Source organism: Muntiacus reevesi, chromosome 1, assembly GCF_963930625.1.
Source record: "Muntiacus reevesi chromosome 1, mMunRee1.1, whole genome shotgun sequence".
Classification (NCBI taxonomy): Eukaryota; Metazoa; Chordata; class Mammalia; order Artiodactyla; family Cervidae; genus Muntiacus; species Muntiacus reevesi.
In genome coordinates this window covers 81753646-81883916 of record NC_089249.1, presented here as the reverse complement: position 1 = coordinate 81883916, position 130271 = coordinate 81753646, and the positions used below count along the sequence as shown (strand labels likewise).

The window sequence follows — 130271 nt, the reverse complement described above, 5'->3', positions numbered from 1 at the left end:
AATAATTAGCTTTAGAAGCAATCTCTAAATTTTGGTGAGAACGATGGGGTTTCCAAAGAAAATACTTCCCTGCACTTCCTGGGAAAATTTTGAGAATCTCCACACTTTCCACCCAAGGCTTTTACCTAATCAAGAGGACATCATGCTATAGGCCAGATGGTGAGGCCCAATGGCACCAACGACTGTCATTGGAACAAAGGCATCAAAATGGCACTCACTGTACCTCAAGAGACATTTCAGTCAAGTAGCATTAAGTGAAGAGCTTTTAAAAGCTATTTTTACCCTAAACCTTTCTAGATTCTGGAAGCCACACGTGATTGCTTATCAAGGTGATTCATGTATGGAAACTGCTTTGAGATGAATAGACTCGTCATAGATCTTCAAAGAAACTGTAGACTCCCCAATAGCTTTTTGCTCCAATCAAGGCTGAGATGGATTGGCCCAAAGAAATTGTTTGGTCCATTCAAGATTATCCTCCTGTTATTCTTCCTCAAACAAAAATTAACCTCTTTCCCAAGTGACTTAAGAAATTTTTTCCTTTATTACCTCCTGAGGTGATAAAATTTTAGTATTTTCTTTGGATATTTGAGGATATTATTGCTCTTTAAGCAATACACAACTATTTGTTCCAAACCAAATGCTAAATCAAAGTACTTGGTGCAAGACTAGGTGGATGCAGAACCATATTTATTCCTTCTCTTGTACACACTCCAAACCACCAGACTATGAAAACAGGTAGTGGAAGGAAGCATCCCAGATTGTTCACCTGTGGACATGCATGCACCACCACCCATTTTCATCATCCCATTTCAAACCAGAAACATGTGAGTGATTTCAGCTAGTCATTCATAGGAAGAATTTTATTCTTTGAATTGTAAGAATCACTGAGCCTTCTGAAAATACTTCTGAAGCTTTTCCAGACCTGATCTGGAAAGGCCCATGGTGGGGTTATGGAATGAATCATCAAAAGACATTCTGCATGAAGCTCTAATCCTATTTTATGTTTTCTCCCCCAAATTATTATAATTCATTATAATGTCATTTGACTCTGAAATATTCTTGCTGAAAAATATTTTGCCATGCTCTTAAGGGCCAACTTATGATCTATGCCAATGAGGTCTATGCCAATGAGGTCTAACCCAGCAGATTGTACCATCTCCCATTGATCAATAACCATTAGAGTACCTTACTGAAAATGCATCTATGCATCCATTCATTTATTCAGCAAATACTTCTTGAGTACTTGCTATAGGCCAGGCACTGTTCTAGGTGCTGGGAATGCAATAACAAAGAAAACAAAATCCTTGAACTCATGAAACTTTAGTGAGGAGAGACATACAATATACATGTAAATTGTTCCAATATCTATTATAGAACAACAAATGGTTGCAAAACTTAGTGGCTTAGCACAACAGTTTTACTCTTATCCCTCACGGTTCTGGAAGTTCATTAGACTAAGCTTAAAAGTTCTCACTTGGAGTCTCATGCAGTGGCTGAGGCTGAAGTCATCTCAAAAGCTTCCTCAGAAGTTTAGAAGTTGATGATGACTGTTGGCTTGGACTGCATCTAGGGCTGTTGGTCAGAACAGTCAACAGTTGGCTTCTCCATGTGGCCTAGGCCTCCTCATATCATAATGGTTGTGTTCCAAGATTGAGGGTCCCAAAAGGACCAGGCAGAAGTTGTATGGGTTTTTGTGACCTAGCCTCAGAGGTCACTGAGGCTAGCATCAGTTCCACCACAGTTACAGACCCACCTTGGTTCAAGAGGGATGGGAAACATCTCTCAAAGGAAGTAGCAGAAACGTCACATTGTAAGAAAAGTGTGTGGAATGCGAAATCTTGTTGTGGTCATCTTGAAGAATACAATCTACCACACAAATAAATGAATATATAAGAGTGATACGGTGTAAGTGCTAGGGGTGAGGAAAAGGGAAGGATAAGGAACTGGGGGTGTGGTACAGCAGTAGGGGTGGTTGGAGAAGGCTTCGTCATTAAGGTGACGTTTGAGCACAGATCTAAAGAAGGTGAAGTCAAGTTCAGGTTTTATTCTTAGTGAAAGTGAAGTCGTGGGAGGATTTTGAGCCAAGGAGTGACATGGCCTGACTAACGTTTTTAAAGGACCACTCTGGCCACTTGGAGAGAATAACTGGTAGGGGCAAGGTTAGCGAGCTATTGCAATTTGCAGGTGAGAGATGATGGTGGCCTGGACCTGGGTGGGAACTGTGGAGCTGCGCTTCAGTGGAGTGCGTTCTGGAGTATGTTGTTTACTTCTTTGTGACCTATTTTTCTGTAATTTAGTTTGTGCCCTGGAAGACAGTTTTGACCCATAATGGCTAACAAAATGTGTGTGAGTGATGATGCCTGCCACAAAGAAATAAAGGAAGAATATTCTGCTGAATGTTAAAATGGGAGTTTTGCATGGGCTGGGGACACTTTTGAGGAAAGAATTCAGGAAACAAGGATAAAGATCAACAGATCATCACGGGATGGAGTAAGTCCTTTGACACTGGAAAAGATATTCTAGCTCTGCCACAGCCTAGGGGGATTGATCAACAGTTTAATGACTGGTAGCTGGAAGAAATCAGGGGTAGAGGCATCTATAACCTCAGAGCATTTGAAGAACACTTGCAACACCAGAGCAGCATCTTGAAAAAAACTATATAGTTAGCACTTCCATATCCAGAAATGTATTCCCCTAGCTAAAGAGGGAAAACCCATATTAATTTTGACAGTCTTGGAACATTGTGTCATCAGCTAACACACAAATTTCTAGAGTGAAATATTAATAATATAATTGATACTTGTCATTCTCCTATATTTGAACCATCTTGATGATTACGGGAAAAACCAAAGCAGCAGAACATATAGCCTGGATCAAATCCTTACGAATGAATTCACGTAGGCCTCTATAACATATTGGGGATGGGTCTGAAAGTCAACTCAGTTTTTGTATTGAAGAAATTGGGACCCTAATACTGCTGCTAAAAAGCTATCCCAGTCTTCAGTAACCAACTTAGAAAAATTGAATCCTCTCCATATGGGTTTCTAAGAAAGAAGGTCAAAAGTTAATGGAAGTCCCAAGTTGGGCATTTCACAGTTAGGTAGCAGGAGGGTGTTTCTTTTCAACAGTTTTTGGAAACACTTATTTGCTTCCTTGGCTTATGGTTTCTGCCATGAGTTGAAAATTGGAAACACCTGTAACTTGGAGAATGTCAAGGCAGAGATCACAAATGATTTCAACATGTCTTCAGAAGTAGTGAGCCTTGGGTGCCCCTCTGCTGTCGTTCTGTCAATGTACAGACCCAATCACTGACCACTCAGGTTCAGTGTGAGGGTGACTGGTACGTGTCAGGGTGGGGATTGGAGAGGACAGTCAGGTCAGTCCAGGCAGAAAGCAGCTTCGTGGGGACCAATGCCAGGTTTCCTTAAAAATGAGCATCCCACTCGTATAGAACACACTCGGGGTTGTCAAAACCAAGAGCTCAAAGGGAGCGACTCATTTTGGAAGAGCTAAGAAAACAGTGGCAGCATTTTTCACCATCTGAGCATCTCCCAACTCAAAAAAATTGACAACTGATTGCACTGAGCCTAGAAGTCTAAAGAAGTCAACATGTAGGAGGAGAAGGAGACACGAAATGTCTAGCTTGACAGGGAAATCATCGTGAAATAAAGGGCAAGTGAAGAGCTGTATCTGACCAGTTTCAAATAAAAAATGGGGATCTTGGAGGCTGCTGTAAATTGTACTTATGAATATTGTTTGGTAATTCCTTGTGTTTATAGGCTCTGAGTTCTTTCCTAGGGGCTCAGAAAATTCTCAGGAGGTGAGAAATAGCTGGAGAAAGTTTTCATTTTGGGTTTCTCAAAGCAGAATTCCTCATTCTCTTCCAACAAGAAGTAATGGAACGTCTCTGTCTTCAAAACATATTTTTCAAGAAATGCATGAGCAGTAACTGCATCAGTCATGAAGACTTCTTTGTGAGCTGCTATATGATTGCATGGGAGATAATAACTTAGTTAAATTTAGAATTAAATTAATATTAGTTAAGAGATACCAAGAAGCAAATCTATACTTGTTCCATCTAGGTTGTTGCCATGGAGGTGAGCAGGTATGAGAATCGAGTAATTAAACTGATTCCATAAAACTTCATGGAAAAATGAATTGGATTACTTTATGGACACACTTTTTTTTTTCTTTTTTAGTTTTACCAGTTTATTGCTACCAACCCATCTCCCTCCACCCTCAAGCATGCATGCTCAGTCATGTAACCCCATGGACTGTAGCCCGCCAGGCTCCTCTGTCTATGGACTTTTCCAGACAAGAATACTGGAGTGGGTTGCCATTTCCTTCTCCACTTCTTGGACACACTTGTTATGTGGCTTGTTCATTATAAGAGATTGCAAAGCAAAATTTAATTTTAAAATGTTTTTGGTCTAAGATACATTCTTTTTCTAATTTAGCAGTGTTTGTTTTTTATTATAGTTGTAATAATTTCCAGACACAACTGTGGACGTTAAAAAAACTTAAAGTCATCCTTTTGAAGGACATGAGGATTAATATCATTGTTTTATAGTTGAGGAGACTGAGGTATCCTCCAGAAATAAGTTTAAAATTTTTCTGGTGTAGATAAGTGGTCAGATTTTTTTGGATTATCTTCTAGTTGTTGGCTATATACAGTAAGAGTTAGAGAGCAAGGAGACCATCTCCTGTGATAGCCAAAAAGGCATTTTTAATGCCTTTCCCATTGCCTGAAACATAAAGGTAATAAAATTTGAAAATGTGAAAGTGCCAAGATTCACCAATTTAAAATCATTTTAAAGAAGGAAAATTATTTAACCTTCATTCAGCCAGGAAATAATTCTCACTTCTAGGTTTGCATGTAAATGCATTGGTGTGTTAGTACTATGAGTCAGGTGGGAATATGAATTTCCTCTTTCCTATGCACCTGCTTCCTGACAGCCTCTGATCTCTGCTTCTCCTATTCAGAAATCCTATTCCTAGTTTAGAAAAGTAAATGTTAACGTTTTATGCATTATGAAGTATTGAAAATCTTTATGAAAGCTATGGATAATCTCTACCAGAAAAATGCACATTTGTGCATATACACAAAATTTTGCAACACTTTGAGGTTTAAAGCCCATTCCCATGTCTGTTCATGGTCCCCAGGGAAAGCACCTCAGGCCCAGGGTTCGTTGAACAAGATGCTTCACATCCTGTCTTCCCAGAGAAATGATAGGCTCTCAATAATCATATGAACACATGTGCCCAAAGAACTATTATAAAGTTCCTTCTTATTCTAAGTGGCTTATTATTATTATTGTTGTTACTATTATTTTATGTCTTCCTTTACCTTTGCCCCAAATGTTCTTCAATATCTGTGAAAGTCCAAGCACCTTTAAAACCTGAAAGATGGTCAGATAATCTAGCTACCTCAGCCAGCTGAACTTGATACCACTGGAACTGAGGAGGTTATCTCAGATTCTCCAATCCTACAAATAAAGTGACCCTCTTGGGATACCTGGCTCCACTCCACCTGATTCTTTGGCTGTGGTTTATTGAATATTCATGTTCTCTCTGCATTTCTCAGCCTCCCTTGCAAGTGTTAGATAGGGCCTCAACATTGAGTCCTGGCAAATGGGAATATGAGTGTTAAGTGATGAGTGACTCCCAGCCTGCTTAAAGGCTGGTGTGGCTCTTCTTTTCCTACTTAGAGGAATGGTAGAAACATAAGATAGAAACAGCCAAGATTCCTAAGTCACCCCGGGGAGAAGGCCTGAACTACTGAGCTTTTCAAAATACACTGGGTTTCACCAGAACCACCACAAACCTTTATTTACTGTGCTAAGCCTTTGAGATTCGATTAATTTGCTAATTCAGCATGGCCTAACTATACTGATAAATACATTGGTATAAAGACTGGATTAAATAAAGAAGAAAGAAATTACCCCAGGACATTTTTATGGCTAAGAATGGAAATAACTATGGTTAACTTGATACAGCTTGATATTCCCTACATTGTAGGGTTATTGTATTATAGAGATGATAGTATATAAAATGCCTAGGATGGCACCTGAGTTATGTTAGTTCCTCCATAAATGGTGGTTTTTATTGTTAGTTCTTAAGATACCCTATCCCATAAGTATTTAATGGGACATGATAAAACTTGACTACACTCATGGATGATAGGCTCCATATTCTGATTCTTTCTCAGATTTCTTCCCTTTAAGGTGTCTCTCCTAACTAGTTTGGGTGTGGGGCTCAAGTATCTTTTATAAAATTACTGCAAATCATAACTTCCAAGAAATAAACTGTATACTGTCTTTAATCCAATAAAAATTGAGTCAAATTCTGTTATTTCTTCGACGTGTTAACTAACAAAACAGCATAACAGGCAAAATAATATCGCTAGGTGCTAATTCTTGCAGTCCAGACAATGAAAGAATATGACATATAAAATAATGCTACATGAGGGACTTCCTTAGTGGTCCAGTGGCTAAGGCTCCATACTCCCAATGCAGGGGGCCCTGGGTTTGATCCCTGGTCAGGGGATTAGATCCTGCATGCTGCAACTAAAGATTCCACATGCTGCAACTAAGACCCAGCACAGCCTAAATAAATTTTTTTTTTTTTAATAAAGTAATGCTGCCAGAGACAGACAGTACATTCTGGGTTGGTGGGGGGGGATAGCTCTATGCAGGTTCAAGTCTTCACTGAAAACGTGAAATAATTAGTGCTCAGATCTTGTCTTAAAGCACAGGTAGGATGTAAATAAGTGAAGGAAAGGAAGAAAAACATTCCAAGCGGGCAACAGAATGATCAAGGTACTGATCAAACTCATAAAGGTTAAATATCTTGTCTTAAAGCACAGGTAGGATGTAGATAAGTGAAGGAAAGGAAGAAAAATATTCCAAGCGGGCAACAGAATGATCAAGGTACTGATCAAACTCATAAAGGTTAAATATCAAGCTCATATAAAATTATTGGGGCTTTTTGGTAGGTAAAAAACAGTCAAATATTGACAATTTCATATTGTTCAACCTAATAAAAGTGACATTTGTGGAGTGGTATACTTGAAGTTTCAACTGTATTGGTAATGTTTCTGTCTTTTGTACTGAGTGGTAGTAGATACAGAAGTTCTTTACATGACTTCTTATTTCTTAAATATTTCACAATTATTAAAATAATTAAAAGAAAAGCAAAAAAAGAAAGTTAAGCCTCATCAGTAATTTAACTCCTTTAGGTAACACTTATTCTCTGGATGAAAATTGTCCAGAGATGAAAATGTGAAGATTGTCAGCAATCTCACATTTTTCTCAGCATTCTCACACCTTCACCCTCTTTCCCAGCATCTCTCCAAGTGTATCAGCAGGGCTTATCAACCATGTGACAAAGGAGAGAACCCAGAGGCCCCTCAGGTGTAGTGTCCTTTGACTGCTCTGGCCTTTGGGGCCATGGCCCCTCTCCACCCGGCCACTCCTTGCCCTGTTGGTGTCTGCAGCTGAACTCTGTGGTTGGAGACCACATGGCTACGATCTGTGAGGTGGCCTCCCTCCACCTCTTCTTAGCCTGTGACTATGGGTCAAGAGGCCCATGGCTACGATCTGTGAGGTGGCCTCCCTCCACCTCTTCTTAGCCTGTGACTATGGGTCAAGAGGCCCATGGCGCCCTGGCCCAGGGAGGCGGAAGGCGGAGGTTCCTTCTGCAGTGTTCATTCCAGGGTCACCTCGTCCCGTAAGTTCAGCCCTCCAGCCACCAGCCAGCCAGTCAATCAATCACTGTGGCTCTCGCTGTGGCTTTCCCAGGAAAGCTAGATCTCCAGGCCTCCTGCCTGACCACACTTCTGCATGGTGTGACAGAGGGGAACAGAGCATCCTGGGCCTCCTTACGGGGGCCCAAGTAGGACCAGTCTCTGCCATTCCCTCCGATTCTATGATGCACCCCTGGCATCTCTACACAGAAGCCTGGAGGGGTGAAATTGGGACACACATCTGACAGTTTCCCCCTTGCGCCTATTTCTTGTTCCCCTACTTCCCATCATTCCCCCAGGACCAAAAACATAGGCCTGCCTGCCTGCCTTGGCTTCACATCCTGCTGCCACTGAGCAGCAGGCATCGGGCCTGGCAGCCATACCGTCTGGGAGAACTTCCTGAATTAAGTTCCCCAAGCGGGGCTCTTCAGGGAGGCACAGGAATTCTCTTTTTTAAAGGGAATTTAGGAAATCCTCTTTCAAGCCACTAACCTGGCTTAGAAAGTTCGTGTCTTGCTATAAAATCCCATGTTGAATGTCAGAAGCCAAATATCTCAGTTATTTACCCCTCATTCCTTCTGTAACAAATCCTTATCTCCCCTAGGCAGATGAATGTCAAGGGCCAACTGAGGATCAAGTCATTTTCTCAGAAAGGGAAAAAGGAAAGCAAGCTATTCTTCAAAAGATTACTTTTCTAATTGCACAAAAATTCTCCCCATCCCCTGTTGCTCTCCCTCAAAGAGCTCCAACAACTCCCATGACCCCTACAGGTCAAACACCAAGATTTACTGGCAGGATTGGTACTCAAAATGTTGAACAACTAGCTGAATAGCAACCCTGACCCATGACAAACACGTACAGGAAATAAAACCAGTTAAGTAAGTTCACAGTGTTTGCTTTTCTTCTCTCCCAAAACACATCTGTGTACAGCTTTGTAAACAATTTACCCAGGGGCTCCCCTTCTTCCATCCACGTTTGCAATGACCCCCTCTTGCCTGGTAAATAAAATCTGTGGTGCACTTCAGATGCCAGTTAACAAGGCATGACTTCAAGGAACATAATCTATCTGATTGGTATCACAACTGCCTTTTAGGCAAGAGGTCTTTGGAGGAAAACACTCAGATTCAGTATTCAATCAGTGAAAAAAAATGAAAGGAGAGACCAGGTAGAGTCCCGCCACTCACAAACCAGCACATTACTTACCCGCATCTAAGCTCAGTTTCTTCAATTATGAGATAGGGTTATTAGGAGAATTCACAGACCCAATGCAATAATTTGCTTAGCACAGGAAAGTGTTGAGAAATATGTGTTAATAATAATCATTATTGCTATTTTATTGTTATCACTGGGCCAGTGGCCTACTATTGATGATGAAAGAGTTCCCCTGCCATCAGCACCTTTACCCACATATACATGTGAGCCTTTTGATCCAAATGTTGAATGAATGAAAATGGCAGGAATGAAGTGAGTGTGTGTAATGGGGGTAAAAACAGAAATTTCAGTCAGAGACCATAGCCCTGATTACACAAAAGCAAGCTTCCCCCACTGAGAAGGGACAAAGTCAAATTCAAGTGCTTCAGGCTCTCATATGACTTATATAGGACAATAAAAATATTTTAATAAACAATTAGGGAAAAGAGAAAAATGTTTACTTTCAAGTAAACATATATTAAAAAATAGATCCACAGGAATATTTGACCACATGACATTCTAGTAACCCAGGCTTTCAGGTCTGCACTTCCGACAGTGCTTCCAGACGTGGAATGTGTCCATGGCCCCAGGGCCACAGGGTAATAGAAGAGCCATAGAGAAAAGAGGAACTTGGCAGAATTCCCTTCATATTTTAAGCTAAAGCTTTCTTTACTGAAATAATAGCTTTCAAGACACAAATTATTCACAAGCCATTAATAGTATATATTGAGATGGGAAGAATGAAGCAAGAAGAATAACTAAATCTGGCCTATTCTTTAAATGGGGGCTTCCCTGGTGGCTCAAACTGTAAGGAATCTGCCTGCAGTGCAGGAGATCAAGGTTCCATCCCTGGAAGATTCCCTGGAGAGGGGAATGGCAACCCACTCCAATATTCTTGCCTGGAGAATTCCATGGACAGAAGAGCCTGGCAGGCTACCATCCATGGGGCCTCAGAGTTAGATAGGCCTAAGCGACCAACACACACACACACACACACTCACTCTCTCTCTCTCTCTCTCTCTCTCTTTAAACAAAACGCTGCCGAAGTATAGAGGAATGAAGTAGATGACTTTTCAAATCTTTCTAGGCCTCTTAAAATAATTCCACTGTCTATCGCAGTGGTTTTTCAGACATTTTTTTGACCACAACACACAGTAAAAAATATATGCTACTTCTTGACCCCGTACATGCACATATGATACTGGTTTCATGAAAGAATATTGACTCGTAGTATGTCATATTTTTCTATTCTTTTATTCTGGCTCCTTCCTTTCTTTCTCCCTCCCTTCCTAAAACTCCTTGTCAAACTGACTCTTGCCACTTAAAATCTGAAAAAAATACAGGCCTAGTGGGTTTTCACTATATATTTCTGCAGGTGAGTTTACCCATCCAGAATATGGATAGAATTCAGCCAACTTCCCAGGACAGCAGTTTCTAGGTTTGACTTTTGTCTCTAGGATTTAAGCAGTCATTCCCAGGGGATCTTGTTTTCTCTATAGCTGAAGGTAAGGATTTAGGAGCCTGGGGGAACAAGGGGTTCAGATGAGAATCAACAGAAAGAACTGCAAGGTCTGAAGACAAGAACCATTTATCTGGTGCAATATATTTTATGTTAATTTAAGAAAAATTCTATCTTAAATATTCAGCATTATCAAGCACCTTTTTCAGTTAACCAAGCAAACAAAGCTCTGGCTTGGAGGCCCAATCATTTATTTTCCCGGAAAAGAGACCTCTTTTTTAAAACCCAGGTCCCATCCCCCGCCCCCCGAACCCCGACCCCTCCCAGGCCTCGGGTAACTTTTCCCTCCAGTTTGGTGGAAGGTTACATTAGAAGAAAATAGTCCCTACCGTCTAGAAACTTTTCAGGGGGAAAGAGGGCGTTTGACGTGTGGGTGGGTGTGCGGACAGCGCCGGCAGGAGCAGCAGGAGCGGCGAACGCCCGGGGCTGGGCTGCAGACGGGTGCGGAGGCGCCAGCGGCGGGGGCGGGACGGGGCGGGGGTACGCGAGGCGGGGCGCAGGGGAGAAGATAGCCCTCAAGTCTCCCAAAGGGCAGTGGCCGCCGGCCCTCCTCGGTTGAGCAGCCGCTGCCCGCGAGGGGGCGCTGGCGGCCGGGGAGTTGAGGATGGGGCCTTGGTCTCCCGAACCCCCTGAGTGGCTTGGGTTGTCAAGACTCGTCTTTTTTGGATCATTTCTTTTTGTCATGATGCTCTATTGGCCTCCGACTCCGTGAAGGGAGCCATATTAAGAGTGCAGAAGAGGTGACCTGAAGGAAAAATTAAAAGGCGAGTTTTAAAACATAGTCTTTCTTTTCTCTCTCAAATTAATTTAGATGTAAATTACATTTGGAAAGATCAGGCTCCAAGGCTCTCATTTGCCCTCACACCAGATACTTAGAATAAGATTTCGGTGTGACAGTAATTTTGCCAAAGGAGGTCGACTCCCCAAAACATCACCCTGGTAAGTAATGAACATTTCCGTGGGTTATGACCTTGAGGTTTTGTTGTACTTCATTCTAATAAATGGCCCTTCTAAAAAAGTGGTAAGATCATAACTCAGCCCAGGTTTAATTAAGATTATTTTTGAAAAATCTCGATGGGTAGGTAATTTACCTAGTTTCTCATTCATATTTAGGAAGTTTTGCTTTATTGCTGCATGCATTTCTAATTATCTTTTGCCATGCAGTTCTTAATGTGGATGGAATACAGCCTCTCTCTCTCCTGGTTGGTATGTCAACAAACATTTGAGTGTTTAGTTCAGAATACTGTTGGGTATTATGGATTAAATTACCTGACATACTTGTAAATTTCATCAGAAACAGCATTTATGTATACATATAGTCTATATCGGGCTTCCCAGGTGGCAGAGTGGTAAAGAATCCACCTACCAGTCCAGGAGATGCAAGAGATGCAGGTTTGATACCTGGGTTGGGAAGATCCGCTGGAGTAGGAAATGGCAACCCACTTCAGTATTCTTGCCTGGAAAATTACATGCACAAAGGAGCCTGGAAGACTACAGTCCATGAAGTCAAGAAGAGTCAGGTGCAACTGAGTACACACCCACACCCACACCCACACACACACACACACTCTTACATATCTATACCACCCTATACACCAGCACACACACACACACACACACACACACACACACACACACGTCTATACCACGCCAGACACCAGAAATCTTTGTGAAATGTAAACTCCTCAAATTAGAGACCCTGTTTTATTTTGCAGTTAAATGGAGTTAATCTCTTTGCATTGTTGTGTATTTTAAGATACCTAGGCTATAATAGGGACTCATTAAATGATAACTATTTGTTATTTATCTAGATATTCTCCAAAGTGCTTTGCTCATGGCAAACAGTAAATACTGGTTGAATGAATGAACATGGCATGTTCCTTACTCTATGCGTAGGGAAAATATCAGGATGGGGCTCCTGTAACGCGAAGACGTCATCAATGAAGCTTAGCGTGGAGGTGTCTGCCCTAAAGCCCTTTCCCCAGATGCAGGCTCTGTTGACCTTGGAATGTGGATTACTTAAAATGTTAGAGGGGAAAAATGTGTATATATATACTGACAAGGCTCTTGTCAGTATAGAGCTTGAGAAGTTTACTTAAATGTGGAAAAGCTAAGCTCACTTGACACAAATCAGGGGGGGGAAGGTTTCTACACGTTATTCAAGTTATTCATGTCAAAAGCGATTAGTGGGCCCCAGCTTCCATTACATCATTCATTGGGAGAGTGTAGGCTGGGAGCTCTGCAAGTCACATGATTCCATGGAGGAATTAAGGCTGAATTTTCTTTTGTGTTTCTGCCCTTAGCTATATTCAGTAGTAAGCATGTTTGGAAAAGGTTAAAACAGAACATGGAGCTCTAGTTTATTTTAATGCCGTCAGACTGCTAAGCAGTGGAAACTTGCTGAAGAGATTTACCAAGCTGTTTCCTTAAAGACTTTGGTGAATTAATTAAAAGGGTTCTGAGAGATACAACATGCCAGACCCCCACTGGCTCGTAAAATTGTTCTTTCTGATTGATGTGACTTGACAGCAAAGCACAGCGCATGTAAAGCTGCAGGGGAATAAAACAAGAGCAGTGCTGATGTGCTCAAAAGACATGTAAGTGTTCCACTTGAATTGGCTGTGACCAGAGTTAGCTGGACACTGTGCTCATTTCCTTTGGCTCAAGTCCCCGAGCTCCAGAGAAGCACAGATTTGACGAGGTGCTGAACTCCTGAGTGAAAATGAAGTCACAGCTTCAGAAGAGATTCACAGATTGCGATGTGTAGGTATTCTGTTTCATGTTTTAGTCATTGCCTTTAGAATGCCTGCTTTAAGATGGTCCTCAATTAGGGGACCATGCCTGTGCCACATGGTTTCCAGAGAGACGGAGCCAAAAGTGAACTGTGTTCTTTAGTAGACGAATATCTAACACAGGTAGATGGATTGCAGAAGTCTTCTAAAATTTTTAGCCAAATTCTGGGCAATGTTGAGTCTAACTGGTTTAGAAAACACATTCTTTTTCAGCCAACAGTGAAGCCAACATTGTTAACAATATGAACCAACACTGAAAGCCTTCATCATTAATACATCCCTGCAGTCAGAATTTGAATGTGACCTGGCCAAATATATTTACTCATTCAGTGCTTATTTAAATAAGTGGTAGGCCTTGGAGAAACCTCAGTTCTTATATTCTCTCATAGTGCTGTTCAGTAGGAGCAGAATGTGAGCCACACATGTAATTTAAAATTTTCTGGTAGCCACATAAAGATATTTAAATGAAACCAGTAACATTAATTTTAATAATGTATTTTATGCCCACCAAATATATATATGTATCATTTTAATATGTAGCAATATAGAAATTATTAATATTTGCATTCTTTATTTTGAAATGTTGTTCTAATTCAGTGTGTATTTTACACTTCAAGCACATCTCACATTGCCCTGCTCAGATTCTACACATGACTAGTGATGTTGCGCAGCCCAGGTCTAAAGGGAAACACAGATGAGTAAAAAGGTAATTTTAGTAAGATGTAATAAAGGCAACGATGGATGAGATAAGTGTAAGGTACAGTGAGAACATATAGAAAGGGCTTAGTTCCTTTAGTCTTCCACCTAAAATTTCCATACTTCTCTCTGCTCCTCTGTATTCTTCCTGCCACCACTCTAATCCAAGCTAGCATCATCTCTCTCCTTGATTTCCACAACAGCCTCCAAAATTGTCAGCCTGCCTTCACCCATGGCCCTCTCTGCAGCTACAGTGGTCTTTAAAAAATGACCATGTGGGACTTCCCTGGTGGTCCAGTGGCTAAGAATCTGACTGCCAATGCAGGAGACATGGGTTCGATCCCTGGTCCGGGAAGATACCACATGCTGCAGAGCAACTAAGCCCATGCACTGCAACTGTTGAAGCCTGCTCGTCTCGAGCCAGTGAAGAGTAACTCCTGCTCACAACTAGAGAAAGCCTATGCACAGCGGGAAAGACCCAGCATAGCCAAAAATAAATAAGTCAATACTTTTAAAAATGTCCATCTGATAATGTCATTCCCCTGCTTCAAACCTTATCTGTATGATGAATGCACAATGAACAAATGTGAAATAATGGATATAAAACACCTGGCACAAGGCTTCTGCTAACTGTTTAGTTCTCCCCACATCTCCCTTTCGCTATCTTGTTTCTGTCTTTTCCCTCTCTGGCTCTGGAAAAACCATCTGCCTCTCACTTCCTTCTTCCTCTTATCACTTCTTAGTCTCTTATCATCTCAATTTTCTTTTTTCTTTCTTGTTTACCTCTTTCCTTTTCTCTCTCTCTCGCTCATGCTTTAGTTTATTACAATATAGAATTTAAACAGGCTTAAATTTTAGTGCTGTAGTGAGTTCCCTGGTGACCTAGTGGTTAGGATTCTGGTCACGATTCTGGACTTTCACTACCGTGGCCTGGGATCATCCCTGGTCAGAGAACTGAGATCCCATCCCACAAGCCTCACAGCACAGCTGACAAAAACAAACAAAAAAATGTGTGCTGTAGTTATGTACTTCAAGTTCTTCATTTTATTTATTTATTTGCCACTCGGCACGTGAGATCTTGGGCTTCCCGGGTGGCACTATCGGTAAAGAGCCCACCTGCCAGTGCAGGAGACCTAAGAGACATGGACAGAGGAGCCTGGCAGCGTACAGTCCATAGGGTTGCAAAAAGCTGGACACGACTGAAGTGACTTAGCACAAACGCACTCATGTGAGCTCTTAGTTCCCTGACCAGGGAATGAACCTATGCCCCGGCACTGGAAGCAAAGTTTTAACCACTAGACTGTCAAGGAAGTCCCAAGTTCTTCATTTTAAAAATTAGAAGAGATTGACCTTGTATCAGGATAAAATTAATATGCTTTTTATTTCAGTATGGCCTCCAGTTAACTCTTCTTATAGAGAACTTCTGTAGAAGCAAACGTATTCTCTCCTGGGAGGAAAGCAATCCCCTTTCATGTTTTGTAGAGGAAAATAATTATGCAGCTACATACACAGTATCCTCCTCTAGTGATCTGAAACAAGTCAGAGGGAGAACCCAGGTACCTGCCCGTAACTGTGCCTTTCTTAGGTGGATTGCTGCTGCCTTCTGGCAGTAGGGCAGTGAGGCAAGTTAATTATTCAGTGTCAGTGAAGGTAAATAAATAAATGAATTACCTAATTAAATAAACCTTCGGGGTGCTAAAAGCTGGCAGTTTCCTTAACCACACACTTTTTTTTGAGGACCAGTTCTCTTGTCTGAAGGAACAGCCAACCCAGGCATATGGGCTCTTCCCTTTTACCTCTGAGAAAGGGGATTTATGACCGTCTGCGTACTCATCTCTCTGTTTATGTCTCTGACATAGACCACACTGCCAGTTGCCAGCGCTCTTTCTACCTCCACTGAGAACATGGAGAGATTCTGCAACTACAGAAGGAGGAAAGAAAGTTATAATTCAAGAAGGACTTCCTGGGCTTCCCTGGTGGTCCAGTGGTTAAGAATTCACCTAGCAGTGCAGGGGACAAGGGCTCGATCGCTGGTCCGGGAGGACCTCACATGCCGCAACTACTGAGCCCACATGCCCTAGAGCCTGCACTCCACAACAAGAGAAGCCACAGCAATGAGAGGTTCACGCCCCACAACTGAAGAGTAGCCCTCGCTTGCCACAACTAGTAAAGCCCACGTGAAGCAACAAAAACTCAGAGCAGGCATAAATAAATAAATAGATATTAAAATTAAAAATAAAAAAGAAAGGACTTCCTGCTGTCAAGGCATAACAAACACCAGCACAAAACAAGTGAGGGAGAATCTTAGCCGAGAAAAGATGTTTCTGTTATAGAAGATGCCCCACCTCACCGCCCCCCATCCCAAGCCTAGCTTGAGGGAGGTCCTTCTCCAGGAAAGGCTTGGGTGTTCAGAGTCAGAATCAGCAGGCTTTTGTTGAATAGACAGATGCTGCATACGAGGCAGCTCCATGTACTTCTTTCTACTACACCCTTTTAATATTTGAACTTAAGAGAAACCTCCAACTTTTTCCCAAATGGAATTTTATTTTGAAATGAGATCCTGCAGCGTAAGGACCAACTACAGAAATACTTTAGTGTTAAGAGACCTGCACAGCCTGAAACATTTTTCCTAACTTGGACCACTGTTCCATGTGCATCCAGAGGCTGTACCACAGCCTACACTAACAGCTTGTTCTTAACCTCCCACTCCAAAGATTTACTGAGAATGTCTTTCTGAGCAGAACTACTCTCGTAAAAGAAATAGTAGCAGCATGTTGTGTTAGTTAGGATAATTGCTATAATAGAAAGATCCAAGTAAAGAACATAGCTCACATACGGTAGTTTATTTCTTGCTTCTAGGGTTGTATAACTTTTGAACTGTTGTGTTGGAGAGAACTCTTGAGTCCCTTGGACTGCAAGGAGATCAAATCAGTCAATCCTTAAGGAAATCAGTCCTGAATATTCATTAGAAGGACTGATGCTGAAGCTGAAACTCCGATACTTGGGTCACCTGATGCGAAGAACTGGCTCATTGGAAAAGACCCTGATGCTGGGAGAGATTGAAGGCAGGAGAAGGGGATAACAGAGGATGAGATGGTTGGATGGCATCACTGACTTGGTGGACATGAGTTTGAGCAAGCTCTGGGAGTTGGTGATGGACAGGGAAGCCTGGCATGCTGCAGTCCGTGGGGTCTCAGTCAGACACAACTGAGCAACTGAACTGAGGGTTGCAGAGCAGCACTTCTCCCTGTAGCCATTTAGGAACCCAGGTTAATGAAAGCCTGCAAAAGGCGTGGAGGAAACACCTAGGAGGTTTTTATGAATCTAGAAGTAGGGCTGTTGTCGTTTTTTTGCTAAGTCATGTCCGACTTGGTGACCCCATGGACTGTAGCCCACCAGGCTCTTCTTGTCCACAGGATTTCCCAGGCAAGAATACTGGAGTGGGTTGCCAAAGAAAATTTTCATATAGAGAGAGGATTGAGTCCCCAGGATGAGGGTGAGCGATGTGGAGTGTATCCATCCTGCTTTCATCAACCTAGAGACCACTGATGGCCATTGGCATTAGTTACCATCCAGAGGATTTGATGCTGAAGCTGAAACTCCAATACTTTGGCCACTTCATGTGAAGAATTGACTCATTGGAAAAGATCCTGATGCTGGGAGGGACTGGGGGCAGGAGGAGAAGGGGATGACAGAGGATGAGATGATTGGATGGCATCACCGACTTGATGGACAAGAGTTTGGGTAAACTTTGGGAGTTGGTGATGGACAGGGAGGCCTGGCATGCTGCGATTCATGGGGTTCCTGAGTCAGACACGACTGAGCGACTGAACTGAACTGAACTGAACTGAGAAGGATTTGACTGCTAAGGTCTGAAGGTACAATGTTGTGTTTATTGACTGTGTTCATCTCTCACACTCAAACTTTTCTTTCCTTTCTCCCAACTATGTCTTAATTCATCACTTCCTTTAAAAAAAAAATTATGTATTTGGGGGCACTTGGTCCCTGCCACCAGTCACAGGATCTCTGATCTTTGTTGCAGCATTTGGGATCTTCACTCAATCTTTTAGTTGTGGCATGCAAACTTTTTTTTTTTTTTTCATGCAAACTCTTAGTTGCGACATGTGGAATCTAGTTCCTTGACCAGGAATCGAACCCAGGCTCCCTGCATTAAGAACTTGGAGTCTTACCACTGGACCACCAGAGAAGTCCCCAGTTCATCATTTCTTAAACTATGTAAATAGCCTCCTAACAGAGGCCCCTACCTCTGTCCTCACCCACCCCCCAACCCCATCTAACATGTGACTCTCGCCATTATACTTCAATAGTTCCTTGTCGCTCACAGACTTGAGTCAACTTTGCTGATAAAAATCCCATCAGGACATTCACATTCCAGTCCCTTCCTACCTCTTAGACCTCATCTCCTGGCATCACGCCCTGGGCATTCTGTGCCCAGCTTTGTCTTCCCGGCATACTCTGTGTACTGACGTGCCTCCTTGCCTGGGATGTGCCATCTTTCCTGGGACGTGCATTCTTCCTGGGCCCACTCCCACCTGTCCATCAGTTCTCTCTTTAATGTCACTCCATCAGTGAAACCTTTCTTGATTCTCCTCAATTTGGTGATGCACCCCTTCTTCAGGAGAATCATAATTGATTGGTAAAGAATAGTTATCTCTCTAAAAAATATATTTTCCTCCCCTAGACTATAAGCTAAATGAGGCCCTAGAATGTGTGTTTTCATTGAGTATCTGAAGTGCTTCTTTGTGACCCCATGAGCCACAGCATGCCAGGCCTCTGTATCCATCACCAACTCCCGGAGTCCACCCAAACCCATGTCCATTGAGTTGGTGATGCCATCCAACCATCTTATCCTCTGTTGTCCCCTTCTCTTCCTGCCCTCAATCTTTCCCAGCATCAGGGTCTTTTCAAATGAGTCAGCTCTTCGCATCAGGTGGCCAATATATTGGAGTTTCAGCTTCAACATCAGTCCTTCCAATGAACACCCAGGACTGATCTCCTTTAGGATAGACTGGTTGGATCTCCTTGCAGTCCAAGGGACTCTCAAGAGTCTTCTCCAACACCACAGCTCAAAAGCATCAATTCTTTGGTGCTCAGCTTCTTTATAGTTCAACTCTCACATCCATACATGACCACTGGAAAAACCATAGCCTTGACTAGATGGACCTTTGTTGACAAAGTGATGTCTCTGCTTTTTAGTATGCTGTCTAGGTTGGTCATAATTTTCCTTCCAAGGAGTAAGCGTCTTTTAATTTCATGGCTTCAATCACCATCTGCAGTGATTTTGGAGCCCAGAAATATAAAGTCAGCACTGTTTCCACTGTTTCCCCATCTATTTGCCATGAAGTGATGGGACTGGATGCCATGATCTTAGTTTTCTGAATGTTGAGCTTTAAGCCAACTTTTTCACTCTCATCTTTCACTTTCATCAAGAGGCCCTTTAGTTCTTCTTCACTTTCTGCCATAAGGGCGGTGTCATCTGCATATCTGAGGTTATTGATATTTCTCCCGGCAATCTTGATTCCAGCTTGCTGGAAGATTCTTGCTTCCTCTAGCCCAATGTTTCTCATGATGTACTTTGCATATAAGTTAAATAAGCAGGGTGACAATATACAGCCTTGACATACTCCTTTTCCTATTTGGAACCAGTCTGTTGTTCCATGTCCAGTTCTAACTGTTGCTTCCTAACCTGTATACAGGTTTCTCAAGAGGCAGGTCAGGTGGTCTGGTATTCCCATCTCTTTCAGAATTTTCCACAGTTTATTGTGATCCACACAGTCAAAGGCTTTGGCATAGTCAATAAAGCAGAAATAGATGTTTTTTGGAACTCTCTTGCTTTTTTGATGATCCAATGGATGTTGGCAATTTGATCTCTGGTTCCTCTGCCTTTTCTAAAACCAGCTTGAACATCTGGAAGTTCACTGTTCACGTATTGCTGAAGCCTGTGGGTAGGCTGCAGGGTGGAGGGCAGGAGACTGGATGGATGAATGAAATCCTGCCTTTTGCTCTTGTGTGACCTTGAGTCTTCCCCATGGAGCAAGCATCCATCTCACCATCTTGTGGCCACAGGATTCACTGTGAGGTCTTGATAAGAAGTGACGAGGAGTCCAATGGGGAGAGCTAAAGCCAGCCAAGGGCTTAGCTCAGCCCACCATGGGAGGAAGATGGGGAATTCAAGGAGAAGGAAGGCAGCAAGCAAGTTCAAGGGAAGCATGCTTAGCCCGACTTCTCAGTTCCAAGTCCCCATCCTTAGATCTAAGAGTGTCAGCCTGCCATAAAAGTGAGGGTCAGGAAACTCTAGGCAGTTGATAAGACCTTCTTAAGCATGATATGGGGCTCTCAAGAGAAGAAATGGAAGAAATAATCTCTTCCCTCAAGGAACTCATCATACAGTTATCCATTTGAGCAGTCAGCAGACAGAACTGTATATGGTTAAGGGCATGACTCTTTAACAGAAAACAGAATTGTATATAGTTAAGAGTTAGTCTGAAAGTGAAAGTCACTCAGTTATGTCTGACTGTTTGTGACCCCATGGACTATACAGTCCATGGAATTCTACAGGCCAGAATACTGGAGTAAGTCACTGTTCTCTTCTCTGTGGGATCTTCCCAACCCAAGGATTGAACCCAGGTCACCTGCATTGCAAATGGATTCTTTACCAGCTAAGCCACCAGGGAAGTCTGACTATCTGGGTGTGAATTCTGTCTCTACAATTTGCCGTGTGACCTTGAGCAACTTATTTAACTTCTCCGTGCTCTGGTTTCCACGTTTAAAAGAAGGGTGATAATACCACCTGCTCATTGAGTTCTCATGGCAAGAATACTGGAGTCGTCATGATCATGGCATCCAGTCCCATCACTTCATGGCAAATAGATGGGGAAAAAGTGGAAGCAATGACAAATTTTATGTTCTTGGGCTCCAATAGCACTGCAAACAGTGACTGCAACCATGAAATTAAAAGATGCTTGTTCCTTGGAACGAAAACCATGACACACATAGACAGCATATTAAAAAGCAAAGACATCACTTTGCAAACAAAAATCCATATAGTCATGGCTTTTCCAATAGTCATGTATGGATGTAAAAGTTGGACTATAAAGAATGGCTGAGCACTGAACTGATGCCTTCTAATTGTGGTGCTGGAGAAGACTCTTGAGAGTCCCTTGGACAGCAAGGAGATCAAACCAATCAATCCTAAAGGAAATCAACCCTGAATATTCAGTGGAAGGACTATGCTGAAGCTGAAGCTCCAATACTTTGGCCACATAAGGCAAAGAACCCACTCTTGGAAAAGACTCTGATGCTGGGAAAGATCGAAGGCAAAAGGAGAAGAGGGCGGCAGAGGATGAGATGGTTAGCACCACCACTTCAATGGACATAAATCTAGGCAAACTCCAGGAGATAGTAAAGGACAGGGAAGCTTGGTGTGCTGCAGTCCATGGTGTTGCAGAGTCAAACACAACTTAGCAACTGAACAATAATACCACCTGGGCTTCCTAGGTGGCGCTAGTGGTAAAGAATCCTCTTGCAATGCAGTTGGCCAGGTTGGATCCCTAGGTCCGGAAGATCCCCTGGAGGAGGAAATGCAACCCACTCCAGTATTCTTGCCTGAAAAATTCCACAAACAGAGGAGCCTGGCGGGCTACAGTCCAGGTGGCCACAAGGAACACACACGCATAATAACACCTACTTTATAAGATTGTCGTGAAGATTAAATGAGGTAATATATGTAAAAAAATAGTGTCTGACATATAGTATAAAGGCATAGTGTGAAAGTCGCTCAGTTGTGTCCAACTCTTTAGGAACCCATGGACTACACAGTCCATGGAATTCTCCAGGCCAGAATACTGAAGTGGGAAGCCGTTCCCTTCTCCAGGAGATCTTCCCAACCCAGAGATCAAACCCAGGGCTGTCACATTGTGGGAGGATTCTTTACCAGCTGAGCCACCAGGGAAGTCCATAAACACATGTGTTGTTTAAATAAATATATACAATTCGACAGTTATAGATAACATATAAATGAAACACTCCTTTTGTAGTTTAGCACCATAAAAATTCAAAAACAGGAAAAATCATAGGAGAAAAGAAATTTCACTATTTTAGTGGAACCAAATAATGGACAGAGATGTGGCTTGGATCCAGGCCAAACTATGGAGGCAGAAACTGGCATGGTCAATGCTACAGATGAGGTGGGGGTGAGAAGGGATGGTCAGACAGTAGAACTGGGGAATAGGGAGAGATAAGGTTGAGGTCTGATTACATAAGACTCTGAAAGCTAGATTTGCTTTAATGGGCGATGATGAATGGTTGGAACATTTCATGATGAATGTGGTGTATTTGGAAGATTCATCTGGCAGGTGAAGATTGGAGAAGAGAAAATTAGAAGGAAGGACAATTAGGAGGCCGTTACAAAAATTCTGGCTTGAGGTGGTGAGAACCTAATATTGCTTTAGACATGGAGGAGATGAGGGGAAATTTTGAGATATAAGGTTTTATTTATTCTTTTAATTTTTATATTGAAGCATAGTTGATTAACAATGTTGTGTTAGTTTCAGGTGTCTCTCAAAGTGATTCAGTTATACATATACATGTATCTATTCCTTTTCAATTTTTTTTCCCATTTAGGTTATCATAGAATATTCAGTGGAGTTCCTGTGCTGTACAGTCAGTCCTTGTTGGTTGAGATATATGGTTTTTAATTTATTTTAAAAAAAAAAGGTAAGATATACTTAAAGTTGAGCTTCCCTGGTAGCTCAGCTGGTAAAGAATCTGCCTGCAATGCAGGAGACCCAGTTCAGTTCCTGGGTAGGCAAGTTCCCTTGGAGAAGGGATAAGCTACCCACTCCAGTATTCTTGGGCTTCCCTGGTGCTCAGATGGTAAAGAATCTGCCTGCAACGCAGGAGACCTGGGTTTGATCCCTGGGTTGGGAAGGTTTCTTGGAGGAGGCACGGCAACCCACTCCAGTATTCTTGCCCGGAGAACCCCTATGGGGAGAGGAGCCTGGTGGGCTACAGTCCATGGGGTCACAAAGAGTCAGACATGACTGAGCGACTAAGCACGGCATAGGATGGCATACTTAGAGTTAAAACAATCCAACAGTACATAAAGGCGTAAAATGAAAAACAGAATCTCCCTTCTCTTCCTCAACTCCAGTCTAGCTTCCCAAAGGCAACCACTTTTAACAGTGTCTTGTGTATCTCGTGAGTTTTAGGCACATAGCCATCAGTGAACAGTTGACTCTCTTTTCAAGGGGGCTGCGTGCTATAATGTTGCCTCCAACGTTGAATTAGCAAACGCCATTGCTCCTGGGGGGAAATGCAGGCAAGGTTCTCGCAAGCCTCTGATCAGAACATTTTCAGCTAATAAAGTCATAGCCTTGTTTTGTGTGTAATTCTGTCGAAAGACACCTCATTTAATGACTATTGTTTCATTAACATTGAACGTGTGACTAACAGCCTTCTAAATCCTGCCTGAAGGAAGTTTGTTTAACACCTGCTTTCTCTGTAGGGCACAGCTCAGCCTTCTTGCACCTGGAAGCACTTAAGCAGTACTCTTGGGGGCCACTGAAGACAGTGAAGTCACAAAAACAAACCTGGAAAACACGGCACTGAACAGACCGGATAGGACGCTTGGCAGGATGAGAGCTGAAAAAGAGGCAGAGTGTTGCCCTATTGGACCTCAGCTGGGAACGTAACTGTCCCATGACTCAGATTTGTTGTTGCTCTGGACTTGTCTGGGAATGACCATGAAAGCCTTATGAGTACTGATTGAGGAATTACAGCTAAATTTTAGTAAGTAGGCAAATTGACAAATACAGAACTGGCAAATCATGAGGATGAACCAAATGTAGAGAGAGGATCAGTTTCTCAGCTGTGTGACTTGTCCAGCCACTCAGATTGCATTTGGAAGGGCCTTGAGCTTGCTTTAATGCTCTGCTGTTGTTACTCTCCTGAAATTCCTAACTTTAAAAAAAATTGTAGTTGATTTACAATATTGTGTTAGTTTCAAAGGTACAGCAAACTGATTTGGTTGTATATATACTCTACATACTTTTATGTAAAATAAAATTAATAAAATATTTATTTTATATAAAAATACAGATTATTTTCCATTATAGGTTATTATAATATATAAAATATAGTTCCCTGTAATATACAGTAAACCCTTGTTGCTTGTTTTTATCTATTTTATATATAGTAATGTGTATCTGTTAATCTCATACTCTTAATTTATCCCTTCCCCCCACCTTAAATGCTTAACTTTTGAACAAGAGGCCTCATGTCATTTTCACTTTGCACTACCTGTAGTTAGTTTTGTCTTTATGTTTGTGTATGCATATTTAATTGCATAAATGAGATCATATTATAAATACCCTTCCTTTTTTCCTTCTTATATTTTCCTTTTTTAAAAACTCAATCTTTGGTGGTATTTCTTTATAGACATATAGAAACCTACTTTCATCTTTTTAACATCTGTGGTATAGATGTATCATGATTTATTTTTCAAGTCTCCAGTTACTTTGGACAATCCTTTATTTATGAATTTTTGCTTTTAGGAATTATGCCAAAAGAACCACCCCTGTTAAACACACACACATGTTTTGGCATATCATCCAATTATATTCATACACTAAACTAGCAGTAGAATTGCTGCTACATTGAAGTTTATTTGTATTTCAAATAATGATCATTATTGCCTTGTTGCTCTCTAAAAAGTTTATACCAGCTTTCACTCATACCAAGAAAATTTGAGAATTTATGTTCTTAAATACAGCTTGCCAACTCCACAAATTTCCAAACTTAAAAAAAAATTTGTCAATCTGGGCTTTCCTGGTGGCTCAGTGGTAAAGAATGGAAGATCCCCTGGAGAAGGAAATGGCAACCCACTCCAGTATTCTTGCCTGGAAGATCCCATGGACAGAGAAGCCTGGTGGGTTATAGTCCATGGAGTCACAAAAGAGTTGGATACAACTAATCGGCTAAACAACAACAATACCATTCTAAAACAAAAAAATAGTAGAAAAAAATTTGCCAATCTAACCATCAGAAGAGGTATTTTGAGCTTTCCTGGTGGCTCATCTGCCTTCTATGCAGGAGACCTGGGTTCAATCCCTGGGTTGAGAAGATCCCCTGGAGAGGGAAATGGCAACCCACTCCAGTATCCTTGCATGGAGAATTCCATGAACAGAGGAGCCTGGCTGGCTACAGTCCATGGGGTTGCAAAGAGCCATGACCAAGCAGCTAACATACTGAAGAGGCATTTTGTAGTTATTTTAATTTGCATGTATTTAATCATGTGTGAAGCAGAACATTTTTTCTGCATGTTTATTTGTTAATATTTTTTTCTCTGTTTTTGCATTTCCCGTTGCTATCCTTTGTTCATTTTCCTAATAGGTTGTCTTTGTACTTTATATAAGTTAAAGAAATTACCCCTTTGCGTGTTATATGAATTATAAATAATCCTGACTTATGAGTCTTTTGCCTTTATTTGCAGCATTGTTTTTTCCGAAACAGAAATGAAGATTTTTGTGTTATACACTGAAACTTCTAGATGAGAGATATTTTAAATTTCAAACAAGGAATTCCCTGGTAGTCCACTGATTAGGACTGTGCGCTTTCACTGCTGGGGTCTGGGGGGAGCAAGCTGAGTGGTGTAACCAAAAGAAACCTTTTTTAATCAATATTACTTGATGATAGCTCAGCTGTAAAGGGCCCGGGAGAGGAAGACATCAAAGACAACAGCAGTGTTTCTAGGTTTGGGGGATAATAATAGTGTCTTTACCAGGCTTCCCCGACAGGGATTCTCTCAGTGATAGGTCCTTCACCATGAGCTTAGGGAGCGGAAGTTTCAAAATCAAGAATTCATTAGCGTTTACTGCTTTTATTTTTTAATAAATGATTTAGGAATAATTTTAGATTCACAGAAAAGTTGCAAAGATAGTAAGTAAGAGATAGTTCTCAGATACCCTATGCCCAATTTTCCCTATTATTAACATATTACATTAACATGGTGTATTTATAGCAATTAATGAGCCAATATTGACACATTGCTATTGACTAAAGTCCATATTTTCTTCAGATTTCCTTGGTTTTTAGTCTCATATCCTTTTTCTATTCCAGGATACCACCGATAATGTCTTTTTTAGCTTCTTCTTGGCTGTGAGAATTGAGTTTCCTGATTTTTGTCTGTCATTCCACGTCAGTTCACTAATGGGAGCAAAATCCTATCTGAGCTAGCCGTCCCAGGATAGCGGATCAGCAAATAACTGACTCTAGATTCCTATCTTCCCTCTCTTCCTGCTTCAAATCCCCCTTTTCTGAGGCTCTCAGCCACCCTCCACTTCCCCTACATTCACTCCAGTACCCTGCACATTCCTTCTTTGCCCTCTGACTTCAACCTAGTGTTGGTTAAGTCTTCATTTGAAATCAAAGACTGTTCTCTAGACTCCTTTGCCTAAGATTAGGATTAACCCCCGCATCTTCCCGTAAATTTGCTTTATTTGTTTATTTATATAATTGTTTGTTTATCCCCTGAATCAGGGTAGCTGGCTAGTTTTCTTAGCAGCTAGTCTCTAGTACGATTCTAAGCCTGGAGTTGCTCCTGATACTGGAGAGGAGGGCTATAATTAGCAGAGGCAGGGAAGCTGGGAAGGAGAACCGGTTACTGGGGAATTTAGCCACCTCATTTGTATGTGTCCTAAGTAAAGAGGAGAGGCACGTCTACGGCCATACCACCCTGAACGCGCCCGATCTCGTCTGATCTCGGAAGCTAAGCAGGGTCGGGCCTGGTTAGTACTTGGATGGGAGGAGAGGCACATGTGCAGAAATCCTGGAGCAAGTTAGAAGTACAGATTTCGTACACTGATGAGAGGTCAGTGTCTAAAACAGAGCTTGGAGAGATGTTGTCTACTTTTGGAGGTGTCAGTAGGAAGCATGAAAGTGAGAGAGAAGAGTAGGGGGCAGAGGAAAGAACCTTGTCCACAGTCAGGGGACGGGGAAGACACTCCCACGTAGGAGGCAGAGGAGGAGCTGGAGTAGATCATGGACAGAGCATTGGTGTAGGAACCCAAGGAGAAAGGAATGTGGAACACCAGGAAGGCATTCAGTATAGGGAGGACTGCGAAAAGCCTTCAGTTTCTGAACTCACCTGCAGAGGAGGGACGAGAGGACTTGGAACCCTCACATAAAATAAAGTGCTTGACTCAGACATAGTAAACAGAAAGGAAAGCAAGAAGACAGCAGCTTCAACCTGTGAAAGAATGGGGCTAAATTTCTCCTATACATCTTCAGGCCATAAGGAAGGTATCGCAGGGAAGAATTATTGAAGATGATAGAGAAGAAAGGGAAATTAGTGGAAATACGATTCTAGCTTTTAGTTGTCCTACTTCACTTAGGATGTCAACTCATGAAGGCAGGGGTTTCTGTCTGTTTTGACTTCTTTAATATTCCAGGAGCCTTAAACAGTGTCTGGTACCTGGTGGGTTTTCAATAAATATTGCTGAATGGTGGAAAGGAACAGAAATTATTAAGTCTAGACACTAAGAGGAGAGGCTGGTTTTAGAATGAACGATAAATAAATATCTCTTGCTCTGAGACCATGAGGAAAACTGAGGAGCCAGAGGGAAGAAGGAATTTATACCTGAGGCCCTAAACTGAATAATAAGGTACCCGATGATGATGGACTGCAGGAAAGCAAATCTGGCAGGGAACTCGGGGCAAAAATCCCTTCCTGCTTCCATACAGGGAAGCCAAGAACTGGCCTGGAACACCAGCTGGGCACTCTTCCCAGCCCTTGCATTCCAGCTGAACACCCTACACAATGAAGAAAGGGGGCTGACAGTGCGGTGACATGATTTAGGTTAATGAACTACTGATCATCTGCCAAGTGGGTGGGAAGTTGTTTTTGTCTGCCTGCTTCCATGGAAAAAAATTTTTATGAATGATTCATCTTGTCTCATTACTCAAGAGCACGAATTGATAACAAGAGTTTAAAACCTAGGGAGAACAGAGCTACCCCTACCCTATCCCACAGCCCAGTTTTTGGTGGATGGGTACATTCACCCTTTCACCTTATTCTTTTTTTTTTTTTTTTTAACCCTCTCACCTTATTCTTGATTGTGAGGATTTCACAGACGTGTGTGTGTATATGTGTGTGTGTATATATATATATATATATATATATATAGTCAAATGGTATATTTATATGTGTGCAGTTCACTGTGTGTCAATTATACCTCAATCAAGCTGTTTAGAAAAAGGAAAACAATCTTATATGTAAAATTAATTTAATCACAGAGTTTGGATTATATATTTTATATATATATATATATATATATATATATACATACACACACAGGGCTTCCCTGGTGGCTCAGATGGTAAAGAATCTGCCTGCAGTGTAGGAGACCCAGGTTTGATCTCTGGGTCAGGAAGATCCCCTGGAGAAGGGAATGGCAACCCACTCCCGTATTCTTGCCTGGAGAATCCCATGGACCAAGGAGCCTGGCAGGCTATAATTCATGGGGTCACAAAGAGTCAGACATGACTGAGCAACTAACACATACACACATATACACATATATAGTTACTTGCATATATAAATGCATCTAATTTATTTTTACAATCCAAGAGAAAGTTATTTTGAAATAAATTATTTGAGGGGAAAATAAAGGTCAATCTAGGGAGACAAGATACAAAGAGAATCACTGTAAGATTTCCAGCTACATCCCAGGATAAACTAAGGAATTCCTTCTCTCAGGGGAAAAACTGAAGAGGAGAAAGAAAGTTTTTGGTTAGCTGGGGGTGAGAGTGTTGTGTTCTTTTTGTAAACTTTTTGTAATTCTTCTTGAGGTCATGCTCTCCTGGTAACCTTCAATCTATAGAAGACCCTCTCTTTCACAGCCTGCAGAGAAAGATGGCTTTTTCCTAGGAAGGCCAGTTGATCTGTGCTGCTGCCAAGGGTCACATTTCTTCATCCTCCTGATACACCACAGAACTCGAGAGACACAGGTACAACTCACCACATAGATGGATCTGGGGCCTCGGCGGTGAACCAAATCCTGGCTGAGGCCAGTTTACTTTGAACTTTTCTGAAGAGGTTTTGTAAATCATTTCCAAAGGAATTAAATTTAATCGAGTCAGGACTGAAATTACTCCCACTGTGGTCTCTGCCATCCTGGCAGTCTTAGGGTTTTTATGCCAGACAATATGCATGAAACAGTGCTGGGTGCTGTTCTTAACCCTAAAGAGGCAGGGTTGGTTCTTGATCTCAACTTGAAATTCAGAAAGCCTAGAGAATAAAAATCCCTGGGGTGGGGGTAACAAATCAATATTTACTTTGTGAGTTGGAACTGGTCTGCTTAATAAAGCCCATTCATAAGTGAGGAGGGTAAACATCAAGTCACTTCCTGAACTAAAAGGCCCCCCCAATTCACCAAAAATCTCCAAGGGACTCTAGAGGGAAAAGAGCCAAGTGTGCTAGTAACTGCTTTCTAATCCTTCAGGCTGCGGCTCCAAAGCCAGTTCCTGCTTTTGGTCAGATCACTCCCCAAAACTTGTCACCATCATGATGCCCTTTTAAAATTGTCTTCATAGCACTTATCAGTGTTTCATCAACTAATTTATCTGTTTATTTTCTGTCTCCCCTACACTGGAAGAGAATCTCCATGGGAGCAGGGATCTTACCTCCTGTTTTCGACACTGTATTGCCACAATAATGTAATATAATGGCCTCCCCAAAATGGGCCTCCCTTGTGGCTCACTGCTAAAGAACTTGCCTGCCAATGCAGGAGACGCAGGTTTAATCCCTGGGTTGGGAATGTTAGGTAGTTAGAACAGGAAACAGGAGTCCAAAAATGGTGGTGGCTAAAAGACAAGAGGAAAAAGTCCTTGACAGGGGAGCAAAGGAAAAATCTGTGGGCCCAGAATGGGAACCTCAGGTGAAACAAACACTCCCCCTTCCTGATCACTGATAGCTGTTATGCTAGTCTTAATTTGCATAGGGCAGGCTCAGGGGGAGGAGGCAAAAGGTATAAAAAGAGGGAGCCAAGACAGGCTGGGCCTCTCCTTCCAGGGTTGGCCTGCCCTTATACCTCCTGGGTGTATTATCCTTTGTTTCCCAAATAAAACTCTGAACTGTAACCCTGGTTCTTCGTTTCAAATCTTTTTTGTGGCAAGATTGAAAAGAGGAAATTATGCACTTTCCTGACAGGAAGATCCCCTCGAAAAGGAAATGGCAACCCACTGTTGACCAAGCACGTCCTGCGAGCTGCCCCCGGCGCTTCCCTCCGCGGCCCCCTCCCCAAATAATAAACATTTCTAGCATCTTCTCAATCTTTGTCTCCAGGCTATTTATCTCTAACTCCACTCTGTTTTCAAGATTTTTGATCATTTTTATTATCATTATTCTAAATTCTTTTTCAGGTAGATTCCCTATCTCCTCCTCTTTTGTTTGACTTGGTGGGCATTTTTCATGTTCCTTTACCTGTTGGATATTTCTCTGCCTTTTCATCTTGTTTAGATTGCTGTGTCTGGAGTGAGCTTTCTGTATTCTGCAGGTCTGTGGTTCCTTTTTATTGTGGAGGTTTTACCCAGTGGGTAAAGGGATGCCAGAACCTGGGCTGAGAAGGGGAGGGAAGTGACCTGCACGAGCTTCTAGACAGAGTGAGTGTGGGGGAGCGAGGAGCCCTTCCCATTTGCTCCAGTGCTAAGCTATCTGCCCAGCTCCCCTCACTCCCTTGGTCTCCTCCCCACCACAGCAGACCGTGTGGTTTTCCCTCATACCCTCAGAGGAGGGTAACTTGTGGCTCTGCTGGGAAACCTAACCCAGAATGAATGTGTACTATTTCATCAGTTTCCAAGCTACTCTAGCCTTGACTAGATGGACCTTTGTTGACAAAGTAAAGTCTCTGCTTTTTAATATGCTGTCTAGGTTGGTCATAACTTTCCTTCCAAGGAGTAAGCGTCTTTTAATTTCATGGCTGTATTCACCATCTGCAGTGATTTTGGAGCCCAGAAATATAAAGTCAGCCACTGTTTCCCCATCTATTTGCCATGAAGTGATGGGACCGGATGCCATGATCTGTTTTCTGAATGTTGAGCTTTAAGCCAACTTTTTCACTCTCCTCTTTCACTTTCATCAAGAGGCCCTTTAGTTCTTCTTCACTTTCTGCCATAAGGGTGGTGTCATCTGCATATGTGAGGTTATTGATAGTTCTCCTGGCAATCTTGATTCCAGCTTGTGCTTCCTCCAGCCCAGCGTTTCTCATGATGTACTTTGCATATAAGTTAAATAAGCAGGGCGACAATATACAGCCTTGACATACTCCTTTTTCTATTTAGAACCAGTCTGTTGTTCCATGTCCAGTTTTAACTATTGCTTCCTGATCTGCATACAGGTTTCTCAAGAGGCAGGTCAGGTGGTCTGGTATTCCCATCTCTTTCAGAACTTTCCACAGTTTATTGTGATTCACACAGTCAAAGGCTTTGGCATAGTCAATAAAGCAGAAATAGATGTTTTCTGGAACTCTCTTGCTTCTTCAATGCTAGTCATTAAGATCATTATAACCTCCAACCTACTGGCAGTTAAATGTTGCCACTTGGCCTCTGTTGCTTTGGGACCCCATTATCCCTGTTGCTGTTGCAGAGCCAGGCTGTGACAGCATCTCCTCTTGCTAGCTCTGGTTTGCAGAAGAAAACCAACACTGAGCTTCCTAGTAATGCATTCCTCCTCTCACCAGCACATTCCTGATGCTGCTGCTAAATAGACTGTTCTAGCCCACTCCAGTATTCTTACCTGGAGAATCCCATGGACAGAGGAACCTGGTGGGCTACAGTCCATGGGGTCACAAAGAGTCTGACATGACTGGAGTGAATTAGCATCCACGTAGACCTTCCATGGAACATCCTTTGGTAGGGTTTCTGGTCTCTTATCATTGACTCTGGCATGATCATTTTACTGAGCCATTTAATCCTTTCTTCCCCCAATTGCTGTGGCAATCCAGGCAACTGAACTTCACTCAGCAAAGGTTATCACATCCCATGTTCCTAGGAGCCACTGAGGCAGGGCCTTAAGAGGAAGTTATATTCTATCCCAGGAGGGGAGAGGGGTCCCAGTCAATAAACTCTTCCTTACCCAGTTTTGTATTTCAGCCCCTTGATTAAGCACCATCAAAAATCCAATTCTATAGATATTCCCCAACTCTTACAGCTCATATTGGTCAGTTGCCACAGCTACTTTGGGGGTATGTCATTTTCTTCCCTCATCAGGACCAGTATGTTCTCACTGGACTATGCTGTAACTTAACCCTAATAAGATTCTGGCAGTCAGGAGAGGAGATGGAGACAAATTCTGAGGGAGTAGGAGTGGTGGTGGGGGGAGGCCTCTGTAGTATCTTTCCACATGGAGGGGCTGCTAGGTCCTAATAGGAAAGGGTGGGCCCCCCTTAAGGCGCCGAGGAGTTGAAAAGATTGTAGGGAGTCAAGAATCTTTGAGGGAATCCCCTAGATACCTCCGTTCAGTGCGTCAGGGTCCTGGGTTTTCCGAACTAGGATCCTGACCTTGAGTACAGATCTGCCTCCCAGAATTCTTAAGTCCTGAGTTTGGTCTTCAGCATTTTTTCTTTTTTCCTTCCTCCCCCACTGCAATAGATAAGGGCCTCTTTGTAACCCATCAAAGAGGCTCTCTTGGCCATCACAGTCAATTTTCAGTGTTTGGTAACTGCTCTCAGCTTTTCATTATCTCTTGGCAGGGCTCAACACTACTTAATAACAGTCAGCCCATTCCATTGTCCTTGGATTCACTGCTATCCCTCTGCCTACCACATATGTCCGAATTGTTGCAACATAGGAATATTTTCCTGCTTCATCATCACTGAAAGTTTTAGCAATTGGATTGCCCTCTTGTCTCAGAGACTATCTATCTGTATCCCACAAACCATCCAGGAGGGGTTCTTTTTTTAAGGTTCAGTGAGGCAAAATGGTTGTCTGAGGAGGCCTTACAAATAGCTGAAAAAAGAAGTGAAGTGAAAGGCAAAGGAGAAAAGAAAAGATATACCTGTCTGAATGCAGAGTTCCAAAGAATAGCAAGGAGAGATAAGAAAGCCTTCCTCAGTGATCAGGGCAAAGAAGTAGAGGAAAACAATAGAATGGGAAAGACTAGAGGTCTCTTCAAGAAAATTAGCAATACCAAGAAAACATTTCATGCAAAGATGGACACAATAAAGGAAAGAAATGGTATGGACCTAACAGAAGCAGAAGATATTAAAAAGAGGTGGCAACAATACACAGAAGAACTATATAAAAAAGATCTTCACGACCCATATAATCACGATGGTGTGATCACTCACCTAGAGCCAGACATCCTGGAATGCGAAGTCAAGTGGGCTTTAGGAAACATCACTACAAACAAAGTTAGTGGAGGTGATGGAATTCCAGCTGAGCTATTTCAAATCCTAAAAGATGATGCTGTGAAAGTGCTGCACTCAATATGCCAGCAAATTTGGAAAACTCAGCAGTGGCCACAGGACTGGAAAAGATCAGTTTTCATTTTCAATTCCAAAGAATGCTCAAACTACCACACAACTACTCTCATCTCACACACTAGTAAAGTAATGCTCAAAATTCTCCAAGCCAGACTTCAACAGTACATGAACTGTGAAATTCCAGATATTCAAGCTGGATTTAAAAAAGTCAGAGGAACCAGAGATCAAATTGCCAACATACACTGGATCACTGAAAAAGCAAGAGACTTCCAGAAAAACATCTATTTCTGCTTTATTGACTATGCCAAAGCCTTTGACTGTGTGAATCACAACAAACTGTAGAAAATTATTCAAGAGATGGGAATACCAGACCACCTGACCTGCCTCTTGAGAAATCTGTACACAGGTCAGGAAGCAATAGTTAAAACTGGACATGGAACAACAGACTGGTTCCAATAGGGAAAGGGGTACATCAAGGCTGTCTATTGTTACCCTGCTTATTTATCTTATATGCAGAGTACATCATGAGAAATGCTGGACTGGATGAAGCACAGGCTGGAATCAAGATTGTCAGGCGAAATATCAACAACCTCAGATATGCAGATGACACCACCCTTATGGCAGAAAGTGAAGAAGAACTGGAGAGCCTCTTGATGAAAGTGAAAGAGGAGAGTGAAAAAGATGGCTTAAAGCTCAACATTCAGAAAACTAAGATCATGGCAACTGGTCTCATCAGTTCATGGCAAATAGATGGGGAAACAGTGGAAACAGTGACAGACTTTATTTTCTTGGGTTCCAAAATCACTGCAGATGGTGACTGCAGCCATGAAATTAAAAGATGCTTACTCCTTGGAAGAAAAGCTATAACCAACATATACAGAGTACTAAAAAGCAGAGACATTACTTTGCCAACAAAGATCCATTTAGTCAAAGCTATGGTTTTTCCAATAGTCATGTATGGATGTGAGAGCTAGACTATAAAGAAAGCTGAGTGCCAAACAAATTGATGCTTTTGAGCTGTGGTGTTGGAGAAGACTCTTGAAAGTCCTTTGGACTGCAAGCGATCCAACCAGTCCATCCTAAAGCAAATCAGTGCTGAATATTCATTGGAAGGATTGATGCTGAAGCTGAAACTCCAGTATTTTGGCCACCTGATACAAAGAACTGACTCACTTGAAAAGACCCTGATGCTGGGAAAGGTTGAGGGCAGGAGGAGAAGGGGATGATAGAGGATTAGATAGTTGGATGGGATCACTGACTCGATGGACATGAGTTTGAGTAAGCTCCAGGAGTTGGTGATGGACAGGGAGGCCTGGCGTGCTGCAGCCCATGGGTCTCAAAGAGTTGGACACGACTGAGCGACTGAACGGAAATGAACTGCGAAGTCACTTCATCAGATGTCCAACTGTTTTCAAGTCTATGGACTGTAGTCCGCCAGTCTCCTCTGTCCATGGGATTCTCCAGGGAAGAACACTGGAGTGGGGTTGCTGTGCCCTTCTCCAGGTGATCTTCCCGTCCCAGGGATTGAACCTGCCTCTCTTACATCTCCTGCATTAGCAGGCGGGTTCTTTACCACTAGCACCACTTGGGATACCACCCAATAAATCTCGTGCACTCAGAGATTTGTCTCAGCATCTGGTTACCAGACCACCTGAACTGACTCACTTGGTTCCAGGACAGGTCTGAGAAAGCAGACAATAAGATGGAGTTTGGGAACGGCATTATTCACCACCTGGCTGGCAAAAAGAACCCCTCCTGGGCACTTCCCCGGTAGTCCAAGGGTTAAGACTCCTCATTTCTAATGCAAGGGGTACAGGTTTGATCCCTGGTCAGGGAACTAGGTTGCACATGCTGTGGGTGGCCAAATAAATAAATAAGTCCTTGCCTCACAGTTCAGTGTCCAACCCTTTGAGACCTCATGGGCTGTAGCCCACCACTATCCTCTGTCCATGTAAGTTTCCAGGCAAGAATACTGGAGTGGGTTGCCATTTCCTTCTCCAGGGGTTCTTTCTGGTCCAGGGACTGAACCCAGGTCTCCTGCATTGCAGGCGGATTCTTTACTGTCTAAGCCACCTGGGAAGGTGACAGATCCTAAGGTTATGTCACTGAAGGCTGACAGCTAACAGCACTCTGGCAGCTGAATGGATCTGAGTTACATTTCTCTGCGGCTGCTGTATCAGGCGTTTTGTTTTCGAATCCAGTGCTCTATCTGTGTATCATCTCGCCTCTGTATTTGAGACAGACTTTGAAAATCATTCAGATAAAGAACCTAAGTAAATCAATGTGAGACTCTGCTGAAATTCTTTGCCACAATGGTCTGTGAGAGAAAGTGGGGTTTCGGGAAAGTGTGTATAGGTTTAAGCTGTCTAGCTTCTGCTTCCTTCACCGATGAGGAAAGGAACGCAGGGTGGGAGGTGGAATCAGCTGTTGTTTGGGTGTGTGGAAGAAAGCTGGTTCTCTCCTCAGAATGGCGATTTACCAGCTCAGGGGGAAAAAAAAGTATGCAGAAGGAATCTGTTCCATTTAATTTCCATTGGAATTGGAAGTATGTAGCCTTCTTGCTCTTTTTTTCTTTTAAATGATACCCATATTTTGAATGTATGCTGGAGACTGAACATACTGGAATTTCGTTGCTCAGAGCATTAGAAGCTGGGACTGATGAAAGGGTTTGAGGTTAAGGGGTCAACTCAGGAGCTGGGAGAGAAGTCTTTCCCTTATCAAGAAGTGACTCTGATTAGACCCAAAATGTTGCTTGGACTTCTTTGTCCCAAACAGTTACCTTGTTATATATTAGATATTGTTACATATATTCATGTTTCCAGCTGATAATAAAAGTCGAGGAGCTGCAAGACCAACATGACTTTTTCCTCCCAAGGAGCGTAAAAGAAACAAAATAATTAAGGAATCTGGAATTATCTTAATTTCTCAGAAGAAACTGAGCTCCAAATTTAGGAAATTTGGCTAGGATTATAGCTTTTTCAGAAGTAAAATTAGAGTATAGGTCTCTTGACTCTCTGCCTCAGTGATGTCCACTCATAACATCTCTGTGGAGAGAGTGGAAGATGTGGGTCAGAAGAAGTGAAATATCTCTGGGGGACTCTTGGCAATCCTGAACCCCAAGATTGGAACAGTGTATCAAGTAGTATATAAAGTGACCATTTCTTATCTTCCCTAACAACACCCATAATAGAAATTTTACTCAACCAGGAAAAGCCCTAAGCATGAGTGCAATTACATGCTGTTACTGCTGTTGGAAGAGCAGAATATCTGTAATGAAATTTGTAAAGAAATGGTGAGTAATGTGGTAAAAGGACATTCCTCCCTTGGTCACTACTCTAGTGCGGGGCTTACCACCTCAATCAAGACTTGCCATTGCATTCATCATCCCAACCTAGGTTCACCTTCTGAAGTACACCTTCACTTTCTTGTTCAAAAATCTACAGTAGCTCTCTATGATCTATCAATAAAGCCCACATTCCTTACCTTGATATTCATAAAGTGAAAGTTGCTCAGCCATGTCCGACTCTTTGTGACCCCATGGACTAATTCTCCAGACCAGAATACTGGAGTGGGTAGCCCTTCCCTTCTCCAGGGGATTTTCCCAACCCAGGGATCAAAGCCAGGTCTCCTGCATTGCAGATGGATTCTTTACCAGCTGAGCCACCAGGGAAACCCAAGAATACTGGAGGGGGTAGCCTTTCCCTTCTCCAGCAGATCTTCCTGACCCAGGAATCAAACTGGGGTCTCCTGCCTTGCAAGCAGATTCTTTACCAACTGAGCTATGAGGGAAGCAAGGCCGTGCTACCCTACAATTTACCTTTCCAGTCTGTTTCTCAGTACTCGCCTGTCCCTCTGTTCAGCCTGGAGGATCTCCTTTCAGTGTCCACAATAAACATTGTGCCTTCCTGCTCCAAGGGCCTCCTCCTACCCTTTCACCTACCTGTTTTTTTTTTTAAGGTCCACATTAGATACCTTCCCATTCTAGTTGAAAGGAAGACTTTTCAGCAGTATTTCCCTTGTGCCATTCATTTGGCAGTTTTCATACTCTTCCTGAGGCTTATGGGTAATTCCAACAGCTTCAAAACTTATTTACCAAGTCTCCAACCCTCAGAATCACGCTCCCTGGGACTTCCCTGGTGGTCCAGTGGCTAGGACTCTGTGCTCCCAGTGTAGAGGAGCAGGTTTAGTCCCTGATTGGGGAACTGTATCCCACATGCCACAACTGGCAGTTCATGTTCCTCAGCTAATAGATCCTGCATGCCTCCACTAAGACCCAGCACAGCGAATAAATAAACAAATAAATACTAAAATAATATTAATAATAAAAAATTTAATTTCTCCATCAATCTGGTGGGCTAAAGTTATCTGACTCAACTTCTGCAACTCCTCATTCCTTCATATCTGGCCTTCCAATTTAAGTTCCAGAACACAAAATTTACCTTTTCTTCTATGTGCAGGCTTTCACTGTTCTCTATTTCTTGGATCTTGCTCACTCTTCTGGCTTATTCTTAAAATACAATCAAGTCTCTCTTTCCTGAAAACAAAACCAACATAAAACTTCCCCTTTCTTTCACCCTGTTTTTCTTTAAGTCAAGGTACATTTTCCTCTTTTCTTGATATAATTCTGTTATTGCAGTTTGCCCTAAGGGTCTGCCACTCTGCTGAAACTGACATCTAGAAGATCAACCATAATTTCTATATCCCAAATTTCACTCTCTTCTACTTAAACAACCCTCTTCTATGGACGTTTTCATCTACCTCTCTGCCTACTCCATCACTGGTTTTTATTTTTGCTTTTATCCACCTACTCCATACTTCTCAAGGTTTGGTCCTGTTTAGAAACTTTCACATCTATGAGGATGATTCTTAGATCCGGTCTCTAGTGCTAACTTTAACTTCATTTCTAGTTGTTTGCTAGACTGTGTTTGTGTGTGAAGGAGTCTTTGGGCCTAGAAAAGAAAACAACAGTCTCAAAGACCCTTGCTGAACTGAACTTTAGGTCCTGCCTTGATGCTGCAGGCCGGTTGTACCTACCTGGGACTTATCACCCCCTACATCTGCCAGGGACTTATCACCCCCTGCCCAACTACAAATGCCATCTCAACTAAAGAATACCCAAAACATCCCACTTGACTAACCGTTTCTCTTATTGCTTCCACAAACCTCCCTTTAAATATGAAGCCTCCTTGATCCCTCTTGCGCTCAGTCTGGTCCTTAGGCCACCTGTTGCCCCCTCCTTGCCTAAGTAAAGGTAACCTACCTCCGTTGAGGTCGTCTCTCCTTCTTTTCTGTCTCAGCCCGAACTATACCTTACAGTGTGTGTGTCCCACCTCCCAAGATGGAATTTCCACAGCTAATTTATTTTATTCTTCCTCTTTTAGGTTATCCCCAAATCCTTTCTGTCTCCTGTCCTTTCAAGCTCAGCCAGTGGCATCACTCTTTTTCAGTTATTTACTTATCTTTAAATACTCTTCCTGCGTAGCCTTCCTGCTGCTCCATTTAGGAATTGGGCACAGAATAACAGGTGATCTCTGAGACAATGATTTCAGTAGAGTTGTTAGTGGTAGTGGTGACAGTCTCGGATAACTCAAGAAGAACTGAGGAAAGAATGGTAGGATAAGAATTTGGCGCCAAATTCACTTTTCTTTCATGACGCCTTCTCTAGTTTACCTGTATCATTCTCTTCTATTCCATTTCACAAAAGTAAAATTATCCTCTTGAAAATATACCAATGTAATTCATTTTTTCTTCCTGGATTCTATGTTTTGTTCTAATTTTCTGCCTTTGCTGTATCTATAAACTGGTCAATTCTGCCAAATGTAACATTCCTTATGGAGAGAGACCATAAGCTCTGAAAAAGGCCTTAGTGTCACCTTTGCCCCATGTGTCTGGTCTCTCTGAGATCGTGTGCTTCCTTGAAGAACAGGTGACTATCACTGTGACTCAGAGGCCTCCTGGTCTGTCCTTGTAATCTGTATTCATAGGATTGGGGTGGGTGTCTCCTAACTTTACAAGTACACTAAGTAGCCTAACGATTGAGACGTTACCTTAGGAGAGTTTAGGCATTTCCATTTTCCAATATTTAGGTCAGTTAAACAATCTTATATTAAAAAAAAAAATCTCTTAAAAAACCACCCCAGGGGTTTGGAGGTACTTGGTCCAAAAGAGGCACTTCCTTTTCCGATACCCAACCCCCTGGCTTTTCTTTTCTGTCCCACCCTGGGGCATGAGCCAGTTTGATGACTCTAATCCCTACCTAAAGCTTCCCTTGGAAAGCTTCCCTTGGAATGCTTCCCTTGGAATGCAGATTTGCTTCCCAGCCTAGGAGCCCGGAGATGGACTTTACTCTCCAGGACCCACACCTAGCCTTCGAAGCTTGGGGGGAAGGGAGGGAAATGAGCTCCCTCGGAAGCACTAGACTGTCAACAGCATGTAGGATTCCTCTTCAACGCCAAATAGATACACAATCAATATTTGTTGAATAAATACAAATATCGGGACCTAGCAACGCAAACTAAGTCTATCTCTTTTTCACATACCTCAACCATTAAAATCTCGGAAGTCAGCTTTCCCGCTGTTTAACTACAGCTAGTTGATTAGCCGGAGTGTCTCCCCGACTTTACTCTTCAGAGTTCTGGGATCAATTTCCTCACTTCTTGAAACACTAAAGTCTAAAATGGATTTACAATCTGGGGTTTAGATCCCCTTCTGTTTAGAATGAGAGTCATTCCTATTCCATGTAAATTCTCCCCGCCCCTTCCCATTCATTCACTCGACAAATATTTACTAAGCGCCTAACAGATGCCTGTCCTTGTTGTAGGCATTTGGGGTAAACTAGAGAACAAAACAAGAGATTTTTGCTCTGGTGGAGCTTAGAGTAGGGCGAGAGACAAACGACGAATACGAATTTTAGATTAAATTATATAATCTGGAAGGTGATACATACTACGAAGAAAAAGGTGCCAAGCTGGTTTGTGGAGGCCAGGAGATAAGGGAGGAGAATCCAAGATTGGGATCCGGCTCGGGTTGGGAAAAGGGGAGACGGAGCTGAAGTGGAGGGGCTGCTGACGTCTGGGGGCCGGGAAGGTATCTTCCGCAGGATGCGACCGAAGAGTATTCTGCTTTATGCGGAGGTAGGGGAAGCGCAGAGGGAGTCTGGACAGAGGTTCCGGCCGAGAACCCTGCAGGCGGGGCACTGCTCCGCAGCTGAGGCGAGAAGATGCTCTGGCGGGCGGCTCCCAGTCCAGAGTCCGGGCAGGGGCCGGTCAAGGGCGGCCAGCCAATACGCCCCCAAAATGGCCTCCCGACGCCCCTCGCCGCCCCACCCCCGCCCTCGCGCTTCACCGCCCGCAGACCCACGTGACCGCCGGCCCCTCCCGCCCACCCCGGCTGGCGACCCCGGGTCCCGGTCCCGGCGGCGGCGGCCCCGCCCCTCGCGGGAAACGGACCAACCGGAGGGAGGGTAGGGCGGGGCGGGTGGTGACGGCCAATGAAGGTGGAGCTCCGGAGGGGAGTAACAGGTTGGTGGGAGGGGGAGAAAGAAGGAGGGAGCGCCGAGGGACAGAGGGGGAGGGCCCGGGAGCCGAGCGTGCGGCTCTCCCCGAGCCCGAGCCCGGGAGCGCCGAGCCCGGCTAGGGTGAGTGAACCGGGCGGGAGCGAGGGCACCCACGAGGCGCGCGAGCCCTCAGGTGTACCCTTGAGGGGCGGGAGTCAAGGCGATCAGAGATACCCAGGGCACAGGTGCTGTGTTGGCGAGAGGAGGAGGGGAGGTCAAGGTAGGGTGGGAGTACTACTGATAAAGAGCTGGCTTCTGCTCTAAGATGCCAGACGCAGGTGCTTGGGAAGGTGCCAGGTGAGGGGCACCTGAGGCTGAGGCTATTCCCAGGGCATGAAAGCGTTTCAGGGCCAAGATATCTCTGGAGGTCAGATGCTGGTGCCTGGGGCAGAATTTCTCTTGGAGACCGGAATGGTAGGGGGAAGGAGTCAGTTTCGGGAGGGCAAAGGGGACTTGCTGTCTGTGGTTCAGAGACGGAAGGGAGAGGGCGTGGAAAGGTGCTGTTTCTCTGAGGTTCTTTCCCCGACTGCCAGTCTGAGCCGGCCCTGATACCTCTCTTCTGGCTTTGAGATGGCTCTGAGGTGTGGAGTCTTTAACCTTCCACCTATGGGACGAGACAGGTGCAATTAATAGACGCTGAGAGGTAGCAGGAGAGGATACCCCGTCTCTTTGCTGGGTGTGAAACTAAGGCTTTCGACATTTGTCCTTCTTTGCTTTCTTGCCAGAGAGGATTTTTCCTTCTTCCTCTTGAGAGAGTGCCCTATGAGAGAGGGATTTGAGTAAGCACTGATCCCTAGGCCTACAAAATATGTAGAAATACTTCTTTCTAATGAGGCCTCTTGGGGCTAATGTCAAACCCTCCCTCCAAGCACACATACTTCCGGGGTTCTAGATGGAGTTGTTGGGTGAGGTTTGGGAGCCTAACCAATTTTCCTGATGCCTCTTGGAAATTCTCCATTATTCCCTGAGACCCCACCAGGCATCCCTGACAGCTGGACCATGGTGGCTGTCAGACTGGCCGAAGGCACTGGTGCAGGAAATAAGCAGGACTCATCAGGAGATCCCAGGACTAGGAGATTCAGCACCTCTAAGTCTTCAGGCTGGATGAGAGGTGCACGTGAGGGCCTAGACTAAACTTCTGAGGCAGATTTCCTTGCCTTAGGCAGGTGAGGGAACCAGAGCCAGCCATAACTTGGCCCCTTTGATGCTCTGCCTGAGGAGAGTTGTTATAATTGGGAAATAATTAGCAACCGCTATGTAGCCGACAGGCTGCCTACACATGCTTCCATACCTCTTTTTTCATCCTGGGTATTGGGAATGGGGGACTGGCTCTAGGGGACTGCTAATCCAGAGATTTGCCTGACCCTAAGAGGATTCTAGCTTCCTAGAACCCTTCCTGCTTTCCCCAGGCTGACCTGCTTGCCACCACCTCTGTGGGAAGTGAGGAGAGGAATAGGGCTGCTGCTTTTCTTCAGGCTAGGCAAGGGGAGACCTAAGGGCCAGGGAGGTGGCCCAGGTTATGTGGGATCTGGAATGCAACCTTGGGAACTCTCAAGAGGGAAGGGCAGAGGGAGACGGTCACACACTGGGCTGTCTCTCACTCACCAGGCTCATTGTGTATCTGTTTGTGTCTCTGTTCCTCCTGCCTGTTCCCTTCCCACCTTCTGCCTTGGCATCTTAAGCTGGACAGAGTCCCTGCCCCTGGTTTTGCCCCTCTGCCTCCTCTGTGGTGTGGAATTTCTCTAATCTGCTTCACAAACTGCCAGTGGAGTCTCCCTGGCCCTCCCCTTCCTCTTGCCTCTCAAACCTGTCCAGCCAGTTTGCAGGGGCCCAGTTCCTCATTGTGTTTTTTCCCCCCACTGGCCCAGCAGCTCTAGCCTGGCCCTCAGGTTTGGCTGTTTCAGTGGACTGAGCCAGGAGTACACTTGGGGGGTTCTTTTTGGATCCTCAGTCAACCTTATCTCATTACCTGTATGAGAAAATAGGATCCAAAAGATCAAGGTCACTGAGTGGTCCTTTTCTATTTTGTTTTCCTTGTTACCTCCAAGGGGAGTCTAATCAGTGTACCTCTAGTTTACCCATTTTCTGAGTCTGCCAATTATATAGCATCTAGTGTATTGCCAGGCCCTCTGTATTCCAGTTCTTCCTGGGCACACCCGAAACTACCCCACCCCCACTTCTGCCAGGAGTCCAGAGACCCTGTCACTCCTAGTTGGAAGCCAGACGCTTATGGCTGGGCCAGAGATGATGGAATTGGGGCAGGGCAGGCTAATGAGTAACTCAGGCAGAAGTAGCTGCCTGATACAGGTGCTGTGCCCTCCCCCTCCTCGCAGGCAGGAATGACAGGCAAACAGATGAAGCTGAATTAACTTGTGGTCTAGTCTTCTCCCCGAGTCCAGTTGGTGGAGAGCGCCCTGGGCACAGGCCAGCGGTGGGAAAAGCAGGGTCAGGCTTCTGGTGAGAGCAGAGACTCTGGGCTCCCTGTAGCCTGGCGCTCGATCACTGTGTACCTGCCTCTGGCGCTTACGCAAGACCTTGGAGCTGCCCTGCTCCCCGGACCCCGCCCCGCTGTCCTCTGTAACTGAAGGCGGATAGGTTTCGGGTTTTCCATGTTGAATCATTTAGAGCCCTACTTTCTGACCCATCTCAAAGATCCCTTCAGCCCTCCTGGCCCTGGAGTCACATGTTCTGAGGCTGAGGAAGATTGAAGTTTGGGAGTCCCTGGGACCTAGGAGTAGGCTTGGGTCCGCCTCTGAGCAACTTGATGCTCTTGGGTGGGCAAGGGGCTGTGTACTTTCTGAGACTAGGCTGAGAACTCCTTGACCTGAATCTGGAAGATCAGTTGATATACTATCATGGTAGAGCCACGTCATGACTTCTGAGAGCTGGCAGTCTAGACACATTTGGTTCCAAAATAATGACTGAAGAGAGCAGGGAGTCTGGGCCAGGAAGAGGTTCTGTTACTAGGACAAACAAGAAATGGCTGTGTGGGATCCTTGGGAAATCTCCCCACTGCTGTGTGAGTTCTCCTTGGTTCAGGATACAACTTTTAATAGATATATGTTGATGTCTACTATCTGCTAGGCCCTGGGGACACAGGAGTCAGCTGAGAGCAATGTTTTTTTCCCCGCCAGAAGCTTATAATTGAGTGGAGGAAGCAGTAAACAAATTGTCACTCTGATAAATATATAATTGTGGTACATGTGTACAATGGAATATTACCCAACCATGTAAAGGAATGAATTGGAATCAGTTCTAGTGAGGTGGATAAACCTAGAGCCAGTTATACAGAGTGAAGTCAGTCAGAAAGAGAAAAATAGATATTGTATATTAATGCATACATATGGAATCCAGAAATATGGTACTGATGGACCTATTTGCAGGGCAGGAACAGACATGTGGATGTAGAGAACAGATTTGGGGACATAGCTGGGGAAGAAGAGAGTGGGATGAATTGAGAGAGTAGCATTGAAATATATGTGTTACCATATGTAAAACAGCTTGCTAATGGGAAGTTACTGTATTACACAGGGAGCTCAACCTGGTCCTTTATGACAAGCTAGGGGAGTGGGATGGGGTCGGGGGTGGGAGGTAGGTTCAAGAGGGAGGGGACATATATATACTTATGGCTGATTCATGTTGTTGTATGGCAGAAAGCAACACAACATTGTAAAGCAATTATTCTCCAGTTAAGAATAAATTCAAAAATAAACTGAGGCAAACACACGAGGTCATCTGTGGAGCATATAATGTGCACATGATCTACTTTGTGAGAGGAAAGGGTCAGGAAAGGCTTCTCTGAGGAAGTGACATCCGTCTGTAAAGCAAGTGAAGCCAGGAAGGTCCCCTTGGAAGGAGCAGCGTATGTGCAGGATAACCTTTGTTGACAACTTTGTGACAGGTTTTACTGCTAGGTGTGTTCATGTTTACTGTTGTGTCATTTTCCCTCTTTTTATTGAAGTAGAATCTCAGTAAATAAGGGCAAAAATCTTAAGTGTGTAACAATAAATTTTTATAGTTGCGTACACCCATATTATTGTTATTGTCTAATTCTCATGGGCAGTTACCTTGTGAGGTAGTATCATCATGTCCATCTTACAGATGAGGAAACAGGCTTAGAGAAGTTGTGATTTTGATTGTCCAAGGTAATATACATTAAGTGAAGAGCAGAAACAAGGATTCCAGGTCAGATCCGGAGTCTAGTCCAGAGCCTTTTCTATCAGATGAGTGGCTTGGAGAACTTATACCTTTGCCTTGTAGCTTCTTTTCTGGTCCCATTTCTTTTCTTTTTTTTAAAAAAAGAATTATTTATTTATTTTTGGCCGTGCTGTGTCTTCATTGCTTCTTGAGCTTTTCTGTAGTTGCGGTGCACGGACTTCTCATTATGGTGACTTCTGGTCTCCAGGGTGCCTGGGCTTTAGTAATTGTGGCTTCCAGGCTCTAGAGCACAGGCTAAGTAGTTGTAGCACATGGGCTTAGTTGCTTCACAGCATGTGGGATCTTCCCAGATCCCTGAATCTGTGTCTCCTGCCTTGGCAGGTGGATTCTTTATTACTGAGTCACCAGGGAATCCCTCTGGTCCTATTTCTTACTTGAATTCCAGAATAGGGTCTTACCAACTAAGTATCTTGCTTTTTGGGGTATCTGAGTCAGAGGTTGGTTGGTCCAGAGAGGTTGGTCCTCCCCATTGTCTGCATAGTGGAAGGATGGGGTCCTCAGGCTCATGGGTGGTCTTTGAGGACCCTTTGAGATTCCATGCTAAAAGCTTGGGTGAGCTGTCACCTGGGGGAAGGGTGCATTGTTTTCTCAAATACCAAAACAGTGAAAAACCATTGCTGATAAGGGGTTCCTCCCCGCTGTATCTTCCTCTGGAGGGGAGGGACTGGGAATGTTAGGAATGCTTTTCCTCCAAGCCGCGTCTCACCTAGAGTTCTGCCCCTCCTTTCCTTGCTCCCTCTGGTTCCTGGGCTTCTTAGCCCTTCTACAGTCCCTGCCTGAAAGGGGCCTTGCCAAGTTTCCTTGGCCCAGAGCTCTTCTGGGGGGTTGAGTTGGGTATGTTTGTGTCTCTGGCACTTCAGAGGCTCCTCCTCCAGTTTGGTGCTAGGCCCTGGTGGAGATTAGCAGAAGGGGCAGGTGAAGCTGTATTTTTATTTGCTTAGAGGAGAAACTCTCCTTCCCAAGTTCCCGGAGCCAGCACATACCTGGACTACATTCCATCTGCTGACTCTGGGCTTAGGCAGTATGGACCCAGGGAGGCGACCTGCAGGTGTTCTTGGCTCTGGCCCTCAGATGGACAAGTCTGCCTGCCCTGGGGCCTCTTGGACTCATCCCACGTGGCCTGCGGGATCTCAGTTCTCCAACCAGGAACTGAACCCTGGCCCCCGCAGTGGAAGCACAAACTTCTAACTACTGGACTGCCAGGGAACTCCCTGGACTGGTACTCTTAAATGTTATTTAAATCTTTTCTTGAGTGGGCTTCCCTGATGGCTCAGATGGTAAAGAATCCTCCTGCAGTGTGGAAGACCTGGGTTCAATCCCTGGGTCAGGAAGATCCCCTGGAAAAGGAAATGACAACCCACTCCAGTATTCTTGCCTGGAGAATCCCATGGACAGAGGAGCCTGGCGGGCTACAGTCCATGGGGTTGCAAAGAGTTGGACTTGACTGGGTGATTAACACTTTTACTTTTTTCTTAAGTAGGCAGTACATGGTAGCAGATTCAAAAGGGACCAAAAGGGACTTCCCTGGTGGTCCAGTGGCTAAGACTGTGCTCCCAATGTAGGGGGCCTGGGTTCAATTTCTGGTCAGGGAACTAGATCTCATGTGCCACAGCTAAGATCCTGTGTGCCACAGCTAGGCCTGGCACAGCCCAATAAATGAATAAATAATATAAACAAACAAAAAACCCCAAAGGGACAAAAAGATATCTAGGAAAGAGCCAGTCATTCTCCCAGTCCTGTTCCCTATCCTCAGTTCCCTTACCCCTGATGCCATCACTGCTATTGGTTTCTTTGAGTATCCTCCCAGAAGTGGGATGACATACCCTGGGGTCTGCTGTTGAAATGAGCTCTGGGAATGGAGGCCCCTGTTCTCCACTGGGCTGGAGGCATCTGCATGTGGGGCTTGTGCCTTCCTTGGGGTTGGGGGAAGCATACGGTAGTGCTATATGTATGTGTGAAGATGAAGAGAAATCTTTAAACTCTTGGCAAAGCCAAGCTCCTCAGGACTGTATTAGAGGAAAGGAGTTCTTCTGGGTCAGTGGGTCTCAAAGTGTGGAATCTGGATGCAGCATCAGCATCACCTGGGAACTTGTTAGAAATGTAAATCCGCGCTTGGGGACTACCTCCTGAGTCTGATGCTCCGCATGGGGGTGGGAGGGGTTGGGGGGTGGAGTCTGTGGTCCTTCAGATGATGCTGCTCAGATGAAGTATGAGAACCTCTGTTTTGTGTAGAGGGGATTGTAAGGCAGTTAACCTCGTAAAAGCTGGGCTAGTGGAGGTTTCTGGGTTTCTATTTCTAATCTCTCAGCTTAAGCTCTTTCCTTTGTCTTCCAGGACTCCTCCTATCCATGGAGCAGGCGTCCACCATGGCCGAGCCCCGGGGCCCTGTTGACCATGGAGTCCAGATTCGCTTCATCACAGAGCCAGTGGGTGAGGCAGAGATAGGCACCCTACGTCGTGGCGGGCGACGGCCAGCTAAGGATGCAAGAGCCAATACTTATGGGGTTGCTGTCCGTGTGCAGGGCATCGCCGGGCAGCCCTTTGTAGTGCTTAACAGTGGAGAGAAAGGCGGTGACTCCTTTGGAGTCCAGATCAAAGGGGCCAACAACCAAGGGGCGCCAGGAGCTCTGAGCTCTGACTCAGAACTTGCCGAGAACCCCTACTCTCAGGCCAGGGAGTTGCCTGCCCCCTCGCAGGGCAGCACCTCAGATGAGGAGCCCGGGGCCCACTGGAATGGAAGATTACTCCGCTCCCAGTCCCAGGCCTCCCTGGCAGGCCCTGCCCTGATAGGTCCAGACAACAGGAGCACCAGCATGCTGGAGCTGGCCCCCCAGGGGACTTCCCTGGGCAACACCATTGACACTGCCCCTCTGTCTTCGGTGGACTCACTCATCAACAAGTTTGACAGTCACCACGGGGGCCAGATCCGGGGCCGGACTGGCCGCCGCACGCGGACGCTGCGCCCCGAACAGAGAAAGCGGAGCCAGAGCCTGGACAACCGGCTGCCACGAGACACCCTTCAGGAACGGGAGCGCCGGTCCCCCGATCACTGGATCCCTGGCACAAAGCATGACCTGCGCACGGGCAGCTCGAAACCGTCAGCCCAGAGCTCTCTGGGTGGCTTTAGCCGTGCCCGTCAGACCCAGGACTGGGTCCTTCAGAGTTTTGAGGAGCCACAGGGGAGGGAACAGGACCCTGCAGTGCTACAGGTCAGACTCCACCCTTCTGTGACTTCCAACCCCTGGCCCCTTCTCATCAGTCCCAACCCACCAGCCCTGGGACCCCAAGTGGACTCAGATGATCTATAGCAGAGTCTACATTTTGTCTTTCACTTTATCCATCTGCTTAACAGATGATATTCACGTGTACAAGATACTTCCATGGGCAGAATTCTAAAGGAAGTGGAAGTAACTATGAAATCACCTTTCACAAGCCTGGAGAGTTAACTCGTCCTTGCCTGACCACTGTGTGTGCCTCGGTCAATAGCATTTGCTAGGGCTGCCCCAGACGGGAGGCAGGCTTGGAGGCTATGAGTGGCTCTCTGTTGATCTGGCCAAAACTCCCACCTTTGCCTCTCACTCAGGAATGTGAGTGAGTAGGGGAGTGACATTACTCTGAGACAAAGTTAAATCCATTCTAAAAGTAAATCATTTACACATTCTAGTACATTAGCTGCCATTAGTGACAAATAGCCTGTGACACAGCTCACAACCGGTTGAGAGCTGCCTGTCGAGCAAAATCTGGTTTGCAGCAATAGTGAGAGGTGGATCCTTCCTGGCCTGTTGCTCTGGCCTCAGAAGTGTTGCCTCTGTACCCCCTTTTCAGGCTCGTTCTTCATGCTTGAAGGGCCTCATCTCCCAACTGCCGCTTCTTTTCTATCTGAACCCCATACACGCTTCTGACTTCATCTTCTCAACCTCCCAATTTCTTTGGGTTCACTTCTTTTGTAGTTCAAATCAACTCCAGACCTTCTCCGAGACCAGCAGGAGGCCGCCCCACCAGGCAGTGTGGATCACGTGAAGGCCATCATCTATGGCATCCTGAGAGAGGGGTGAGTGGGGACCTCTCGCAACAGCAGAGTCACTTGTTCTAGCTTTGTTCCCCATCTTCCCTGCTCTTAACCCTCCCTTCCCTCATCTCTTCTCTCCCTTGCCTCCCCTTACCTTTGCATCTGTCCTTTCATCCTCCAGAAGCTCAGAAAGTGAAACCTCTGTGAGGAGGAAGGTCAGTTTGGTGCTGGAGCAGATGCAGCCTCTGGTGGTGAGTGGCCTTCTCATGGTGGAGGGAGGGGGCAGGCTTAGGGCCTTGTGCGCCTCAGGATCTGGATGTGGATCCACTCACTTCTTTCCCCACTGTGTCTCTGGCAGATGGCTTCTCCTGGTTCTGCTAAGGCAAGGCAGGCTGAACTCACCCAAAAAGTGGAGGAGCTACAGAAAAAGCTGGATGAAGAGATGAAGGTGAGGAGAAGATCATAGGTGCGGGAGGGATGAAGGACCACATGGGAGAAGAAACTTGGCCTGGATGGGCCCTTCCAAGCCGTGAAAAGAGCGCTGTGTGTCCTGTGAGATGAGACAAGAGTGTGTGCTAGTCCCAGGAAGGACTTCGGGGGTTCTCCGGAGCTTGGAGAGGAGGAACACGTTCATCAGGGGTTCAGCTACTTTCCATTCTGTTCCTCTGGAAGGGCCTGTCCTAGCTCTGCCCCTTCTACTGTGCTTAGTCACTCAGTCGTGTCCGACTCTTCGCAACCCCATGGACTGCAGCCCGCCATCTGCAGCTCCTCTGTCCGTGGGATTCTCCAGGCAAGGATACTGGAGTGGGTTGCCATGCCCTCCAGGGGATCTTCCCAACCCAGGGATTGAACCCAGGTCTCCCACATTGCAGGAGGATTCTTTCCCATCTGAGCCACCAGGGAAGCCCAGCTCTACCACTTACTGACTATATAAATCTTGAGCAAATTATTTACCTCAGTTCTTTTCATCATTATCATAATGATGGCAATAATGATGGCTGTCATTTATTGAGTCGAATTATTGTAGTATGTACTATCCCAAGTAATATGTAATGATTACAGTGACCCTGTAAAGTAGGTATCCTGGACTCTTGTATGATAAGAAAGTTGAAGATCAGAAAGATGAAGTGAATTGCCCAAGGTGGTAAGTTGTAGAGGAATTTTAAAATTCAGGTCAGTCTTATGCTCAAGCCTTTGTACTCCTCTTTTTTTTTTTTTTTCCAATACTGCTTCTACCTTGGCACAGTGTTAAAGAATCCACCTGCCAACACAGGTGATGCAGGAGATGCGGGTTTGATCCCTGGGTTGGGAAGATCCCTTGGAGTAGGAAATGGTAACCCATTCCAGGATTCTTGTCTGGAAAATTCCATAGACAGAGGAGCCTGGTAGTCTACAGTCCATGGGTCACAAAGAGACACAACTGAGCACATACACACGGTTATTACCATGTAACAAATTACCTCAGAGCAAACATCACCTGGTATCAGAGTGTCCAAGATCTGGGAGCCACTTAACGGGGTAGTTGTGGCTCAGGGCCTGTAATGAACTTCCAGTCAAGATATTGGCTGGGGGTCTAGTCATTAGGATACTTGACTGGAGTTGGAAGATTTACTTCTGGCACGGCTTACTCAATGGTGGCTAGCTGGAGGCCTCAGTTCCATGCAACGTGGACCTCTTCATAGGGCTGCTTGAGTGTCTTCACAGTATGGTAACTACCTTCCCTCAGAGTGAGTGATTCAAGAGAGAAGGTAAGAAGGAAGCTGCAGTGCCTTTTTATGACCTCATCTTAGAAGTGACACATCACTTCCTCCTTTTTCTGTTTGTTAGAAGGGATAGCCTGTATTCAAGGGGAGTCTATACTAAGTCCAGCCTCTGCTCAAGGGGAGAGGTTTTACCTTTCGAAAGGAATGGCAAAGAATCTGTGGACATATTTTAAACCATTACAAATACCAAGGTTTCATATGAGGATTAAATGCAGATAATATACATAAGGTTCCTAGTTCAGTGCCTGTCACATAGTGAATATCAATAGGTGTTAGACATTTTCATTATTTCTGGTCCTTCTGAGAGGCTTGACCTACCCTTCAGCTGTTTTATTCTCCTTTCCTTTTCCAGAAACGGCAGAAGCTAGAGCCGTCCCAGGTGGGGCTGGAACGGCAGCTGGAGGAGAAGGCAGAAGAGTGCAGCCGATTGCAGGAGCTGCTGGAGAGGAGGAAGGGGGAGGCCCAGCAGAGCACCAAGGAGTGAGTGCAGCTGCTGGTGCACCCAGGGCTACGTGGGGGCCTCAGCCAGATTCAGAGACTCCCCCAGGGTTGGGGGAGACAGGGAAATCTCCAGAAGCTGAAAGGGGCAGACAGAGATGGTTAAAGATGGGACCTTTCTCTTTACTGTTTCTACCAGATGTGCTAATAGTGCATGAGTTAGGCAGCCTGGGTTTGCCCTGTGCATCAAGTTCTTAATCTGTAAAATGGGGTTAATAATAGTACCTGCCTCACTGAATTGTTGTGAGGATTCAATCATTCATGTAGCAGAAGTTTTCTTTGCGATGAGTATTATATAGTAGGTACTGATCTAGACTCCTATGGTTCATCAGTGGACCATAAAGATGAAGCAAAGTTTCTAGTGAGGAAGAACAGACAGTAAACAACAAACATATTATATAAGTAAATGTGTAACATGTGAGACGGTGGTAAGTAGAGTAGGTTAAAGAACCTTAGGAGGCCTGGGTTGTAGGGGAGCAGGTTACGGTATTAAATCAAACAGGGGAGACGTTAAGATTTGAACAAATGCTTGAAGGAAGTTTAAAGGGATTACTATACTAAGTAAAGTGTTTAGAAAATGGACTGATACTTAATGCTCAATAATGTTGTCTGTGATTGATTATTAGGCTGCAGAACATGAAGCTTCTCCTGGACCAGGGTGAAAGGGTACGGCGTGGGCTGGAGACCCAGGTGACGGAGCTCCAGGACAAGCTGAAACAGGCCCAGGGTCCTGAAGCTGCTAAGGAGGTGCTAATGAAGGTAGGGAGGAGGGTGTGTGTATTGATTGCTTCAGTCATGTCCAACTCTGCAGCCCCATGGACTGTAGCCTGCCAGGCTTCTCTGTCCAGGGAATTCTCCAGGCAAGAATACTGGAGTGGGTTGCCATTCCCTTCTCCAGAGGAATCTTCCCAACCCGGGGATCAAACCCAGGTCTCCTTCTTTGCAGATTTGTTATCGTCTGACACCAGGGAAAGCCCAGGGAGTAGGGTGGGGTACCCTCATCTCTGTTCCCTTTCAGCAAGAGCATCCTCAAGTCTGCTCATCTATAGTTTCCCCAAAGTATGGGGAGGAGGTAGCTGTCTCTTTAGGGTGCTTTCAGGCAGGTTCAATGATGGGGTGATACCAGAGACCAGAATGGTGGATTTCCTTTAGCCTAACTAGGCACTGTTGAGGGCAGAGAGCACCTACCTGTTCACATGCCTAGCAGATTGGAGGCGCTCAATACATATTTTTTGACTGACTAGATTAATGAATGAGTGAATGAACAGACAGGTGGGTTCTAATATGGTCACCTCTGTACTTCCACTTTCCCTTTCCTCAGGACCTGGTAGAGACCCGGGAGCTTCTGGAGGAGGTCTTGGAGGGGAAACAGCGGGTGGAGGAGCAGCTGAGGCTGCGGGAGCGAGAGCTGACGGCCCTGAAGGGCGCCCTGAAGGAGGAGGTGGCCTCCCGGGACCAGGAGGTGGAGCACGTGAGGCAGCAGTACCAGCGGGACACCGAGCAGCTTCGCCGGAGCATGCAGGACGCGACCCAGGCATGTGACGAGGGCAGGGCTGGAAAAAGAGGGCATCCCAGGGAAGGGGGCTGCCTTGAGGTCTTGGTATCTGGGGATTTTTTTTTTTTCCTGGTCATCACCGGAACTCCTGCTAAAAGACACATGTGAGATGTAATGAAAACCTTCGTCAGGAAACCTGTAAGGGCGGAGAGAAGGGGTGGGGGCCAGTAGTCCCACGAGGGTGTGTGATCGAAGTCCCGTGGGGAAATAATGGAGGAGACTCCCTCTGGATGACAGAGGCACACTGTCTTGGGAGGAGAGCCTTGTGCTAGCACTGCGCCAGGCTCCTCGGGTGACAGGGTGTGCAGCTGGCACGGTGCCCCTGGATCTGAGTCTTACCGTCTGCACTCTCACACTTTGCTCTGGAGTTAGCTCTTGCCTCTGAACCTCCTGGCCCCAACTCTCCTCTTCCCTAGGACCACGCAGCGTTAGAAGCCGAGAAGCAGAAGATGTCAGCCCTGGTGCGGGGGCTGCAGAAGGAGCTGGAGGAGACCTCAGAGGAGACAGGGCATTGGCAGAACATGTTTCAGAAGAACAAGGAGGAGCTGAGAGCCACCAAGCAGCAGTAAGGATAGTCCCCCCAGGAAGCTTGTCCACTGTTCTTCTATCCCTGCTCTTCTCTTGTCCACCTTCCTCCCTCTTGAGGGTGGGTGCCCAGGGTATTAACCTCCAGGGAGGTGGTTTTCATTGTTCTGCTGACCTCTCCCCAGCAGGTGGCCCCACTCTGTTCCTTTTCCCTTTTATCTCACCTTGCTGGGCTCAGACTCCTGCAGTTGCGTATGGAGAAGGAGGAGATGGAAGAGGAACTCGGGGAGAAGATAGAGGCTTTGCAGAGGGAACTAGGGCAGGCCCGAACTGGTGCTGGAGATACTCGCCAGGTGGAGGAGCTCAAGAAGGTACTTGGAGGCTGGGGGGCAGAAGGGCAGGTTGTGGTGGTGGGCACGTGCCTCACCCATCCACGAGGGCCTTCACACTGTCTTCCACTGCTTTGTTTTCAGACTTCCTCCTGCCTGCTCAGCCTTATCTCTTCGCAGCACACACTCTGGCAGGACTGGTCTCCTCATTCATTGTAGACATTTCTAATGGAAAGAACTCTCCGTGGCCAGCTTGGGTTATAGCCAGAGGCTGCTGGCTGCCTCCCAAGAGACCTTATGGGTAGCAACATTGAGGTGAATTTGTGAAACTCCAGGCTCCTTTTTGCAAGCTTGGAAACCTCATTTGGTCAGCATAGCAAGGGTTACTTCATCTTTTAGAGGGGACTCATTAACTACACTTATGAAACCAACATTTACAGTTAGAACACTGGCTTATTAACTTAAAATGAGCAGTGTTGTCACATGGATTGGAACACTTGCAGTGCATGGCCAGCTGACCTACATGGGAAGCCAAATTTTAATTTGAAGGCTACTGCAGAATCTAGACCCAGGGAACTAAATGTTTTTATCATGCATGGGTATTTTATAAACAATCTCATAAAATTGAAATGAACACAGAAATAATTTCTTCATATTCCTGGTATTAGTTTATGAAGGACAAGAAAGCAATGCATTATTTCAAATGATCTGAAAGTTAAAAAATATTTTCATTAATTATAATTATAGAGAAGTGGCATTTATGGCCTCTTGAGAATCCTTCTGGGTCTACATTTCTTTGATTGTCTAGGCTTGATATGTAGTAGGTGCTCAGTTAACAAATATTAATTAATCAATGCTTGTTTATCATGCATTTACTATAAGACTACCTAATTGTAATCAGTAAGCATTATATTTTTATTTTTATTTTTTTTAGCATTATATTTTTAAATGGGTAAAGAAATATAGCTCTAAATGATCATTTCCCAGATAAATAAAAGCTTGAGCTTACACAAAATTTTTGGTGGAGAAAAAGATAATAAATGTTAACCAGATATACTTAGGTGGTTATGAAATCAGAAGTACTCTTAATTTTTACTGTATTGTTACTAAGTTAACAAATAAAGATAGTCTGAAGTCTGTTCATTATATTAGCTGACATAGTGAACTTGGATATTCCTCTGGACAATCTCAATTGATTTATTATGCTAGGTAAAGCTAAAAAGCTAAAAAATAATAACTACTGTTTAATTTATCTCATATATTAAGTATATTTTATTAACTATTTAATCAACCTATAACATACACGTTAGGAAAACAGACTAACCCAGTCCACTGTAAATGATACTCTGTGGTAGTTTTCTTTTTCGTTGTAGTTAGTATGTCTTATATATATATTGTCTTATATAGAAGACTCACTATATACATATAACCTTTCAACCTAATTATGATACTTTCTGAATTTCAGAAGTAGCTACTAGATAATTAGAACCAGAAATCATATTTTAATATTTTTAAAAAGAAATCAGATCAGCAAATCACACTAATATTTATTGTGTCACATACTTTGGTTTTCAGCATTTGAAAAAAATAGCTATTTTTATTTTATTCATACACTCATCTGTTCTTATTCCATATAGTTTTTTTTAAAGTAGAGATTTAGTTCATGTACCATAAAAGTCACCCTTTTAAAGAACACAGTTTAGTGGGGTTTTGTATACTCACAGAGTTTTACAACCATCACCGCTATCTAATTATAGGATATTCTAATTATCCCAAAAAAGAACCTTGTATCCATTAGTAGTCACTCTCCTCATTCCCGGGAGCCACTAAGCTGCTTTCTCTCTCTATGGATTTGCTTATTCTGGACATTTCATATAATTGGACTCCTATAATATCTAGCCTTTTGTGTCTGGCTTCTTTCATCTAGTATGTTTCTCAAGGTTTATTTGTGTTGTACCAACTAACAGTATTTCATTACTTTTTATGGCTGAATAATATTCCACTGCATGGATATACCACATTTGTTTATCTTCATCAGTTTTTAAACATTTTATAATTTATTTGTGGCTGTGCTGGATCGTCATTGCTTTCCTTGGTCTTTCTCTAGTTGCGGCAAGTGGGGGCTACTCTTTGTTGTGGTTCGTAGGCTTCTCATTGCAGCGGCTTCTCTTATTGTGGAACATAGGCTCTAGGCAAGTGGGCTTCAGTAGTTGCAGCACAGGAGCATAGCACTTGTGGTGCATGGGCTTAATTACTCTGTGGCATGTGGAATCTTCCTGGACCAGGAATAGAACGTGTGTCCCCTGCATTGGCCACCAGGGAAGTCTTATCTGTTCATCAGCTGGTGGACATTTGGGTCATTTCTATATTTAACTATAATGAATAATGCCACTATGAACTTTCACTTAACAGGATTTTTCTGAACATACATTTATATAGTTCTTTTGGGTATATAGCTAGGAGTGGAATTGCTGGGTCATATGGTCACTTTATGGTTAACTCTTTGAAAGTGGAAGTCATTCATTCGTGTCTGACTCTTTGTGACCCCATGGACTGTATAGTCCATGGAATTCTCCAGGCCAGAATACTGGAGTGGGTAGCCATTCCCTTCTCCAGGGAATCTGCCCAACCCAGGTCTCCCGCATTGCAGGCAGATTCTTTACCTGCTGAGCCACAAGGGAAGCCCAAGAACTCTTTGAGACATTGCCAAATTATTTTCCAAAGTGGCCATGCCATTTCACATTCTCACCAGCAATGTATGAGAGTTTCAGTTCCTCCACTCTCTGGTATCCCAAGCTGGCTCTGTCTGCCCTGTCACCATTTCCCTTCCCTTCTAGGAGCTGCACCGGACACAGGAGGAACTTAAGGAGCTGCAGGAAGAGCAGCAGAGCCGGGAGGTGGCAGGGCGACACCGCGAGCGGGAGTTGGAGAAGCAGCTGAGGGTTGAGGCTGAACGAAGCCGGGGGCTGGAACAGCAGAACCTCCAGCTACAAAAGACCCTCCAGCAGCTGAGACAAGACTGTGAAGAGGCTTCCAAGGCAAGGGGAGTGGGCATAGGGCTTAGGAGGTGGAGGCTGAGGGGTCTGGAGGGCTGAGGAGCCAGAGGGCGTGCAAAATGACCTATCATGGGTATGTATAGACCAAATACCACGGCCCTAGGTGTGTGCTTAAATGTAGCCAGGATGTGGCTGGGGAGGCCGGGCTCTACCTTGTGACACCCACTGCTTCTCTGTAGGGTGGGGTTCTCAGGGAAGCCTCTGGCTGGCGGTACCACCCCTCTTTCAGTCGCTCTCTGTGGGGTGGTTTTCCTGGGAGTTGTCGATGACCTTGAGCCCTGGGGTCTGAGCCACCTTTCTGAACCCGCCTCAGGCTCAGATGGCAGCAGAGACGGAAGCGGCAGTGCTGGGGCAGCGTCGAACAGCAGTGGAGACAACGCTTCGGGAGACCCAGGAAGAAAATGATGAATTCCGACGGCGCATCCTGGGTCTGGAGCAGCAACTGAAGGAGGCGCGAGGCTTGGCGGAGGGTGGGGAAGTGGCGGAGGCTCGACTTCGGGACAAGGTGCAGCGGCTAGAGGTTAGTGCTTTCGCTAACATCTTTGGCTTCCTCCCTGTCCTCTTTCCTCTCATTCCTGGCTAAATACTGGTGGCCCAGACGGTAAAGAAACTGCCTGCAATGCAGGAGACCTGAGTTCAATCCCTGGGTCAGGAAGATCCCCTGGAGAAGGGAATGGCAGCCCACTCCAGTACTCTTGCCTGGAGAATCCCATGGACAGAGGAGCCTGGAGGGCTATAGTCCATTGGGTCACAAAGTGTTGGACACGACTGAGCAACTAACATGAACATGGAAATACTCAGCCATCACTTTTATTTTGCCTGTAATGTGTTTCTGTTTGTCTCCCTAGCCCTCTGTTAACCTTGGGTTCGTTTCTGGAGTGTGCTTTGGTGTGAATGCCTCAGCCTTTGCACTGGTGTTTTTGTCCATCTCCCACTCTGCATGGTCTCTGATCTTGGTTGGTTCCTCTGAGCCTGTTTTTATTGTCCACCTTTTTCAGAAATATCTCTTCCTCCTCCCTCTCATCTACTCACCTCCAAATGGCTTGAGCCTGAGCTTTGCGTCCTCTTGGTCCAACATCCCTCACCTTCCCCTCTCCCAGGCAGAGAAACAGCGGCTAGAGGAGGCCTTGAATGCAGCTCAGGAAGAGGAGGGGAGCCTGGCAGCAGCCAAGCGGGCACTGGAGGCACGGCTGGAGGAGGCCCAGCGGGGGCTGACCCGCCTGGGGCAGGAGCAGCAGGCACTGAACCGGGCGCTGGAGGAGGAGGGGAAGCAGCGGGAGGCGCTCCGGCGCAGCAAGGCCGAGCTGGAGGAGCAGAAGCGCTTGCTGGACAGGACTGTGGACCGGCTGAACAAGGAGGTGGGGCACGGCCTGGCCCAGCCTCAGGAGGAGGCTCAGCTCCTGTAGAAGCTTGCCTGGAGCAGTGGACAGGGGAGGGAGTGGGGTCACAGCGTGTGGTGTTTGCTTTCCTCAAGTTCATTGTTGGGGAAGCCAAGGCCAAAGAGGCAGAGTGGCATCCTTCCTGCGTCCCCTGAGTATTCTTGCCCTCCCCCGCCATCCCTTTCCTTTACGGTCTAATCCTTGGAGCCCTTCTGTCTCCTGGAGTTCCTTTTAGAAGTCTATAAGACCTAAACATAGGAATCTTCATTAGTAGAGTTTTATATGTAGAGGAAGGGAAGAAAAAGGCCTATGGTCCCTCCTTAGACATCTGTAAGACCTAAAAACAGGAATTTTCATTGGTAGAATTTTATATTTGGGGGAGGAAAGGAGAAAGGAAGGAAAGGAAAGAAATTGCTTTTTCTCGGGTAAGATCATCCACCTAGTCTCTTATTTATAAAACTGGAGCAACACCTATTTCACCAGTTCTAAAATGTACATTGTATCATCTCTGAGATTGATTTGTCTTATAATTGATGGTATGTTATAGTTCAGTTGGCAACTTTTTCTTTCAGTGGTATACCTTATAATAATTGGTATCATGGGTTTGCTAAAATATGGTCATTTCAGGCTTACTTTGTATCAGGCACTGCTGTAAGTATGTATATAATTAATTAACATAATTCTCACAACAATCTTGTGATGTCCTGTTATTATCCCATTTTACAGATAGGGAACTGAGACTGAGAGGATAAGTAACTTGCCTGTGGTCGCACAGCTAAGTGGTAGAGCCGGATTTGAACCCAGGAGATCTATATATTACTCCCAGCCACACTAGGGACCTAGGTCCAGGAGAGAGCAAGAGAGGGCTGCTTGGGCAGGAAGAACCTTGGGAGTCTGGGCCCAGAGAGGGACAGAGGCATCTGTTAAAGAGTTGCAGGGTTGAAAAAGCTCTTCTCTCTGTGTCTCAGCTGGAGCAGATTGGGGACGACTCAAAGCAAGCCCTGCAGCAGCTCCAGGCCCAGCTGGAGGATTACAAGGAAAAGGCTCGGCGGGAGGTGGCAGATGCCCAGCGCCAGGCCAAGGAGTGGGCCAGTGAAGCTGAGAAGACCTCTGGGGGGCTAAGCCGGCTTCAGGATGAGGTAGGAGCCTAAATGGCAGGATAGTGGGAATCCTCCCAGCGTTCTCATTGCCTCTTAATTAAGTGTGTCTGACTCTTTGAGACTCCATAGACTGTAGCCCACCAGCCTTTTATGTCCATGACATTTTCCAGGCAGGAATACTGGAGTGGGTAGCCATTCCTTTTTCCAGGGGATCTTCCTGACCCAGGGATCGAACCAGGGTCTGCTGCATTGCAGGCGTACTCTTTACCTTCTGAGCCACGAGGGAAGTGAAGTGAAAGTTGCTCAGTCGTGTCCAACTCTTCACGGCCCCATGGACTACAGAGCGCATGGAATTCTCCAGGCTAGAACACTGGAGTGGGTAGCTGTTCCCTTCTCCAGGGGATCATCCCAATCCAGGGATCGAACCCAAGTCTCCCACATTGTAGGCGGATTCTTTACCAGCTGAGCCATGAGGGAAGCCTGCCTCTTAATTAAAGCTGTTACCAAAGGATCCTAGGATCTGGGTTTAGGTCTAATCACTTAGGTGGGGGAGGGTGGAGGGGAGTTGTCTACCCTAGATGCAGACAGAGGATGCATTCCCCAGTGGCTCAGCAGTAAAGAATCCTACTACAATGCAGGAGACATAGGAGATGCAGGTTCGATCCCTATATTGGGAAGATCCCCTGGAGGAGGAAATGGCCACTCACTCCAGTGTTCTTGCCTGGAGAATCGCATGGACTGAATAGCCTGGCAGGCTGTAGCCCATAGGGTCATAAAGAATCCGACATGACTGAATCAACTGAGCATGCATGCACTTAGGCAGGGCTGTGTACTGTAGTGATGCACTTGCATCACTCTTGTACAGACAACACATCCTCTACTGATGCGTTTTCAAACCCTGCTGCACATTAGGGGCACCTGGGGAGATTTTGAAAAATCTCAATACCCAAGATGCATCCTGTCCATTTAAATTATAAACCCTGCAGGGTGGACTGCTCCCACCCCACCTCCACCTCACTTTATCTGAGCTGTTGGATTTTTCTCTTCTGACCAGACTCAGAGGCTGCGGCAGGCCCTGCAGGCATCCCAGGCTGATCGGGACACAGCCCGGCTGGACAAAGAGCTACTGGTCCAGCGATTGCAGGGGCTGGAACAAGAGGCAGAGAACAAAAAACGCTCTCAGGATGACAAGAGTCGGCAACTCAAGAGCCTTGAGGTGAGGACACTGACGTGTGGAGGCAGGGTGGGGGAAGACGGGGGGAGGTCTGGATCCTGGTGCAGGATCTTCCAACTTCTGTGGGAAGAAAAGCCAGGACACTCCCAGCCTCTTTCTGTATTAGGGATGGAAAACTGGCAGCCTGCAGCTGATGGGTTTTGTTTGACTGCAGTACTTTAAGCAACTTTGAATTAATTGCCACTGTTTAGAAATTTAAGGATGTCAAATAAAATTTTGGATTTCTAGCCTCTTGTTTACCTTTGAAAAATATAACAACGAGGGGCTTTGAGTCCCGAGTTGTCTGCTTGGTAGTAGTTGGCTGGAGCTGAGCAGCGGCTTCTCCCCTTTAGAGTCAACAGTGGCCTTCAGTTTGCTGTATTTGGCAATAACAACAACAGTAATAATAGCAGCAGCAGCAAACACTTAATATATTGTGCTGTGTGCCAAGTAGTTAAGAATCATTTAATCCTGAGCAATGCAGGAGACCCGGGTTTGATCCCTGGGCCCGGAAGATCCACTGGAGAAGTGAATGGCAACCCACTCCAGTATTCTTGCCTGGAGAATCCCATGGACAGAGGAACCTGGTGGGCTATGGTCCATGGGGTCACAAAGAGTCAGATATGACTGAGCAGCTAACACTCATTCACTCACTCAGTCCTGAGAATAGCCCTTTGGAATGGGTAGTTTGTTTTATCCATTTTACAGATGTGGAAAACAGACACAGAGAGGCTAAGCCACTTGTCCATGGCCCCTTTGCTAGGAAGTGGTGAAGTGAAATGAAGTGCAAGTCGCTCACTCATGTCCGACTCTTTGCAACCCTGTGGACTATACAGTTCATGGAATTCTCCAGGCCAGAATACTGGAGTGGGTAGCCTTTCCCTTCTCCAAGGGATCTTCCCAACGGAGGGATTGAACCAGGGTCTCCTGCATTGCAGGCAGATTCTTTACCCTCTGAACTACCAGGGAAGGAAGTGGTAGATCTGATTTTTAAACCCAGACAGTCTGGCTCTGGTGCCCACGCTCTTAGTCTGTATATGGTACTGCCTGGCTTGAGTTTAGAAGCTTGGGTTTCTATTTTCCCATTAGGGAGATAGGGCTGCCCCAGGGAGAAATAGATTCTGGGGTTTGTCCTCCTGCCAAGGGGTCAGGATCAAAGTGGGCCCACTCCTTCCTCTTAATGCCTCTCTTGGGCAGCAGAGGGCGCTAGTTCCATGGTAGCTCTGGGCAGGGGGAGGGACCAACGGATTGTGGGATTGGGAGAGACAAGAATCTTCGGAGGCTGGGGTCTGAGAGCATCTAGGTCAGAGCGGCATTGTGGTGTCCAGCATTTGGGGCAGAATTAACTCAAATTGTTGTCCCTCTGCCAGGAAAAAGTCTCACGGCTGGAGGCAGAGTTAGATGAGGAGAAGAGCACAGTGGAGCTGCTGACTGACCGGATGAATCGCGGCCGAGATCAGGTAACCCCTTCCTGACCCCTCATCTGTGTTTACGCCTGATGACAGTTTACGCTTCTCGGCCCTTTCAAAAACAACCCTACCTTCCCATCTTTCATGTCTGGAGAGCTCTGGCTGCAGAATTGGTGCGTGGCTAGTTCTACTGCAGAGTCTCGTCTGCTTTCGGGAGGGCTTGACAGGTTTCCTCAAGTGGAAAGAAGCCAGGAATTTGAATGGAGGAAGGAATCCTTGGTGGCCTGGGCTACTGACCTGAGTCTGGTCCATTTCCATTCAGAAGGGATTCTGGTTCCTGGTGAGACTGAGGAGGCCTTGTTTCAATCCTTGTGGTTCCTCCCATTCGAGTAGGCTGTGATTTCTTAGGTGCCTGGGAATTTGGGGGATTCAGAGAGCACCCTCCATTTACTCTGCCCAGCTTGGTTTCAGCTTGCTGGTTCATCATCAGTCCTCCCCAAGTCCAGTTCCTCTGGCCTATCCCTGCTAGGTGGACCAGCTGAGGACAGAGCTCATGCAAGAGAGGTCAGCCCGGCAGGACCTGGAGTGTGACAAAATCTCCTTGGAGAGACAGGTGAGGGGGTGGGGTGGGCAGTCTCAGGGAGAGACCTTGGGAGGTGGGTAGAATGACCATGGAAGCAATTGGAAGTAGAGTGGAAACCAAGGAGGCTTCCTGTCCCCTCTCAGAACAAGGACTTGAAGAGCCGGTTGGCCAGCTCAGAAGGCTTCCAGAAGCCCAGCGCCAGCCTCTCGCAGCTTGAGTCCCAGAATCGGGAGTTGCAGGAGCGGCTGCAGGCAGAAGAGAGGTGACATGAACCATCCTTTCTCTTTTCCTCTGGGCTTTTCTCCTCTGGGCCCTTCCGTCTTCTGTCTCAGTCATGGTAATCTGGCTTGATCTTTTGGGAGCCCTCTTATCTTGATAGGGAGAAGAGAGAATTATGGAAATTCTGAAATGTGAATGGCCTCTGTCTACCCAGTTCTTTGGATCTGCCCTGGATCCTCCCCAGCCTAATGGTGGGGCTTGTGGCTGAGCCCTTGGAGTCCTTGGAGGCAGTACGGGGCCAAGTAGCAGCTTCTTTAGAAATGACAACAGCCTAGACATCCCGGTACCCCGCCCTTTTAGGGAGAAGACAGTTCTGCAGTCTACCAACCGAAAACTGGAGCGGAGAGTTAAAGAGCTGTCCATCCAGATTGATGATGAAAGGCAGCATGTGAATGACCAGAAAGACCAGGTAAGGATGGCAGCCAGGGCCAGGCAACCATAGGGCAAGTATATACCATGCATTTTCTTGAAGGTCAGGGGAGGTCCTCCCTCATAGGTGTTCTATCTTAGACCATTTTTCTATAAGGACAGAGAAACTAGAGCAAAAGGACTAGATTAGTGCATAGTAAGCGTATGTACGGAGTACTTACAATGCACTGGGTACCTTTTCTAAGTGATGTATTAACTCATTTAACCCCCAAGACAAACCTATAAGGTTAGGGAACTTGCCTATGGTCACATTTTTCTAGGGGCAACTACATATACCTTGTTAAGATTGCTACAGGGGAGGGTCTCAGGCCATGGTAGCAGCAGCTGCTTTTCTAATGGGGGGACTTGGTATCTTGCCTAGCTAAGCCTGAGGGTGAAGGCTTTGAAGCGGCAGGTGGATGAAGCCGAAGAGGAAATTGAGCGACTGGACAGCCTGAGGAAGAAAGCCCAGCGTGAGCTGGAGGAGCAGCATGAGGTCAATGAACAGCTCCAGGCCCGGATCAAAGCCCTGGAGAAGGACTCCTGGTAGGGGCTGCTCTTCTGCCCCTGGCTCCATTGGGAATGAGCTCTCCTGAGCTGGGTGGGGAGGAGGGTCTCTAAGAGGGGACTTTGCAGGCACTCATTCTTGGATGAAAGCCAAGATGGTTGTGTTTTAGTACCTCAATATCCATCCTGTACCCCATCTCCCCTACTTCTTAGGGGAATCTTATGGGTAGTTTTAGGCTTTAGAAGAACTGAGTTTCCTTGACATGAGAAGGGAGGCTGTTTAAATCTTTCTGTCATCTTCCCTGACTGGTATTCCTCTCTTTGACTCAGGCGCAAAGCTTCCCGCTCAGCTGCTGAGTCAACCCTCCAGCACGAAGGACTGAGCTCAGATGAGGAATTTGACAGTGTCTACGATCCTTCCTCCATCGCCTCACTGCTTACAGAGAGCAACCTGCAGACCAGTTCTTGTTAGCTTGTGGTCCACAAGGGCCCATAAACCACACTTGAGGCCTGGCCAGTTCTGCTCTGCTCTGCCCAGCTTCAGATTCCTCATCTCTGGCAGGGATCCAGTTATTAAAGACCTAAGATGAGGAGGGGTTTGAGTGATGGTGATAAAAAAAATGCATCTGCGCTAAACCAGTAGAGGGACTTTCCCCTTCCTCTGGGGGAGTGGGCTCTTTAGGCCAACTGAGCCCCCTCCTTAAGTGCCGACAACCCCCTCCTCTGCTCCCTCATAGCAGCAGGCTGGTCAGGGGGATTGAGTGGAATAGGAAGGGATAGAAATTGCCATGTATATAAAACTTTCTTTAGCCCTTAACCCCAGGCTCAGGGAAATACCCTACGTGATTCTGCCCCCTTGACTCCTGGAATTCATTTCCTTCCTATTCTGGAGCAGGGTTAGGGGAGCATTATGGGTAATGGACATGCTGGCGTGACTCTGCCCACTTCTCACATGCTCTTCTTTGCACAGTCATGGGGCCCATGCGGTAGTCCCCACCTGTCTCCATTACTGTATTTTTTGTCTTCCCTAGGCTAGGATCCAAGGGACCCTTTCTCCTTCCCTTCCCATCTTTACCATTTCTATGTTCCTTCTTTCTTCTCAGTGCCTTAGCCAGGGTGAGGAGATATGGATGCTCTTCTTACCTTTTATTACCTGCACATTCATACCTCTCCAAAGATCACCTTTTCCCCAGCTGGGGCCCTCTGCCTTCCCTGCCGCCCCAGTGACTGGTTGAGAGATCTACCGGCTTCTCTGCCTATTAGCCCCTGTGAGAGGGGCTTTGGTAGGGCTGTGATAAGGTGGTGGAGCCTGCTTCTGCTCAGGGTTTCCATCCTTCCTTCTCTCCCTCTGGACTATGTTGTGTTTATAAGATGGTTGGACCTGGAAACCCTGACAACTGTCTACACAAGTTTGAAAAGCAAAGGTTTCAGTCTCTGTGGCCATACTTGTGGTTTCTCTTATCAGAGGTGCCCAAGCCCAGTAGGGAATTGAGGGACCCTCATTATCTCAGGAGCCTGGACCTGACACAGAGGGGCTAGAGGCTGACTCTTGGTAGAAATGGGAAGAGGCGATGGAGGATTTGTTCCTCTTCTGGGATTCGCGGAGAGCCAAGTTCTGGTGGGGAGGAGGTGAGGAAGATGATTCACCTCTCTCATTTCCTAAGCAGGCTCTGTAAGGAGCCTAGGGGAGGGAGAAGCCTGTTCTCATCAATGACTTGTAATTTCATGATTTAGAAAAATTCCTCTATTCTGCAAATCATATATTCTCTCTCAATCCAATCAAGCATTGAATTTTTATTTTAAATTAAATAAAAATTATATATCTATACTGAAACCCTTGACTTGTCTTCTCATTCATTTTCCTGACTTATTTGGAGGTCTAAATTACATGAAGAAGCCATCTTACTATGCAACTTAGAGGCTGAAACTGTAGTTTTGTTACCTCACTTTTGGAGGCCTTTTACAACAGATCAGATGGGATCTAGGGAGACGAGAAGTTTATAGCAGCTCCATTCTTCCTGGGAATAGCAAGACCAAGAATAGTAAATGCCTTCTTTGAGAATTAAAGAAGACAGGCTAGAACTGAGTTTTATTCCTATGGGGCATAAGGATATCCTAAATATTTACCTTCCAGTTACAAAGATACCATCCATTCCTACATTGCATGTGACCCAGTTCCTACCTGGGAAGTTTCTGTCATCCCTGCCCTTGTGTTCCCTTGAAGAGGGGATTAGGTGTTCACCAAAGTCTTGTCAGATTCAGAAGTTCTGCCCACTCAAGAATAGGTCAGACCTCCTCCTGTCTGATGTCCATGAAGATCATAGCCCCAGTGAGAAGCCACCTGCCAAGAGCAGTTGGGCTGGGAGAGGCTCCAAGGTGCTGCTAGACCAACCTCTCTTATGGGCCCTTAGGATGCTAACCTGGGCTTAGGGAGCAAATGCCACTGGAGAAGTTGAGATTTATCCCTTCTCAAGAATACAAATTCCTTTTAAGGCAATGTGTCCCGCCTCTCCCTTCTATATAACGGCAGCTTCGATATAATAGCTTCTGCCAAACAAGCCCCACCCATAGCCAAGCTGGCATTGACTTTGGCCTGGGCTTCCTGCCAGGGAAGGGCACTTGCCAGACTGGCTTAGGCCAGTCTGAGTGAGCTGGTCCTGGAAGTCTGTAAGGTTTACTCAGCTCCACAAACCCTACAGGCTGGCCTATATGTAGGAACAGAAGAATGTGTGGAAATGTTTTCCAACTCCTCATCCTCTAGGGGCTGGCAGGGTGATTCTATCTTACAAACACTGGTCTTGGAATTGAAAGGTGAAGGCAAGACTAATGTTTGAGGTACAACCATACACGCATATGTGCTTAGTCGCTCAGTCATGTCCTACTCTTTGCGACGCTCTGGACTGTAACCCGTCAGGCTCCTCTGTCCATGGGATTTTCCAGGCAAGAATGCTGCAGTGGGTTGCCATTTCTTCATATAGGCATAAAACGCTATACAAAACTTCAGTTAAGCAAATAAGTTGCTCCCAAGCCATAAGCCCCACCTCTAGGTAAATCAGTGCGAGCTCAGATGGGCGCGTCCTGAAACATCTAGATCACGCCCATTGCACTCTTTCGCCCACTCGTTGGCCAATGGCGTCTTAGGGGCGTGTCCTGTCTTGCCCCCGCCCCTGACGCGACTATACAAGGTGGGGCGGTTCGGCGCGCGCCCGCTTAGTAGGAGCCAGATTGCAGGGCAGAGGGTTGGGCTTTGTGCTGCGACCCCCGCAGGAAAAGATGAACGGGACGAGTAATTGGTGTACATTGGTGGACGTGCACCCGGAGGGGCAGAACGCGGTAAGAAAAAGCGTTCGCGCCGACCACCTAGCTTGATATTCTCGTTTTCGAATTCTTCTTTTGCAGTGCCCCGCGAGGGGTTCGCTGACATCTGATGTCGCGCTCGGTGTGGTAGCTCGTCGCGGCGCTTCTCTTTTTCTGCCACTTCGCGGCGGGCAGTGGGGTCAGCAGGATAAAGACTCTTCTGAGGCTAGAGGACACGGGGCTTCCCTGCCCTTTGGGAGGACACTGCGGCTCCTGCCCGGAACTCGGCGCGGGTCACCGGTGCGCGCTGCTCAGGCGTCCTATGGGCTGTTAGGCTGTGTCGTAGGAGAATGAGCTCCAGGGACGGGATCCCTGTGCCCTTTTGGACTTTGGTTCCCATCGAGGGGGATTAGGCTTTTCTGTGGGTCCTGGTGACTTCAGCGGTTCTTCAAAGAACTTCGTAGTGCTTTGGGCGATCAGTAGCAAGACAAAGGATACAAAGTGAAATTCTAGGGCTTGGACTGGAGTGTGGGGGTGGTAGAACTCCAAGTACGCCGAGATTGGCCAAGGACTCTTATTTTTCGCTAGGAGGCTGTCTGCTTGGGGTCACCTCTCTGCTATAATTTCTGCTCTTTCCCCCATGCCGGTCTTCCTGCTCCTCTCCTCCCATCGGTCAGCCGATAGCTTCCTGGGACTTTCGGTTGGTTTTCCTTCCGTCTTCAAGCACGGAGCAAGTGGGAAGGGATGCCAGAACCTGGGCTGAGAAGGGGAGGGAAGTGACCTGCACGAGCTTCTAGACAGAGTGAGTGTGGGGGAGCGAGGAGCCCTTCCCGTTTGCTCCAGTGCTAAGCTATCTGCCCAGCTCCCCTCACTCCCTTGGTCTCCTCCCCACCACAGCAGACCGTGTGGTTTTTCCTCATACCCTCAGAGGAGGGTAACTTGTGGCTCTGCTGGGAAACCTAACCCAGAATGAATGTGTACTATTTCATCAGTTTCCAAGCTACTCTGGGGGAGAATGAAACGGGAGCCAAGGTGATAGGGAGTTTGTATCCCTCCCTTTCCCCCACTGCACTCTGATTCCATTCCTGTCTTCCTGTTTCAGCATGCCCTTGAGATAGAGCTAATCCATCTGCACCTGGATTATGACTTTTCAAAGTATATTTGTAGAATAGTTGGTCATTTCAAGTTTAGGGTATAGATGATCACTTAATTCGGCTCACAGTCCCCTCTCCATTTCTGTCCAGGCTGTGAGTTTCTATCACATTACAATTCAGGTATTGCTACTGCCCAACTCCAATACCCCCACCCCTATCTTCTGTTATTTGCCACTCCCCCAAATTTGGGACACAGAAGAGATGGGGAAAAAAAATCCATCCTCTGTTGTGTTAGACCCAAGTCCTATTCCACATGCTTGCTCACTGTTTTGGAATGGCTGAGGCAGGATATGAGGGACATAAAGGAGAGGAATGACTTGACTTCTTTTTGCTTATAGTAGAAAAGAGATTCAGAGAAGTCTTAAATCTAAGGCACTGGCAGTGTTGAGAATGAATTGACACTGTCTTCTATCCCTTGATGTTTTGCTGCTTGTCTGGTGGGGAAGAAAGAGTGGATTGGAAAATAGCAAGAAATTCAGACAGTCTCCAGCTGTGGATTAGTTTGAAGCTAATCAGAGGCCTCTAGAATAAGAGAGAGACAGAAATTTTCTTTTATTCCTTCTTACCAGGCTGAATTTGAGAGTTATTTGACTTCAAAGGTGGGAATGAAATCACTATTGCCCATATCTGGTGTTGGAGACATTCCTGAGCTCTTACGGAAGAGGAGATGGTAAACAATCAATCAGTCAGAAGACAGGCTTTGTCCTGGATTCCTTTCCTCTGAGCCATCTTGAAGACAGTTTATGGCTCTGGACAGTCCCCAGGAACCTCTTGTATATTCACACTGTTGAATGAGTGCTCAGTGCGTGTGCAAAGTGAGTGAGTGAATAAATGAAGGAAGAAGTTGTTTCTTTTGGTGTCAGCAGTGCAGACAGTTTAACTGACTGGTGTGTCCTGCTGAGTGTCAGGACCCTGGGACTGTGTTGGTGTTTCTCCAACAACCAGGCCATGTGCCTCAGTGCAGCACACATGGTCACTGGAAATATGGCTGCTGCATTCTCTGGATTGTTTTTATTGTTGGAGGCAGATGCGGCAGGTACAAGGAGCCAGTGCTTTCCAACTGCTGATCATAATCACGTAGTCACTAAAATCAACTTAGTGGGTCAGAACCAGCTGTAAAAAAGAAATAGATGTGCTCAGAGCGGGAGGCCTGAAGAAATGGCCCTTCTATTTGTAACACACCCAACAGGAATCTGGGTTCACTGTAACAAGAGGCACAAAACTTGTGGCCTTCCTATGAATAAATACCCTACACATGTCCGCCTGCACCTCCACTGGGCAGGGACAGTGGGATAGGGCTCAGTATTGGAAGAAAAGTTGCAGTATTTAGTGGAAGAGTTTGCCACCTACAGCCTGTCTGGCCCTTACATGGGTGAGCTATGAATGGGCTTACAGTCATAAAAGCTTTGAACTTCTCTTTTCAGGAAAAAAGAAAGTGAGTCCAACTGTATGCCATTCTGGAAATGGTAAAACTATGGAGACAATAAAAAGACCAATGGATGCCAGGAATTTGGGGGGAGAGTGCAGATGAATACAAAGAGTACAGAAGGTTTTTAGGGCAGTGAAAATACTTGATAGTATAATGATGAATATATGTCATTATACATTTGTCCAAACCCATGGAAGGTGTAACATACTCACTTGACTTAGAGTGAATGTTAAGATGATCTGTGGATCCTAGGTGGTTATGATGTATCAGTCTATGTTCATCTTCGGCTAAAAAGTACCATTCTGGTGAATGATACTGATAATGGCTATGCATGTGTGTGGGGAGGGGGCATATGGGAAATTTCTGTATCTTCCTGTCAATTTTGTTACAAACCTAAAACTGCTCTAAAAAGCAACAAACTTCTTATTTCTTAAAATAAGAAATAAGAGTTAACAGGCTCAGAGTATTAGGGTAGACATTTTTGGTGAAACTTTTGTTTCAGTTATATCTTTGTTTACATATTATATATGTGTATGTGTATGTATTTGATTGTGATGTAAAATGTGTTTTTTTTTAAATGTGTTTTTTAAGTCCAAAAAACTTTGCAAGCCACTGTAGTAAATTGTACTGGCAAATAAAAGCACAGGTTAACCTCATACTCATTTTTTTTAAAGACATTCCATTAAGTTCCCTTATTATAAACAACAGAGAGTGGCTTCAACTAACTTAAGCAAAAAAGGAATTTATTAGAAGGAAATGGGCAGCTCACAGAATTTAAGCTTAAAAAGTCTAAACCAAGGGAGTCCTGGGGCCTGGGTAAATGGAAGGAGAGAATGGAGGGTTTCCAGTTCTGGGTCCACTGTTTCCAGCTGTGTTAGGTCTTTTTGCCATTCTGTTCAAGATTCCAGGGAGAAAGTGTCATTGGCCCCTTCCCCTCTTGGCCAGGGCTTGGGGTTCCTTGATTAACAGGCCCACCAGATTACCCAGTAAAGGAGGAGATTCTCTGAAACAAAACCCCAGTGCTGTTATCAGTGGAGGAGGATGGAAATTGGTAACAAGAACAGCAATAGACTTAATTTAAATGATCTCTGATTATCTTTCTTTTCCTTTTTAAATCATTTTTAATCAAAGGAATGTATGTGTATGATTTTAAAAAGATCTAGTAATATCAAAGGCCTTTAAAAGAAAATAGTAAGCAATTCCCTACCTAAGGCCAGCTGAGCAGTAAGAATCTACCTGCTGAGGCAGGAGATGCAGATTCTATCCCTGGGTAGAGAAGATCCCCTGGAGAAGGAAATGGCAACTCACTCCAGTATTCTTGCCTGGGAATCCCATGCACAGGGGAGGCTGGCAGGCTCCAGTCCATGGGGTCGTAAAGAGTCAGACATGACTTACACTTAGTGACTAAAACAGAAGCCACCCAAAACCACCCAAAGTGGAAGTTACCGCTCTTAACTCTTAGTTCTGTCTAGTGTTTATGGCCATGTTTCTAAATAGTTTGCTTATGATTTGTCAGTTTTAGACATTGTTGACTTCCTGTTGTAGGAATTATAGGAAGGTTTATACTGGCACCCCTTACATGCTTCCTTTTCCTTCTGCCTTCTTCCCAAAGAAATTATATCACAATTTTTGACTAAATTGTGGTTCTATTCATAACATTGCAGTTAAGAGCCTGGTTCTGGGAGTCTGACCCACTGGACTATAGTCAGAGCTTCAGTGTTTGCTTTGCCCAAGATCACTTTGATAAACTACTTTATCTCTTTAGTCTCAGTTTCCTCATTTGTAAAATGGGGATAATAATTACATCCTTTTCATAAGGTTGTTGTGAAGAATGCATATGAAATATTATGTACAATGCCTGGCACATGGTAAGTGCTCAGATGTTAGTCATTATTTTCTCTTTGTTACTTACGGCTAGACTGTTTTAATTCCCCCTGGTCAAGGGATGGAGAAAGAAGTTTTGCTCCTCATTATGTTGATGTCTGCCCTTACCTGTTCCTTTCCCCTTTCCTCTGTCAGTGGAGGGTCTTGAGGGTCAAAAGGGACATCTAGGTAGATCCAGAGTGAAGACCTGAATCACCTCGGCTAGTCTCAACTCAGCTGGGACTGTCTTAGAGTGATAGTCAGGGTTCATGTTTTAGCATCCTGTTCTGGGCTCTTTTCCTCCTTCTCCTTTTTCCGAAATCATGGCCAAGGCAGCTGGTGTCCCATGATGTCTGGGCTGTGAGAAGGTCCTTTTAAGCATTCTGTCAGTGTTACCCTTCCTTAGAATATTTTCTCCCCGCCTCCACCCCAGGACTTCCCTGGTGGCTCAGATGGTAAAGAATCTGTCCGCAATGTGGGAGACCCAAGTTCAGTCCCTGGGTTGGGAAGGTCCCCTGGAGAAGGGAATGGCTACCCACTCCACAGTTCTTGCCTGGAGAATTCCATGGACAGAGGCTACAGTCTGTGGGGTTGCAAAAAGTTGAACAGGACTGAACAACTAACACTCCCCCCCACCAGCACCCAGTCCTCTCTACAATTTTTATATTGGTCAGTCTAGCTAGAGAGGTTTTCTCAATATCTGAGTGGATTTGAAATTTTATATCAGCTGCAGTCTGAACCTTTGTCTTTACCCTGAAATAGGTGTCATTTCTTTAGGACCTCAGAAGCTGCATTAGTTTAATGCCAAGTCTTTCCTAATTTAGAAAGACTTTTTTTTTCTTTTACTAAAGTTATGATTTACTGAAGGCTCACTATAGGCCTCATTTTCATTTTCTTTTTATAATAGTTTTATTGAGATATAATTCACATGCCATACGTATCACCCATTCCATATACAATTTAATGGGTTTTAATATATTCACAGAGTTGTATAGTCATCAACACAGCTGATTTTAGAACATATTTCATCACCCCATAAAGAACTCCTGACCCATTAGCAAGCACTCCCCATTTTTCTCCCATAGTCCCTGACCCCAGCCATAGCAGTCTACTTTCTTTCTCTATGGTTTGCCTATTCTAGATATTTTATCTAAATGTAATCATGTAATATGTGATCCTTTGTGACTGGCTTCCTCTGGTTAGCATGTTTTTAAGGTTGACCCATGTTGTAACCTGAATCAGTATTTCATTCCTCTTTATGACCGAAAAACAAGTGTTACATTGCATGGAAATTTTCTGACGTGTTCATCACGGGTAAATGTCACTGGGCTTCTGGGTTGCTTCTTTTAAAAAAAAAAGTTTTGAAATTGGAGTCTAGTTGATTTACAGTGTTCTGTTTGTTTCAGGTGTATGGCAAAGCAAATCACTTATGCATATATCCACTCTTTTTTAGAATCTTTTCCTATATAGGCCATAGCAGAGTATTGAGTGGAGTTCCCTGTACTATACAGTTCAGTTCAGTTCAGTTCAGTCGCTCAGTTGTGTCCGACTCTCTACAACCCCATGAACCGCAGCACGCCAGGCCTCCCTGTCCATCACCAATTCCCGGAGTCCACCCAAACCCATGTCCATTGAGTCGGTGATGCCATCCAGCCGTCTTATCCTCTGTCGTCCCCTTCTCCTCCTGCCCTCAATCTTTCCCAGTAGCTTCTTATTAGTTGGTTGTTTCTTCTTTTCTTCTTTTATGAATAATGCTCTTATGAACATTTGTTGACAAGTTTTTATGTGGACTTATGTGACTTATGTTTTAATTTCTCTTGGCAAGAAATACCTAGGTTTGGAATTGCTGCGTCGGAATATTTGCATTTTAAAAGAGGATTCTTCTGGAGCCATTAATGCTTATTCCAAAGGAATGAATGAATTCTAAGCTGGTGGCAGCTCTGGCTCTGTGACACCTGGATGGGGAAAGAAACTCCTGGGCAGAGGAACCATTCAAGTTCGGTGACTGCCTCTTCCTTTCACTCATAAGCTCTGCCACAAGCTCAGCCCATAAATTCCTCCTCACACCATTCTATTTCCCCCAGGCTGGCTGGGCACGAGGTGGGTTTCCTAAAGGAAGATTGGCTGAGCAAAAGGGTGTATTCCTCAGAGCTGAGAGTTCAGGAGCCCACCTCCCTTTCACTGCTGGCCCCTGTATTTTGCTGTGCCAGCGGTCCAGCTGCCTCAAGTTCTTACCTTTAGGAGCACTACAGCTGATGATGTCTCCAAACCTGCCAGGAATTTGGGGAATGCTGGGCTCTGTGGGAGGATCTGAGAGGGGAGGTTTACGGAGTCACCAGGCATTTGGCGCCAACGTTTGCCCATATTTCTCGCAGGTGGGAGTGGTGGGGTGGAGTATGCACCCAGATGGTTTCAGTTCCATACACGTGTACTCAGAGCAGGTGGGACAGGCTTCCTCGCCTGCTGATAATTATGGTATGTGCCTCTTTGGGTCACGATTCAGTCTTGTGAAATACCTTTGTCTCCTAGGGGTGGGGAGGTTTAGTTGAGGGAACAGGTATGTGCCAGGGGACTCTTGGCTCAGATTGAAGCCTGGCCAGCAGGGGCAGGAAGAGGAAAAGAAAACAGAGAGGAAGGAAAAGGAAATGGTCTTCTAGAGCTTAGGGGCAAAGAAAGCAAAAATCACAAAGCAAGGTAATCAGAGACTGGAGAAGGGAAGGGGGTGCCAGGGAACTGGGGATTCCAGGCTGGCTGGGCACGAGGTGGGTTTCCTAAAGGAAGATTGGCTGAGCAAAAGGGTGTATTCCTCAGAGTTGAGAGTTCAGGAGCCCACCTCCCTCTCACTGCTGGCCCCTGTGTTTTGCTGTGCCAGCGGTCCAGAGAATGAGAACAGCTGCCTCAATTTAGGGTGCCACCCTAAATCCCTTTTTCTCACTTCACCTCCCAATCACCTTGGTCAGCTCTCTGCATAGAGCTTGTCCAGCCCATGCCTTTGGGCAGGGAACCAGACAAAAAGCAAGCACCTGTTTTGTTGGTTACTCTGTGGGGAGGAGCAGGAATTCAACAAAGGGCCAGCTCTGACCTAGAGAGCCCTGCAAGAGGCAGGACCAAGAGGACCCCATGAGACCTGTGAGCCAAGTGGGTTAGGAGTCTCAGCCAAGAGAGGATGGTCCCCCAGTCACTGCACCTAGCCTCTTTGACTTTACTGGGGCTTTCCTCGACCTGACCTCTTGGGAACCATTGTTTCAAGAGGCTGGCTATTTCCATTTCTCAGAAGGGAAAAATTGAGGGGGCTGCTTGAGAGACCACGGACATTCCAAGTGGAAACAGGGAACAGGGTCAAGGGACAAGATGGTGGAGGAGTGGATTATAGGGTACGGATAAATTAAGGATGCAGGTTTCCAGCTGAGGGACAATCTTACTCAGAGGCCCTTGACTCTCACCTGCCATTCAGTCCTCGTGGCCCTCGTAGCAGCCTGGGGAGTAGGAGCTGGGGAGATACATTTTCCCATGGGTCTTTCCACTATTCACGTGAGCCTGAGGTGTGAGAACCTCTGGGGCCTCCCTGTTTATCTCCCTATCACTGTTCCTTAGCGTCTTGATCTCTAAGCCCTTAGCTATGTGTTTACCCCCTCCCCGCTCTGAGGAGTGAGTCACAGCTGGAGATTTGTTTGAACAGAGTGGAGAGGCTGCCTATAATTTAGAGGTGGCTGGGCTTCTCCCCAAGAATGTTTATGAGGTTAGAGGCTGCTTACCTTGTGATTAGCTCTGTTCCTTTTTCCCTAGAGAAGATGGCTCCCCTTCCTATCTTGCCGTTCAGAGAGTCCTCAGAGGGGACCCCCCTGCTAGATATTTTGGGGTATTCCTAAAGCTCCCTGAAGCCCGCTCACAGCCCTGGGGTCCCTCCAGCCCCAGAAACTAGTGGCACCAAACAGAGAGGGGCCTGGGTTTTCCTCCTTGGCTATGGTTTGGGGCTGTGGGGTGAAGTCTGTGGCCTTACACACTGGATCCTCTGGTTCTGGAGGATGAAGTGCCAGAAAGAACCCTAGATTTATTCATAGGCTCCTTTTATTTTTTTATTTATTGAAGCACATGGGCTTAGTTGCTCCATGGCGTGTGGGATCTTCCTGGACCAGGGATGGAACCCGAGCCTCCTGCATTGGCAGGCGGATTCTTTACCATTAAGCCACCAAGGAAGCCCTCACAGGCTCCTTTTAGACAGTTGGCTTCACCCACTCCCCTCCCTTGAAGTTTTCCTAGAGCTCCTTGGGAAAGTCAATGCTTGCCTCGCTTTTGGGAAGTGATTTATGGTTTGCAAAGTACTTTCACACTGTTTCTAAATATCTGCTACCTACTTGCCTAAAGTATAGGCAAAGTAGGTATTATTACCCCCCATTTGCAGATGGGAAATTGCCCAGAGAGATAAAATGATTTGCTCAAGGATTAGTAGGTGCCATTTGTACTCAAACTCCGTCTTTGTCTCGAAGTTTAGTAATTTTTCTTTCCTTCTCTTTCTTTTATCTATTTTGTATAGGAATGTCACACAAATACATTTTTGTTGCAGACGTTTAAAACACTGTAGAAGTGTTGATGTATGAGCTGAAAGTCTCTTTACTCCTCTGACTTTTTCCGTGTGTTCAGTCGTGTCCAACTCTTTGTGACCCCACAGACTGTGGCCTGCTAGGTTCCTCTGTCCATGGGAGTTTTCAAGCAAGAATATTGGAGTGAGTTGCCATTTCCTCCTCCAGGGGATCTTCCCAACCCAGGGATCGAACCCGAATCTCCTATGTTGCAGGCAGATTCTTTACCACTGAGTAGACTTTTTCTAGCTTAGTGTGTGTGAGTTCAGTGCTTTTCTGTTGTGGTTACTTTCAAGAAACGCCAGTGTGGCATGGTGGTTAGGAGTACAGACTCTGGAATCACAGAGCCTGGGTTTGAATCCTGACTCTTCTCCTTACTAATTATGTGACCTTGGGCAAGATACTTATGTGCCTCAGTTTTCTCATCTGTAAAATGGGGATTTATGCCTAACCTATAGTTGTCTCGTGAGGATTAAATGAGTTAATACATATAAAGCACTTAGAACAGGACCCAGTAGGGGTAGCATGTAGTATTCGCTTTATTTAGGAGTTGACAATTACTAATACTCTGAACATATATATGTACTTAAATAAGAGGTCATATTTTATGAATTAAATTGTGACTTGCTTTTTTCACTTAATAAATCTTTTTAATATTTATTTGGCTGCATCTGGTCTTAGTTGTAGCACGGGATCTTTGCTGCATCATGTGGGATCTTTGTTGCGGTTCACAGACTCTCTACTTGGGGTGCATGTACTCTCTATTTGTGGCATCCAGCCTTTCTCGTTGCGGCACTTGGGCTCTACAGGACATGGACTTCAGTAGTTGCAGTGTACAGACTTAGTTGCTTCACGGCATGGGATCTTAGTTCCTGACCAGGGATCTAACCTGCATCCTCTGCATTGTAGGGTGGATTCTTAACTACTGGACCACCAGGGAAATTCCTCACTAGATATATCTTGGAGGTCTTTTCCTGTCAACTTGCAGAGGTTTACTTATCAGCAGTGTAGTATCTCATAGCATGGATATTACCATACTTAATTCACTCACTTGAGACTATTTATGCTGTTTCCAGGTCTTTAAGTATTGTAAAGAGGATTGCAGTTAACATTTTTACACACATATCTTTGGGTAAATGTGCATATTCCTAAAAGTAGAATTAGTCAAAGGGTTTAAAAAAGTATGCATTCTTAATATTGACCAAATTGATTTCTAAAAATACTTTTGTAATCTCTGATTATATACATGTGAAATTAGTCTTTTTTCCTGCATCCTCATCTTAGGTATTATCAGTATCTTTAAAATTTGCCATTCACTTGATTTAAAAATGATATTTCTGCAGGATTTACATGAAGTAACTCACTCACTTTACTGAAAAGCAAGAAAGGATACCTTTGTATATGGGAAGGTTTTTTTTTTTTTTTTTTTTTTTCTGTCACACCATGTGGCATATGGGATTTTAATTCCCTGATGCCCAGGAATCGAACCCATGCCTGTGCCCCTGCAGTGGAAGCACAGAGTCTTCATCACTAGACCACCAGAAAAGTCCCTATATGGGAAGTTTTAAAACACAGCAAAGAAAATGGTCACCTGTGTGCTGAACAGCCACCTTAAGAAACAGAACATTACCAATACTTTGAAGCTCCCTGGGTCCCTTATGGATCATAACCCTTCTGCTTCCTGCACAGAATTTGGGAATTTTGTGTTTTTATTTTTTTGCTTTTTATTATACTTTTACTACATACTCAAGTAATGTATTGCTTAGTTTGACGTGTTTTGAACTTTGTATACCTGGTGGTATCTGTATTCTACTGCTTACTTTTTTGCATAATATTAATTTTGAGATTGTGTCATGTCTATGCATGTAGCTGTAGTTCATTTATTTTCACGGCTGAATATACTGGTTCATTGTATTACTGTGGCAGAGTTTATTCATCCATTTCCTTGTCAGCACACCATTTGGGTTGTTTCCAGCGTTTTCCCACTGCAAGCCGTGCTGCTGTGAGCGTACTTCTATATGTCTTGTCTTACACTTTTCAAATCAAAATTTAATGAAATTCCCCGCAAATGATAACTCATTATTATTTTAATTTTTGCATTTCCTTTGTTACTGGTAATGTTGAGCATCTTTTATATATTTTTTAGCCATTTGTATTTCTGTTTTAAATTCATTTATTCATTCATTTATTTATTTATTGACTGTGCTGGGTCTTCATTGCTGCCCATGGGCTTTCTCTAGTTGCGGCAAGCAGGGGCTACTCTCTAGTTGTGTGCATGGGCTTCCCACTGCAGTGGCTTCTCCTGTTGCAGAGCGCAGTCTCTTGGGTGCCTGGACTCGGTAGTTGCCGAACACAGGCTTCAGCAGTTGTGACCTATGGGTGCAGTAGTTGTGGTTCATGGGTTAAGTTGCTCTGCAACATGTGGAATCTTCCCGGACTAGGGATTGAACCCATGTCTTCTGCATTGGCAGGCTGATTCTTAACCACTAAACCACAAGAGTAGTCCCTGTAGTTTTTCTTAGTGTTGCCTTTCTTGGTCTTTGCTCTTTTTTTTTCTTGTTTCCCCCCTTTTTCATGTCTGCCCTTTTCCAGTGTTCTGTACCACTTCTCTAAACTGAGGAGTCTAGTGTTCTCAAAAGAAAAGGAATTGGGAAGATCCCAAACCACATTACCTGGAATTCACGCAACACATATTCTTTGACGTGCCTACTCTAAGCAAGGCACTGTGCTAAATAAGCCATCAAGGAGGTCTTCAGGAGCTTATGATTTTATCAGGGAGAAGAGTGAATAAGTAGTTATGAAGGAATGGGACCTGTGTTACAGTGTAGGGTCTGTAGGATGCAGTGGGTGCAGGAGCAGGCTCTGACAGAGGACTGCTGGGGTAGGACTGTTAGAGCGGAGCCTTAAGGTTGAGTGCAATTCTCCAAGGAGGCAAGGGAGGGGAAGGTAATCTCAGAGGAGAATACAACGTGTACACCTTTGGGGAGGTGGGAGCGTGTATTGCATTGGAAGGCGCATCAACAGAAATTTGGATTTGGGTGCTTTGCTACAGTTGGATCAGGAAAGTTTGGAATAGCTCGCGTTGGGTACAGGTGAGGTCCTGGTGGGAGTCAAGACATTATGTGATGCAGACAGTGATAATAGGTCTGATCATAAGGGCGTTTTAATGCTATGATAAGCAGTTTTTAATTTTTTTGTTTACTTTTAAAAAAGGCATACATTTATGTATGTGTGCAATAACATACATACATAAATGTACAATCAAGTAATTTTCACAAACTGGACACTAACCATCACCCAGATCAAGAAACAGATCATTACCAGTATCAGGGAGTCCCCTTTTGTCCCCTTCTAGTTAACTACCTACCCTCTGTTCTCACGGGTAACCACAATCTTGACTTCCGAAAGCATTCTTAATTTTGCTTGTTTTTATACTTTTTGTAGAAATGGAGTCATATGGTATACTTTATTGTCTGACTTCTTTTGCTTACCCTATCTGTAAACATATCCATAACATATCCATGTTGCATGTCCATTAGTTCATTCTTTTCCATTGTTGTACAGTGTTCTGTTGTATGGATGGCTATATCGCAATTAATCCATTCTACTCCAAAACATTGCTAATTTTGGCTATTGTGAAAAATGCTACCATGAACATTCTAGTATGTGTTTTTTATGGGGAAAGTATATGTGCATTTCTATTGAGTAGATAACCAGGGGTAGAATTGCTGTGTTATAGGATGCTTATAAGATTGAAGGCAGGAAGAGAAGGGGATGACAGAGGATGAGATGGTTGGATGGCATCACCGACTCAATGGACATGAGTTTGAGTAAACTCTGGGAGTTGGTGATGGACAGGGAGGCCTGGTGTGCTGCAGTCCATGGGGTCACAAAGAATTGGACATGACTGAGCAACTGGACTGAGGGTGTCATGTGTTCATCTGTGGCAGATACTTCCAAAGTGATTGTGATTGATTGTAATGATGAGCACACCCTCCATCAGTGTAGGAGAGTTCTGATTGTTCTACAGCCCCTAATGCTTGGTGGTGGTTTTTATTTTTAACCCTTCATTCTGATGGGTATTTTGTGGTATTGCCTTGTGGTTTTAGTTCCTAGTTCTTTGATGATATGGCTAATGAGATAGAACCCTTTTCATATGTTTATTGGCTATGTGAATATCCTCTTATATGATGATTCTATTGAAGTGTTTTGCTCATTTTTCTGTTGGGCACCACTCTCTCTCCCTCTCATGTTCCCTCCCTCCCCTACTTTCTTCCTTTAAATATGCTCTTTACTTTGAAATAATTTTAGGTTTACAGAAAAGTTGCAAAGATAATACTCATATGCTCTTCACCCAGTTTTCTCAATGCTAGCATCTTATGTAACCATGGCACATTTATCATAACTAAGAAATTTTTAATTGATGTAATACTGGTTAACTAAATTGTAGAGTTTTAATTGAATTTCACCAGATTTTTCACTAATGTCCTTTTTCTGATCCAGGATTCAGTCCAGGATATCATGTTGTTTTTTGTCTTACAGGAATTCTTAATGTATTCTGACTATCCTTTGTCAGATGGTCGTAGAATGAATATCTTCTACTCTGTGGGTTGTCATGCACTCTCTTAATGGTGTCTTCTGATGAATGAAAGTTCAAAATTTTAATATAGTCCAATTTATCAATTTTTTATGAGAAGGATTTTTTTATGCTGTGTTTAAGAAAAATTTTGCCTTTGTCAAGGCCGTAAAAATGTTCTGAAAGAAAAGTGAAGTTACTCAGTCATGTCCAACTCTTTGTGACCTCTTTGTGACTATAGCCTGCCAGGCTCCTCTGTCCATGGGATTTTCCAGGCAAGAATACTGGAGTGGGTTTACATTTCCTTCTCCAGGAGATCTTCCTGACCCAGGGATCCAACCTGGGTCTTCCACATTGCAGGCAGACTCTTTATCGTCTGAGCCACTAGGGAATCCTAAAAAAAAAAATTCTATAAAAACTTTTATTTTTCTAGGAATTCCCTGGTGGTTCAGTGGCTAAGACACTGCTCTCCCAATACAGGGGGCCTGGGTTTGATCTCTGGTCAGGAAACTAGATTCCATGTGTCACAACTAAGACCTTATGCAGCCAAATAAATAAAAATTAAAAAAAAATTTTTAAAACCTTTATTTTTCTGCTTTTCACATTTACATCTGCAATCCACTCAGAATTAATGTTTTTATATAGTATGAAGTAGGGATTAATATGCATTTTTTCCCATAACAAGGCATATTTACTTTAACCTATATGCTTATGGAAAGTATTTTAAAGAGCATTGTCAAATTTGAGGAACTGGCACTTTTGTATGTCTATGTGTATTAGTCACTGTGTTCTCACTTAAGTGTTGTACTATCCATCTTATCAACTAGTAAAGTAAGGCTGAAGGAGAATAAAATTAATACACACAACAAATGAAAGTCAGAGCTAATGTTTGGGCCAAGGTCTAACTGTTCTAAATGCTATTCTTTTTCTGCAAAGAAGGTAGAAAATCAGTTTGGGCTTGAGGGATAATGGACCAGGCAACAGACCTGGTGGTGATTTGGGTACTGTTTGTTATGTATCATTCTCATTCGATCAAAATAAAATATATTTTCTAAAATAAAAAATAAATATATGAAAAATAAAATGAAAGAAGTTGATCATATCCTACCCTGAAGTTGGGGAGCAGTTAGGCTGAATAAATTAGTCTGATCTATTCATGGAGTACTAACACTAATGGCCATTAAAAGCCACTTTTGAACAATGCTTAATGTGATGGAAATTAATGATGAAATATTAAAGGGGGGCAAAGCAAGTATATAACTGTATATAGTAGTATGCCTTTCAAAAATGTGCATAGAAAAATTGTAAGGAATACATTTTTTTTTTTTGAATTTTAAGCATTACTTTATTTTTTATTTTTTTTATTTTTTTATTTTTTAATTTTTATTTTTCAGTGGATTTTGTCATACATTGATATGAATCAGCCATAGAGTTACACAAATTCCCCATCCCGGTCTCCCATCCCACCTCCCTCTCCACCCGATTCCTCTGGATCTTCCCAGCCCAACAGGCCCGAGCACTTGACTCATGCCTCCCACCTGGGCTGGTGGTCTGTTTCACCACAGATAATATACATGCTGTTCTTTCGAAACATCCCACCCTCCCCTTCTCCCACAGAGTTCAAAAGTCTGTTCTGTACTTCTGTGTCTCTTCTTCTGCCCTGCATATAGGGCCATCGTTACCATCTTTCTAAATTCCGTATATATGTGTTAGTATACTGTAATGTTCTTTATCTTTCTGGCTCACCTCACTCTGTATAATGGGCTCCAGTTTCATCCATCTCATTAGAACTGATTCAAATGAATTCTTTTTAACGGCTCAGTAGTATTCCATGGTGTATATGTACCACAGCTTCCTTATCCATTCATCTGCTGATGGGCATCTAGGTTGCTTCCATGTCCTGGCTATTATAAACAGTGCTGCGATGAACATTGGGGTGCACGTGTCTCTTTCAGATCTGGATTCCTCAGTGTGTATGCCCAGAAGTGGTATTGCTGGGTCATATGGCAGTTCTATTTCCAGTTTTTTAAGAAATCTCCACACTGTTTTCCATAGTGGCTGTACTAGTTTGCATTCCCACCAACAGTGTAAGAGGGTTCCCTTTTCTCCACACCCTCTCCAGCATTTATTGCTTGTAGACTTTTGGATAGCAGCCATCCTGACTGGCGTGTAATGGTACCTCATTGTGGTTTTGATTTGCATTTCTCTGATAATGAGTGATGTGGAGCATCTTTTCATGTGTTTGTTAGCCATCTGTATGTCTTCTTTGGAGAAATGTCTGTTTAGTTCTTTGGCCCATTTTTTGATTAGGTCATTTATTTTTCTGGAATTGAGCTTCAGGAGTTGCTTGTATATTTTTGAGATTAATCCTTTGTCTGTTGCTTCATTTGCTATTATTTTCTCCCAATCTGAGGGCTGTCTTTTCACCTTAATAAAATACTTAGGAGTATATCTACCTAAAGAAACAAAAGACCTATACACAGAAAACTATAAAACACTGATGAAAGAAATCAAAGAGGACACAAACAGATGGAGAAACATACCGTGTTCATGGATTGGAAGAATCAATATTGTCAAAATGGCTATTCTACCCAAAGCAATCTATAGATTCAATGCAATCCCTATCAAGCTACCAACGGTATTTTTCACAGAACTAGAACAAATAATTTCACAATTTGTATGGAAATACAAAAAACCTCGAATAGCCAAAGTAATCTTGAGAAAGAAGAACGGAACTGGAGGAATCAACCTGCCTGACTTCAGACTCTACTACAAAGCCACAGTCATCAAGACAGTATGGTACTGGCACAAAGACAGAAATATAGATCAATGGAACAGAATAGAAAGCCCAGAGATAAATCCACGAACCTATGGACACCTTATCTTCGACAAAGGAGGCAAGGATATACAATGGAAAAAAGACAGTCTCTTTAACAAGTGGTGCTGGGAAAACTGGTCAACCACTTGTAAAAGAATGAAACTAGAACACTTTCTAACACCATACACAAAAATAAACTCAAAGTGGATTAAAGATCTAAATGTAAGACCAGAAACTATAAAACTCCTAGAGGAGAACATAGGCAAAACACTCTCTGACGTAAATCACAGCATGATCTTCTATGACCCACCTCCCAGAATATTGGAAATAAAAGCAAAACTAAACAAATGGGACCTAATGAAACTTAAAAGCTTTTGCACAACAAAGGAAACTATAAGTAAGGAATACATTTTAATAGTGGCTATTTTAGAGTAGTAGGATAATAATTACTTATTTCCTTCATTATTTCTTTAATTTTTATCTCTGTAGGTATTTTTTTTAAACACAGTTGTAGATTCACATGCAGTCATAAGAAATAATGGAGATCTTTTGCATTTACTTAGCACTCCTCAGTGGTAGCATCTTATAAAACCATAATGCATTGTCACAACCAGGATAGTGACATCAATACAGTCAAGATACAGACTATTTCCATCACTACAAAGATACTTCAGTTTGCCATTTTAGAGTTGCACCCACTTCCTTTCCACTTCCATCTTCTCCCTAACTCTTGAACCCCTTTGCTTATTTTCTATTTCTGTAGTTTTGTCATTTCAAGACTATTGGATAAATGGAATCATATAGTATGTAACCTCTTGTGATTGGCTTCTTCCATTTAGCTTAATTCTTGGGAAATTGGTGTTGCATGCGTCAGTAATTAATTCCTTTTTATTGCAGAATAGTAAGCATTCCATGATATGGCCTTACCATAGTTTGTTTAATCATTCACTTACTGAAGGGCATCTGAGTTGTTTCTGGTTTTGGGGTTTTACAAGTAAAGCTGCTATAAGCATTAGTGTGCAAGTTTTTAAAAACATAGTTAGTTATTTTTAATTGAAGGATAATTGCTTTGCAATACTGTGTTGGTTTCTGCCACACATCAACATGAATCAGCCATTGGTATACATATTTCCCCTCCCTCTTGAACCTTCCTCTCACCTCCTACCTCAAGTGTGCAATTTTTTGTGTGAATGTAAGTCTACATTTCTTTGTGATAAATGCCCAGGAGCATAATTCCTGGGTCATATGGTGATTGTATGTTTAATTTTTAAAGAAATGCCAAGCTATTTTTCAGAGTGGCTGTGTCACTTTATATTCCCACCAGTAACGTGAGAGTGATCGTTTCTCTGCATCCTTGCCAGCATTTGGTACTGTAGTCTTTGTTTTAGCCATTCTAATAGGTGTGTAATGATATCTCACTGTGGTTTAAATTTGCCTTTCCCTAATGACTGATGATGTTGAACATCTTTTTATATGCTTGTTTGCCACCTGTATATTTTCTTCAGTGAAATATCTTTTCATGTCTTTTACCCATGTTCTAACAAAATGTTAGGGGATAAAATCTTTGTATTTATGAGATAGATTGGTTTGTAATTTTTTTTGTTTTTCTTTTTAAAATTGTCTTTGGTCTTGGTGTCACGATAAGAATAGCTTCATAAAATGAATTTGAAAGTGTTCCTCCTCTTATTTTCTAGATGAGATTATGTTGAAATAGTATTGGTGCTAGTTTTTAAAATATTTCATAGAATTCTCCAGTGGAGTCATCTGGGCCTGGATATTTCTTCTTAGAGGATTTTTTTTTTTTTTTTTTTTTTACTGTGCCCTGTGGCTTGTGGGATGTCAGCTCCCCGACCAGGGATTGAACGCAGGCCATGGCAGTGAAAGCCTGGAATCCTAACGACTAGGTTGCCAGGGAACTCCTCTGAGAATTTTTAAATTATGATTTTAATTTCCTTAGTAGTTATAAGGCTATTCATATTACCTATGTCATGCTAGATGAAGAACTTCAATAGTTCATATTTTTTAAAGAATTGATTCATTTTTCTAAATTGTCAAATTTATGCTCATAGAGTTGTTCATAGTATTACCTTATACTTTTAATACCCCCAAGTTCTGTAGAAATATTGTGTTTCATTCCTGATATTGGTATTTATGTCTCTCTCTTTTATTCTTTGTAGTCTTATTTGAAGTTATGAATTTCATTGATCCTTTCAAAGAATAACTCTTTGTTTCATTGGTTTTTCTCCATTGTTGTTCTGTGTTAAATGTTATTTATCCATGCTCTTATTTTTATTAAGTCCTTTTCCCTGCTTGCTTTGAGTTTTAGTTGTTTTTTTTTTTCCTAGATTCTTCTAGTGGGAGCTTAAATTATTGATTTGACACTTTCTTTTCATCTAATACATACATTTAATGCTATGAATTTCCCTCTCTTTAGAGGGAGTTTAGAGAATTTTTCTCTCTTTCCCTCTCTAAAGAACTACTTTAGCTATATCCCACTAAGTTTAATGTTTGGTTTTTCATTGTCATTCAGTTCAGCAATTTTTAAAAATTTCCTTTGAGAGTGTCTTTTGGACCCAAAGATTATTTAGAAGTATATTGTTTAGTTTCCTAGTGTTCGGAAAATTTCCCATTATGCTTCTGTTATTTGTTTCTAGTTTGAATCCATTGTGGTCATATAATGTACTCTGTATATTTCAGTTCTTTCAAATTTGTTGAGATTTTTTCATAGTCCAGATTGTGGTCTGTCTTAGTATATGTTCCATAGACCCATGAAAAGAATATGTATTCTGCTGCTGTTGGGTGGAGTATTCTATAAATGTTGATTAGATCTTGTTGATTGATGGTGTGGTTGAGTTCTTATATTTTCTTGCTAATTTCCCCCACCCAAGTTGTTCCATCAGTTGTTGAGAGATAGGTATTGAAGTCTCTAACTATAACTGTGGATTTGTGTATTTGTTCTATCAGTTTTTGTTTCACATATTTTGCAGCTTGGTGTTTGGTGAATATACATTTGGGATTGCTCTGTCTTCTTTGTGGATTTATATTACATAATGTCCTTTTCTATTTATGGTAATCTCTTTGCTCTGAAGTCTACTTTATCTGATATTCACATAGCACTCCTGCTTTCCTTTGATTAATATTTGCATGATGTATCTTTTCCTGTTCTTTTACTTCAACCAGTCTATATTTTTATATTTAAAGTATTGAATATGTTTCTTAGAGACAGCATGTAATGAGTCATTTTTAAAAATCTATTCTGCCAGTCTGCTTTTTATTTTTTGGCTGTGGATGTACAGCTTACTGGATCTCAGTTCCCCAATCAGGGGTCTAAGCTGGGGGAAAGTATGGAGTCCTAACCATTGGACCAGCAGGGAATTCCTGCCAATCTGTATTTAAGTGATGTGTTTAGACTGTGTACATTTAGTGTAATTATTAGTATGGTAAGCCTGCTATTTTATTTTTGTTTGTTATTTGTTTTCTCTGTCTTTCAGCCATTGTTTCTTTCAGCAAGTTGAGTACTTCTTCAACTTTCTTTCTTGTCTCCAACTGAGATTCTGATGACATGAATAGAGGAGATGACCTCTCAAGGCCCAAATCCAGACTAGTCGTCTGTGCTGTTCCAGTTAAAATGCCATGGCTGAACCCGGAACATGGCAGTCAAAGCATCAAATCCTAACCACTGGACCATCAGGGAACTCCCGAGACTATGCTTTAATCAAAGCGCATGCCTGTGTACTGGGGAAAAGAGTTAGCAGCCACTTTGGCTATTTTGGGCTTCCCTGGTGGTTCAGGTGGTAAAGAATCCGCCTGCAATGCAGGATACCTGGGTTCGATCCCTGGGTTGGTAAGATCCCCTGGAGAAGGGAATGGCTACCCACTCCAGTATTCTGGCCTGGAGAACTCCATGGACTGTATACTCCTTGCGGTCACAAAGTTGGACACAACTGAGTGACTTTCACTTTCACTTGGCTATTTTGAAGTCATTTCTTCTTTCTTTTGTAATGGGCTCTTGACCTAGATGTCATGGAACACTCACTATGCATTCAGAAAATGCTTACCTTTGTTAGGGGCTATGGCAGACAGCTGCCCACAAGGAGTTGACAGTGAAGTCACATGGTTCACAACTAAGTGAGAGGCACTTGCCACCAGAGGCCTGTGAAGCAGCGGGAACGCAGAGAAGGGAGTATGTGTTTCTCGCAGGATGTAGGGAAGTGTCATGGAAGATGTGGCAATTGAATGCAAACTCTTGAGGGACTCGCAGGTGCCCCTGGTGAAAATGAGAAGAAAGAACATTTAGGCAAAGGAAATGAAGAGAGCGAAGTTACCAAAGTGGGGAAGCATGGGGCATATTGGACCAGGGGCAATGAAGACCAGTGACAGCGGAGGCGAGTTGCCTCAGGTTGTGGAGAGCCTTAAATGCCACACTAAGGGTCTGGCTTTTATTTGGTAGGAATTAAGTGTTTTTGTAAAAGCTAGCTACATTGCCAGGTTTGGTAAGTCTTAAGGGCCATGTGGGACTGTCTTCAATCTTTCTTATATTTGAATTTGTTCCAAGAAGTGGGAAGAGGCTGATATTTGAATACTTTCCTCTTATGTGGCTTCCCCAATGCCTCTGCTGGTAGAGTCCACCCGCAGTGCAGCAGACACGAGAGACTTGGGCTCGATCCCTGGGCTAGTAAGATCCCTGGAGAAGGAAAGAGCAACCCATTCCAGTATTCTTGCCTGAAAAATCCCATGGACAGAGGAGCCTAGCGGGCTGCAGTCTATGGGGTCTCAAAGAGTCAGACATGACTGACCGACTGAGCACACGCTCTTATGTGGCAGAGAACAACCTCCATATACTTTCAGTTAATCTTAAACAAAAAAGCCCTCACTTGGATGGTAGTATTTCCATTTTATAGGGAGAACACAGTATCTGATTACAGAGACTGATTACTTCTCCACCCATTTGTTTTTTATTGTGTAGGAAGATCTGTTGCCTCCCAGAGAAGCTTCTCCCAGCTTTCTGGGCAGAGTCCATTCTTTCTTCCTCCTGTCACTCCATCAGATATTTGGAAGGTTAGGAGGTTTCCTCAGAACTGTTAACAGTAGGATGGCATTTACACTTCTGGGCCTCATGGCAGGGTATGACCAGATGACCTCAAAGTCACTTTTGTCTTGGTTAGTTCAGTACCCATCTTCCCATCATTAGCTGTGAGGGGCATGTACTCCTCTTTTATGCTGTTGTAATATCAAATATGGAGGGAGCCTTAGGGAGACTTAGCTCAACCCTTATTTTTCTAGTGAGATCCACAGATCCAGAGTCGCTCAGCCTCTTGTCTACCTGTACTTGTTAGACGGGTTACTGGCAGGGTTTGGTCCATTCTGCCTTGCTGATCCTCTCTCAATGTTACTATCTCCCCAGATCTCTAGCCCCCCACTTTTCCCTCTTCTTGCATGTTTTCCCCCTCAGGTTTTCTATTTTCCTCACAATGAAAAGAAGGTTTTTAAACCTTCTTTAAGTTACGAAAGAATACCTGCTGCTTCCTTTGAAATTAGGCTGATCTATTGTATTGCCTGTTTTCTTCTGGGTAATTTCTGTGTGGCTAATAGAAATAAGGGTTTGGATTCAGGTACCTTCCTATGATTTGGTTCAGGAAAGTTATCCTAGTCTTGTGAAGGGAATCAGTAACTTCCTGGTTGGATGTCAGGTGCAGAAATTCTGAACTGGGGGTGACCAATCCAGGGATGCCTTCTAAACAGTGGGGAAAGGAGAGCACATACGATGTGCCGTGTAAAGAACACTGTCAGAGTCCCTGGAGACATCCTTATCACCCAAGAGTGAACTGACCTTGAGCCAGCTGAAGTCCCTCTCCAGACCTCAGCAATAATAAAGCCCACTCTACAGGACTGGCAGAAGTGCATGTGTACTGGTAATAGACTGTAAAGCTGAGAGATTTTTGTTGCTGTGATTGTCATTATTAGGGCAGCGTGGACGTGCTCAGGCTGACTCTCCAGAGTGACCTGACAGGAGATGAACTTGAACGCTTAGCCCAGAAGGTATCGAGGTTGCTGGTGGAGCGAGGCCTCCCCGTCTCTGCCGGTTCTCTTTCCTTGCTGCTGACCCCTCGGCCCAGTGCTGGCTGGAGCCATCTCCTCTGCTGCCTGGGAGCATCTCCTTTCAGACACAGCCAGCTGACCTCAGCATCATGCCTTGCTTTGGGGATGTAGAGGCCCCCATTACAATGAAAACTTAACCTGCAATTTCAACTAATTCTCCCCGTCCTGTGTTCTTGTTGCTGCTGCATTCATCCTGTGGCTTCGGGTTGAAGTTCTGAAATGAATTTTTGGAGGGAAACATTGGACTAACCCTTTAAGTCTTTTGAGGAGCAGTTCTGCATTGGTTGAGGGACAGAAGTTCAGTGCTGGTCGTATGGTCTCTGATCCACTTTTCTTTCTCTCTCTCTCTGGCAGGCGGGCAGGAAGACCTATGCCATGGTGTCCAGCCGCTCAAGTAGTCATTCTCTGGCCTCAGAACTGGTGGAGTCCAATGATGGACACGAAGAGATCATTAAGGTAGGCTTCATTCACCTCCACTGTTTCTCCCTCCTCTCTCCCTACAGACACAGGAGAGGAAATGGCTGACTTCGCCAAAGGGCCCTTGTGGTTTGACTGGGAAGAACCAGATCTGTGATGCTGGTTCTTGGCTGTCTCCTGGAAAGATCTTAATTAACACCAGGAGACCACAGTCAGGCTATAGTGGCTCTAGTGCTTCCTGGCACTTGGCAGGGGAATGGATGAGATGACCTTTCAAGGTGCTTATCTACTGTCTGTTTTCATTTCAGCTGCTGAAAGGTGTGGAGACAGGTAGAAAACATGTTTACGGAACTTTTTTTTTTTTAATTAAAATAATTTTTGTTTAATTAAGGCAATTAAAACAATTTTAAAAAATGAAGTTTCTTTTCTAAAAACAGCTTTTTGAGATGAAATTCACATACCCTACAATTAACTCAGTTAAAGTGTACAATTCAGTAGTTTTTAATATTTTCACAGAGTTGTGCAGCCGTCACCACTATTAATTTCAGAACTTTTTCAGTCACTCCTTCTAGCCCCTGGTGATCACCGGTCTATCAATACCTTCTGTCTCTATGGATTTGCCCTTTCTAGACATTTTATATAAAGGGAATCACAGCACAACATGTGGCCTTTTGTGTCTGACTTCTTTCACTTAGCAAAGTAGTTTCAGGGATCAGCCATATTGTAACATACATCAGTACTCACTGCTTTTAATGGCTGAATCATATTCCCTTGAATGAATATATTATATTTTGTTACCCATTCATCAGTTGATGGGCATTTGGGTTGTTTCCACTCTCTTATGAATAATGCTGCTTTGAATATTCATGTACAAGTTTTTTGGTGAACATGTGTTTTCAATTCTCTTAGTATATACCTAGCAGTAGTGAAATTGCTAGGTCATATGGTAATTCTATATTTATATTTAATCTTTTGAGAAACTACCAGAGATTTTTCCAAAGCATCTGCTCTATTTTGTATTCCCACCAGTTATATATGTGGGTTTCAATTTCTGTATATCCTCATTAACACTTTTTATTATCCATTTTTTTGATTATTGCCATCCTAGTGGATGTGAAGTGGTATCCTATGGTGGTTTTAATTTGCATTTCCCTAATGACATCTTTTTATATGCTTATTGCCTGTTTGTATATCTTTTTTGGAAAAATATTTATTCAAATCCTTTGCTCTTTAAAAATCCAATTGTGCTTTAATTGTTACAGAATAAGCGTTCTTTTATATGTTCTGGATAGTAAGTGCTTATCAGATAAATGTTTTGGAAAAAATTTTTATTTTTTTCCCATTCTGTGGGCTTTTTTTTTTGCTTTCTTGATGATGTCCTTTGAAACAAAAATTTTTAGTTTGTTGAAATCCAATTTATATATATATTTCTTTTGTTACTGTGCTTTTAGTATTGTATCTAAGAAGACTTTGCCAAACCAAAGGTCACAAAGATTTATCCCTATACTTTCTTCAGAGAGTTATAGTTTTAGCTCTTATGCATAGGTCTATGATCCATTTGGGTTAATTTTTGTGTATGATGTGACTTCATTCTTTTTTGTGTGTGTGTGTGACTTCATTCTTTTGCACATGATGTCCATTTTTACCAACATTGGTTGTTGAAAAGACTGTTACTTGGCACACTTGTCAAAAATCAGTTGACAAAAATCAGAGTATGTAATTATTATTCCTGGACGCTTTGTATACCATTGATCTACATGTCTATCCTATATCAGCCCCACGTTGTCTTGACTTCTGTAGCTCTGTAGTAATTTTGTTCTTTTTCAAGAATGTTTTAGCTATTTAGGGTCCTTTGCATTTCCATATGAATTTTAGTATTAGTTTGTCAGTTTCTGCAAAGAAACCAGCTTGGATCTTGATAAGAATTGTGTTGAATTTGTAATTCAGTTTGGGGAGTACTGCCATCTTAGCAATATTAAGTTTTCTAATCCATGAAAATAGGATGTTTGTTCACTTTTTAAGGTCTTCTCTTATTTCTTGTTCTGTAATTTCTTGTTTCTGTTATGTTCTATAATTTTCAGAATGCAGGTTTTGAACTTTGTTAAATTTATTTCTAGATTTTTTTTCTTTTGGATTGTTCATTGCTATTAATAGTGTATAGAAATACAACTATTTTTCATATATTGTACTTATATCCTACAACGTTGCTGAATTCATTTTCTGTTCTAATAGTTTTTTATTGAATTCCATAGGTTATTCTGTATACATGATCTTATTATCTGTGAATAGTTTTACCCTATCCAACCTGTATACTTTCAATTAATTTTTTTTATTCAAAGTCATTACATGGCCTTTATGTGACCATTACATTACCACCCCATAATTCTATTAATATAATCATTGTTAACATTTTATTGTGTATCCTCTCAGACATTTTCCTATATGTTTGTATTTTTTTTAATTGTATATTTATACTACAATTTGCTTGCCTCCCTTTAATTGTAGTTTATAATATCTTCTATATCCATAAATGACTTAATAGTATTCTATTATACACATACCCTATAATTTCTTTAATCCCCTATTGTTGAACATTTTGTCTATTTCTACTTTTTGCAGCCATAAACAATATTTTGTCAAGTATATGTATTACTAACTTGTGTATATGTTTTATAGTATAAATAATAAAGAAATATTTTCTCAATTGTAAAAAATTCAAGCATGGTATACAGAGAAAAATGTGTAAATCCTCTTTACAATCCCCTTTTCATGAATTTACATGTGTGTATGTAAGTATTTATGCTAGTTTTTAGCTAAATTTACTTCATTAGGATAAATTTCCAGAAATAGCTTTGATAGGTCAAAGAGTAAATATAGTTTTAAGTCTTCTGATCAGAACCACCAAATTACCACCCAGAAAGGTGGTGACAATTTACCCTCCCACCAGCAGTGTAAGAGTCAGACACGACTGAGCCACTGAACTGAACGGCAGTGTATGAGGCTACCTGGGTGGAGTTAATTTAACTGGAGGTTTCTTTTCTTTTTCTAAAATTTTTATTGAAATATAGCTGATTTACAATGATGTGTTAATTTCAGCAAAGTGATTCAGTTATAGATATCTTTTTTCAGATTCTTTTCTCTTATAGATTATCACAAAATATTGAGTATAGCTCCCTGTGCTAACAGTAGGTCCTTGTTGCTTATCTATTTTGTATATACTAGTGTGTGTATATATGTTAATCCCACCCTCCTTGTTTATCCTTCCCCCCTCTCCTTTGCTAACCATAAGTTCGTTTTCTGTCTGCAGGTCAATTTCTATCTTGTATATAAATTCATTTGTATCATTTTGCTTTTCTAATTTTCACTTGTAAGGGATCTCATGTGATATTTTTCTGGCTTACTCCACTTAGTAATGATAATCTCTAGGTTCATCCATGTTGCTGCAAATGACATTATTTCATTCTTTTTTATGACTGAGTCATATTTTAGCCTCTGTGTGTGTGTGTGTGTGTACCGACCACCTCTTTTTTCCCCCAGTTTTTATGTATTTATTTAGTTTTGGCTGTGCTAGGTCTTTGTTGCTACTTGGGCTTTTCTCTAGTTGTGGCAGGCAGGGGCTACTCTCTGGTTGTGGTACGTGGGATTCTCACTGCGGTGTCGTCTCTTGTCGTGGAGCACAGGCTCTAGGATGTGAGGGCTGCAGTAGTTGTGGCACGTGGGCTCTAGAGCACAGGCTCAGTAGTTGAGCACATGAGCTTAGTTGCCCCGTGGCATGTGGGATCTTCCTGGATCAGGAATTAAACCCGTGTCTCCTGCATTAGCAGGCAGATTCTTTACCACCGGGCCACCAGCGAAGCCCCTGTACCACATTTTCTGTATCTGTTCATCTGTCAATGGACATTTAGGTTACTTCCACTGGAGATTTCTTAATTAGTGTTGTTTTCCTTATTTCAGGTGTACTTGAAAGGGAGGTCTGGAGACAAGATGATCCATGAGAAGAATATTAACCAGCTGAAGAGTGAGGTCCAGTATATCCAGGAGGTGGGCACCCCTTCCCTTTGTGGAAATGACCAAAGTCATTTCTCTAAACCTCATATTTTATGGCTCCCTTCTTTCATAGGTTCTGATTTTCTCCCTTCTGCTTCCTTCATATCTACAAAGTGCCACCATGCCCCCTCATGAGTAAATAGCATTTCTGACCCTTCCATTAATCAACAAATACTTATTAAGCACCGTACACCTAGCGCTGTCCCCCAGTCGTCCTATCTAAAGTGCCAGCCTTGCTTCCTCACTTTTCTTAAGCCTTAACCTGGCTTGTATTTCTTCTTGACACTTGTGGCCATAACATATCCCATTGGGTGGTGTGTCTCCCCAGCTGGAAAGTTAGATACACCAAGGCAGGATTTTTTATTATTTTGTTGCTTCGGTAGGAGAGACTGGACTACAGCCCCACTTGAGTAGAGTCTCTCCTTCCCCAGCCAGTACTTAGAACAGTACTTGACTCATAGGACTATGGGTTGGGAAAGGGCATTGAGGTGGGTGAGTTGGTGTACTCTCTTTCCCGAAGCTAAAGCCTCTTGCCCTCTCCTCCCAGGCCAGGAACTGCTTGCAGAAGCTCCGGGAGGATATAAGTAGCAAGCTTGACAGAGATCCAGGAGATTCTGTCCATAAAAAGGAGATACAGGTAATAAGAAATGGTCCACAGTTGGGTCCCAACTGAGGAGGTGGAGTTGTGCCGTTTACCAGTCACTCATTGGTTTCCAAATCTAATACCAGTGCCAGGAAAGTTGAGAATACGGGTGATGCTGGCTTCTCTGAGCATTCACACCTTGTTAGGCTCTCCAGAAGATGGACACTTGTGTTCACACATGTCAGACTATATACAACCACACCTGTCCCTAAAACATGTACAAAAGAAATAGAATTTATATCAATAAAATTATCATCCAATTAATGGCAAGCCATCTTGTCCGTAGGGATTCTGTGACCAATCTTCTTGTAATACAAAGTCTTATAAAGCAGACAATCACCTATAAATCCAAACTTCTCACAAGCTGATCTTGCTTAATTTGGTGATGCTTGTGGTGTAAATTGGAAGTCTTGGTCCTTGTCTGTTTCTGTGTGTGTCTAGAGCTACCTCTACCCTAGCACAGGAAGCTTCTCCAGATGAGAATTCATCCTCCCTCGTCTCTGTGCCCTCTCACCCCAGCCTAGGGTCTGGGATTCACAAAGTGAAAGTTGCTCAGTCGTATTGGACTCTTTGCAACCCCATGGACTATACAGTCCATGGAATTCTCCAGGCCAGAATACTGGAGGGGGTAGCTGTTCCCTTCTCGAGGGGATCTTCCCAACCCAGGGATCGAACCCAGGTCTCCCACCTTGCAGGCGGGTTTTTTGCCAACTGAGTCAGCAGGGATGCACAGGGTCATCAGTAAATGTTTGTTGGACCAAACTGATTGGAGAATCCTTCTGGGTGTGGATGGTCCTGGGATCCTGCTTTTTGGTCCTTCAAAAATTTGAGGATAGAAATGTCCCCAGGAGAGCAGAACTGTCTCTTCCATGAGTTCACCCTCATCCTCCCTTAGATTCTGGGCAGTGTCTCCTTCGTCTGCTTTCAGTTTGGGTGGGGTGGTCCTTCTCCAGTAGCCCCTGCCTTCCTTCTCCCAAGGGGAACAGTGACCTTGCAGCTAGAGCCGGCACAATTACCCTTCGCCTTGGGCATGTGCCAGGCTCGTGTGGTGTACACCCGAGCTCTGGCTCAAGGAAAGACTTTCACTGCCTGAACTCACATCTAGCTGGTGGGAGGTATTTTGTCTTATGATTGAAGAGCCTAATGTGCTCAGAGCCCAGAAGTCCAGGGCCCTTGTTTTTATAAACCAGCAGTCATATGATGACTAATTAGGCTTTGAGTTGGAAAGAATGGCAGCAAATGCAGCTTCCCCTTTTGATTTATGTTTTGTCAAACCTTGTCAGGATCCCCGAGGGGCAAGGGAAACTCTGTTTATGGCAGGCAGCTGCTTGTGTTTCCTGGGCTTCGGGGAATGGGCCGGCACATTTTCCAGTCTGCTGAAAGGTTTTAGCCTGGGGTTTCCTTCCTCCTCCTGCTGAGGCTCAGGTATTTTCTCTCAAGGCTGTGCGTGTTTCTCCACTCCCTCTTTTCTCCATTTTCCTGCGGAGCACTAGACGTCTTTTCTTCTTTTCTTTCCTCCCTTCTTTTTCTTTTTCCTCTTCCTCTCCCCCCACTCTTCCTTTTCCCTTTTAATCTAAGATTTGAACTCTTAGAAAAATAATGTTTTATATGGTTTATATGGAATCTTTAAAAAGTGATACAAATAAACTTATATACAAAACAGAAATAGACCCACAGACATATAGAACAAACTTAAGGTTACAAAAGGAGAAAGGAGAGGAGGGATAAATTAGAAGTTTGGGAATAACACACACACACTACTCTATATCCCTGGAGGAGGGCATGGCAACCCACTCCAGTATTCTTGCCTGGAGAATCCCATGGACAGAGGCTGGTCTGCAGTCCATGGGGTCGCAGAGAGCTGGACATAACCGAGCGACTAAACAACAAGAGCAATTTTCACTACCAATTTGATTTTTCTTTGAACAGGTCGTGCTAGAAAAGCCAAATGGTCTTAGTGAAGGTCCCCTGACCACGTATAGCAGCCCACCCGAGGTAGGTAACAGGGAAAGTAGTGGCAACTACTGGTTAGCCAAGAGGCAGGAAATACACCTTCCTTATCTTTTTGTTTATTGCTTGCTCTCTCTGTCTCACTAACTATGAAAGTAATGTTTACTGGCTGTAAAAATGCAAACAAAGGAGAAATATATAAATCGGAAATTCTGCTTCCCCAGTTCCACTCCTTGTAAATATCCACGGTTAACAGAAGTGGGTAGGTCCTTTTATTTATTTGTTTTTCTGGCTGCGCTGCATGGCTTATGGGATCTTAGTTCTCTGACCAGGGATCAAACCTTGCCCTCCTCACTGAAAGTGCAGAGTCCTAACTAGACTGCCAGGGAGTTCCCATGGGTGGGTCCTTTTAGAGCAGTGCTCACTGTTCGTTATTAAGATGGCCTTGGGAGCTTTTGCAATACCTGTGTGCTGTCGCTAGAGACTGTAATTTAACGGATCTGAGATGTGGCCTGTGCATCAGGACTTAAAAAAAATTCTTTTTGACTATGCATGCCATGCAGCATGCAGGATCTTAGTTCCTGACCAGGGACCAAAACTTCACCCCCTGCAGTGGAAGCAGGGAATCTTAGCCATTGGACCACCAGGGAAGTTCTGCATTAGGACTTTTAAAAGCTCTTCACTTGATTCTAATATTTAGCCTGTTCTATTAGTTCTAATATTCTAGTTTAAAGTTCTAGAGTATTTTTCCGTACATAGACATCCATATTTAAAAGCCATATGTGTGTATACAGTAATATATAGACATGCGTTATATATATGTATAAATATACGTATATAATATACACATGCTTTTTACAAACACAGAGTTGTGATAAATAAAATATTATTTCTTCTTATTTCTTTATTTTTTTAAACTGAAGAGTACAGCCTTCTTTCCATGTTAGTACATGTAAATCTAGGACTTCCCTGATGACTCAGAGGTAAAGAATCTGCCTGCGATGCAGGAGACACAGGTTCAATCCTTGGGTCAGGAAGATCCCCTGGAGAAGGAAAAGGCAACCCACTCCAGTACTCTTGCCTGGGAAATCCCATGGACAGTGGAGCCTGCCAGGCTAGAGTCCATGGGGTTGCAAAAAGCTGGACATGACTGAGCAACTAAATAACAACAGTATGTAAATCTGTCTCATTCTTTTGAATAACAACATAGTATTTTTAATCCCCCCCAGCTTTATTGAAGTATAATCGACAAACACATGGCTATACTTTTAAAAAAATGACTTTTGTTGTTATATATTTTGTGATTATGTAATAATACAAGACATGCATACTGTTGAAAATTAGGGAAATTCAGAAACATAGAAAAGTTGAAAGAAGAAAAAGATATCAATTGTAATCTACCCAGAGAAAAATCAGTTTGGTAAACTTTCCTTTGTTTTCCCTTCAGTGCAAATATATATTTACGACATTGAGATTAGACTGACTTCCCTTTCACTTTACACTTTCATGCCTTGGAGAAGGAAATGGCAACCCACTCCAGTGTTCTTGCCTGGAGAATCCCAGGGACGGAGGAACCTGGTGGGCTGCTGTCTATGGGGTCGCACAGAGTCAGACACGACTGAAGCGACTTAGCAGCAGCAGCAGCAGTTCTTTGTACTTGTTTCTTGGGCGGTTATTTTTTTGTGTTGGGTGTGTCTGGCCCTCAAGTGCAGAGCTGACTCAGACCTTCCCTTCAGTTCAGGGCTCGTTATCATCACTGGGCCCGAAAAGGCCTGTCACTGCTTCGGCTTTTTTCTTTTTTTTTTGGTCTCCCTGACCGAAAGGTGCTCACTCTAACATATTTAATATATAATTTAAATATGCCTATTAAGTATGTTTTTAATTTTCATAATAGACTTGCGCTCTATTTATTTTTTCCTTTTTCATCCAACACCATGTTTTTAGGGCTCTGTTTACATTGCTGTGTTAATAAAATCAGTTTTCTTGTCTTTAGCTCCTACATGTAAAATTTTATAACTCCCTTTTATTCTCTTCATACTGTATCACGAAATTTTTCTATGTCATCAAAGAGTCTTACAAGAATGACATTTGGATGAATTTTTTTTTTTTTTAGAAATTTTTTTTAATTAATTTTTTGGCTGCCCCAGGTCTTGATCTTTATTTGCAGCATGCAATCTCTTACTTGTGCCATGTGAGATCTAGTTCCCCGACCAGGGATTAAACCTGGGCCCCTGCATTGGGAGCACAGAGTCTTAGCCATTGTACTACCAGGGACGTCCCTAATGGCTGGATTGGGAATGTTGTGATTCTAGCCACTCACTTTAGATGTGCAGTTTGGATTTTTTCCTTCCCCTGAGTCACCATATTTGGCAAATATGCTGTTAACAACAAGTTATAATAACACCTGGCACTGTCTGTTCAGCCTTTCTTCTTCCAAGCTCCAAGATATTATCTTACTTAGTTTTGAGGCAGCCTTGAAGGCAGGGTGTGGTAAGGAGTCTTCTCCCTGTTTCCCAGTTAGAGGAGCAAGGCCCACAGTCCTCAGTGATAACACACCACCTGGGACACTGTCCTCTCCTCCCCGCTGAGCTCTGCGCTCTGGTTTGAAGGTGCTGTTGTCTCCCACTGTGCAAGACAGGGAGAGACTCTTCTGTCAGACTCGAGGGAGCTGGTAACTGAAGTGTGGCTGAAATGGCGAGACCCTACACGCCAACTCAGCCCTAACCTCCCCCAGTTTGGGTGTGTCTGCGGGAGACACTCACAGTAACCTCGATGAGACACCTTTTCCTACATCACATCTGATTCCTGGATTCACCAGGTCTTTTGCCCTAAGCTGCCCATCTGTCAGTAACCCTTTATCTGCCGATCTCTGTGCTCTGCGCAGAGAACCACAAAAGACGTGCCTCTGGGCTGCGCCCCTCTTGACCAGCATGGCACAGCCCTTGCCCTTGGGGACTGAAGTCTAAAGAGGATCAGGGTCCCTGCTCTCAGAGGGCTCTAGTCTGGTGGAAAAGCAGGACACACGTGTGAAGATGGCGTAACCATATCTGGTCATCAGTCCATTGACAAGTACATAAAAACTATAGTGTGTCCTAAAATAATGAGGTGATTGGAAGCTAGTTGAGTTCTTTAGGGTACGAGTGTGTTTTCATATGGATAACTTAGAACACCTGGGTGCCTAAGACGACCAACTTTACTCCCTTATGTGATGTAAATTCCTTCATGAGGGTGGTCTGGGCCAGTCGGCCTAACAGGTGTTTATTATGGGGCAACCTTGTCTTACCAAGTCACATAGTGGCTTCACCTTCTCGTCCCTCTTCTGGCTATAGGTGGACACCTATATAAAAGAAGATGTCGAGAGCTTGAGGAAGACGGTTCAGGACTTGCTTGTCAAGCTGCAGGAAGCTGAGCGGCAGCACCAGTCAGACTGTTCGACTTTTAAGGTGAGAGTTGGGATTTGAGGAGAAAGTGCCCGAAGGGCAGGGCCACTGGATACAGGTGCAGATGAATTTCTTCCTGGCTGGGATGCCATCAGTCAACTGGAAAGGCTAGGTTTGGTGGCCTGGGGCACTTCCCGTCAGCTTTGCCCTTTCTTGGATATTTATAGTTTTTGCTGTCCAAGGCTAGCCCATAGTTTGAAGGTCAGCTTTTGAGTCTCTGCTCTACTGGAGTGGAGAAGTGGCGCTGATTTAGGAGAACAGGTAATTCAGAAGTCCTTTCTGTCAATCCATGGTAAGAACTGCTGGGCTGTATGTGCCATGCAGGCAAAGATTGTTCCTGTAAAGTTCACCACTGCGTCCCCAGTGTCTGAGACAATTCTAGGTATCGGGTGGGTGCCTCCTAAGTGTGGATGGGATGAGTGGATGGATTGGTGTGGTCTTAAGAAGAAATGTGCCTGTGGAATCAGGAAACTTTAGATCAAGTCTTGGCTTTACTACACAGAGCTCTGTGATTTTTTTTTTTAATTGAGGTATAATTTATTAACAGTGTTTTAAGTGAAAGCGAAGTCACTCAGTTGTGTCTGACTCTTTGTGACCTCATTGATAGTAGCCTATGAGGTTCCTCCATCCATGGAATTTTCCAGGCAAGAGTACTGGAGTGCGTTGCCATTTCCCTCTCCAGGGGATCTTCCCGACCCAGGGATTGAATCTGGGTCTCCAGCATTGCAAGCAGACGATTGTACCATCTGAGTCACCAGGGAAGCCCCCCAACAATGTTTTAAGTGTCCAGCAAAGTTATTCAGTTACACACACACACACACACACACACATATTCTTTTTCAGCTTCTTTTCTATTATAGGTTAAGATATTGAATGTTCCTGTGCTATATAGTAGGCCCTTGTTGTTTATCTGTTTTATAAATAGTTAGTGTGTATCTGTTAATCCCAAATTCCCAATTTATCCTTCTCCCCACCCAGAGCTCTGTAATCTTGAGTATCTCAGTTATTGTTAAAAAAGGTTATTATAGAAGATTTTAAAAATACCGAAGTCTATATATATAAGCCCCTTCCCCAACTATTAAAAGTGTGTGAGGTGTTCCATGCTTTCCAGAAAATTCTTGGGATAGAGGATGAGGTACACAAGACGGACACAGAGCAGTTCTCCTACTGCTCTGTGTGAGAACCATCTGGTGTCTGCGGTTGTTCACTCAGTCATAAATAAGTAATGATAGGATTCTGCCCTGCCCAGGCTTGCCTGGGGCTGATGGAAGGAGAACTCCCAGCCTGAACTCTTCTCTTTCATGGACTAAAGAGAGAGAATTTTTGAGAGATGTATTGAGGGTGTGGACCAAAGGTAGTGAGAGTGATTAACTGCCTCAAGAGTAGTTAAAGTCTTATCTGGGTAATTTAACCTCCCTAACCATTAGTTTCAACTTTCGTAAAAAGGGGTCATGAGTCATGATTATTTAGGAATATAGTATATGATGGAGGTGTCCTTTTAAACCAATAGAGATAGATGAGAATATTCAATAAATGAAGATGGAATTAATTAACTAGTATTAAAAATAAACTACATGGATCCTTAATATACGTCACTGTTTACAAAAATAGAATCCAACTGGATTAAAGAGTAAATGCGGGAAAAGTGAGATTATGAAGATATTTAAATATATATATAAGGACATATTTTTTTAAAAAGGATCATGAAATATACCTTGCAAGTTTGGTGCATTGATTGAGTGAGGTAATATTTGTAAGTATATTTATTGCTTGAAAGAGTTTTAGAAATAATAAATATTCTACATTTTTCTTAGTCATCAGTTTAACAGGTGGGTTTTCCTGTCCTAAATAAATTAGGCTTAGGGTCCCCAGTGGCTGGGAAGTAAAGAATCCATCTGCCAATCTAAGAGAAGGGGGTTCAGCCCCTGGGTTGGAAAGATCCCCTGGAAATGGAAATGGCAACCCACTCCAGTATTCCTGTCTAGGAAATCCCGTGCACAGAGGCGCTGAGGGCTACAGTCCATGGGGTCGCAAGCGTTGAACATGACTTAGTGACTAAATAACAACGCTAACAACAGGGTAATACTGAGATTAATTTGGTCTCAGAACAAAGTAGCGGTGTGGTAAAGGAGTTTATTGAGTCTATTTCAGATTCCCCAATTTGGATAATTCAGTCGATAATGAATCAGTTTAGTGACCCTTTCTTAACTTTCCTAGAATAGAACAGGAGGAAGGGGAGGTTGAGGCTGTAGCTCTGACCAGACTGTGAATGTTGGAAAGAAATTTCTACATTGAGAAACACTGTGAAGTACTAGTTGGTTTTGGCGACAAATGGGGGAGCTCTGCTAACCCTGGGCTTCAATACTTGAGCAAAAGTATCCTCAGTAAAAGCCCAAGGCTGTAAGGCCTCTGACTGCTGTTAACCACACACTCATGGCTTCTTACAAGGGGCTGCCCTTTAACCCCAAGACATGTAGCACAGATCTACAATAGGAGATGCTCCTTGGGTTGCTCCCACTACTGGGGTAGGTCCCCAGACCCTCTCATGGTTAAGGGGTTCCCTTAGGGCAGGCTGGCTGGAACTGTGGGACCAATGTAGCAGAGTGTGACTTTTTCCCTTTGTGACTTTACAGCTGCGTGTGAGGATCATCTGTGGCTCGTTAGTGCTGTGCTCTGGGCACACAGCAACCTGGGTGCGATGTCTGTGTACAGAAATGAGAGGCCTTCTTTTTACACTTCTGCCCAAGGGGCTGGCCTGCTTCAGGCTAATATGGGACACTGGAAGGCTTTTCTCAGTCTCTTCGGGTGGATTAGACTCTCTGGTCTGTTTTTCTGAAGCTGGGGGGCAAGAAGGGCAAGATTGTCTATTACCATGAAGACAACCTGTCATTAAGTGTGGGTTTCCCGTTCTACTGGCTCCTGGCTGTCAGGAAGGATTTACTCTGGATGGGGCTCTGTACTAATGTGGACAAGTCCCATCACACATCATTCTTTGCTTTGCTTTCTTCTTGATTCTGACTTTAGGAGGAGCCAGACAAACTGGTTGCTGGTTCGTTTTACCAGGCCTGGCTAGGCTTTCCAGAGGTTACTCGGATTCTTTTTTAGTCTCTGATTGGGGAGTCAGAGTGGGGTACCTGGGAAGCATTGAAATCAATGATGAAACAGCTGAGTTTACTATCATTTACTGGCTGTGTAATCTTGAATAGGTCATTTGACCTTTCGTTGTGAAAGGAGAGGGTTGGACTAGATGATCATCCGGCTCATTCATGATGTTGCAGAGCATTGGCTGTGTGCTCCGCGCTGTGCTAAGCTCTGGAAAGGTAATGGTGCCCAGGGTCTCTACCGTCATGAAGCTGATGGTCTCCTGGGGGGTGCGCACAAGTCACCAGGCAAAATCTGCTCAGTGCATAAGAGGGAAAGGTTGTGTGTCCTCTGTAGACACACAAAGGACACACACCTCATCCGAGCTCCAGCTCCCTGGAAGAAGAGGTGTCTAGGCTGAGACCTGAAAGATGATCAGGAGTTGGCAAAATGTGCACAGGAGGAAAGGAGGCAAGTTCTTAGTTTACTTTTTCACTCTAAATTCCACTTTTGTCCTTTCCACATTGGAAAATTCTTCCTGGTGCTAGTAACGCTTCCGAGTGCTGTTTTGGTCTTTCCAGGATTGCTGGAAGTGAGGATGAGGAAGAGTGGAGACAGAAGGAGGGACAGAGATTCCTCCATTGGATTCTTTGTATTAGGAAGAAAGCCATAACACTGGTTTAACCTTGGGTGACCCTGGAGGGCTGGTGGGGATGCCGAAGATGTCAGCCATCTGGAAAGCGGAGCTTGTGAGTTCCAGGTGTCACTCTGATTATTTGACAATTATCCTTGGGAGTGGAGTTAATCTGCTGATTTCCTGAGTGGCCCTGGAACAGTGAGGGGGAGACAGCGGTATGCCCATCAGGGTTGCCTCCTCCTCCCATCCCTGCACCCGCATTCCTGGATTTTTTCCTTTTTATCCATGTTTGTCCTTACACACAGTTCACACAATCCTCATCCTATGTCCCAGGTCACACTCAGCGAGTACCAGAGAGAAGCCAAACAGAGTCAGGTGGCCCTTCAGAGAGCGGAGGACAGAGCGGAGCAGAAGGAGGCAGAAGTCGGGGAGCTGCAGAGGCGTTTGCTGGGAATGGAGACGGTAACTGCTGGGGTCTTGCTCTTCAGCACCCAGAATTCTGGGCTGGAAGGTGCAGGCAGACTGACTGAGATGGTTGCAGAAACCTTCCTTTTCTGAGCTGTTGCAGAAAAGCGCATTTCACAGCTTTGTTTGCAGTAGCGTTTAACCCTTAAGGAATGGGAAGGGTTTTTTTTTAAAATCTTTTATTTATGTATTTGACTGTGCTGGGTCTTAGTTGCAGCGTGTGGGATCTTTAGTTGTGGCATGCGGGATCTAGTTCCCCAACCAGGTATCGAACCTGGGTCCCCTACATTGGGAGCACAGAGTCTTAGTCACTGGACCACCTGGTAAGTCCCAGGGAAGGTCTTTCTTTATCTAACTTAGCCCTTGGTAACTCGACTTGAACCCATTTCCATTTTAGGTGGGTTCTGGTAGAGCTGCCCTTTGGCCTTTTTTTTTTTTTTTCCCTTTGGACTTTGAAGACAGTTCTTCAGGAGCCACTCAGCCTAGTTTCCCGGGGACTGGTAGCCAGAGCTGGCAGGTGGACCCAGCTGATGCAGGGCCAGATTCTCCCTTCGGGCAGCTGGGCGAGGCTGAGAAGTTTCTATGTGCTGAGGGTGGGAAGGGTTATCCCTGACAGGGGAGAGCACCCCATCAAACCAGCTTGACCTGCTGCTCCCTGGCAGCTGTCCCAGGCCCCGCAGGGGCTGAGTCCCAGCCCTTCGTGCCCATCTTTCCCCGAACACAGACACCATCACCGTCTCCTCATTGTAGATTTTCTTTCCTTTGGCCCACCAGGAGCATCAGGCCTTACTGGCGAAGGTCAGGGAAGGGGAGACAGCCCTGGAGGAACTCCGGAGTACGAATGCTGACTGCCGGGCAGAACAAGAGAAGTAAGGGCCCTGGCTCACCGCGAGGCTGGGGTGCGGGGAGGAGAGGCTGCCGGCCTGGGGCGGAAGCCGGTGCTGACGTCAGGACTTCCAGCTCTGACTCGCGTTTGCCTGCACGGGCTGGGGCCCCGCCCAGGGAGATACTGTGGGGAGGCTGTCCTGTCTGAGGAGCTCCTTTTCCAATACCCCGAAGAAAAGGCTCCTGCGGTTGTAGGGTCAGGGGCAGGAGGGAGCTGGTGAAGCATCTACCGTTGCGGTACGTCATTCTGAGATTCTGAGGTTGTTACACTGGATGTGTTACTAGATTGTACCACAGCCTACTCCCCCCTAGACAAAGTGTTAGTCGCTCAGTTGTGTCTGACTCTTTGTGACCCCATGGACTGTAGCCCACCAGGCTCCTCTGTCCATGGAATTCTCCAGGCAAGAATACTGGAGTGGGTTGTCATGTCCTCCTCCAGGGAATCTTCCTGAAGCAGGGTTTGAACCCACATCTCTTACATCTCCTGCATTGGCAGGTAGGTTCTTTACCACTTGCACCACCTGGGAAGATCACAGATGGTAAAGCAAATTTAACATTAGGATATTGGGGGACTTCCCTGGTGGTCTAGTGGCTAAGACTCCACGCTGCTAATGCAGAGGGCCCAGGTTTGATCCCTGATTGGGGAACTAGATCGCACATTCTGCAACTAAGATTTCACATGCCACAACTAAAAATCCCGCATGCTGCAATGAAGATTGAAGATCCTGAGTGCCACAACTGAAAGTTGACACAGTCAAATAAATAATTAAACACCTGGACCTTTCTAAGTTCAACAGACATTACCTGAAGGACCTTCTAAGGGATTCCAAGATGAACAGACACAATCCTCGCCTTCTTGGACCCCTCGGTCTGCTAGGGTTATCTTCTCTCCTTTGGGATAACGTTGATCTAGGCCCGCCTGGCATGGTAACTACAGACATCTAACCTTCTTTCAGACTTCATAGCAGAATTGCTTTAAATTACTCAGCACTCCCTCACCACTCCTGTGGTGGAGGTGCTCACAGACAGAGGACTGAGTGGAAGGAGCAGGAGAGACAGAGAAGACCAGAAGACTGAGATTTGGGGATGGCAAGTGACAGTTGCACATCATAAACACTGATTTTCTAAATAAAAGGAGACAGGAATAGCACACTGGAGAGCTGAGGGTAGGAACTTAGAGTGTTAGAACTTAGGAAGAGTGAGTTGGGCTCAGATTGCATTGTCCCCCACTCCTAGAGCTGCCCATCCTCTAGCAATGGGCTCTTGTCTGCTTCCTCAGGCAGACCCAGAGAATAATGGGTGCCAGCAATTCTTAAATGCCCTGAACTCCTGGGCACTCTCCCCAGCCTCCTGACCTTTGGAGATCTTGACCCAGTTTGCTCAGCAATGTCTGGGAATCAAGAGACTTAGACCTGGGACTTCCCTCATGGTCCAGTGGTTATGACTTCTAGCTCCCAGTGCTTTGCACTTAGTCCCCCTGGGCAGGGGACTAAGATCCCACGTACTGCCTGGCACAGCCAAAAAACAAAACAAAGCCAGACTCATGTGAAGAGGTGTTGCTGCTGCTGCTAAGTCACTTCAGTCATGTCCAACTCTGTGTGACCCCATAGACGGCAGCCCACCAGGCTCCTCTGTCCCTGGGATTCTCCAGGCAAGAATACTGGAGTGGGTTGCCATTTCCTTCTCCAATGTGAAGAGGCATTAAGGGTCCTCAAATCTTATCTCCCTCTTGGTATAAAATCGCTGCTAACAGCTTGATGGTCTTGGGTATCATAATCCCAGCTTGTACATGAATCTTTCCAGGAATAAGGAGCTCATTAGATGTGAGGCAGTCCACTTTCTGACAGCTTTAATACTAAGAATGTCTTTCCTATGTTATTAAATAACATAAGAACTGCTACCTTGGTACATCTTCCTATTGGCCCTAGTTTTACTGGTGGAACTGTCCGGAATGATTTATCCTTTCTAACCTTTCTGAGCCTCAGTTCCCTTGTTTGGACTGGATGATCTCTAGTGATGCTTCTGATGTGTGTTCCCACCGCCTCCTCCTTGCAGCAGACCTGGGGTGGAAGGAAACACACCTGATCAGAATCCCCTGAGCTCAAGGTCCTTACTGTGACCAGGTGGAGAAAGTATCTTTTCCTCTTACCTCAGCCTTTTGGTCTTAATTCCCAGGGCTGCTAACCTGGAAAAGGAAGTGGCTGGGTTGCGGGAGAAGATCCACCACTTGGATGACATGCTTAAGAGCCAGCAACGAAAAGTCCGGCAAATGATAGAGCAGGTACGTGGGTAACCCCTGCTCTGGGGGGCGCACTCTGGGAGTCTCTGCATTGTGTCTAGCCCTGTTTTCCTGTCAAGCCTCCACCTTTATTTATTTATTCTCCTGGGTATCTTGTCTTATATTCTTGAGTGTCCCATAAAACACTTAAGTCTGCCTATTAAATTAGGGTGATTGGGATTTGCTTTTCTTCCATCTTTCCCCTACTTTTTTGGTCATTTGCCTTGTGGTTTTCCATGGGAAAAGAAGGAAAAGGTTAGTCTTCCTTGCATGTTAAAAAGTGCTGGTAAATAAGTAGTTCAGTCCCAATAAACTCACTTATCTGTGTGTAGATTTTCAACCTTTGCAATCCTCATGATATATTTTCTGCTTTTCCTTGCCTGAGCTTTAGGCGGTCAGAATGTGCTGTTTTGTGGAATTGTTTTGAGAATTTCAGACCCCCTAGTTGGGAGGGCAGAGTTGTGGCATGTCATTTCCCTGTCTGCTAGGATTTCTTCCATCTTGTTCACAACTGTTTCCCATTGTCTAAAATAGGGACTGTCATATAGTCTGGCATTCAATATTCCTTTCTTGAACCAGTACATCATTTGTATTTCCCAAAGGCAAATGAAATGGTTTTTGAGCCATCCATTATTTTGGATTATGAGGGTGGTGTTCCCCCTCACCCCCCTCAAGCAAATCTGGGATAATCAAGAGTTTAATGTTTACTGAAAAGCTAAGGAAGTCACGTGAGAGGTGCAATACTCTGCCCTTTGTCTCCGCTGGCTCCCCCAGCAGCCGGGCAAAGTTGGATGAGTGTGTCATGAGTCATTTCAGAGCGAGCCCTCATGTCTCCCACATCTTTGCAGCTCCAGAACTCAAAAGCTGTGATCCAGTCCAAGGATAGCACCATCCAGGAGCTCAAGGAGAAGATTGCCTACCTGGAAGCCGAGGTGTGTGTTCTGGGCAGCCCTGGGAAGGGAGCAGACTCTTGAAGAAGAAGCTGGACATGGGGAGGGGGAGATTCTGGAGGGGTCTTGGTCGTGTCTTGCTGCTGCTCAGAAGTGAGTATCTGAGGTGGTTGGTTGATCTCCAGCTTTTCTGCTGAGTGAACGTTTTCTGAGACTCTTTAGGCATTGCGGGCAATGGTAAGACCTGTCCCCACTCTGAAGGGATAATCCTTGTGGTGCCACCCCTGTGCCACAGCTGCATGAAGGCCGGCCCTTCATTCTGATTCCGTGGGCTTAGCAGAGGAGCTGACAGTGAGCTGAGCCTTGAAGGAGAACACATCCTATAGATGGAGTCTTCTCCATGGCTAAGGTGATGGGCTTGATTGGCTGAGGAGTTCTTCATGGTCTGATGTCTACCATACTTCAGAGGCCTTCCTGTCCATTGACTGACTCCCTGAGATTACTTTGCAGCCATTGTGTGAGGGTGTCTCAGATAGAGGGGGAGATCAAAAGAAATAGGAGACAGAGTTGTTTATCTCCAGGGAGTCTGCAGTCTAGATTTAGAGATAAAATCCATTAAAAATATACCTAAGGGTACTTTATAGAAAAGCACATCAGCAAATGCAAGTAAATTTCTCAACAGACTCTATTATATGCAGGAAATGTATAGAAGGGAAGTACAGGAGATGATCAGTGTTTAACAGTTATGGAGAGAACACGTCCTCAGGGAAGGAGGCTGGAGCAAGTACTGGAAGGAGAGTGAAACCTGGAGTGGTGAAGATGAGGGCTTCCTGGTGATGGCATGCACAGTGAGGGTGGGGGTGGCAGCAGCACCTAGAGGTGGAGATCAGGATGAGCTGGTTAAATGGGACCCATGGAAAACCAGTAGAAACCAATTCTAATCTCATAAATTTGTGTTACAGAATTTAGAGATGCACGACCGGATGGAACACCTGATAGAAAAACAAATCAGTCATGGCAACTTCAGCACCCAGAACCGGGCCAAGACCGAGAACCTGGGAAGGTGAGTGAGTCCTCATGGAGCCAGGCCCAGGTAGGAAGTGAAGGAAGGAAGGGCAGAGCCACAGAAAAGAAACCTTTAGTACCAAGGTCAGGACAAGGCTCTTCAAGGTCCAGTTTCATTCTCTCTGTCTCTCATCTGATCCATTCTCCACCTGAACCACTTTCTAACCAGGTTAGAGTAGAGCCTGATAGCATAACCCCAGGGAGGCCCGTGAACAACACTAGAGGCATATAAACCCCTGAAATTGGATGTAAAAATTCTGACTGTGTAGCAAGGACATATGGAGCTTCCCAGGTGGTACAGTGATAAAGAACCTGCCTGCTAGTGCAGGAGGTGCAAAGAGAAGCAGGTTCGATCCCTGGGTTAGAAAGATCCCCTGGAGTAGGAAACGGCAACCCACTCCAGTATTCTTGCCTGGAAAATTCCATGGATAAAGGAGCCTGGCAGGGGACAGTCCATGGGGTCGCAGAGTCGGACGTGATTGAGCACACACATATACAGCAAGGGCATATATCTAGGGAGAGGGCTTTTTGTTTCTGAGAGATTCACAGAAAGGTCCCAAACTTTAGAAGAAAAATCAGGAATCACAGCCGTCCCGCTCCGTAGGTGTTCAGCTGTACCCTCTGTGTTCTGCACCCTTGTCGTGAGATTAAAGCACCAGTCCCCTGGCCCCTTAGCACTGGCAGTGATGGTTTCAGGACATTAGAACCAAGAGATCAGTGGGCCCTGCAGGGCATGACCTGGAGGCAAGCCAGAGGGGTGGCCCTGGGAAGGCTGGGCCATGACAGGGCACTCAGTGTTTCCGACTTTCTTTTCAGCATCAGGATATCCAAGCCCCCCAGCCCAAAGCCCATGCCTCTCATCCGAGTAGTGGAAACATGAGCCCAAGGAGATGGACGTTGCTGCCACCTCTGGCCTGCGGAGGAACCCACCACCCCTGGAGGCTGCCGGCCCTGACTTTGACTTCCCACCTGCTCCCCGGCTGTGCTCAGGCTCGGGCTTCACGGTTCTGTACGCTGGGCAGAAGGAGGACTAACGCCCCTCTGGACACTGTGGCCTCTGGAGGCTGGTACCCTGCCTGCAGGAGCCAGGGTAGTAGCCTTGTTCCCATAGTTACTATTTCTGTAGCAGAGCCTCCCTTCTGTTGTAGACTGGAGTTTAGCTGCCCCAGAAGCAGGCCCTCCACGGGTCAGGTCGGGAGAGGTGATGAGATCTGCCCTAGAAGCTGGAGTCCTGGGGGAACAGAGTTCCTTCCATAAACATAGCTCAGTTCTTAGCAACAAACTGTTTGTTTTTCTACTTGCTCCACCCTCAGCCCATGCTGAGCGGGGCCTCCTGCAGACAGACTATGGGGCTGCCTGTCAAGGCCTGGTCAGGGTCCGTGAACCTCAACTTTGACCAGGTGCTCTTGTCTTTGGGGGAGGGGAAATGTCCTTCAAGGCGTAGCTGTGAGCAGAAAGGTTCTGTGAGGCCATGGACAGTTATGGGCAACTTCTCTCTGCTGTGAAGGCTCCCAGAACCTCTTAGGGTTTCCCCCTAAGTGGAGGTGCAAGATACACCTCATTCTTCTTGACTCAGAGCCTAAAAACTGTTTCACTGGGTTACATCAATCTCAGCGAAGAAACTCTTATGGTATTTATTTTGCTAAGTTATTGGTGTTTTTCCTTCCATCTCACAACTGATTTAATCCCAGAGTTCTGCAGTCTTCTCTTGTGGTGTTTGGATTTACTTGACAGAGGAAAAAGAGCATTTCCAATGGACTCATTGATTTCAGAATGATGTTATAAGTCTTTTTCTCTCCTCTACCTGCTGCCTTTCCCTTCCTCCTCCAAACCTCAAGAAGGCAAGTATATTTACCCTGAGGCATTAGGGTCTGAATGTCTGTTGTTTGGGGGAAGACAGCCATCAGGAGGGATTGAATTCCTCTCTTAACCCTGCTGTGCCCCGGTGCTCCACCAGCAGTTTGTTATCCTGGCTCTGAATGAACCTGCCGCTCATCTGTGTTCTCTTTAGGGCTCTTCCTGCAGCCTTAAGAAGGAGGTATGCATCAGAATGTGGTACTCTAGGACACAGAAAAATGAAAAATAAACATTAAGTCTCTTTAGATTCTACTTGGCTCAAAACCAGAAGCCTTAAGTCTGTGGTTTCTGTGCATTGGGGCTGAGCTCACATGCTAGCTTTGTTCATTGTGGTGTTCTAGTGTTCTTCTCACCATTCCCATTTGCACAATGAGGGGGTTGCACCAGATAATTTCCATGGGTCCTTCCAGTTCTGATACTCTTTCCCATGGCATACTCTTTGTATGTTGAGTTTAATAAATTATGTTAATATGTCTCTTTGAGCTCCTGCTGTGGTTTCTTGTCACTTTTCGGGGAGGATGAAAGAACATAATTCTAGTGCTTCTTGCAGGTGGGCACCCTGCTGTCCATATCTAGAAGGTGTGGAGACATCCCCGGTACTATGATTTGGGGACTTTGAGGCATTCAGAGGAGTTAGAGTGTCTCTGTTAAGCAGCTCAGCTCCATGGTCTGAGTCCTTGTTGTAGGAGGTAGCTCCTTACTTTTGCTGTGACCCGTCTGGGGTGGTGGCCTTGTGGGATCCCTAAGCTTGGCCAGTTGGAAAAAGGCTGCTCGCAGACAGAGGTCTTGTGATTATTCAGAGATTTACCAATCTCAAAAGTTAGAGATTTATTTGCAGACAGAGGTCCTGTGATTACTTAGAGTTTTACCAATCTCAAAACAAAGATTTACCGATCAGCACTGGAGGGAGGTGACTAACTCCACATCCTTTGCAGAAATGAAAAGCTGACTGCAGCTGTTTGAGGCTTTAGGTTTTGACATCTCTAGGTATTGCATTCAATTAATCCAATGATCATCTTTTTCTTCCTGCCAAAAAAATGTAGTTGACTGCAGGGCCCAACGGGGACATAGCTAAATTTATAGGAATATTCCCTGGGCCAAAGGAACTAGAAACCCCCTTCATCTCTGGCCCCAATTCCTCTCTCGTCCCCTTTCGCCTTCAATCAGAAAAAGTTTCTCTTGTGACTTTCCTTCCCCTTTCTGCTTCTCAGCTAATTCACATTCAGGCTTCAGAATGCACTGGAAACCTCCTTCCATTCCAGACCTGGGTTTGTCTTTGAGCAGCCTGAGTTCTCTTCTTTCTCTGGCAGTCTTGCCTGGCATGGGTGTATCTAGACTGTGCTTGTTTTCAGAATATTAAGAGGGTGGAAGCAGGGTGGGGTTGCTTAAGGAGCCAAGAAGACTTGCAGAGCTGGAAGAAGATGCAGTGAGGAAGAAGATGGAGTGAGTGAGCCCGCCATACAGGAAAGAGAAGCTCTGGACTGAGCCTCAGGGACTTGGTGAGGCAAGCAGAGGTTGGACTTGGAGGTAATGAAATGGCCTGGAAATGTTCTGGGGAGAGAACTAGAGCTCTAACGGGAGTTCCCTGGCTGTTTGGTGCTTAGGACTCTGTGTTTTCACTGCCATGGGCCTGGGTTCAATCCCTGGTTGGGGAATTAAGATCCCGCAAACCACACAGCATGACTGAATTAAAAAAAAAAAAAAAAGAACTAGCGCTTCAAGAGGTTCCTGGGACCAAAAAGTACCTCTGGCGTACATTTCCCCAAGTTTAGTTGTACCACTGCCCAAAGGAACAGGGGCTAAGGAGGTTCTATGGGAAGAGAAATAGTCAAGGGAAAGATAGTTTATATCCTGGCAACCTTTTCAATTAGAGATGGAGACTGGGGACTGGGGAACGGTAGGGGCCCAGGCCTGAGAAAGGGCGTGCTGAGAAGCTGCCCCTGACTTCAGCAGCCTGTTTATTGCCTGTGTTATGTCATGTATAAGCCACTCCTCTGTGCTCCCTGATGTGTTGTACAGAGAAGATTGAGTCCCACTCCCTGGGACCTTTGCCATGATGGCCTGTTTCTTTGAGCTGGGTGCTGAGAGCTGCCCGGACATGCAGCCGTCATCAGCAGCACCCTGTAAACTGGGAGCATCACCTCAACGTGGGAAAGGCTTGGAAGAGTGCTCCCTGCCTCCTGAATAACTGCCCCTGTCCTCCCGGGGTAGAAAAAAGCCTCCCTACCTTCCCTGGTTAGAAAAAAGCCTGATCGGGACATGGTATTTCAACCAAATGGTGTATTGGGCCTTTTAAAAAAACAAAACAAAAAACTAAGTACCTAAAACCAAAATTGATTAACTTATTTTCATCTCTGTTTTAAAAAACTTTGCATTAATGAAATGTTCCACGATGTCCTCTGGAAAGATGCTTTGACATGAGGTGGCTTAAAGCGACTTAATTTGACTAAGGAGGGTAATGCTCTGTCTCTAATCAGCGCTTCGATGTGTGTTGCTGGTTTTTGTGGGGCCTCTGCTAATCCCCTGGGCTCCCTCGTTCCTCAGAGCCAAGCATTGCGGAGCACGGGCCTGAGTTTGTTCAGGCTCTGACCCAACAGCAGATGTTCGCCTAGGGCCCTTGGCCTCTTTTCCATGCTTCGATTTAGGACTCTAGCTTTGCAAACAGAAATCGTTTCCTATCTTCCCTGTCCCAGTTCTAAGCACCATGGCCTTGAAACTCAAAGTTGGAGACCTAAATATTCTTTTGCCCCTCTTTCGCCAAGGAAAATCCTTATCCAGGCTGAGGCTAAAGAAGATCTTTTTTTTTTTTTCCAAAAGGTGAGAAATTTCTAGCTCTGTGTGCTCTTGTGGGTTGGCACTGGGACCTACACTTTGAACTCTCAAATGTGTGGGCTTTTCTCCTGGAATCTCTCTTCCTCTGGAGTCCTCTGGGACTTGGGATTGAGGATAGATGATGGCAGGATAATTAATTTCCTGACCGGGTTTTGGTTTCCAAGTCTTAGACCTCAGGACCTCACAAACTGAGGGGAAGGAAGTCATTTGTCCTCATGACTTTATCTATCAGTTCAGTGCTGATTACGCATCTCACCTTTCCTCCCCCTCACTAGTATTCCAGGCCAGACTCGTGCATGTCTGCAGGAGTTGGGGCACCCTATCTCTGTTTTATATCTATTTCTATGCGTTTGAACTGGCCTGCTATGTAAAATATATGATTATGGAGGAAAATCAGAAAAATACTAATATTTAGGGAAAATGTTAGTTTTTATAATAATTTATCAGTTATAATATAATAATATAACATAATATTATCAGTTTTTATGCTAATTATTTGGCTGTGTTGAGTCTTAGTGGTGGCACACATGATCTTTGTTACACTTTCTTTCATTGTGGCGCATGGACTTTCTAGTTGCGAGCTTGGGCTTACTTGGTTCTCAGCATGTGGGATCTGAGTTCCCTGACCGGGAATGAGCCTGCATCCCCTGCATTGCAAGGTGAATTCTGAACCACTGAACCACCAGGAAAAACTCAGTTTTCCACCTGTATGTCTTCTTTACAACATACACAGGCCACTTCCCTTGTGGTCACCAAGTGTGTGGGGTTTTCTGCCCCCCACAACAGGTAATTCTCAGCAACCACCAGCTGGGTTTAGCTCAATTCTGGTACCATCTACCTGGAGATAAGGTTAAGGGCTAAATTGCAAGAGGCTGCCCCTCCCTAACATCAGATGCCAAAGGTAAGTAGCAGGTCCCTAGCTGGATTTTTGTCTGACTTGACTGCGAACCAGAGATTCCCACAACCCTCTCCTTGGGTTCAATTAATTTGCTAGAGAGACTCACAGAACTCAGGGAAACACCTACTTACCTTTACCAGTTTATAAAAAGATATGATAAAGGGTGCAGATTAATAGCCAGGTGAAGAGATCCATAGGGTGAAGTCTGGGAGGGTCCTGAGTGCAGGGGCTTTCGTTTTTGTGAAGTTGAGGTACATCACCTCCCTAGTATAAGGATGTGTTCACATACCTGGAAGCTCTCTGAATCCCATTCTGTTGGGATTTTATGGACTCTTCCTCATGTAGGCATGATTAATCATGAATTCCATTTCTAGCTCCTCTTCCCTCTCTGGATAAGTGCGGAATGAAGCTGAGAATTCCAAGTTTCTAATCATGGCTCAGGCTCTCTGGTGACCAGCCCCCAACCAGATATACATCCAGAGTCACCTCATTAGAGCAAAAGATGATCCCAGTGCTTTTATCACTCAGGAATTTATAAAGGTGGTAGAAATTCTGTGCCAGGAACACTGGGTCACAGACCAATACATATGTTTTCTATTATTGGACAACAAGTCAATAGAGCTGTCTCCTAGGATTTATTGTACCTTTTTTTGACCACTCCATGCGGTGTATGAGATCTTAGTGCCCTGACCAGGGACTGAACCCATGCCCCCGCATTGGGAGCATGGCATCTTAACCACTGGACCACCAGGGAAGTCCCTGGATATATCGTAATTTCAGGGTCAAGAGAAATGAAACTGACTTCCTTTGAAACAGACTTCCGTTTTCAACTCTCATACTTCCTCTTAGTAGAGAGAATCACTCTCTTCAGTGATTCAAACTAGAAATTTAAAGCCACTTTTGACTCTTATTTCCATTTCTTTATCCCTTATATCTAGTTTGTCAACACGTCCTAATGTTTCCTCTATTGAGAAATACCCCAGACTTTCCCTTTTTCATGTTCACAGTCTCATTGCACCTCATCTCTCTCTTTTTTGGTCATGCTGCATGCCATGCAGAATGTTATTGATACTGTATTTTCCTGACCAGGGATCAAACCTGTGCTCCCTGCATTGGAAACTCAGAGCCTTAACCACTGGACTGCCAGAGAAGTCCCTGTAGCCCACCTCTGTAAGCCTGCATTACCACAGAAACCAGTCCCTACTGGTCCCCCACCTCCATCCCAACCTACCCCAAATCTACTCTCCTCACCACTGTCATTTGATTTTTCCCAGATACTATTTTCATCCTACCAGATGGGTTTATTTAGTCAGGACAAAAGAAGGCTGATGGAAATATGATAGCAGTCTCCAAAGAGATGAGAATCTGTCTCATAGAAGGAGGTGAAGTTTTACTCCCATCTAGCTCCAGAGGGCAGAACTCAGACATGTGGGTGAACTCAGACATGTGGGTGGTACCTGCAGGGAGATGGCTAAGAAACAAAAGGATGAGTTGACAATTTGAGTGTCAATTGGACTGTCTTGACAAGCTAGTGAGTTTCCCCACATGCACAAGTATTTTCCCAATTAGAAAGCGATCTAAAATAACAAGTACTCAATACAATATACCAAGAAATAAACTTTATTTGACATGTCAGTGATCTATGTGAGAAAAATGACCATATTTTGTTGAGAAATATGGGAAACTAAATGAAGAAAAACTTACCCAGATGGCAAAGTTAAAATTGTAAAGATGTCATTTCTTCCTTAATTTACTTTCAGGCTTTGTGTAATTATAATGAAAATTCCAATAGAGTCCTTTTAGAATTGGATATAATTATTTAAAAAATTCATCTGGAAAAATAAACAGGGGAGATGGCAAAGGAAATTTTGAAGACAGAGTTTAATTAGGGGATTATTAGCCTTGGGGATACTGAAACATTACATAGCTTACACATCAATTTAATATGCTTGCAAGGCAGAAGTAGACCCAATTTTATAGAAGCATTAAAAAAGGATAAAAGAAGCATTGCAACTCAATGGGGAAAAGGTATTTGAACAATTGGTTAAGAATTTGGAAAACAAAAAAAGAATTCTAACCTTAAACAGTACACCTGAATAAATTCTAGGTAACACCTGAATAAATTCTAGGTATATTAAAGAAATTAAATATCACACCTTAACTGTAGGAAAACTAGAAGAATATACAACTGAATATCTACTCTGAGAGATCTATTTAGCATTTTAGTATTAAAGGTCAAGAAGGTATATGTCAATTGCATCTCAGTTAAAAAAACAGAAATAAAGGCCATGAAGGAAAATATTTTAGTTCATAAAAAGTAAGAGTTCTAAATTAAAAAACTAAAGAAGGCCAAAATATGAGGAATTATTAGTAGCAAATATGATGAAGAGGTAATGTTTTTGTTGATAAGCTCAAACTGATAAAAGTACTAAGATCCTTAGAGATCAACAGTGAGGATTAGAATGGATAATTCATGCAAGAGTTCATATTCTTTTTTCTGCACATGTTTATGAGGCTCCTACTTCATGCCTTGGACTGAGGATTGAGGTAGGGTTACGACAGTGAGCCAGACAAGCACCGTCCTGCCCTTGGAGTCCTTGTGTTAGGTGGGTTGCAAATCAGAGAAAATGCAGCTCAATTGGGTTAAGCAATAAAGGATCAGTTTGATTGGCTCAGGTGACTAGAAAGTCCAGAGACTCTTTAGGCTCAAGAGAGCCTTCACAGAACAGTTTGAGGTCTCACTAAGGACCCATCTCCTTCCATTTCTTCTCTCTGCAGGAGAGATTTGTGCTTCTTACATTAATAGTAGCATAAAATGGGAAACAACGTGTCCAATAAAAGAAATGGATAAGTACCTGCAGATACAGCCAATCTGGAATATTATGCTTTTACAAATGGCCTTTATGTCACATCAGGGAACTTTATGTCACATCAGGAAACTGCTTAGAATGTTAAGTGAAAAAAAGTAGGACACAAAATTTTATGGACACTTATTTCAGCTTTGCAAAAAAAAAAAAAATAAAGTTTCTCCAAAAGGCTAGAAAATAAACATACCTAACTACTAATCATGTTAGTGTTCAGGCAGGATTTATTCTTCTGTTTGCTTTTTGTTATCTTTATTTTTCATTTTCCAAATTTTCTATAGGGTTCAGCCTTCCCTTTCCAGCAAGCCTGTGTTCCCACACTGCCTTCCATTCATGCCAGGATCATTACTCCCTTGTATATTTGCTCGTGTTATTTCCTTCACCAGAAATGCCTTCCTGTTTTGACCTCTTAATCCATTAAGTATTTATGGATAATTGATACAAGGGTATTGTGCAGTTTATGGAGTATAATGTACATGAGAGTACTATGTGAAGTGTTTTATGGATGTTAATTGTTATTGTTAGGAGAAAAAAAGAGAAGAGGAAGCAAAGGAAGAGAAAAAACTATTATTTATACAATATTGTGCTGGGTCCTAGGGGAGGGCAGGATAGAAAAACAGAACATTCTGCAGTCCTCCAGAAGCTTAGGATCTTATCAGATGGGAAGAGGGGGAAAAAAATACCACATTGTGGAACAGAAATGGATAGAAATGAAATAAATAGAAATAGATAATGTGAGATGCAAATATGAGAGAGGCAGTCAGTGCTATAACAGGAAAGCAGAGAAGAAGGGTTGGAGGAGGCAGAGCTAGAACCAGACCCTGGGGTTTGGGAACAGGAAGGTTCAGAGAGAAAGGACACAAAGAAAGCTTGAGTTGGAAATAAATGAGGCATGTGGGAGGGTGGTGAGCCTGGCTGAAGATCCTGTTGGAAAGTGGTAGGAGGTTAGGGGGAGGTAAGCCACATTGCTGGCATTTTTATTTTATTTAATTAATTTACTTATTTGGGTTGCACTATGTGGCATGCAGAATCTCAGTTCCTCTACCTGGGATCAAACTCATGCCCCTTGCATTGGGAGCGTGGAGTCTTAACCACTGGACCAGCAGGGAAGCCCTGTCCTTTGGAGTTTTAAAAAACTAATATGTACATCCCAGGGTGGGCAAGGTTCTTCCTTGCCTGTCTTGTTCAATACTGAATACCTTAGTACATAGAAGAGTGGTGCCTAGAACCCAGTAGATGCTCAGTAATAAATATTAGTTGAATGGAAGTTGGAATGAATGAATCATAGGAGTGTCATCATAAAATACAAAGGTTAATCCAAAACAGGTGGATGACACAGACTGAAAAGGTAGAGGGTGGCAGCAAAGAGAGAAGTTAATAGATTATTAGGGTACTTCCAGGCATGAAATAATGAGGGGCTGAACTAGAATTATGGTCACTGGACTTGAAAGTAAAGGACTGGTGTGAGAATCATTTGGAAAGAACCAAGAGGCCTTGGTGACTGACCAACCAGATCTACAGAAATAGAAAAGAATCAAAGACAATATCAGAATTATGGTTCAAGACTCAGCCTGAGTTCCTCTTCTAGGAAGCCTTCCCAGAATCCTCAAGCCTGTGCTGTGTATTCTGTTTCTGCATAAAATTAACACAAACAAACTATATCATCCTGTATTAGGATGTAATAATTATAATATTATAATCCAGACTTTGCATATGTTTGTTTCCCCAACTAGATTGCAAGCTTTGAAAGGTCAAGGAAATATTTAATCCCCACAGTGCCTGACCCTGGTACTGCCACAAAGTATATGCTCTGTAAATCCTCACTGATTAGAAGAAATCTGTATTCTCTTCTGTACTGAAGAGGGCATTTACCTCTGTTTTTTGTTTTGAATTGTTTTCATCTTTTCTCTTAATTGGTCCCAGGTAGTGTGGTAAAGGGTGGTAAAGAACCTGCCAGCCAAGCAGGAGACATAAGAGACATGGGTTTGATTTCTGAGTTGGGCAGATCCCCTGGAGGAAGGCATGACAACCCACTCCAGTATTCTTGCCTGGAAAATCCCATGGACAGAAGAGCTTGGGGGGCTATAGTCCATGGAGTCACAGAGTCAGACATGACTGAGCTCGCACCACCAGTTTTAATTTCCTCATCCATAAAATCAAGACAACCATTTCTACCTAATGAGAACATTTACTGAAAATTTATGTGCTGGGCACTGCTGTTTAATGCCCATTTCACAAATGAGGAAATTGAGACACAGAGAAAGGATGCGCAGGTAGGAAGTACGGAACCAGTAGTCGGTCATCAGCAATCTGGTCCCAGAGTCCCTGTGCTTAATGCTGCACTTTATAACCTCACAGGCGTGGCGACTGTCAATACAAAACCATATCTAAATATCACATGTAATGTTTCTGGTGTGTCAGCAGACACTGAGTATGCTTATTATTATTATTGCTATTTTAAATATTTATTTACTTATTTGGTTGGTCCGGGTCTTAGCTGTGGGATGGGGGTGGTCTTCCTAGTGTCATGTGGGATCTAGTTTCCTGACCAGGGATCAAATCTGGGCCCTTTGCATTTGACACAAAGTCTTAACCACTGGACAATCAGGGTTAAGTCCCGGAATATGCTAATTATTGTTAACAAATATTTTCAAGCATGTAATATGTCTGTGGTTTGGGTTAGGCTTTGGGGATGTGAAGAGGAAAGGATACAGACTCAGCCCTCAAGTTTCTCCCAGGTTTAATAATGCCACCAGACATTCCTATGCCAAGAGGCAAACAGACAGTCATAAACTATCAGTACTAAAGGAAACTTTAGAAAACATCCAATCCAAGAATAAACAAATGGGACCTAATCAAACTTAAAAACTTTTGCACAGTGACGGAAACTATAGGCAAGGTGAAAAGACAGCCCTCAGAATGGGAGAAAATAATAGCAAACAAAACGACTGACAAAGAATTAATCTCCAAAATATACGAGCAGCTCATGCTGCTCCATACCAGAAAAATGAACAACCCAGTCAAAAAGTGGGCAGAAGACCTGAAGAGACATTTCTCCAAAGAAGACATACAGATGGCTAATAAACACATGAAAAGATGCTCAACATCACTCATTATTAGAGAAATGCAAATCAAAACGACAAGGAGGTATCATCTTACACCGGTCAGAATGGCCATCATCAAAAAGTCTACAAACAATAAATGCTGGAGAAGGTGTGTAGTAAAGGGAACTCTCTTGTACTGTTGGTGGGAATGCAGATGGGTGCAGCCACTATAGAGAACTGTATGGAGAGTCTTTAAAACACTAGGAATAAAACCACCATATGAACCAGCAACCCCACTACTGGGCATATTCCCCAAGGAAACGAGATTGAAAAAGACATATGTGCCCCAGTGTTTACTGCAGCACTATTTACAATAGCTAGGATATAGAAACAGCCGAGATGTCCATCAGCAGATGAATGGATAAGGACGCTGTGGTACATATACACAATGGAATATCCTCAGCTGCAAAAAGGAATACATTTGAGTCAGTTCCAATGAGGTAGATGAACCTATAGCCTATTACACATAGTGAAGTAAGTCATAAAGACAAATAACATATATTAACACATATATATGGAATCTAGAAAGATAGTACCAACGATCCTACATACGAGGAGACACAAAGGAAACAGAGGTAAAGAACAGATCTTTGGGCTCAGTGGGAGAAGGAGAGGGTGGGATGATTTGAGAGAATAGTATTGAAACATATACATCACCATATGTAAAATACATAACCAGTGCGAGTTTGACATATGAAGCAGGGTACCCAAAGCTGGTGCTCTGTGCCAACCTGGAGGGATGGGGTGGGGAGGGAGGTGGGAGGAGGTTTCAGGACGGAGGGGACACATGTATTCATATTGATGTATGGCGAAAAGCATCACAATATTGTAATTATCCTCTGATGAAAATAAACTAATTCAAAGAAAAAAGAAAACATCCAATCCAACTTCATGATTTTTCAGAGGAGAAAACTGAGGCCCCAAAGTGGGAGTGAGGTATATGAGTAATTAAAAAGTGAAGCTTGGACAAAAGTCCTGATCTCCTACACTGGAGTGCTGCATCCTTGGCATAAGGTAGTGTTCAAAAAAGACAGAGAGGTGGTTCTTATCCAAAGCCTGTGTGAAATGATAATGCAGCTTCCCTTGGCAAGCAAAAAATGGGAGGAGTGGTCGCTGACGGATGGAGAGAAGCCCAGTAGATCCTCCATACTCAGCTGACTCACTGCTACTGCAACTCTTTAGCAGCCGCTGTCTTTCTAAATTTTAGCTGGCAACTTCTTTTAGCTTTCTTGTCTTCTAACGAGGGTGAGTGTTCCATTCCAGATGACTTCTCTAACCAGGGTGTGTCCTTAACTAAATGACAAATTTCTCTTAACCCTGGGCTCCTTCTCTTAAGAAAAAACAACCTCCACCATCAAAAAAGGGGGTTGGACCCAGGCCTCTTCCAGTTCTAAAATTACATGGATCTTTGTAGGGGTGGGAGTGGAGAAGGCCCTACAATGTTCAGCCAGTGAACTTGAAAACTAGAGGAGGTTTTTTTGTTTGCGAAGAGGAGGTGCTACTACACCCCAGGCTGCAGCCACAAGAGGGCAGCAGGTCCTTGAGCACCTAGGCAGGTGCCTACCATGGGCCTCACAGGAAGAAAAGCAACCACTCTCCATAGACCTTGCCTGGCCCTGGAGCTTTCCTGTTGTAAATCCCAAACTCACTTATTTAGTGAAGGGCAGCCAGCCAGGTTGGAGTGAGACAAGGGAGCAGTTTTGCAAATTAAGTCTAGCACCAGAGAGATGAAAGTCTGGGCCTAAAAAGAATTTGGATTTTAGGAAAATAAATATTTTATGAAAAACTGAAAATGTATCTCTGTCCTGGTTTAAGTTGCCTACAGCTCACATCATCAGAGGTAGTGCTTGGAAAAGAGCTGGGAGTTGGGAGAAAAGAACTGATGCTTTTGAACTGTGGTGCTGGAGAAGACTCTTGAGAGTCCCCTTGGACTGCAAGGAGACCAAACCAGCAATCATAAAGGAAATCAACCCTGAATATTCATTGGAAGGACTGATGCTGAAGCTGAAGTTCCAATATGTTGTCACCTGATGTGATTCATTAGAAGAAACCCTGATGCTGGGAAAGATTGAGGGCAGAAGAAGAGGGTGGCAGAGGATGAGATGGTTAAATGGTTAGATAGCATCACCGAGTCAATGGAGATGAATTTGAGCAAACTCTGGGAGATAGTGAAGGACAGGGTAGCCTGACGTGCTGCAGTCCATGGGGTTGCAAAGAATCAGACATGACTAAGGGACTGAACAAAATTTTTAGCAGGCAGAAAGATGATTGTTAAAATTCATCTATAAGGCTTGTGTGTTAGACCATCATTTCTTAGAGTTCCTTGAGAAGTCTCTGTTCATTCTGCTCATGTTTAATAAGCTCTTACTCAAGAAAGAATTTGCTCTGGAAGTTTCCAGAAAGCTCAGCTAAACCAATGCTTAATCAATCAATTTTTCTGGAAAGGATGAAAATAACCAAAATTATCATGTGTTTATTTAATGAAGAGCGCCAGCCTGGGCACCTGAGGGATCTGAAAGGATGGTGAAGGAGTTCAGTGAGGGTGGTAAGGAGTGTGAGGCACTGGCCTGTCTTGCTCTCCTCAGAGTTCCATTCAGGAATGATCACATTTCAGATCAGATCAGCAGTCAAAAATTCCACATGGCCTGCTCAAGGGTCTTTTTAAATATATAAAAGAACTTGATTCCTTGAGAAGACAGTTTCTAGAAGAGTGTAACCTTGCAAAATACCTAGAACACCCACAGAAAAGGATATATAAGGATATGAGGTTTCTATAGAAAGATAACATTGCTTATTCACCAGCCATAGAGCTAGAGTTTTGTTTTTTGCCTCCCTCCCCCAGGGCCACGGAGGGGTCATGGCTGGGATTAAATTGCCCACTGCCTTACTTGTCCAGCCTCATTTCTGAGCGTCTGCCACCTTGCCAATTGTTTCCAAAACACACCAAGTGCTTCCTCACCTCTCTGCCTTTGCATACACCCTCTGCCTGGAAATCTTTTCCCTGCTTCAGCTTTCCAGCGAACTTGTGAAAGTGAAAGTCGCTCAGTGGGGTCTGACTCTTTGCCATGGACTATACAGTCCATGGAATTCTCCAGGCCAGAATACTGGAGTGGGTAGCCTTTCCCTTCTCCAGGGAATCTTCCCGACCCAGGGATCGAATCCAGGTCTCCTGCATTGCAGGCGGATTCTTTACCAGCTGAGCCACAAGGGAAGGCCAAGAATACTGGAGGGGGTAACCTATCCCTTCTCCAGAGGATCTTCCTGATCCAGGAATCTAACCTTGGTCTCCTGCATTGCAGGTGTATTCTTTACCAACTGAGCTATCAGGGAAGCTCAGCAAACTTTTACTCATCCTTCAAAACCCCATTTGATGACACTGTTTGGTGAAAACTTCCCTAACTCCCCAGACAGTTAATCATCCTTCATCAGTACTCCGAGAACAGCTGGTTCAAAACTTATCACATTGTGCAGTCGTTGTTTGTTTTCTTGTCTGTTTCCCCTGCCCCCTCGCCCCGGCAGACTTGAGAATTCCTAAAGGGCAGGGGCTGAGAAATTATCTCTCTGTCCTCAGTCCTGGACCATTGCTTACTGTGCAACCTCAGTCAATGCTGGCTGAACAGAAATGGATTCTCTTTCCTGTAACCAGCAGGGTGTTTTACAAGGTGACCAACCAGGATCACTGAACAAAAGAAAATCATTCCTGGAGGGAGCCCTGGGGCGCTTGCCTAGTACTAGGAGCTAAATGCATATAACTGATTGCTAACTTTCTATTGCACTAGAAGGCACACATCACTCAAAATTTGATGGAGGCCATTTGCCCAGAATCCATTTTAATTACAGTAGAAAGTTATATGTAAGGAGATACCTTCTGATAGTGTAATTAAGCTCTGAGACTTGAATTTAATGAAGTGTTGAGTGCTCCATGTTGAAGGTCTTTATAATCTAAATGTTTTGGAAAAGACTATCCAGAATGAGTAAGATAAATATGAATAGATGACGGGACTTCCTTGGCAGTGCAGTGGCTAGGACTCCACACTTCTATTGCAGGTAGCAGGGGTTCGATCCCTGGTGATAAGATCCTGCATGCTATGGCCAAAAAACAAACAAACAAACAAAACAAATAAATGTGAATAGACGATCTCTGTTTTCAAGTTTATATAATAGAACTGCCCAGCTCTGGGCATTGGACATGGGGTGGAGGATTTAGTAGCTGCATGTGGAATTACCTGGTCCTCTATAAATGGGTGTTGAAGTTGGATACATAGTGCCACTTTTCTACACAGCTCCTTACAGCTTTGCCTCATTTGCAAACATCTGAGGGATCAGTAAATATTAGTACATATGTGCTGTCAGTAAATAGATTTTGCGAGAGCTGCCAACACCTGCTGGGGTTTTGTGCTTGGGCTTCTCTCTGGCTCCGAGTCTTCCTCTCCTCCTTTCCCCCAAGCCTCTTGACATAGACATGGGGAGAGCCAGTTACATTGAAAAAGGACTAGAAGACAAAGGAAGGAAGGGGAAGATAACCTTCAAGGGGCAAGTAAGTGGGCATCGTGGCTGATTGCATTCTGGGCATTTTTTGGAGATGGAATTTCTTGATCTGCACCTTGGTCAAAATAACTGTTAATGTGAGGTAAAAGGAGAGAACGGCACACAACTTGGACAAAAGTGATAGCTGAGGCTGGGAAACGGTTCCCACCTACAATTCAAATTAAGCAAAAGTTCAGCATTAAGGTTATTAGAACCAAGAATTTATATTGTACATTTTTCAAGCTTAGCACAACATCTTTGCTCTATTTTTGCTTTCGAATTGTGGTGCTTGAGAACACTCTTGAGAGTCACTGGACGGCAAGGAGATCAAACCAGTCGAGTTTAAAGGAAATCAACCCTGAATTTTCATTGGAAGAACTGATGCTAAAGCTCCAGTACTTTGGCCACTTGATGCGAAAAGCCAGCTCACTGGAAAAACCTCTGATGCTGGGAAAGATTGAAGGCAAAAGGAGAAGGGGGTGGCAGAGAATGAGATGGTTAGATAGTATCACTGACTCAGTGGACATGAACTTGAGCAAACTGGGAGACAGTGGAGGACTGAGGAGCCTGGAGTGCTGCAGTCCATAGGGTTGCAAACAGTCAGATACAACTTAGCAGCTGAACAACAACATATCTTTTTTTTTTTTTTTCATTTATTTTTATTAGTTGGAGGCTAATTACTTTAACAATATTGTAGTGGGTTTTGTCATACATTAACATGAATCAGCCATGGAGTTACATGTATTCCCTATCCCGATCCACCCTCCCACCTCCCTCTCTACCCAATCCCTCTGAGTTTTCCCAGTGCACCAGGCCCGAGCACTTTTCTCATGCATCCAACCTGGGCTGGTGATCTGTTTCACCCTAGATAATATACATGTTTTGATGCTGTTCTCTCGAAACATCCCACCCTCGCCTTCTCCCACAGAGTCCAAAATTCTGTTCTGTACATCTGTGTCTCTTTTTCTGTTTTGCATATAGGGTTATCATTACCATCTTTCTAAATTCCATATATATGTGTCAGTATGCTGTAATGTTCTTTATCTTTCTGGCTTACTTCACTCTGTATAATGGGCTCCAGTTTCATCCATCTCATTAGAACTGATTCAAATGAATTCTTTTTAATGGCTCAGTAATATTCCATGGTGTATATGTACCACAGCTTCCTTATCCATTCGTCTGCTGATGGGCATCTAGGTTGCTTCCATGTCCTGGCTATTATAAACAGTGCTGCAATGAACATTGGGGTGCACGTGTCTCTTTCTGATCTGGTTTCCTCGGTGTGTATGCCCAGAAGTGGTTTTGCTGGGTCATATGGCAGTTCTATTTCCAGTTTTTTAAGAAATCTCCACACTGTTCTCCATAGCAGCTGTACTAGTTTGCATTCCCACCAACAGTGTAAGAGGGTTCCCTTTTCTCCACACCCTCTCCAGCATTTATTGCTTGTAGACTTTTGGATAGCAGCCATCCTGACTGGCGTGTAATGGTACCTCATTGTGGTTTTGATTTGCATTTCTCTGATCATGAGTGATGTTGAGCATCTTTTCATGTGTTTGTTAGCCATCTGTATATCTTCTTTGGAGAAATGTCTGTTTAGTCCTTTGGCCCATTTTTTGATTGGGTCATTTATTTTTCTGGAATTGAGCTTCAGGGGTTGCTTGTATATTTTTGAGATTAGTCCTTTGTCTGTTGCTTCATTTGCTATTATATTCTCCCAACCTGAGGGCTGTCTTTTCACCTTGCTTATAGTTTCCTTTGTTGTGCAAAAGCTTTTAAGTTTCATTAGGTCCCATTTGTTTATTTGTGCTTTTATTTCCAATATTCTGGGAGGTGGGTCATAGAGGATCCTGCTGTGATTCATGTCGGAGAGTGTTTTGCCTATGTTCTCCTCTAGGAGTTTTATAGTTTCTGGTCTTACATTTAGGTCTTTAATCCATTTTGAGTTTATTTTTGTGTATGGTGTTAGAAAGTGTTCTAGTTTCATTCTTTTACAAGTGGTTGACCAGTTTTCCCAGCACCACTTGTTAAAGAGGTTGTCTTTTTTCCATTGTATATCCTTGTCTCCTTTGTTGAAGATAAGGTGTCCATAGGTTTGTGGATTTATCTCTGGGCTTTCTATTCTGTTCCATTGATCTATATTTCTGTCTTTGTGCCAGTACCATACTGTCTTGATGACTGTGGCTTTGTAGTAGAGTCTGAAGTCAGGCAGGTTGATTCCTCCAGTTCCATTCTTCTTTCTCAAGATTACTTTGGCTATTCGAGGTTTTTTGTATGTCCATACAAATTGAGAAATTATTTGTTCTAGTTCTGTGAAAAATACCGTTGGTAGCTGAACAGGGATTGCATTGAATCTATAGATTGCTTTGGGTAGAATAGCCATTTTGACAATATTGATTCTTCCAATCCACGAACACGGTATGTTTCTCCATCTGTTTGTGTCCTCTTTGATTTCTTTCATCAGTGTTTTATAGTTTTCTATGTGTAGATCTTTTGTTTCTTTAGGTAGATATACTCCTAAGTATTTTATTCTTTTTGTTGCAGTGGTGAATGGTATTGTTTCCTTAATTTCTCTTTCTGTTTTTTCATTGTTAGTGTATAGGAATGCAAGGGATTTCTCTGTGTTAATTTTATATCCTGCAACTTTACTATATTTGTTGATTAGCTCTAGTAATTTTCTGGTAGAGTCTTTAGGGTTTTCTATGTAGAGGATCGTGTCATCTGCAAACAGTGAGAGTTTCACTTCTTCTTTTCCTATCTGGATTCCTTTTACTTCTTTTTCTGCTCTGATTGCTGTGGCCAAAACTTCCAAAACTATGTTGAATAGTAGTGGTGAGAGTGGGCACCCTTGTCTTGTTCCTGATTTCAGGGGAAATGCTTTCAATTTTTCACCATTGAGGGTGATGCTTGCTGTGGGTTTGTCATATATAGCTTTTATTATGTTGAGGTATGTTCCTTCTATTCCTGCTTTCTGGAGCGTTTTAATTATAAATGGGTGTTGAATTTTGTCAAAGGCTTTCTCTGCATCTATTGAGATAATCATATGTTTTTTATCTTTCAATTTGTTAATGTGGTGTGCAACATTGATTGATTTGTGGATATTAAAGAATCCTTGCATTCCTGGGATAAAGCCCACTTGGTCATGGCGTATGATTTTTTTTAATATGTTGTTGGATTCTGTTTGCTAGAATTTTGTTAAGGATTTTTGCATCTATGTTCATCACTGATATTGGCCTGTAGTTTTCTTTTTTTATGGCATCTTTGTCTGGTTTTGGAATTAGGGTGATGGTGGCCTCAAAGAATGAGTTTGGAAGTTTACCTTCTTCTGCAATTTTCTGGAAGAGTTTGAGTAAGATAGGTGTTAGCTCTTCTCTAAATATTTGCTAGAATTCAGCTGTGAAGTCGTCTGGTCCTGGGCTTTTGTTTGCTGGAAGATTTCTGATTACAGTTTCAATTTCCTTGCTTGTGATGGGTTTGTTAAGATCTTCTATTTCTTCCTGGTTCAGTTTTGGAAAGTTATACTTTTCTAAGAATTTGTCCATTTTTTCCAGGTTGTCCATTTTATTGGCATAGAGCTGCTGGTAGTAATCTCTTATGATCCTTTGTATTTCAGTGTTGTCTGTTGTGATCTCTCCATTTTCATTTCTAATTTTGTTAATTTGTTTCTTCTCCCTTTGTTTCTTAATGAGTCTTGCTAATGGTTTGTCAATTTTGTTTATTTTTTCAGAAAACCAGCTTTTAGCTTTGTTTATTTTTGCTATGGTCTCTTTAGTTTCTTTTGCATTTATTTCTGCCCTAATTTTTAAGATTTCTTTCTTTCTACTAACCCTGGGGTTCTTCATTTCTTCCTTCTCTAGTTGCTTTAGGTGTAGAGTTAGGTTATTTATTTGACTTTTTTCTTGTTTCTTGAGGTAAGCCTGTAATGCTATGAACCTTCCCCTTAGCACTGCTTTTACAGTGTCCCATAGGTTTTGGGTTGTTGTGTTTTCATTTTCATTCATTTCTATGCATATTTTGGTTTTTTTTTTTGATTTCTACTATGATTTGTTGGTTATTCAGAAGCCGTGTTATTTAGCCTCCATATGTTTGAATTTTTAACAATTTTTTTTCCTGTAATTGAGATCTAATCTTACCGCACTGTGGTCAGAAAAGATGACTGGAATGATTTCAACTTTTTTTTTTTTTTTTGAAATTTACAAAGACTAGATTTATGGCCCAGGATGTGATCTATTCTGGAGAAGGTTCCGTGTGCTCTTGAGAAAACGGTGAAGTTGATTGTTTTGGGGTGAAATGTTCTATAGATATCAATTAGGTCTTGCTGGTCCATAGTGTCATTTAAAGTTTGTGTTTCCTTGTTAATTTTCTGTTTAGTTGATCTATCCATAGTTGTGAGTAGGGTATTAAAGTCTCTCACTATTATTGTGTTGCTATTAATTTCCTCTTTCATACTTGTTAGTGTTTGCCTTACATATTGCGGTGCTCCTATGTTGGGTGCATATATATTTATAATCGTTACATCTTCTTCTTGGATTGATCCTTTGATCATTATGTAGTGTCCTTCTTTGTCTCTTTTCACATCCTTTATTTGAAAGTCTATTTTATCTGATATGAGTATTGCAACTCCTGCTTTCTTTTGTTCTCCGTTTACGTGAAATATTTTTTTCCAGCCCTTCACTTTTAGTCTGTATGTGTCTCTTGTTTTGAGATGGGTCTCTTGTAGACAGCATATATAGGGGTCTTGTTTTTGTATC

At 43.9% G+C, this 130271-nt stretch overlaps 2 protein-coding genes, 1 long non-coding RNA gene and 1 other non-coding gene across 9 annotated transcripts; all 4 read left to right on the top strand.

Moving 5' to 3' along the window:
- The first annotated feature begins 10790 nt into the window (after nt 1-10790).
- On the top strand, nt 10791-24113 carry LOC136162062 (uncharacterized). The gene is made up of 3 exons (XR_010661917.1): nt 10791-10895; nt 11266-11393; nt 23469-24113. It is a non-coding gene; the product is annotated as an uncharacterized lncRNA (long non-coding RNA).
- A 16854-nt stretch (nt 24114-40967) lies between these two features.
- On the top strand, nt 40968-65653 carry CGN (cingulin). 2 transcript variants are annotated; one of them, XM_065904179.1, is made up of 21 exons: nt 40968-41077; nt 47549-48423; nt 49165-49265; nt 49405-49474; nt 49582-49671; nt 51339-51466; nt 52111-52243; nt 52806-53018; nt 53456-53604; nt 53803-53935; nt 56731-56931; nt 57263-57469; nt 58050-58307; nt 59297-59467; nt 60483-60644; nt 62012-62101; nt 62580-62663; nt 62777-62895; nt 63213-63321; nt 63703-63866; nt 64158-65653. In XM_065904179.1, exons 2-21 carry the CDS (start codon nt 47563-47565, stop codon nt 64297-64299), a joined length of 3585 nt encoding a protein of 1194 aa, XP_065760251.1. In that variant the 5' UTR covers nt 40968-41077; nt 47549-47562; the 3' UTR covers nt 64300-65653. The 2 variants fall into 2 exon arrangements, with proteins under 2 accessions (XP_065760251.1, XP_065760260.1); XM_065904188.1 differs by lacking the exon at nt 40968-41077 and adding an exon at nt 46348-46433.
- Nucleotides 65654-67046: 1393 nt separating this feature from the next.
- Nucleotides 67047-111774, top strand: TUFT1 (tuftelin 1). Of its 5 annotated transcripts, XM_065904131.1 has the most exons (13): nt 67050-67160; nt 89509-89583; nt 89998-90099; nt 94015-94101; nt 94655-94744; nt 96680-96745; nt 100030-100143; nt 104192-104320; nt 105098-105192; nt 107384-107489; nt 108335-108418; nt 109339-109439; nt 110258-111774. In XM_065904131.1, exons 1-13 carry the CDS (start codon nt 67101-67103, stop codon nt 110319-110321), a joined length of 1173 nt encoding a protein of 390 aa, XP_065760203.1. In that variant the 5' UTR covers nt 67050-67100; the 3' UTR covers nt 110322-111774. The 5 variants fall into 5 exon arrangements, with proteins under 5 accessions (XP_065760221.1, XP_065760203.1, XP_065760229.1 ...); XM_065904149.1 differs by lacking the exon at nt 89509-89583 and having other exon boundaries at nt 67047-67160; XM_065904157.1 differs by lacking the exon at nt 94655-94744.
- On the top strand, nt 69406-69535 carry LOC136156478 (small nucleolar RNA SNORA11). The gene has a single exon (XR_010661026.1). It is a non-coding gene; the product is annotated as a small nucleolar RNA SNORA11 (small nucleolar RNA).
- Nucleotides 111775-130271: the final 18497 nt, after the last annotated feature.

Bases quoted from the DNA above. Each gene is read 5' to 3' on its own strand.
- CGN (XM_065904179.1), top strand. From the start codon at position 47,563: ATGGAGCAGGCGTCCACCATGGCCGAGCCCCGGGGCCCTGTTGACCAT. The intron at 62,664-62,776 runs GTGAGGGGGTGG...GTCCCCTCTCAG, and splicing joins AAATCTCCTTGGAGAGACAG to AACAAGGACTTGAAGAGCCG. The intron at 63,322-63,702 runs GTAAGGATGGCA...TATCTTGCCTAG, and splicing joins TGAATGACCAGAAAGACCAG to CTAAGCCTGAGGGTGAAGGC.
- TUFT1 (XM_065904131.1), top strand. From the start codon at position 67,101: ATGAACGGGACGAGTAATTGGTGTACATTGGTGGACGTGCACCCGGAG. The intron at 94,102-94,654 runs GTGGGCACCCCT...CTCTCCTCCCAG, and splicing joins AGGTCCAGTATATCCAGGAG to GCCAGGAACTGCTTGCAGAA. The intron at 94,745-96,679 runs GTAATAAGAAAT...TTCTTTGAACAG, and splicing joins TCCATAAAAAGGAGATACAG to GTCGTGCTAGAAAAGCCAAA.